Source organism: Girardinichthys multiradiatus, chromosome 20 (genome assembly GCF_021462225.1).
Source record: "Girardinichthys multiradiatus isolate DD_20200921_A chromosome 20, DD_fGirMul_XY1, whole genome shotgun sequence".
NCBI classification, from domain to species: Eukaryota; Metazoa; Chordata; class Actinopteri; order Cyprinodontiformes; family Goodeidae; genus Girardinichthys; species Girardinichthys multiradiatus.
The window spans coordinates 39,093,047-39,194,555 of record NC_061812.1 but is presented as its reverse complement, the minus strand read 5'-3'; the positions used below and the strand labels follow the sequence as shown (position 1 = coordinate 39,194,555).

The window sequence follows — 101,509 nt, the reverse complement described above, 5'->3', positions numbered from 1 at the left end:
TTGGCACCTGTCTACACTGCCAAAGGTACTGAAAGCTGGTTCAGTCACTATAGTGTTACTGTGCTTGACTGACCAGCAAACTCTCCTGATCTCAAAAGGAAGATGAGAGACACCAGACCCAACAGTGTAGACTACCTGGAGACCACTATCAAAGCAGGCTGATCGCCAGGCCACGCCACATTGATGCAGTAATTCATGCAAAAAGAGGCCCAACCAAGAAAGGAGAGCATAGAGATGAACATACTTTTCAGAAGCCTGACATTTCTATTTAAAGTAGAACTTTTTATTGATCTTATGTAATATTCTAATTTTCTGAGACACTGAATTTTGGGTTTTCATTATCTGTATACCATAAGCATAAAAATTACAAAAAATAAAAGCTGAAAACATTTCACACTATGTGTTACAAATCTATATAACAAATGAATTTCACTTTCTGAAATGAGGAGCAATCCAAAACAAATTGTACCTGAAATTGTACTTGCAGATTATTGGAGTTAGCTGTGCACACCATTGGGTTCATTACTGACTGTTTTTTCCCATTTTGTTTAGGGCTAAAGAAAATAGTTTAGCTATTTTTATAGAAATGTTTGTTGTTGGAAGTCAGGAGAGTCTGCAGCATCCAAAACAAACAGCTGAGTCAGAGATGGATAAGCAGGATGAGAAATCAGAGACCAAGTTCATTTTTTCTTTTTCATTATATTGTACCAAATTATAAAAGGGTAAATATATGTGGCCACATTTACTTACACAGCATTTTTTATGTTATTTCAGAATTCCCAGCATGTAGAATCATTCGTTTGTCACGTACATGTTTCAAAGCCTAAACACATGTCCGTCTGAGTGGACGTGTGAAGAAAAAACACATTCCTGAAACAAATAATAATTATCCTCCTCTGAAAGGGATATGGGGGATGTGTCCCACTTCCTTTCTTTTCTGAATTTACTCTTTATATACATGTGAAAATACTAAGACCATATACAGAGGCTATCAAAGGTCTGCAAGATAAATTATTTCAATACTTTTACCAAATGTAATGTGACATATTCTGTAAAATACAACTGAAAAACAAGCAAGACTGCTATAAGTAAATAAAGTATCCAATAACCTGGTTGCATATGTTTGCACACTATTAAACAAAAACTTTGCTGTAGCATCTTTTGATTCAATTCCAGCAGTCAAGACTCTTTGGTTGGAGTCTTGACTTGGAAATATTTGCTCTCTCTACCTTGTAAATGTTCTTTGAATCTGTCATATTGTGGGGACATCTCTTCTCCACAACCCTTTTCAGATGAGCCCACAAACATTCAGCCACATTTATTTCTAGACTCTAGCTAGGTCTTTCCAAAACCGTAATTTTTCTATCATAAAATCATTCAATCGTAGATTTTGATGTATGCTTGGATCATCTTACCCTTTATCTTCAGCATTCTAGCAGACAATACAAGGCCAGCATATTTCCCTTAGGCGGTGTTGTTATGCGAAGCAAACTACATAAGAAATTATGGCCCAAAAGTTGCATGTTTAATTTCAAATCACGTTTTCCACAAGGTTTTGGGAGATATTAGCCAGGTCTGAATATAAATGTTCCTGTCTTTCTTTCAATCTACTCCTTAATCCAAACATATGAAGAACACAGGAGACTGCTGTCACACATACAGTAGAACACAACCAGAACTTCTTGGAAATTCTTCACTTGAATTTTAGAAGATATGTAATGTGTGCCTTTAGGCTATATGAGGAAGACATTTTATGAAACTGGTTATTTTCTTTGTATCACAAAGTCCTGACATTTTAACAGGGTTCTGAAAAATTTGAGAGTCCCTGAAGGCAACAAAGTTCTCTAGGCTGCTAACCAGAATACAACCCTTATTTTCTCTGGACGTAGCAAATAAAACATCATCTCTTCTTGGCCAGTTTGATTGGTCACTGTGCGATCAGTTGGAGATGTAAACTTCTGGCAAAACTTGCCGTTTGAACTCAAGTGGCACATGTAGAGCAAAGCTGAGTTTTACAAACCAATTTCTCAAGTGCTCAAATTGTTTCCATAGATAAAAAAAAAAAATATATATATATATATATACACACATTTCTCATGTACTTTAGTTTCGAATATCAAAAGGTAGATTTACAAATCCAACACACTTTTGGCCCAGATTTAAGCACACTTTGAGCTTCAACACATCACACTGTCTTAAATTAACCCCAGAAAGCTAATCAAGTGCAACATAAGGAAAGATAGACATGGACAGATGTTTATTTTACAAGTATATTTATTCAGAATCATTTGTAAAAGATGAAAAAAGGACTCCATTAAAATCAAAACAGTTACAGCTAAATGAGTGTTGATTTGTTTATACAGAGTTGTATTATTTTCCTGTTAAATCCCAACATTTACATATTGTAACATACATATATTTTCTAAAATAACATCCTTCTTTGCATATGGATCTACAGGTGCAACATTACACATGCACTGCGACTTCTTCCAGTGAGTTCCATTGTAATTTTGCAGAATTTTGCTTGGAGTACTTTATCTTAATACACAATGTGATGCTTTATACTTGTTTTATATAAGGAGAGGAAGCCTGAAAATAAAATATTAAAAACAGAAAAATGTTAAAAAAAATGACACTGAGGAAAGCACTTCCAGTTAAATTTTTATGGCATAAATTCTTCACTTCAGAACAGATTTAAGCTATCTGCACTTTTATAGAACATTTTCTTCTGCACGGGCTGAACCAGCTGAGTATTTATTCATCAACAAACAATAGTACTGGCACCACTTTTCATCTAAAAAAGCATATCCACACAAACATCCTTACATTGTTTATCTATTACCAGAGTGCAAAAAGTGCAACAAATAGTGTGTACTACCTTCAACTCCCTTTGTTTGCATGTACACTGTCAGGTTTGTACAGGGTTATTGTTTGACAAAATCAATGTGTTACCCTGTGAATTTAAGACTTGTGATACAGGACACTGAATGATTCACATAAATCTAAGGGTGATCAGAAGAGAACATGACTGAACAGCAAAGACTAAACGTATGATTGATTTGTACCCCCTTAGTATAAACATATGTGACACTGGTTTAAGAATCTCCCTTATTTTTTTAAGCTTTACACTGTTAGAAACCTGTGCAGTTTGACAGCTGAGAGAAGATTACACACATCTTCAGTAAACACCTCGGCATTTTTCTTTATCTCCTCCTCTATCAGAGGAGCCATAAATGTTACAATCAGGCTCAACGTCAGTTGCCCCAACACCGCAGGAAGATAAACAGAATATTATAAGAGCCTATTTCCTTGTCCTGAGCTAAAATGTTTGTTTCCACCGACTTTTGCTTTTTCAATTTGTCAACACTTTTTCCAGTTTGGGGTTGATGAACGAAAAGCCTTTGAATGCATTCTGGTCCATGGTTGCAAGTAACTTTTTATCACCCTGGGTCAGACGGGGCTTCTCGTTGAGGAACTCCCGATCAAAGTTGTTGTAGTCGCCGGGAGACTTCTGTACACGCGAGAAAAAGGAATGAGTTTTAAAATAACCAGTATTCAGGACAAATGCATACACAGCTGCATCTCGACAAAGTAGAATATCATTCATAAAGTTAATTTGTTTCAACAATTCAATTCAACAAGTGCAACTCAGATTTACTACCAGGTGATTTGTGTCAAGTGTCAGGTTCTCATAAAAACTAAAATAATAACTTGAGACCAATAAAAAAAGACAGTGATATCAAGTTCAATAATCAGTGCTCCTTTTCCACGAACTACTAGACCAAGATGGTGCGGCATGGCAACAATCACCCTGTGGCTCTGCTGAGGTGTCAAGGAGGCCTAGGTTGCTTTAATACTAGCATTACATCTGATGTCTCTCATCTTCCTCTTGAAACTAGACCACATATTTTCAATGGGGGTTAAGTTTTAACTTAATAAAACTTAGCGGACCATATCCAGCAGGGGAAATTGCTCCCCATATCAACACTGATTGTGAAAACTTCAAACTGAACCTCATGAAGCTTAGATTCTGCATCTCTCCACTCCTTCAGACCATGCGACCTTTATTTCTAAATGAAAAGCAACATTTAATTTTAATCTAAAGAGTGGACTTTGAGCTATAGTTCAGTCCTTTTTCACTTTAGTTCAGGTAAGATGCTTCTGCCATTGTATCTGGCTCAGAAGTGGCCTCATCCAAGAAATGTGACAGTTGTGGCGCGAACCCAGGAAGCTTTGATACTCGCTGACTGCCATTTATTTATTTCACTGGAATATTCTAATGTCCTAGGAACTGAATTTTAGGCTTTTATCAGCTGTAATGTAAGTCTAAAATATGCAAGAAGCCCACAAACTATACTCTCATACCACTTTGGGCTTGAAAGGTGGCTCCACTTGTCTCTTCTCCAGTGCCGACCAGTTGATGGATTTAAAGAAAGGGTGCTCTCGCATGTTGCCAACCACGCCCAACCTGCAGCTTGGATCTCGCACAAACAACTGAAAGAAAGACAGGAGGCAAATAACTGAATTAGAAGGACAACAGAAACATAGTATCTGTGATATTAGCCAGAACACTACGAATTATTCACCTGCTGAAGCAGGCTCTTTGATTCCTTGCTGAGCCACCCGGGGTAGTTAGGGATATCGGTCCTGATGGAATCAAACAACTCGTCCTCACTGTCACCTTGGAATGGTGACTGACCAATCAGCATTTCATAGACTAGCACACCAAATGACCACCAGTCCACTGAGAATGTGTACCTCTGTCCAAGCAGGATCTGAGATAGAAGAGGCAAGTGGAAATGGTTTAGTGTTGCATGCAATATTCTTAACAGCCACCAGGAGGCATACACACATTTACAAATAGAATAACACAAATAAATGAAAGCACAGTGCATCAATGAATGGGTTAACACATTAGATTTTCGTACAGGGGGCTCATGCAGCCCCAAAATATTAAAATTCATAAAATTTTGCAATGTACTTTTTTATTTTTTAGTCACAGCAAAGTACTTTGTTTCACCATGTGAAGAAATGTGCTATATAAATAAACTTGCTTTGCCAGTGAGTTTTTAAATTAAATATCAGAAATATTATGATCACATATATCATATCATATAACATATATCATGAAAATATTTGTTTAGAAGAAATAAAAAACTTACCTCAGGTGCAATATAATCTGGGGTACCACAAAATGTACCGGCTTTGTTCTCTGTGGAGATGTTCTCTTTGCACATGCCAAAATCTGCTATTTTTATGTGTCCATCACTGTCTAGCATAACATTGTCCAGCTTCAAATCTCTGCAGATAAAACATACGTAAAATATACTTAATAAAATTATTTTACAATCTGCTATACTGTAGCTACGGGCTTGACAGAACACAGACAGAAGAGCAGAGAGGCTGCAGAGTCCTACCTGTAGACAATTCCTTTTGAATGAAGAAACTGCAGTCCTACGACTATCTCAGCTGCATAGAATCTAAGAGTGAAAGTCAAACCATTTTATGTTGACCGAGACACAGTTTTCAATCTGCTCATTACGTCAAATCTTGGGGTGTACTCACGTAGCTCTGTTGATATCGAAGAGGCCTTTGTCTTGAATGTGAAACATCAAGTCGCCTCCGTTGAGGAACTCCATCACGAAGAAGAGGTGCTCCTGTGAAAACAATATTTAACTGCCAGCTATAGCTTCAGTATATTCCTCACTAGAGAGTATGATACAGGTAAAGAAACCTGTGTAAACTAGACTGAGATGTGCAATCCCTTGCAAAAGTATCAGGTTACAAGCACAAACCTATATGTATTTTATTACGATTGTATTTGATAGACCAGCACAACACAAAGTAGTGCAAAATTGTGAAGTAGAAGAAAACATACATTGTTTTCAATTTTGTTTGTAAATGAATATCTAAAAGTGTGCCATGCTTTTGTATTTAGTATGGAATCAATACTTTGCAGAACCACCTTTTGCTTTAATTAATAGCTGAAAGTTTGGAAGTGTATGTCTCCCGCATTGCAACTCTAAAGAATTAAAATTTTCTTTTTGGCAAAATGTCTTTAGCGGAGTTAGACTGGAGCACCTGTGAACAGTATTTTTCCAAGTCTTGCCATGAATAGTTAACTGGATTTAGGTGTGGACTTTGACTGGGTCATTCTACCATCTGAATAGTCTTTGCAGCCTCTTAAAATTTCTTCCAGGATTCCCCTGTATTTAGCGCCATCTATCGCTCCATTAACCTTGGACTTCTCTGACCCCCATCTCTTGGTAGTTCTGCAGTTGATCCATCGTCTTTCCAAGTTCAGATAATGGACTGAACAGAACACTGCGTGATATTCCAAGCCTGGGATATTGTTTTATAACCCAACTCTGCTTTAAACTTATCCAAAACTTTATTCCTGCTGTGCTCCTTGGTCTTCAAAATTATGTTTGTATAACTAATGTTCTATAATTGTTGGGGTTTTCATGGGTTAAATATGAAAGTTAAAAAGAGTAGGAAAACTTTGGGAACTGTAAAGTAGGCATGTTCTTACTGTAGTCTGGAATGTAGAGTAGAGGTGAGTAAGGAAAGGGTTGTTCCACGCAAGGCTCAGGACTCTTTTCTCCACCATGGTGCACTCAATATCGTCATCCATGAGAACCACATCCTTCTTTAGGGCTTTCACAGCAAAGAATATTCCCTTTCCCTTCAGTTCTGCCAGCATCACCTGGTGGCAGGGTGTCAGGGACGCATAGGCAGGTTTACTTCACAGAGCCCTCATGTTAAGGGAAGGATATGGTTTACAGATGAACAAAGCAGTGCATACCTTGCCAAAGCTACCTTTTCCCAGCACCTTGTGGAACAACAGGTGGTTCAAGGTGAGGTGTAGGCATGGTGGGGGTGTTGGACCTGGGGGCGGGTCCAGCCTCACACTGTTGTCTTTTCCATCCGCTGAAAACCCACATTTAGACACTTTGAGTAAATGAATATGCAAAGCTGGGTGCAAATATCCATGCAAATTCTTGACTAAGCCTAGCAATTCAAGAATATACACAATATTGCCTAAAGTATTTCTGTACTTTTACATGTACATGGGCTTTGATGATGTCTTATTCTTAATCTTTAAGGTCCAATTTGTTGATGGACCCAGTGTTTCCAGCAAAAGCAACTTTAACTATTCTGTAAACATCACAAGGTTCAGGTGTGTGTTCATAGATGAGAAAACTAGAATTGCAGAACTGCACTCTCAATTTGTGTTCAAGAAAGTTGAGGTCAGGACTCTCTGCAGGCCAGTCAAAGTTTCTCCACATCACATTTTATACACCTGCAGCCATGGAAATAACTGGAACACTGGAGTTCATTGATTTGGTGGTGTGACCCAATACTTTTGGCAATATAGTGTATATATAAAACAAATCAAGCACATGATGAGCAACAATACAAGGAGGATGGCTCTATTTTTAACTCAACTTGCCCCAAGAGCTCGTCTTAGACTGTACATGTCTTACCACTAGGTTCTGAAATTGAACTTCTGTCCTGATAAATCCCAATTTCTGGTCCATTGTCATTAGACTCATCTTGTTTCTTGTTACTATCCTGCAGTGAAAAATGTAGTTTGGATAAGCATCAACATAGATTTAAAATAAAAAACAACAAAAGGACAAAGCTAAATGTTCCACTAACCTGGGCAATTAGAGACAGAACTTCTGCCAACATTTTCTGGTCCACTCCACACAGATTGGCCACTTTCCTTTCACAGGCACTATGGACATTCATGTTACAGTCTGCTCAGCAGCGTGAACAAAATGCAGTAGATGGGAGATACATTAAAAGTGACGATGTTAGAGCTGTGGCAGAATAGGAAGACAAAGACAAATGTATATAAAGTCCTGATGAAAACAAGTTATTTATAAGATTCACCATTGCATTTAAGGCCTTGTTTGATGAGACCCCACAGCAGACTGCCACAGTGGTCGCAGAAGGTGGGGCTCTTGTAGTTGTACGTCTTGAAGCGATGCGGCATATCAACATTGAAGCGCTCCCTCTGGAACTGCACACAACCAAATTAGAAAGTGTCAGATTTGACTTTCAAGCAGATAACAGTCAAAATTAAACTCTACAGACTACAACAGCTCATATTTTTACTGGTTTAATGAATAAAAACTGATGTGCTGCTGAAGAATTTACAACTCATTACAGAAACCACAGATTGGAAAGCTTAATATTAATAAGGGCTGGCATTTGAAAAACAAAATGAGCCTCACTGTTGTTGCCAAATCTGATGTTGACATTTTGCATGAAAGCTGGAAAATATAAACATTGCTCACCATAGTGTCACGACTATTTGTTGCTGTTTTAGTGCACTTGTAGATGATTTTTTCAATGCACTTCTTGTGGATGGCTGCATTGCATTCTGGGTTAAAAACATGGTGAGATATAATGTTAACTTAGATGCGAGGAATAAAGTCTGGGTTATAAATGTCTAAAAGGGCAAATATGTGGAAAAATTAAGAGATGAGTATAAAAGCCCCTTACGTTTGCATCTGTAGCCTTGCTTGTTGAGGCCCCTGTATGAAAGAGGGATATAAAGAAAGAAAATATGAATGATGAACAGGCTAAATATTTTAATGCTTGTGGACTAAAGTAACTGCAATGACCGTCACACTAGGATTTTCTTGCATTAGACTGTAGATTTCTACCTTACTGACATGATGAAAACGTTTTGGATGAAGACTGGATAAAGTCTCCAAATGCAGCGAACACGGTAATGGGTGTGCTCAATGGTTTTGCATTTATTATTGGCAAAACTAAGAATAAGGAATAATAAAACTGAAAAGCTGTAAATAAAAGGTCACTATCAAACACACAGGCTCAAAAAAAGCAACACATTTCCTGTTGCCTGTCTCTAAAGAGAAAGAATTTCCTCCTCCATCTGGACAGATTGGCAATGCTGCCATTGCTGGAGGATGAGCTGACGGCCTTGTGGGATTTTCCAAAACAGTGACTCTTTTTCATCATGGGATTCCTCCGACTTTACAGCTCAATTGTTGAGAAACAAGCAGACATGCAATTTTACTGGGTCATGCATGCATGGCGTCTTGTAAAATTATTCATTCCCTTTTAAAAAGTTTTAGATCAAAGCATACTGTTGCGTTCAAAACAATGGCAGTGTCTTTAAAAACGTGAGTAAAGCTCAAAATGATTACAATAGTTTTTATTTCCATGCAGTGGGAACGTTGCACATCATATTCTAAAGAAACCATGGAGGAAATAAACATTGGGCTGTTCAACAAAATAGTGTCAGCATTTTTCTTTACAAACTTAGATATTTACTCAATAAACTGAACACTTTTTAGGATTTATCAATCCTGGGACTCACTAAACTAATATGTAGTTGTAGTTATATATTCTAGAATTGCGCCGCTCAAGGTGGCAGCAGGTTGGAGTAGCTCTGTTACTTTTGATTCTGATTTATTCTTTTTTGGGAACTATTCCTCTTGTGGTGGATACAGTTGATTTTTTTTGGATGACTGTCCACTCCAGTGTCGGATGCTGTGCAGCTTGGAGGATTTTTCTTAATACTTTCTATTTTTGGAAATTTGTTATGATGCATTGCCATGGCAACGGGGTTGTTTCTTACAACCGGGAGCAGCTGATTAATATCTCAAAAGCTCAAATAATACTTCAGCTACAACCCCAAATCCCTGATGAGTTGAAAAGGAGACACCGTGGATGCAGAGCAGGAGCTAAGAGAAGAGAGAGAAGGAGGAAGTTCAAACCATCTCTTCCGTCGATTTTCATGGGCAATGTGAGATCGTTGGGAAACAAGTTGGATGAACTCCAAGCCCTACAAAGGACCCAGCCAGAGTACCAGGCATGCAGTATCATGTGTTTTACTGAGACATGGCTGCAGGATCATATCCTCGACTCCAGAGTCTCTCCGCCGGGCTTTTTAACCATACGAGCAGACAGAGATTTAAAGAGGAGCGGCAAATGTAAAGGAGGTGGACTGGCAGTACTTGTGAACAACAGATGGTGTAATCCAGGACATGCAACTGTGAAGTGTCAACTCTGCAGTCCAGATATTGAACTGTTGGCAGTAAGTTTTCGTCCATATTATTTACCCAGAGAGTTCACCAGTGTTATTTTGGCAACAGTTTACGTTCCACCTTCCGCTGTTGCTGACACTGCATGTGATGCCATCAGCTCAGTTGTTGCTAAGCTACAGACACAAAACCCCAATGCTTTTGTGGCAATTTCTGGTGATTTTAACCATGCTTCACTCTCTGCTACACTTCCAACGTTTCAACAATTTGTCAGCTGCTCTACCAGAGAAAACAAAACATTGGATTTGTTTTATGCAAATGTCAAGGACTCATACATCTCTACAGCAAGACCTCCTCTAGGCAAATCAGATCACAATCTTGTTTTTCTCTGCTCGAAATATAAGCCCCTTGTTCAGAGCCAACCTGTAATAAAGAGGACTGTGAGAAAATGGTCACAGGAAGCTGAAGAAGCTCTGCAAGGTTGCTTTGAGGCTACAGATTGGGACGCACTGTGCCATCCACATGGAGAGGACATCAATGCCATGACTGAGTGTGTAACCGACTATATAAACTTCTGTGTGGATAACATCATCCCCACCAGAACCGTGAGATGCTTCCCCAATAACAAACCTTGGATCACCAATGACCTGAAGGACCTGCTTAACAAGAAAAAAAGAGCCTTCAGAGAGGGAGACAGAGAATTAATGAGGATTATACAGAAGCAACTTAAAGTCAAGATAAGAGACAGCAAGGAGGTGTAAAAGAAGAAGCTGGAGAGCAAGCTCCAGCAAAACAATATCAGAGATGTGTGGACAGGGATGAAGAAGATCACAGGCTTCAAGCAGAAGGATGATCAGACCAATGGAGGTCTGGACAGAGCCAATGAACTGAACACATTCTTCAATAGGTTCAGTTCAGAAACAAGCTTCGCATCCTCCTCTCCTGCTCACAGCCAAACAGACATTCCATCTTCCTTTGACCCACAGGACCCACAGCTGTCCAGTAACACCTCACATTTTTTATCTTCCACCTCAGCCCTAGACCCTTCTGCTTCTACATGTTTGCCTTCAACCATATCAGAAGATGCTGATGCTTCCTTTGCTTCCCCCTTCCACCTGTGTGTCTCAAGAAGTCAGGTGAAGAGACAACTGGAGAGACTGAATCGGAATAAGGCTGCAGGTCCAGATGGTGTCAGCCCTAGAGTCCTGAAGGCCTGTGCAGAGCAGCTCTGTGAGATTCTGTAGCACCTCTTCAACCTTAGCCTGGCCCAGAAGAAGGTTCCGGTGTTGTGGAAGACCTCCTGTCTTGTTCCGGTACCAAAGAAAACTCACCCATCAGTCCTCAAGGACTATAAACCTGTTGCCCTGACATCTCATATCATGAAGGTCCTAGAGAGACTCCTGTTGGCCCACCTGAGTAAGCAAACAGTAAACCATCAGGACCCCCTTCAGTTTGCTTATCGCTGTGGAGTTGGAGTTGAAGATGCCATCATACACCTGCTTCAACAAACCCACTGTCATCTGGACAAAGCCAGTAGCACTGTGAGGATCATGTTCTTTGATTTCTCCAGTGCATTTAATACAATCCAACCTGATTTGCTTTGTCAGAAACTCTAGAAGACTCAGGTGGAGGCCCCAACAATCTCCTGGATCAAAGACTACCCGACAAACAGACCACAGTTTGTGAGACTGAAGGGTTGTGAGTCTAACCAGGTAGTCAGCAGCACAGGAGCACCACAGGGGACTGTACTCTCACCATTCCTTTTCACTCTGTACACCTCAGACTTCCAGTACAAGACAGACTCCTGTCATCTGCAGAAATACTCGGATGATTCTGCAGTCGTGGGGTGCATCAGAGATGGACAAGAAGCTGAGTATAGGAAGGTGGTGGACCGCTTTGTGGCATAATGTGGAAACAATCATCTCATTTTGAACGTGACTAAAACAAAGGAGATGATTGTAGATTTTAAGAGAAACAGGAATAAGTCAAAAACTATTTCTATCATGGGAGAAGAAGTGGAGGTGGTGGAGGAGTATAAATACCTCAGTGTTCACCTGGACAACAGACTAGAGTGGAGATGCAACTGTGAAGCAATCTACAAGAAGGGACAGAGCAGACTGTACTTCTTGAGGAAGCTTAGGTCCTTCGGTGTGTGCAGCAAGATGCTGCATATCTTCTATAAGTCTGTTGTGGAGAGTGTGATCTCTTCTACCATCATCTGCTGGGGAAGCTGCATCAGAGCCAGGGACTTAAAAAAGCTCAACAAGCTGATAAAAAAGGCTGGTTCTGTTCTGGGGACTCCTCTGGAACCTCTGGAGATCATTGTGGAAAGACGGATTCTTCATAAAATGAAGAACATTATGGAGAACCCTGAGCATCCTCTTCATGAGACTGTCCTACAACAACAGTGTCTTCAGTCAGAGGCTTCTTCAGATCTGCTGTAAGACGGAGCACTACAGGAGATCCTTCCTGCTCACAGCCATCAGCATCTACAACGGCTCTTTGAGGAAACCTTCATAATATGAGCTACAACAACATTTAATTTCCCTTTGGGATTAATAAAGTATTTTTGAATTGAATTGAATTGAATAACCTCTGTTTCTGAGAACTGATTCACAAGACGACCAACCTTTGGCACATGTGAACCGGTATTCCAGCCCAGGATGATTTGACAACACTCCACAATTCCGCTGAATTTCTCGGTTTGCCACAGAAACAGCATTTTAGGTCTCACTACACAAGTTTTTAATCGGTTCAAAGGTCCGGAGATTAGGCTGGCTGCTCCAGAACCAAGATGCTCCTCGCTTAGTGGTGTGTTTGGAGTCACGGTCTTGTTGAAGCATCCATTTCAAGGGCATTTCCTATTCGGCATAAGGCCACGTGGCCTCGACAAGTATTTTGATTATATGCAAACTGATGCATGATCCCTTGTGTGTGATAAATAGGCCTGACACCATAGTAAGAGAAACATCCCCACATCATGATGCTTGAACCACCAATCTTCACTGTTTTCAGAGGGAACTTTAATTCATTGTTTGGGGGACGTCTGACAAACTGTCATGGTTTTTTGTTTTTTTAACAGTGGAACATTGCGGGGGCTTCTTGCTGATAGATTAACTTCACACAGGCATCTTCTAACCGTCACAATACTCACTGTTAACTTCAGACCTTCTTAGATCACCCTGGAGTTGATTTTTGGCTGGTTTTTTGCCATTCCGGTTATTCTTTGATTGTTTTGAAAAGTAGTCTTTCGCTTTCTACAACTTCTCTAGGGTTTTGCTTTTAATTTCAAAGCACTGAAGATCATTTTAACCCAGCAACCTAGCATTTTTTTGCACTACTTTATACGTTTTCCCCTTTCCAATCAAACATCTTAATCAACCAACGCTGTTCTTCTGAACAATGCCAGGAACTACCTATTTTTGTCAGGTTTTCAGAGACAAAAACATGTACATGTGCTGGCATTATCCTTAATAAGGGCCACCTGATTGGTGCCTATTTCTTCAGACAATGAATGAATCAGTAATTGAACTCCACACTGCTATTATTTTGAACATGCCTTTTTCACTCAATTTTTCAATTACACAGACTTAGGAGCATGCATATAACACATATTGGTTCAGTTGGTTTTCCATGACTCTAATACATCTATTTGTAAATGATTTGCCATGTGGTAATATTATTTCTACCAAAACAGTGATTGGTCTGGTTAGTCTAGATGGACAGCTATTGTTTTAAACAAAACTATTACAATGACCAAGTCAAAGTCTGGATATAAATCCAATAAAGAATCAGGGGCCTATCTTAAAAATGGTTTTTCACAAATGCTTTCCATTCATTTTGGAGGACATTTCAGTTTCCAGATGTGCAGTGCTAGTAGGGACATACTCCAACAAGTTCAAACTGTAATTTTAAAAAGGTGGTTCAACAAAATATTCACTAAGTAGGACTGAATAAAAACTATATGCTAGTTTTCATATTGTCTTTCCAAAAATATTAGGACACCATGTACAATTTTTCTTACAATTCAAAATTATGTGTAACTTTGTGTCTATCACATTAAATCCCAATAAAATACAGTGAAGTTTGTGTTTGTAACTTGATAAAATGAAAAACAGGTTTAGTGATATGTGACAAAGGTTGAAAACTGTTGTCTCACCAGACGAAATCTTTGCAGACGGAGCAGAAGGTGGGCTGATGGAAGAATGTGGCAATAAACTCATGGTTTTTGATGGCATGAATCTTTGGCTGCTTAACAGCTCCTCTCCTCTTGTTGAGAGTCAAGACTCCATCCTGAGGTGGAGACCTCACTGACTGCTTGGGATCAACTGAGGGGAAGACATCAATTTATACATCAAATCACAGGATTACCATGTTGATTTTCATACATCTCACCACACTGGTGTGAATCCTCCCTTGCCAAAAACAAATTATCATTAACTTATAGGGCAGTAGTCAAGTCATTGACCTTTATTTTTGCTTTTCTTATGTAATAGTTGTTGCATTTTCTGAATGTGGGTGTGGCCTTGTAACGAAGGAAACTTAGGAGGGTAAACACAGTTTACCCTCCTAAATAAACTGCTCAGAGTCAGAACAGCAGGGGTCTTTTCAGCAATGCAGACAATAGATGTATAAGAGATGGGAGCAAAGAACGTGAGAGGGAGGAGGGCAGGGGTGGATATAGGAACAAACACTAAAAAGGACCCCCCTTATGGAGACCAATGCCTCCATAAGGGTGAGTTAAAGGATATATTCTAACCTTCAATCTGCAGATCTACCAACAGATGTATGTGTGAACAAAGACGTCAAAGAGAGACAAACTTAAGATCAGAAAAGGAAGGTAGGTAAAAGTTAAATAGTTGGAGAGCTGTTAAAGCAATACTAAACATACACGGGCATGCTGTTCAAGGAACCTGTGAAGTGTGTGGGTGGACACTGATAAAGTATGGAGTCTTTTCATAACAGAGGTCCTAACACTTGCAAATATTCTCCCACAATACAAAACTAATTTGAAGACACCTAGCTCTCCCTGTTTTGCATATTTCATCATTTCTTTAAAAATCTGTATTTGTTTTGGCCCTCGCATACTTTTTACTTGATTTTGACATGCGTGGAAAGTATAGACACCACTGATCTACACCATTATTAATGTTTATGAGTTTAGTAAAAATAAGATGAACCTTGGGAGGTTTGGTGTAAAAATGCAGATAATCTTGTAATTCTTAACTACTTGTTCTATATAAAAGTGTGACTACTATCAAATAACCTGCAGCTCATATTTTTCTATTTTATGTGTTATAATCCTTAGAATGACAAAAAAAAAAAAAAAAATCATTTGCATCAGCAACTCAGATTTCAAACAAAATAAAAACTGCATCAGTCAGGAAAAGGCATCGGACAGTTTTTATAAGCCAGTGCAGCATAGAAAAGTAACTTTTACCCACCAATATTGAAAGGGGGTAATATGAAAGAATGAGGAATTAAAAGTATTTTTTAGGCTAACACTCACTAAAACATCACAAAAAAATAAAGGCTGCACATGATGTGACCTCATAGGTTGCCAAGGCACGGTACAGAAAAATAATTTAATTTAAATACTAAATACCCATGGATGTCACCTTGTTTCAAAACTAAAATATGAGACCCCATTTGGCTGCACTTCTTCCAGTATAGGGGATTGTGGGTCAGGGTAGGGTTACTGCATCAAAGGCCTATACAATCCCTGGTGGTCTAGTGGTTAGGATTGGGTTCGATTCCCAGTCAGGGAATATTTCTTTTTCTTGTTTGTCTCTAAACCCTCTGGTTTAAAGTAAACAGCATTTTTCATACAATGCCACAAATTCATTTAAAAATGCTTGTGTCTTCTCTCTTGTGTTATGCTAAACTGAAAAACCACACTGATGCTAATAAAAGTGTTTGATCTCAATGTTTTGGGACTTTATACAGAAATTATAACCAGTTAACTCAAGCATGCAATACATGGGAAATATTATTTAAAATTACTACTAATATCAAATCAGGCCTACGCAGAGGTTTTACCTATATCAGTGTCCTCCAGAAAATACTGCAAGGTGATCTGAATTCTCCCTGAAGGATGAAGGTCCATCCAGAACTCAGAATTGTTTTTGCTTTTAGAAACCCTACAGCGCTCCGTCAGAGCCGACACATTCATAGCGGCCTTGGCCAGTGGCTCTTCAGTGCTTTTCATGAGAATCACTTCAATGACACGACCCTCATAGATGTGAGCATCAAAACAGGACCTCCAACTAGGAAACATGGTAGGTTTCTTTTGGACCAAGGTTCTTCCCCGCTCTGTGGAAAAACATAGGGAAATTATAGGCAAGTCTTACATATGAGTGCAAAGCTTCTAGAGTTGATTGACAAAGTGAGCTTGTGGACTTTCAAGCCAGTGCATTGTGATAGTTCAGGTTAATAATACTGGAAACTATAATTGTATACTTATACATTTGGACTTACCTGTACTGACAGATTCTTTAATCCTGATGGCACAGATTGGGGTGCTGTCCATTGTGGGCAGAGCACCCATTTCATAGGCAGTCAAGGTAATTCTTAGAAAGGGTGCCATGGTGACAACTAACCCAGGACTCCTGGAAAAACAACACAAACGGACAATCAGGGCTTGTTTCAATCAAACTTACAGTTAGGCCAAAAATTAATCATACCCCTGGCAGATTTAATAGCACTGCTAATAATATTAACATTTTGGAGTAGCTCAGCCAAATTTCTGACTTAAATTTGATACAGCATCTGTGGAGAGAGCTAAAGATTAGGGTGATGGCAAAAAGGCCATCCAACCTGAAAGACTTGGAGCTCAACAAAGACAAATTGTCAAAATACCAGTGGAAACATGTAAAATGCTGACCAGTAATTATAAGAAGGGGTTGATTGCTGTAACACCGGTAAATATTGTTGCCTTATTAGTGAGAAACATATAAATACATTTACTAAATTGCAAAATTGATACTCCTATTATCTTTTAAGATATCCCCCTTTTACTTCTAATCAGAAACAAACTTCTTGGTTGAATGAAAATGATATTAAATGTGAATATGCCAGGACTATGATCAATTTAGGGCTTGACTCTAAACACAGATATGTTTCTGCCTTTTGTATTTAAGTTCCTCTCTTTAAACAAAAAGGGAGGGCTACAGCACTTAGAGTCTTCAAATAGGTTAAACAGAGGAAAGGGGGGGGATTGAATTCACACATGAGCAAGATACATTAAGATATAATAGACTAAAGAAAAAAATAAAACTGACTGATTTCATATGTAGTTCTTCTATATACTTCTATATACCTACTTTTAGGTTTTTAAGCAATCATAATTATAAATAAACATTTAATTCTAAATATCCGGGTAAGAAACCAAAGTAGTTGGGTTGCGAAAGCAACGACTTCTTTGAATAAGCTCAGCTGAGTGTAGCTTTTCACAAACTTCCTGAAACCCTGTGGAGAGCAGCCTTCCTAGCAAGTTAAAATGCTATCAGGTTCCTTTTAGGCATGAGAAAACAATTAGCATGGTGGAGTTTCTATATGAAATCTCTTTTCATGTTTTCTTTAAATGCAGCTATTGATGTTTAGGTTGAATTGTTCCATGTGCTTTCTGGAGGCAAAGACCAATAGTGCTTCACTTCAGCTCCACTGTATGTGGGTTTTTATCCATGGGTATGGATAGTGATGCTTCAATCAGCCTGTTTCCCCTTAATCAGCACTGACCAGTGATCATGGTTCAAACACACAAGGAAAATTTGATTTTCCTCCCCGTAAATTAAATGCATTAAAACTGCCACAATCTGTCCACAGCCTGTTCAAACATGTAATATTTTTGATGTAATTTGTTCTGATTAGTTAAAACAATTTGCTTAATGTTTGGGGTAAAATGCCTTGAAGCATAAATGGAAAAGGTAATAATTTTCTGTTGGATTCAAATCTAGTAGCTCCTTAAAGCAGCAGCAGCACATTTTCTTCTATTTTATGGTCAATGTTGCTTTTAATTACCTGTTAGATTTAAAATAGGTTTGCAGAAGTCAGAATTGGCAGGTCACACCTAAAAGAAATCAGAAACCAGCAAGTACACGTCTGATTGGTGCAACGCTGCTATGGCAATTACTGGTCTTCAACAAAAAAACCTTTACATAAAAAAAATAGCTGTTTTAATTCAAAAGGTGTTTCCAATATTAAAAAAACAAAACTTCTGCAGATCTAAGAGGCCAAGTGTGAATAATTCACTGTGTAGAGGAGCTGGTCGAATATTTAATCTGCGTTACATATTGCCATAGGTACCTCACACAGAAACACTTAAAGAGATGGAGAAATCAACCTTTTGAACCTTTATGAAACCCATTCAGACCAAAGGCTAACACCTAAACTGACAAAACATTTGATTTTCTTACATAAAATGAAAAACTCTCCAACAATATATTTTTTAAGTTTATTAAAAGATCCAAGAGTTTGGCTACCGACTGTAATCATCTTATTGTCAGCTTAATAGACCTTAACAGCTGACCAGACAAATGCAAATTAAAAAATCTGATACTTTTCTGATCAGTGAACCCACCATACCCAAACACTACCAAGTCCCTAAGGACAACCACTTTTCAGTATTAGTGAGGCATCACAGGAAGAACAGGGACGTAATAATCTATTTAAAGGGAAACCATGTTTTCTAAGATATGATAAAACAAGTCTGCATCTATTCAGGCCGCAAGAGAGAGCAAGTCTTTCACCCAATAACTTCAAGGGTCTACGTTCTCTAAGAGTGTTTCTTAAAGTGTTTCTCATGTTCCTCAGGGCCAACTGCCCTGCATGTTTTAGATGTAATTTAGACTACTGTGTACAGCAAAGGGAATCACACTAATCACTACAATATCACGCAAAAGACAACTTAAAGCCACAAAATCATTGTCTTAGCTGTAAAATATATATCTTGTTTTACATGGACTGTTCTATCACACAAGTGGCAGGTCAAAGCTTTTCAAAACCAGAAACCATCCACATAATTCTGAGCTGTAGCCTTTACTGTGAGACTAAATACTAATTTATACCAACATTTAATAAAAGTTTACCATCTAAAAAGGTTATATATAACATGCGGGTCTAATATGTGGGAGTTTCACCAGCAGGTACATCTGTTGCTCTGAATTTCTGTCTGTAAGTCTCAGGTGAAATGTCAAATTTTGCTAATAAAGCAGCCTTCAAGTCCTTATAGCAATGAGCATGTTTTCATCCATGGCTGCATAGGCCTCCAAAGCCTTCCTAAAAAGGAGTGAAATGAGACGACACGCCCATTCACACTCTGGCCACCTCCATGTCTTGGCAATACACTCAAACCGCAGCAGGTAGTTTTCAAGGTCTTCTCCTAATTGATAGGGTGGAATCTTTGGATCAGTGTTGTGACTTACTGGCTGAGGTTGCTGGCTTTGAATAGCCTCATCATCACCTCCTTGCTCTGAACCACCTCCTGACTGAGGATGAGGATGTAGTACTTGTTGTGGCAGTTGAAAAGACATCCTAAGACTTTACAGTTCCTTTAGCAGCCCTTGCTCTCACTTTTGCTGACCTGCCAAAAAGTCCTTCATCAAAGTTAAAAACTCACTGCCAGTTGCACTTGATTCACTGGGCCCAGGTTTTGGTTCATCTTCTTCCTCTGATCCAGCAGACGGTGGCATGTTCTCCCGTGCTTCGTCAGCCACATGTTCTTCCATCTTTAATTGCGATCTGAGGCCTCTGTTTTCCCAAAAGAGCACCTCTTCGCCATCTTGCCATAATCCCTCTTCTGACACCATGTGTGACGGGGCTCTGTTATGACTTGGGCAAAAATGAAAGCCAATGCCGGAGTTCTCTTAGATGGTGTTTATTGTGCTCATCTTCAAGTAGAAAAAAATGAAACACCTGTGCAACGGATTTACAGTGGACATGCAGGCAGGGAAAAAAGACAAAAACAGCAGTACCTTCATAGCAGCTCAGAGAGTCCATCACCTCCAGTGTGACCTGCAGCAAGTCTAAACTCAGACTGCCTCACTGTGGCGCTGAGCCCTCTTTTAACAAACTGAGGCAGGAACACCATGTGTGCACCCACGACAAACCACGCCAATTTGACTGAAACCAAAAGGTAAGTTCTGTTGGATGTGCATATGTATGTGTACTTGCATGTCGGCACGGACTTTACTGTATCGCTACGTCCCAGCTTGTGATGGCTCCTCCGTCACAGTCGTTCATAAGATGAAATGGTTTGTTTGTTCTTGTGCAATGTCTTGGACCATGCTGAATTTCCTGCATAATGAGGCGACTGAACAAGTATATGCTGTTATGAATGCAGTTATGAATGTACACGCATGTTTCTCAGTAGACAAAAAAGTAATCCAGGAGCTATTTTAAGCCCTGGCAGACAAAGATCCCGTTTTGGCCCACTGAGATGAACAAAGTGTTTGGTTGAAGATTTTCTTAGTGCAGTTAAACAGCTTTAAGAGGTGATGGAAATTCCCACTTTGACAGGTTCTACTGCTAACCACTATTTAGCACAAAGAACACCAAATGCAGCCACACCGTACAAATCTCAGCCTGAAATGTGGCCTTTATAATGTGTGGTAAATAATGCTTTGCAGAAAGAATGTGTAGCATGTAGGGCAGATTTCTTACAGAAGCTGGCTTACGATCTGTGAGGAAGTGAACAACAGTTACGTGTCAGTAGTGGTCTCCAAGGTGTTCATTATGTAGAGCCCTTAACCTCCTTTAAAAAGGTCCAGTGTTACGAAGCAGCCAACCTATGCAGTACTGAACACAGGTTTTAAAACACCTTAAATTTTTAGGTTACTGTTCATTATGTTATCTGTGAGGCGCTGATCTAAAGGCTGGAGAAGAAGTTATTGTTTCTGACTGCCCTAGAGACCGATCATGTTGGCTAAGGAATTATTTAAATTAATACTTTCCATAGATCCACATTTAATCACAATTGTCCACAAACAGAACTTTTTATTAGAAATTAGTGTCATTGACACAAAATATGTGTTGTCAGAGGTTATCATGGACATTCAGAAAACAAGAGCTTCCCCAGAGGGAGTGGACAAACTGAGTGCATGTAAAGTGGTGGGAAGACTAATAGGCCAAGAATGGAAAAGGGAGAAAAAAAATAAATAAAAATCACTAGAGGGTAGACTAGGTGGCACATTAAAAAAGGTCTGTTAACACAGCGACAAAAAAACAAACAAAAAAAATACATGAAGTGATACTTTATAAAATGAGGTCACCGCATTTAGGATGGGAGGGGGGCTGGGGTGACACCCTCTCGGAAACCAGGAAATGCTGGTGAGAGTTGATAAAAAAAAATCTTATCTGTTACATGAATGTCAGAGTTGGAGGAGTGATCTGATAACAGTTTGCTCTGAGCAGAAGTCATCAAAAGTATTCATAGTGGTAGTAGGTTCATTGCCACATCAGCAACAATGGTTACTTTCAATAAATGTGCCAATAAAACCGAAATTTATGTGATGGCACCCTACTAAAGATATTTGTAAAATTAATTTTCACAATAAACCTGTTGCCTTGTATTGCTCAAAGCAGAACAAAGCAAAGTATGTTGATTGATAGGTTCATTCTGAAAAAGTGACAGTGAAACAGTATAAAGATGAATTGCTGAGACACCTAAACCTGAATTTAACAGTACTGTAGGAATTGCACTTTTAACGATTCTGAAACATTAACAGTATGTTTGACACATTTTTTGAAGCAAGGAAGTAATTTTTGAATTGATGTCCGATTGTTTTGCAAAGTCGGCTAATAAAACTGCCAACTGGATGATAACACCGTTTAAAGAAACATAGAATAAGCCTCCACACTTTTTAAATTTTTCATCTGGCAGCCTTTCAGGTTTTCTACAGAAAGAAATGGTCTCAATAGTGAGAAATTTTAATTTGTACACACTGTGAGCATACTGTGAATAGCTAACCTACTGAGGCTACATTAAAGGGCTACTTCAGTTTTTTTGGGAATCTTAACTGCAGAAGAAGCCTTTTATTGAAATCTAAATACATGGACTAATCAAACCTGATAATTCTACAATGCTCAATATAGTGTTTCGTCTTTTCACGTCAACTCGATGTATCATTGCACCCCTGGAATAAAGATAACAGGCAAGGTGCTCTATGTATCATTTTTAAATTAGAATAACAAAAATATCTATTTCAAGAACTGATGAATTGTTTTAGTACTATTAAAAAAAAATAAAAATAAATCAACAGTTCCAAATCTCTGAACTTTACTTTTATTGATATTTTCAAAACAGAGATCATTTAGAAACAAGATTGCACTTTTCCCTGACTGGGCCTGCATTAAAAACAAAACAATCCTGAAGGCAGAAGTGCATAACTGTGTACAAAGGGTAGATTAAAGTCAAAGTTATGCAAAGCCGATGCATCACAAACAAGTTCCCGTATTGTTGGATATGTTTCTTACAGAAAGAAGAGACCAAGCAGGTCCAACAGGCTGAGGAGTTCCCCATGAGTCAGCGTGTTATCAGCTGGCCAACGAGGTCAGCATCATATTAGAAATCAAAATAAATAAATAACCTGGTAACTGACACAAAGTCATGTACTTATATTCCTTAAGGCAGATAGTTTATTTATAATGCATCAGTCTTGCAAACTACTTAATAGCCTCTAATGGTTAAATGACTGATGTTAACCAGCTGTTGCATAACTGATCACTGGTATGAAAATATATTTTAGGTACACCCTGTGAGCCAGACGATTGCTGCCTGAAGTCTTTTCATGCTGTCATAGTTGTGCTATGAAGCTCTGCCTTCCATGTTTTGACAGAACACAAGTTTCAGTGAGTCAGCATGAACTGCATCAGAACACTGAAACTCTCCCACTTCAACACAGTACAGTCATTCTTAATACTGTCAATATAGCCTGAGCTTTTTCCACAATTACACATGGAAAAAGAGAGCAGGAGCATTTTACTATAGTTATTAAAACCTGTAGAGTCAACACTAAGGTGTCTTGTCGCAAATGGAAAAAAGTCATCTGCATTATTTCCTTTCAGAGATCTTACAAAGGGCATTCTGGTTTACTGTCATGGTTTAATGAGCAACTAAACTACAACTGAGTTTTGATAAACACAAACATCCGATGAATGAATCTCATCATAGCAAGTCTGGAACCTTGCTGTGGATAATGCAGAGGTAGATTTAATTTAATTGGTTTTAGCTTTAACCTCGGGCAACATTTCTTGATTTTCTGCCCGATTTCTAGTCACGGAAAGTCTGCCCCAGATTGCAGTAGTTGATGTAAGTCGGCAGGGTGAGTCAGCCCAAAAATCTCTTAAGAGTGAGATGAGGACCCGACAGCCTCAGTCAAACGAACATGTTTGAATTTTTTGAGGCAGATCTGGACGCAGTAGGGTAGTGTGGATATTATTTATATAGTATTTCAAATTGCAGATCTGTATGGGACAGTGTGATACAAATTTAAAATCGTATGAAATCTAAGAATATCTTCCATTACTGCCAACTAGTGGTATGTTTGTTCCTTCTCTCACCCTCACAAGACCTTCCACTAGAGTTTGATCCGCTGAGTTGGCTTTAGCTGGGTTGAAAAATCCTATGGTCTGTGATCTAGCAGCAGGCACAGTTGAGTGTGCAATCCCCAACCCTTCAGTCGTGAAACAAAGGCCTGTGTGATAGTGTGTCCGAAATCTGTGACGACTATGAAAGTCGGGTACTGTGTTTCCAGCTCTAGAGAGATGTCCAGATCAGGATTTTTTTTCTCCCCAATATCGATCAGAGTCATTTAAGAAGTTTCATTTGTCAAATGTCATTAAATTCTGCAGCCTCTACTGTTATATTGTGTCCCAACTGGAGTCCCTGCAGGACAGCTATGAAATGCCAATCCACTCTATTAAGAGAGCTACTATAACAGCACATCACCCAAAACGGATATAGCTTTATGTTTAATTGCTAAACTTATATCTGACACACACACACACACTCTTGTTTTGCTATATGTAGTGAGGACCATGTGTTGACTCCCATTGACTTCCATTGATTTTCAGTCATTTTCAACCCTTTCTATGACCTAACCCTGACAATAACCCTAAACCTAACCATTACCAGTGCATGCCTAACCCCTAAAGTCAATTCACACCATAGTCCTAAACCTAACCGTTAGCAAAATAGGTCGTGAGGACCAGCAAAATGTCCTCACTTTGGTACAAACGGTCCTCAATTTTATGGTGAAATCGGGAAAATGGTTCTCACTGTGATGCCAAGACAGGTACACACACACACACACACACACACTGACATTTTGCTCTTGCAGAGCAGCTTGCAGAAGGGATGGGCAGTTTTTTCGCTCTCATTTTTGATATCACTTGTTGATAAATCAACTTGCAATGTATTTCCAGGCGGTTCCATGTGACGACAAAACTTACAGAAAAAGTTGTTACAATCTCTCTTTCCTAGACCAAGAGCTGTCTGAGCATAGCCGGCAAAGCAGGTCCATTGACAGAGCTGAAGCAGGCCATACAGTCTCTCTTTCACGGTGAACATCATTTAAAAAGAGTGAAATAAGGCTACGATTGTGAGGAAAAACCCAGTTTTGTCAGATTTTAAAAATGTGCAGAGCCTGAAACAGTTTTACAAGCCAAGCACACACAAACAGCCAGTGTTAAAAATTTGCTTGCTGATGTGTCTGACAAAAATCACATGCAGTACAACAGCAGGTATCAGGATTTGAGTTTCATCAGGGACTCATTCAAGATCTGGAGCCAAAACCAAAATCTCTAACTTGTTTTTAAAACAAACAAATTTGCAGAAAATCAAATCAATGAAAAAGTGCCAAGTGAGAACAAAAAAAAATTCTGAAGACAAAAGAAATCGGGTATTGAAAAGTAAAATATATTTTTTAATAAAAGCAAAGCATCAGATGTTTTTAAAACCCACATTACTTGAAACTCAAAGAGGACAGCTGTAGAATGAATTTAAATCTTGATTTTGCCACAGGTTTTAGATGTCAAAGGTGCAGACTCATGATGCTGCTATGAAGGTTCAACAAGTTCCCAACCCGCACACGTACAGCAAATCACATCAGGAAATATTTTAGATTCACAGAAGTGAAAACTTTTCTCTGATTGCACCTTACAGGACGAAAAAACCAGTCCTTCCACATTGTGTTCCTTTTCAATCACTGACAAATGACAAACCGATGGGACACAACATTAAAAAGGTTCATAACAAGCAGAATGGCCTGTTCTGAAGGATGGGAGGGCAGACTGCCTAGAAAATTACAGCTGAATGCACTAACCTCCCTCATGAGTTTTGAACCTAAACACGCACAGCCTGAGTAAGCACAAAGACTGATCTTCTGGGATATCCAGCAGTGTCTGTTTTTATCTGTTACTTCATAAACCTACAGTCAAATAAATGTCCCTCCATTTTGGAGAGCTAACAGATGTCATGGAAATCAGACACCCTGAACTGTAACACCAGTTCTTAATGTTGCGGAGGCAATATTAAATGACAAGCATTAAACAGTGCGATGCCATTCATCTAAAGGGGGGACATTACAGATCACACTGAATGTCAGCTGAGGTTTTTAAAACTAGACTGGCACAAAGATGGTACTCATTGTTGAATGATAATCTGAGGATATAGTGCATTGTAATTGTTTGTTTAACTTGCAGAAAACATAAAAAGTAAAAAAAAGTAAATCAAAAGGACTTTATAGATGAACCCTTAAAGCAAATTGGACCAACAAGCGGATGACAGGAGAAGGATTAAAACGTTATGCAGTATGAAGAGTGGAGTACTAGGGTTGACTGCTGAGGCACAGGGAATATCTGAATGCACTAACTGTCTTTGCCTTTAGGCACATTAGGATGAATTTTTCAAACAGTCACCAGCTTTTTATTTATCTAGTCTTTTAAAAAAATATTGAATTGTTTGGGATTGCAGAAAAAAAAATTATACGTTTTCTGAGCTTGTGAGCCCTCCAGATCTGTAACTAGAAGTAAACACTAAAAGTGTAATATCTCACAGCCTTACTTCCAGATCTGAAAGCTACTCTAGCCAAAAACTGTTTACATGTCCTATTCTCAGCCTCGTGGACCAACTTATCGGGATTTATAATAAATCAATTCGCTAAGAGAGTTTTCTACTGCATGTAAAGATCTTATAACCTTTTAACAGAACCTAACTTCAAAAATATAGAACTGTCGCTTTAACCTAAAATAGGAGGAGGCTTATTAACCAAGCCAGTGACTTGATTTTCTTTTCTTGCTCCTGTAAGTAAAATGTTTTTACAAACCTTCACCTAACCCTCAAACCTTATTAAGACATTGTGTCAGGTCTAATGTCCCAGCATTAAATCCATCTGAAAGTTTGTAAGTCTACTTATGTGCACAAACAGAAACTAATAACCTTGAACAAAGAAGCCCTGGCAAGAAGGCTGCCATTTCCCCCTCACTAAGGTTAATATCTAAACAGCACCAGACCAAATGCACCTTTACAGACACACACAGAGAAACAGTAATCAGGTTATATTGGGATGCAAAAGGAAAGAGGATAGGAGGTATATTTGTTGAAGGTCAGAGTCAAGAAGTTGCATTTTATTCTCCCCATTAGTCTCCTGCTTCTTTCAGAGTAGCACAGAGTTTTGGAATGACGTCAAACCTGCTAAACCAACACGGAAAGAATCCTGCCTCTGTGTGAGAGACTGAATATGTGTGTTTGCTCCGCATGCATTAAAAAGCGGTGTACATTTCTGCCTTGCTCACAGTTCTCAAAGGCTTAGTTAAGTCCGACAAAATAGCATCGGAGCCAGAGGAGAAAAACAGGATACCAGGTTGTGAGGAGGATCGTGTCCGAGAGACAGAAAGACATGCAGGGACAAGAGCACAAAGGCATGTGATGACCAAAACCATCGGCACACACTACTGATTCTGGAATCAAACCATCAATGCTTGCGTTTGACCACAAGTGCATGTTTGCCTTTGCATGTAATTATGACCAGATGTCTTATAAACAAAGACCTTTAACATACTATTCCAGCATTGCTCGTTTCTTGCATCATTTATGGTAGAGATGAACCGATTAGGCTTTTCCTGACAGCTTCCTTGTGATTTGACATGCCACTTATTATTTTTCTAAGGGATTAGAAAAGTAATAGTTTGGAATCAAACAGAACATGAAACAACTACGCCATTACCTGCATTTATGCATGAATTACTTGCATTTATGAGATTTTTTTACTTAAAGTTAATGGTTTTATGGAATACAAAAAGTTATATTTGAAATTTTTCATGCATTTAATGTATAGGAAAAAACCCTCTAAGATCTTTCATTATTTATGATGCCGATTAATAATCAGAGTTGATCAAGAGAAAACTAGTGGGTTCTGATCTCTGATTGATTGATGGGTACATGTGTACAAACCTTTTAAATTGAAACATTTTCAGTTCCTAAATGGGGATAGTGTAGTACCTGTCATGTATTTTTTGTTATGTGTTATTATCCTTTGAAAAAGGGAGGAATCAGCAGGTTATGCATGAAACACAAAATGGGAAATAGTTATTGGTCAGGGAAAAACTGAATTGTCCATCTTTACTTTGCAACACCGAATAACAGGACTTATAGTTACAGATAGTTTAAAACTTTAGGACTGGGTATCATTTCCCTCCAATGTGGTAGAGCATAAAAGAGAAGATCTTGTAGCCGTAAGAAGCGGCATATGCAGTGTGGCTCAGGAGACAGAGCAGGACACCATTTAAGGTTTAGTAACTTGATCCCCGTCTATATGTTGAAATGACTTTAGGCAAGACACTAAACCCCAAATAGCCTCCAAGACATTCATAGGTGCTGTACCTATTCTTACAGCCCATAATCAAAAAGGGCTCCAAGCATGGGTATATGAAGTTCCATCTCTAATTCAGGTGATCTTATTGTGTTAATTTAAATACAAAATCCAGCTCTAACTTTTAAGATTTAAGTATGTTCGGTTCCTTATCGTTTAATTTAAATACATAGTTCAACATACACGCAAACCCAGCCTGTCCTGTTGGTGTGTGGTATCATCATAGGATCGGTATAGAGAAAGGCAGCTCTCCTCTGAGAAGACGTCTCTGCTGTACCCTGCAAGTGATTCACCATTCCCAAAGCCTATATTGACACAGCAGTAACTGTGGGCAGATAATGTTACCTGTGCTCTCAAAGCTGTGCTGCCTCAACAAAAAAACAACAACAAAAAGGACTCCCATTACAACGGCAGAATGGGCGTCTCAAGACTTTTGCAACCAGTGGAGGGAATATTTCAGAACACGTTCATGTGTTCGGAGTTGGTGGCGAGCGACAACAACCCTCACAGACACTTCCTTTAAATTATCACTGTGCGCCATGGGTGTGCAGCTCTGTTATCATTTCACTTAGCAGACGACTTAATGTTAGGTTTATTGTTGCGAAGTGAGTGCTATTAAAAGGTAGGTTCCTTTGATATCTCACAATTTTAGACTTTAGCCTCAGCTGTGCAGAACATAAACAGCCCCAAGGTCAGTTTAAAACCACAGTAACCAGGAGCTGCTGTTTGTCATTTTTGAGGTCTCAGTTGACTGTCAAATTGAATAAAATTAATATAAAAATCAAAAGGATTAAAAACAACATAAATAACACAAGCCTTTGAGTTGACACTGTTTATCCATGTTTTACTGAACATCATGAAACAAAAACTGTAGTAAGTGTTGGCTGGGCTGCCAAAACCACATTTGCAGCAGCTTGATTCTTTAGAAAGAGTCCTCTGAGACTATAATTTTATAACAACTATAGCCAATATTTTCAACATATAGAAGAAGGCTTGGAGCAGCTTTGAGGATCGATGATTTTAATCAAGTTAAGGTTTAAAGATTTAAACTCCTTTCATGAGAAAGTATCAGGGTGACTGAAGTTTTTTCAAGCTGTATGAGGCATGGGGTATAAGCATTACCTCTCCCCCATCCATTCCTGCACACTGCCAGTCAGCTGGCAAAAAAAGCTTTTCCTCCCCTTGCAAAAAAAACCAAAAAAAAAACAAAAAACTCAGCTGTTTGGAAATAATTGCAGCTGTGAATAAAAACAAAAATCTAATCTTTATTATTATCATTTAAAAGTGCCACCGATCACACTTAGACATCCAATGATTTTTTTGAAAGAACAATCAGTGAACTATAACCCAGCGAACCAGACTAAATATTCAGCCAATTTTGGATTCGCACACTCAGACAGAAGTAAAGAATGTATATGTCTATTCCTTCTACTGAGAACCACTACATCTAAAATGTGTATCTGATTTTGTCTATCAAAAAAATAATCAATATTATAGATAACATTTTAGCTTTAACAATCAACATGTATTATTTTAGTAGCAGAGTAGTTGTTGCTGTTCTGATTCACGTGAAAGCGCTTGGACGTGTTACATTTGTTTTGTGTAAATACTGTGATAGTTTTACTCAGGGATATGCCAAGAAATTGGCATGCAAAATGCATTAGATGAACGTTTTATGTTACATTAATGATAAAAGAGGGTGTGTGTTCCTGCTCAATCTAAAGAACATTTTAAGACAATACACGTCTTCTTTGATTTTTTTTTTTTTTTTTTCTGTTCATGAGTTTCTATGTTAACTCGAGTTTTTCCTTGTGAAACAGTCTTGTTTGGACAACTCAGTCAAAGGGACACCTCTGCCAGGGGTCACAGCACCTCACCAAACAAATGTGCACTTGTGGTGTCACGTGATGTCTGACAGCTCTTGCACTACAGTGAACTAACTAGTACAGCGAGACGGACAGAGAGACATACAAGTCTGCTGGCTACGCTTCATCTCGCTGTGAAGCAAGGACAGAGTAAAACCTATACGGAACAGTTCTGCATAAAGACAAGCAACTTAAAACCCACTTTATGACGAGCAAGCAAGCACAGGCGACTACTGGACTGTTGTCCCAATTATCATCGACTTTTAAGTTATCCAAAAGATTAAAAAAAGTTCAGTAACTCACCTTTTTCTTGTCGAACTGTAGACTTTTTTGGTCTCGAGTCTTTACCAAATTTAAAGTTTTAATTAACGGTCTTCCGGAATCCCTCCCGTTTGATTTAGCCTACTTAGGAGGAAGTGCCGCAAGCCACTGCCGTTCATCCAAGCTCCTTCTCATTCTGGCAGCCAGGTCAGACTGCGGCTCATTAGCAGAGAACGCGTGGCGTGTGACGTCAGTCAGGTGAATTCCCGAGACACACGGGAGCACAATAAAGAACGTAACAATGTAGGAACTTGGAGGGGGAACAGGTGATTTTTTCACTTGTCTCTCACAGGTGCTTTTCATCTCGTAACTTTGTGGTTTTGATCATTTAATGCCCGACGTTTTCAGGTACAAACTGGAGCCACCTGCCACAGGATGTTGCCGGAGGATTCATTTCCCGGAAGATCCAGATTGACGTGGCTTCATACAAGCCACATCAGTCTGGTTGATTTTTTTCCAGGGGAACGCTTTGCACCCATTTTGAGATAGTTATTTTCAATAATCTGCTCATATTCTAGTGTAAGCAAATGTGGTTATGACTCCAATAAATAATATATCCCCTACTCTGTAGATATTATTTGATTGGTTATAAGTATGTGCTTAATCATGTGTATTTATATAATGTTTTTAGAGAAATGTATAAAATAAAATAAAATAATCCATAAAAATAGACATTTTTCTGACTATTTATCTCCATATTTGAAGTAGATACTTAACCTTCTATTAAAACAAACTAATTTGAGGTGCATTAGGTAGATGGGTTCAAAATAATTTACTCATGACCACAAATGTATTAACAAAATAACATTAGGAACCAACAAGCATGTTCTTTATCTGTTAACAATGCAACAACATTATAGAAAAACTAAGGTATATTGCTTACAGCTTACAAAGACTATATCATTCACTACCTATAAGCTTGATTCAGGTGTGTTGGAAAAGGTCCACATCTAAAAGTAGCAGTATAGCTCTTGATTACTGGTTTCGGGCACCTCTGGGCTGCTCATGAATTCTGCTTTACAATATTAGAAAAAGCATTAATGTTGCTTTGTTAATGCCTAAAGTACATGTTTGAGCATAAAGTATGTGTTGATTATCCATTGGTGATGTGTTGTTTTCTCATTATTTCTATGTTGCCAACCAGCAAAGATTGACATGCAAACAGTGTCCAACCTTCTATACAAATCTTCAAATGAATTGAAGGAGTGGATTGGCTACAAAAAAAACATCCAGTCCAATTTTATTTATAAAGCCCTTTAAAAAGCCCTAAAAAGGAGCAAAGTTCGGCACAGTACAAGTAGGAGTAACACTCATATATAATAATTACAATAAATAATTAAAACAAATAAAAACAATTAAAATAAAGAAGCAAAAAAAACCAAGAAATCAACAAATTAAAAGGAAGAGAAAGCCATAGTAAAAAGATGAGTTTTAAGTGAAGATTTTATAGCTGCTAATGAGGAGGCCTGTCTGATGGCAGGTCATTCCATAACTTAGGCCCCAACACAACATAAGCCAGATTTCCTCTGAGCTTAAACCTGGTTCTGTGTACGTTCAGAACCAGCAGATTAGCAGATCTGGAAGAACAGGAAGGTGTGTAAGCGTGTGGCAACCCAGAAAGGTAAGGAGGAGAAAGACTATTTAAAGATTTAAGAACAAATAGAAGAAGTTTAAAACAAATTCTAAAGTGTATTGACAACCAATACAAGGATTTTAAGATAGGTGTCATGTGGTCAAACTTCCTTTTGCCGGTTTAGACGTCGCGCATCAGCATATTGCACCATTTGCAAACGGGCGACAGCAGATTCATGGATCCTGGCATAAAGGGTATTGCAGTAGTCAAACCAAGTAGTGACAAAGGCATGGACTATTATTTCAAAGAGATGTCGTGGAATAATGGGCCTTATCTTAGCCAGCTGCCTCAAATGAAGGAAACTGGACTTCACCACTGCCTTTATCTGGCTATCAAAATTAAGATGACTGTCAATTTTAACTCCTAATAAGAATGGAAACCAGTTGATGCCACTGAATGCTCATTTTAATGAATGACTTCAACAACCACATATTCCCTTAATTCCCTTATTAGTTAATTGCACCTTCACACAAAGCAGCTTGATCACGGGGTGCTAAATTATCAGACCATTTGACCTAGAACATAGGATGGACATCCTTAACTTCCAAGCTCCTAAAGACCTATTTATAAAAGGAAGAAGAACTAATGACGTACCCTGTGTGGGAATGAGGGCAGAGTATTGACAGATTACCGAACAAAACCTTTGGATTACTCATAGACTCATTGCCATCACAAACCTTTGGAAACTAGATCTTAAAATAGCCACTGACCAGAAGTGGATTTAAAACCTTTTCAGTCAAAATTTGATCTCATGTAATTGTCTTTATTTATATTTTTGTTCTCTAATTCCTCTTTGTCCTTCATCTTTGATGTCCATTTTAGTAAAGTCCTTCAAGAGGAAGCTCCTTGCTCAACAGGGACTATACATAAATGCCTTATTATCACCATCTGAATGAAGAAATATAATGTTTTAACACCTGAGGCTACTGTAAAGCAAAAACTGTCCCTTGCATCTTGAAGGTTTAAAATATGAACCCAGTGTTGACAGTAAGAATTCCACTTTGAGGTTTAACCTGTTGGTACACTTCGGGAGGGAAATTGTGTAACTACTGTTTGATCGCTCAGTATTTATACCCCTTTAACCTTTATGGGTTTTGTCACGTTAAGACCATCATCTTCAATGTGGGATTTTATGCCTTAGCCTTTCATACAAGTCTGAGTTGTAAAGTGAAAATAAAATTATAAATATCTTTGAAACATTTACAAATAATAATCTGAAAGAGTGGCATGCATTTGCATTTATCCCCTTTACTCGGATACGCCCATAAAAAATGCTGTGCAACTAGTTGCCTTCAGAAGTCACCTAGTCAGTACATTCCGTCCACCTGGGAGTAATTCAACTTCTATATCAATCCAACGTTTCTGCGAAGACCTCAGGGGTTTGTTAGAGAACATCAGTAACAGACAGCATCATGAAGACCAAGAAGCACAGCAGACATGTCATGGATAACGTTTTTAAACATCTGCCATCCAAAGATAGAAAGAGGATGGCACAACTGCGATCCTTCCAAACCCACAGGAAGTCCTGTTTGCAGATTGCCTCAAGCCATATAGGGGACACAGCAAGCATGTAGAAGAGGGTTCTCTGGTCAGATGGTACCATAACTTTTTGTGCCAACTGCATGTCATCTTGAAAACAACGTTCCCTTTTATGAAACACAGGGTGGCAGCATTATGCTCTGGGGATGCTTTTCTTCAGCAGGGGCAAGAAATCTGGTCAGTGATTGGAGGCTGTAAAATACTTGGATTTAGGATTAAGGTTAATATCCAAGAGAATGGTTTAGAACAAAGCATTTTCATGTGTCAGAATGTCCCAGTCAAAGTCCAGGTATAAATCCAAATGAAAATCTATGACAAGATTATTTGCCTATCAGTAGTTTTAGAGAAAACAACACAGTTAACCCATGGATGAACAGAGGGAAGGAGGGATGGAAAAACAACATATGAAACAGGATTGGAATCATTCCTTCATCAAGAAACATGCCACAGAATAAATCTGTTTTTCACTCTTTTTTTGTCTGATCCAGCTTTGTCATCCATCCATCCATCTTCCAACACTTCTTCCATAATGGGTCCTGGGGGAGCTGGTACCTATCTGCAGCGGTCTACAGGCGAAAGGCAGGATACACCCTGGACAGGATGCGTTCTTTAACCAGCTTTTCTTATTCTTTGTTGTAATATAACAGTAATTTGGTTAAACACTCAGTTGTTTTTTGCCAATCATGAAAATGACTGCACTGCTAGAAAACCCAATATAAAACATAAACAGGTGTTTGTGTTATCCTGTCATTCATTTTTACACTAACCTGCATTTTTAATCTGCATTCATCACCTTGTGCGTGCAAATGTTAAAAATGTCCTCTTTGGAAACTTCAGACTATTCTGCCGACAGTATTTCAGACTCTGTTATACCGTCCTGGGGTGTAGCTGATGCTTCAGTTATATCACTCTGTGCTCAGAAACCGGAGTAGAATGGGGATTTTCCGTTGTAATTATACTTAAATAGTTATCGTGCTTTTACCATCTGATAGTGACTGTGGTGACTGGTGAGTTCCTACGGTTCAGAATGATTCTTTTCCAAGGTTTATTGTGAGCATTTTTGCCTCTACAAAATTGGACTTTAAGAAATGCAGTGCAGGCACTCATATTGAATTTCCAACTCACTGTTAGCCTCCTGAATATGGATTAGAATCCTCCAGTGGCAGACAGGGAGACACTGTCCTTCTGCCATCTTTAGATGTCCTTTGCTCACAATATGCTGAGCCTGTGAAACTGAAAGCTGTGGGTCTCCTGGCTCCTAATGGAAAGGTTTTGTGTGTGGGAGAAACCGCAGCACCACTATCTGGAGATGCCAAATGACATGTCCTAGGAGCTCAGTGCAGATGAAAAGTTTTGCCCGCTGCCCCCGCCATCCCAACTATCTATTTTTCTTTTGTTCTTTTAAGTATCGGGTCACTGACACTCCTGAGACCATGTATCTGGAGCAGTCCAAATCCTTTCTTTTCTTTTCTGCCTACCTTCTGACTAATATGCAGCCCTCTCTGGTGTCAAAAGCTGAATTATTCATGCTTTTGTTTCATCTTGTCTTGATTGTTGTAACAGCTATTTTATGTATTTGAATAAGGAAGATCTTGATCGTCTCCAGTCAGTTCAAAATGCTGCTGCAAGGCTTTTAACCAACATTTGAAATAGACAGCACATTACTCCAGTTTTATTCCACAAACACATTTTAACACCAGATGAGATGAATACTTTAGAGCTGTGACCTCCAGATTGTGGGAGGCGTTGCCTCCATCTTTGAGTTGTCTTGATTCTGTTTATTCTTTTAGAAGCAGTTGAAGACTTTTAACTAGTTTTATGCTGTATGGTGTTACATGTATGCTGCTTTTATCTTTTCTAAGATGTTTTAATCATCTTTGTTTTCATGTTTATGTTTATTTGTTTTTAACCTGTGAAAGGTGCTATATAACTAAAGTTTACTCACTCATTTTGGTTGATTTCAAATCTGCAATATCAGTGACGGTCACATTCTGGGCTTGAGGCAGACCAAAGTGCAGACAAGAGCTGGGCAGCAGCATGTTGAAAGGAAGGCTTTGTTTTTATTCAAAAGGTTCTTCCAAAACGTAACGAAAACGTAGCATAAATCGTATCAGCCCTTGACATGAGTAAAGCTGAAAACTTACATAAACTCTGAGCAAGAGCATAGCACAAACTGAACATCAACGTGGTGAGAACAGAGTAGTGAACGGAAGGAACACAATGCCACAAAACCAACTAATATACTGAGGGATAACAAAAGGGCAGGTTATCAAAGAAACAAGGAACAGGTGAGACATGGAAGCAGGAAGGCAGAGGGAGTAGGTGAAACTAATACATAAATTAAAACATGGCGAAGGGACTGATTGACAATAAAGAGACACAGACCTAAGCAAACCTATAGGCAAAGATAAATAACCAAATAGGGCATAAGAAAACTAGAATAATCATGAACTAAAGTAAACAAAGGAAATAAACTAGTAAACAAGAAGAGTGCAAAGTGAACAATACCAAACCATAAATAAACACAAAAATACTAAATGAGAAATTAATCTAAAGAATACAAGGAAGACAGGGGGACTAGAATAATACGAGGACAAGAGAACTAGAATAACAACAAATGTAATAATAATCACAATCATAAGAAAACCATAACTAGTAATAGAAAAGCAACCTCTAAAGGAAACTAGGAGTGAGGGGAAAGAAAACAACAAAACACTAGGAGGCGGTAAAGGGAGTAAGAGAACTAAACAAACGTGATACAAAAACCAAAATAGAAAAATAAACCATCACAAGAAACCACAAACAAAGTCCAGAATGTCACACCTTGACAGTGACCTCAGCTGCTACTCTGCTGCCTTGCTTCCCTATTTTCTGTCTGAGGAATATTTTATATGGATTGATTAGATGCTCCAAATGCTGGTTTTATTCAGTGTGCCTGTGCTGGGTGATAAATTCAAGCCTCTCCTTCTGCAAACCTGTATATTGGGCCTGGTCAGAGGTCTTTCATACTGTAGAGGCTGAACTGCAAAAATAGAACATGTTTTAAGATGTTTCCTTGTCTTTAAATATTCATATAATGACTTGATGTTGCTGTAGTGACGGCCAATAAGCATAACTGGGTTTTTTCTTTTTTACTGGCTGTATTGTATTTTTGGCAACAAATCTGCATCAAAACAATCATTATGTACCATCTGTTTGCTTCTACAGGAAATCTGTTTGTTTACATAAAAGTTACATATCTTCAGGAGGTAAATCAATCTGGTTAAAACAAAAGTATTTGCAGCCTGTCAGCCTAGAAGCACGGCTCACAATAGATTTTCTAGCTGAATTCATATCTGCAAAACATTAGTTCTTCTCTCAGCTAAAATTAGTTAAAGCTTTTTCATTATACTTGTATTTGATAGCCAAATAAATCTTCAGTTCCTTGCCTATCGTCACACCAAAACAATTAACTCTGTGCCAAGTAGTGACACTTACAGGTCTTTAAGGATAAAAGAAATCAGCCTGAACACCAGCTAAAGGTTTCTATGTGTTTTAAAAGCCTTTTTCGGGGCACAAAAACAGGTGGTACCTGGTAAATGGCACACTTTGCATTACAAATACAGTGCCTTGGAAAAGCATTCACAAACATTTTCACTTGCTGTCACATTGTGACCTGCTTGTCTTCAGATTAAGCCATGCAAGTCTAAGTACACGTGGTGCACATAACAATGAAACTGCGAATGGCCGATTAAATCAGTTATTGTTCCTCAATATTTACTGAAATGTTATGCGACAGACCACCGCAAGTAGAACAAAAAATGAAACGAGTTTCAATTGAAAAAAAACGCCCATCAAAATAATGGAATGCATATGTATTCAGTCTCTATTATTCTGATACATTGAAATAAAACCCTGTCCAATCAATTGTCTACATGCAATACATTATGTGTGGAGGAAAAACAAAGCTGCACCCTTACTTTGATTGGAACACCCCATCCCCCATATCCTTTATGGTTATGCATGTTAGAGGCAGTATGCTGGTGAAGATTTTCAGTCATCCAGGCTGTGGTAAATAGCTAATTAATGGTTAACTAAAAGAACTGAAGTCCACCTTTTTGGAGTTAGAGGGAATATAATGCCTTGGGATTAGGAAGATGGATGGGGCTTAATATGGGAACATCCTGGAAGAAAACCACTAGACTGGTGTGGAGGGTCACCTTTCAGCAGGACGAAAACACCAAAAATACAGCCAAAGCTACAATAGTATGGCTTAGATCAAAGCATACTACCAGGTTACAATCAGTCCAAGACAAAGTGTAGATATGACATGTGCAAACTGGTAGAGACATACTTTAAAAGAGTTCTAGCTGTAATTGCAACAAGACATGGTTCTACAAATATTGACTCAGGGCAGCTGAATACAAATGTACACCAAAGTTTTCAGCTTTATTTGCAAAAATTTTTGAAACGATGTATCCACTACTTTGTGTTGGTCCCTCACATAAAATGCCACTAAAATACATAAACATTTGAAAATGTAATGTGGCAATACTGGAAAAGGTCTTTGGGTATGATTACATGTCCAAGGCAATGTAATTTGTAATTAAAACACTTTATAAAGGTGCACACTGCTAAGAAAAAACGACCTGTCAAGATGCATGAGAATATGACCTTTATGAAACTGTTTCATAAAGATCATAGGACTTTGTCATACCAACTGTTACGCTACAAAACTAAGAGAACAAACATCTGTTTCACGTGTGTTAAGCTCTGAATTCAGTTTTACACAATTCCTTGATGGCTTCACCAGTTGATGTTAGCAATGTTGCCTCACAACAAAAAGGTCCTGGGTTTAAATGTCAGCTGGTAAAGTTTTGTACAGAGTTTTCATATTCTCCCCATGCATGTGTAGGCTTTCTCTAGGTACCTTAGCTTCCACCTATCATCCAAAAACAGGCATATTAGGTTTACTGGCCATGCGAAAGTACCCATCTATGTGCATAGATGCTTTATTGTCTTGTGTCAGTGGCATGCTGCCTCCTACTTCCATTTCCTGTGTAAATGAATAACCAGTTCCTGTTTAAATGACCACCCCAATGCAAAAGGGAACATAGTTTGTAGGTTTTTAAAACACTGCTCTGATATTTTTGAGATTTTAAATGGCAGATCTCCTGTTTGGTTTGGACCCCTCAGACTAGATTTTAGCTTCAGGACCAACCAATCTGAATTAATTTTAAGTAAAGATGCCAAAAACTTTTATACTGCAGGTATGCTATTAACTGCTCATAACCTTTTAACAGAACCTCACTTAAAAAATTCAGAACCATCCCTTTAAGCGGGTACAGAACTGAATGGATGGACATACAGATGATGCACAGCTTCCCCCTGCTGGATGACAGATACATTTACCTCACATATTTACCTGCCTGTCTAGTCACAGTTAAACAGTGTCTGCGTATCTGCCCTGTACTGGTATTTCTCACCAACAGGGTAGATACAGCTGTTATAAATGTGGATACTTTTAAAGCGATGTGATGAAGTGCATGGCTTTATTTTCATTTTTCTTATTCCCAACCATATCATTTTTCAAACATCATGCTGCATTAAAGTGACAGGTGTTTAGGTTTCACTGTTATTAATATGTTTTACAGTAAAGAAACAAATCTTTTCACGCTGGGAAGACCCACTGTGTGCACCTTTAAAAGTTGTTTATTTTATGTGCTTCTATGTACACAAACATTTACAATACACTATATGACGGAAATACAATCCATTATAACACTACTGATGGAAGGAGATGGGTAGAGAAACTAAAAACCATGTTTTGAAGATAAAGCTGTATGATGGGTTGGGGGTTGAATGTGGTACAGTAGCCTTCTGAGAAAAGCTGTGAATGCCTATGCTAATTACAGTAAATATAATAAATCCAGGGTTCTCTGATGAAGACAGATCCCTTTACTCCAGCCGAAATGATCATACTTTATCCAGCAGCATATATGGAAGAAGAAAATGCTTCAGTAAAAATGTCACAAAACTATATTCTTGTGTGTTTGAGTAGTAACTAACAGCATGTAAGAGAAGATTAAAAAAAGGTGTTTTCATACAGTACTGTGATAAAATAAAGGATGAGGAGTACATTTGATTTCAGGCACATTCAATAATAAAAGCAAATTGAACTGCATTCAATCGGCACTTTAGAACTGGATGTCAAATTTTGTTATCATGTAAAAATTTACAGATTAAAGTACAAAGCATGGCTGATAAAGTCTGTTGACATACGTTTGATATATAGACATGCTGAAGGTCATGTTTTGCACAATGAATTCAAGAGTAAAACTCCACATGAAGCATACTGTTTACATACAGTGATGAATAAAACAAACCCTTACTCAGGGTATCATATAACACCAACTTTATACAAATAAATCAGTTGTTTCACTTTAATATCGGCAGTGTAGATTTCAGTATATATACATTATATATATATATATATATATATATATATATATATATAGTCAGTCAGTCAGTCATCGCTTATTCCATAGTGGGTCGCGGGGGATCTGGTGCCTATCTCCAGCAGTCTATGGGCGAGAGGCAGGGTACACCCTGGACAGGTCGCCAGTCCATCGCAGGGCAACACACAAACAACCATGCACACACTCATTCATACACCTAAAGGCAATTTAGAGTAACCAATTAACCTAACAGGCATGTCTTTGGACTGTAGGAGGAAGCTGGAGTACCCGGTGAGAACCCACGCATGCACGAGGAGAACATGCAAACTCCATGCAGAAAGACCCCAGGCCGGGAATCGAACCCAGGACCTTCTTGCTGCAAGGCAACAGTGCTGCTTTGAGTTTTGCTGGTCCAGCCTGATGCATTTTTACTTTGGAATAAGTGATATTTTTTTCATGCCTGTAGATGTTTTTAGAAATTAAAATACAAAGACATAAGATCAAAATGTCTCGGAATAGCTGTATAGTGGATTTCTGCAGGAAGATTATTGTAAAACATTGAAAAAGAGAAAAAAATACTTCTGTTTTAGGCTCACTGGTGTTCAGTGTTCAAAGGGTGCTTCGGAAAAGTAAAAGGCTCCCATGATCTGTTGCCTGTGTATATTCATCTTCACTGTTTACATGCATTATCTTCTTCACAGAGGGACAATCTGAGTTATCTGTATTTCAGTTCCTTGCCACTGGGTGACAGCCTTTTCTAAATCCAGTGATTTATCCTTTAGTATCCCTTTAGATGTCAGATGTGCTGAATCTTTACTGGTGGTCAGCAGGTAGTTTTGTTGTGCTCCTCCTTCACAGGAGTCCTAACAGCTGGACGCAGAAGGGCTTATTCACCCCAGCGAGCAGGTGTTATAAAACTGTAGCCTCTTCTATGGCGTTCACCCATCTGAAACACAAAAAGGAAACATTCAGATTTTTATAGACAGTCTTTCTGTTTAGTTCAGGCTGTAATATTTAGTACATGAGAGTTTTGGGGTTTAGGCAGCGATACTTAACATAAAGTCTCTTATAGATGAGACCAAATAATTTATTGACCACCTTTGAGATTCTGCTGCAGATTCAGTAAAAGGGTTTTGTAGCAATGAAGTTAGGAATGGGGGTGCTAAATTATATACAATCATGGTAAGAAAGTGCACCCCCTGCCTAATAAACATGCATAGACCAACTGGCCCACATCTTCACTCAAAGCTTCCCTCATGCTTTAAACACTCCACCATCATTCTGGTCCCCAAGAAACACGCCATCATCGAGCCCAGTTTGCCTACTGGGCAGATTATGCATTCAATTTGGGACTACACTTCATCCTGCACCACCTTGACTACCCAGAGACGTACGCCAGGATCCTGTTTGTGGACTTCAGCTCAGTCGTCAACACCATCAACCCAGACATCCTCACCAGAGCATCTTCTCCAACACAAGCACTGGCGCCCCCCTGGGGTGTGTTCTCTGCCCACTCCTTTTCTCCCTGTACACAAATGACTGCGCCACTGTTATCGGTCTGATCCAGGACAGTGATGAGTCTGCAAAGAGACAGGAGGTGGATCGACTGGTCCACTGGTACAGTCAGAACCACCTGGAGCTTAATCAGCTCAAGACAGTGTATATGATGTTGGACATCCGGAGAACAAATTTAAAATGTCTTCATTGAGAGCAAAAAGGAACCGAAGTCAAATTCCTTGTTTGTTTGAATAAACGTTGTGAATAAAGAACACACTCTTAAGCCCAAAATTATTCAAACTCCGGCCAGATTCAGATATAAAGTAATCTTTTAATTTTACCACTGTGTTTCACTTCCGTGGGTGGAAGTAATATTAGGATGTTGGAGCTGCCAAGCCGGAGGCTCGACTTGGCCCTGATAAAGGATTTCTGTGGAGGGAACTAAAGATTAGGGTGATGGCAAGAAGGCCTTCCAACCTTAAAGACTTTGAGATCATCACCAAAGATAAAACATCAAAATACTAGTGGAAAAATGCAAAACAAATTAAAAGCTGGTCAACAATTATAATAAGGTTTTTTAGATCTGTGATGCCAATAAAGATTTTTCAATAATTGAGGGTAATGAAGAATTTTAAACTCAACATGTTTTAATAAAATGTATATAAATAGACAAATAACTTTAAAACTGATAACACTTTTACATTGTTTTATTATCTTGTGAGAGATGCCCGTCTCATTTCTAATCAGAAACAAACTTCTTGGTTTAATGAAAATAATTTTACATTGAAACCTGTCAGTAGACTTAATAATTGTATTCTTAACTGTACTTTTAGGTACTTGAGGTGAATTTGGGTTATTACCTTTTTGGCTTTATCTTTATTTATTAAATGGGTTGTGGTTCATTAGAGCTTAGATTTAAATAAATTTAGAACCTGGTAAAGACAACATTGTTAATCATTCAAAGGTTAATGCCTTTGCTGCTGTACTCTGGATCATTTAACTGAAATGTCTTATAGATTAAATTATTCATCTTTTGCTGCTTTTTTCCCGGATCTTTCCCAGGTGTGCCAGTAAGCATAGTCCTTTTTAGACGAATAATTAGTAGAGTTTGATCATGAATCTCACAGTTAAGCAGCAGAAAACTTGCATTGAATAAAAATAGAGCCAATTTCTCTTGAAAGCTGCAATAAGCATGGTCATTGATTTAATAACAAGGACAAAAATCCTTATCAAAATAACAAGAAACTACTTCATTCGCCAAGTTTGTGCACACAAACATGAAATTTGACTTTGGTTCCACTTTGCTCTCAATGCACAGACCTTTTAAATGATTTTGATTTCAATTTAAATTTAAACAGAAAGTTTGTTTCGGATGGGAATTGAGGCCGGCATCTCTCAAAAGATAATAAAGCAAATAAAGGATTTTTTTTACATTTCATTATAAAATTGCATGTCAAGAATTATTTATACCCTCTTCAGAAACACATGTAAAAATTGTTATTAGGATTACAGCAAAATTGTAGACCAGAGTTTTTGCATCTTTCCACTGGTATTTTAAACATTTGGTAATTTGGTGGAGTTTAAAGGCACTTCTTTGGCATCACCTTAATTATTAGCTCCCTCCACAGATTCCTCCTCAGACTTAAGTCAAGGCTTTGAATGGGCCACTCCAAAATGGTATCAACACTTCCAGTGAGAAGAAACTTTGAGGTAAAATTAAAAGATTGCTTTAAACCTAAACCTGTGAACAGTGTGAATAAGTTTGAACCTTATTGTATGATCAGGATGTTGAACAGTAGTGGTGAAGAAACCTGAAAGAAAACACGTCCTGATCTTAAAGATTAAGACTCTAAAAAAATTATTTAATAAAACAAATAAACAACTTTCAAGTTTAGGTATTGCAGCATTTAGACTGCAGAAATAAAGTTTGTAACATTTTCAAAAACGATACTAAACCCTTTCTTCACTGCTTCTTCGTCTTTCTCTTGATTATCAGTAGATTTCCCTCGCTTGCTTTGGTTTTCTCTCACAATTTAGCCTATAGATGATCACCTTCTCAACATTTTAATATGGGTATTATGAAAAAAAAGCAAACATCCTTAACACAAAAAATGCTGTGACTGCAGAGTTATATATTCCAAATGACTGCAGATGCATTTCTTTTAGATTAGAGCTACAAAAAGGGACTCCTTCACACTGACATTACATGTGCAATTGAAGTTATCTCATTATGCCTTTGTAAATGGTAGCCCTGACCTGCGAGCAGTTTGTGGATCATCAGCTCTGAAGGTGTAGTAGAGGGTTTTCTTGTGGTATAACTGAAACATGTTACTGCTTTCTTCTCCATCTGGCCTCTCTGTCAGCTTGACGTTGAAGCCCTGCAGAGGTATACTTTCCGAAGCCACTTTATCCTGAAGAAAACACAGGTAAACATCAAACGTGATACAAATTACAAATTGTAACATTGCTGGCAGGAGCTATAAGAAGACAGCATGTCTTTTATGTTTCAAGAAGAGCAAAGCAGTGCAACAAATAGCTGTGAGAAGAAACAGCAAGAGAGAGCACAGAGAATCCCTCCATTAGTAATTCAAAAATTTGCCAGTGAAACTGAAGGAGCTTAAAAAAGGTTGAAAAATGGTCCGACATTAAAAGGAGGGAGGAATAGATGTTACAAAGACAGAAAATGTCTTTTTGATTGAGCCAGAATGAGATGACATAGTGATAATGGGATTATGAGAGTGTTTTGGGGCTGGTGCGGGAGACTCTGTGCCCCCTCACCTCACGGGTTGTGAAGGTGTAGAGCACCTTATCTTTGAGGAGGAACCACAGCCTCTTCCACTTCTTTTTGCTCTTCTTTCGGCGCTGCAGGCTGCCGCTCATGGTGGAGCCCTCCACACTAAGCAACACCTGATGACATTTATAGGACAACAACACAAGGATTGACACAGACATTAAAGTGAAACAATACAATCAGATGACTTTGCAGGATGTCTTTGCATTATTGCTTGTCTTTGTCCACCTTTGAAAAAACACTGAATGGTACAGAGATAAAATGAAGCCTGCTGGCAACTGTCTGCAACATATGGGTCAGCTGTCACGGGTGCCAGACATTCCAGTTTGCAGAGCAGCAGTGGGGTCTCCCAGTTCCCTGGTGGTCTAGTGGTTAGGATTCGGTGCTCTCACCGCCGCGGCCCGGGTTCGATTCCCGGTCAGGGAATCCTGTTTATTTTCTAGTGTCTAGCAAGTTGTTGTGTACAGTGGGAAATAATGAGCAGTACAAACAATGACTTTGTGACATAGAGAGATGGTTGCTTAGCTACATCAAATACATTTGGATACAGTACTGCTTTGGATTTCATAGAGATACAAATGTGTAACAAGGGAACTATCCCACCTGGCTGAGATTGGAAGCGCTCTTTCTGGATTTCCACAGACTGGGAGGCTGCAGACTTTGGAAAACAGCAGAGAGGGGCCGACTGGCCCGATGAGTCCGAGGGCTGGAGTTATCACACGCTCCCGATATGCTGCCACCTGCAGAAATGCACAACAGTAACGCCCTGCTGCAATAATAATGAGAAATAACCTCTCTCTCCACTGTAAACTCCAGAAGGGCACAGTCTTTACCCTTACAAAACAAGGGTTCACCTCTTTTCCTGAGCTCAGCATAGCATTTGTCACACACTTTGGCCAATCTGTCCTTAAGGTACTTCAGAGGGTATCTGTTCCTGGAACAAGCTCGACACACCACCTGCTCAAACACATAAACTGGATCAGTGTGCTTTATATGAGATCCTCAAGACAGTTTTTTTTAATGCTAGGGTGTATGGCAATAACTACAAACCTCCACAGGAAGCACAGATTAAGTATCAAAATATTAACAACCTCCTGAATATTCTGAGCTCAAGCAAAGAAATTGTAAAATAATTTCCATAAAAAATTTAGTTCGAACACTGTATGCTGAATGGATTGGCTGATTTTCTGAAGAAGCTAAAGTAAAGTAGAAACACTTCTTAATGAATACAAATGAGTAAATATATTATGTATGTATTTTTGACCTTAGAATAAGAGGGCTGAGCTGCAAACATGGCAGCATAATGAATTTAAAACGTTAGGGGGGTGATATAGATCTATAGTAATAGTAAGATCTATAGTAATATAGATTTTAGCCAGCCAGTTCAGAGGACAATACTGTTTTATCATGCTAAAGAACCCCCCGTGCCACTCACCCCATTGTCCCTTCCTGTTTAATTTTGAGGGTACAATGATGGATTGTTTAGGTTGCAGGTATGATTGTGTTATGTTTGTTTACACACTTTTGTTAGTATATGCTAACATAAAAAGTGTGACAGTTTGCAAAAATTTGTGGACTGTAGAAGCTCAGCTAAGCAAGTGTGAATGATGTCAGGAGCCTTAACTGAGAAAAAGCAGTATTTGATATTGATATTTCGGATAACTGGCATAAAGACTTCTCTTTAAATAAAAGTCTCTAGAGTGCTGCGTTCCTTACCTTTCCACAGGCGTTACAGTGGTGTCGTCTGAGCGTAAGGCTGAAATCTGAGGTACAGTTCATGCACATCATCACCTGGGAAACTGGCACAAGCACAGGCGCAGCCTCACCAAGAGCCATCCACAGTTTCTCACGGGCCTGTTGGAACAGTGTTGGAATAATGCTGAAATGTCACAGCAAAAAACGTTCTAATCAGCAGAACTCATATGAATTTTAAGATACAGATACTAATTGCATTTTGTTTTTGTCAGCACAAAAATACTTGTCAGTAAGCTATTTGAAACAAGTTTTTCATCTTAATTAGTTAACTGGACATCTTCAGAAAAGAATTGAAATTAATACATTTTCTGTACCAAATAAAATTATTTTATTACACAGTTTTCTACTTTACCTCACTGCAGGGACCACCAAATGTGCAGAGTCCTGCAGCGTGGTCTGCAATAGCTCGACTCAAAGTGTGGAACCAATCCTCTCGCTCTCCAACCGAACTGAGAAAAAAATGGACATATTTTCTAAGCACAAATCAGACTTCAAATCTAAAGGTGCTACAACATAAAAAGTATTATTCTTTAATAGTTTTAGGCTATACACATGGAAACTTTTATTTAGGGATGCTAACGTCACTAGTTGCTAAAATAAGATGTAAAAGCTTGTAATTATTTTCTTTTTACTTTAAAATACTAGCAAATCCCTGTTTTATGGTGACTGCTTCCTCACAAACAGCACAATGTTGTCTCTGCTCTTCATATACATAACTAATAACTGACACAGCAGGAATCCTAAAAAAAATATTTTGAATGCTATCTCTTTCAATCATATTTCTCAAAGAGAAATCAAAATAAACTAGACTCTGCATTTGAAAGCTTTTAAAAAAAAACTATTTCTGATCGGTGCAGGTTGTTTCAGTTGCTCACCTGGCAGAGAGCGTAATAGTGATGTCCGACACCTCAATCCGAAGACAATTGAGCACACTGTCCAGGACCGGTTTGCTCACCTGTGTGTGCACAGCAAAAATATAAAACAGAGGCAACAGTAGGCAAGTGTGTGCATGGGAAAAGGTTAAATAAAATTTAATTTTTAGAAAATGTTTGCTCACCTTCATCCCTGACAGGAAAAGTGTGTTTTTAAGTCTGTATTTTCCATCCTGCTGGGGGTAGGTATACAGCATAATATCATTCATCTGTTCAGGACAAAAAAGAGAAAATCAGTGGACTGAAATGTAAATACATTTTATCAGGATAAAAATTCTTAGTTATGTAACAGATGTAACACCATCCTACCACCACAAGGAGGTGGTATAATACTGAAACCTGAAGCAAAATTCACAACTTGAAGGAATGCTCATGTTTTCGTAGTGTATTCATGAGCAGTCAGTGTCCAAGTTAGGACATTTCCGAGGTATTTTTCAAAGCACTAATTCCTTAATAATTTTAAAACTTGGATACACATTACTTTCTACTATGGCTAAAGACTGACTAATCATATATTTTAAATGCAATATTAACAATTAAATAAAATTAAAATGATATTTTTGGGTATTTTTTTCTAGTGTTTCTCTATACCTAAAATTCCCATTCCCATGAGCAACTTTTTTCCCACACATCGTAACCTTAAAGAAAATGTTTATTTGGATATGGAAATAAAGAGTTCCCCTGGACACACCGTGGGTCCATTGTTTTATGAAAGGTATTTCATAACAGACAAAAAAAAATTACATCAGTGGTCACACCTAATGTGTGCTCTAAATATCCGCTGGGGCCCTACAGGCAGCATCCAGGAATTCTCCACCCTGGTCCGGTCTCCCCTCTCCCTCAGAGTCTTCCCAGGCTACAGAGAACCAGAACTGGGTGGAACCTGCCACCTTCACCAAAACAACAACAAAACACACTAACAGCTTCACCAAACCTTTTTTGTGTTTCTTTTAGCTGAGTGGATGGAGACAAAACAATGCATGGTAGCCAACCCAGAGTGCCTGGCTGCGACCTTTGGGCTGCAGCCACCAGGATTTGGGAGCTCCACCCTGTGCTGCTCGTTTACTGAGAGATTCCTTCTACAGAAATGCAGATGGGAGCTGAGTAAACAGACTTCCTAGGCCAACCCATGAGTACATACATCCACACGACCCTCTTTGCACCTCAGACATTTAGTTTTTAACTGTGGTTTACACTTTCCACTTTCCTTCATCACCTGTCTATATATTAATCCCTCTGTCAATTCCTCACTCATTCTAAACTGGCTTTATTTCTTCTCTGAGCCAAGGATTGTGACATGGTTGCAGCTTCTGTCTGTCTCAGAGGGGATTGATGGCTTTTCATCTTCACAGTTTGGACTCTCCATCCTTAAAAGCCCATAAAAACAACCGAGCCACTGGTGATGCAGACTTTAAGGGGTAAAATGGCTTTATAGAAATTGTGTTTAGCTGCAGGTGGAAAAAAAAGACTTAGTGTTAAATGGAATGGAGCAGAATGAGAAAAGATAAATGAATCTACGGAGAAGTTTTATGTTTTAGTTGGATTAACCAAGAGAAGCCCAAACCCTAATGCTGCTCCTGCGGATATCTCACTGAAGCATATTTCATTACATGAGACAGCACCGATCGCACTTGGAACAATAGAGTGGGCTTCTCCATTTCACATTATGTGTTTGTGTAACCCCCCACCCCTCCTTTGCCACCTCCTCCCCACATTCTACAGGGTGTCTGGCCTTCACTTCACTGTCAGTCCCCTCCCAATACACAGGAAGCCGGCATCCAGTGACCCACACCAAACATCCTGTAAGGAAGCTAGGCCCTTGAAAACAAGTCCTGAGAGGGAGGAGAGGAGACAAGTGGAGGGGAGGACCTTGCTGGATGGGTGTGGTGCCTAGTGGAGGTCCAGCAGCCTTGGCCTTGTGCCCCTCCAACCCTCAAGCTCACCTACCTCCACCCAACATTCCTCAACGCAGATAAAGCCAGCATTCATTTTATTAGTGCCTAAATGAAACAGCCTGTGCCTTTAACAAGTGGTTCCTAGTATTGAGCCTGAGGTCCCAGATCAGAATCGTTTTGTCTTAGGAATCTCTTTAGAAATTCATTTTTACCATAAAAATTAGTTTTGTAAAACCTATTTAGATGAAAATGTTGGAAACAAACAAGAAACAGCTGAGACAATATATTGGTTGTTGATGATGTTTGGTGGGTTCAAAGCTCAAAGGTCATAGAAATATTTTTGTTTTGTTTAACAGCTGCATATGAGAGCATCGGTGAACAGTAATTTTCAGGTCTTGTCCCAGATTCTCATTTCAGTTTAGGTCTGGACTTTGTCTGGACCATTGCCTTACGCATAAATTTGCTTTTATTCAAACCATTTTATTGTAGCGCTGGTTGTATGTTTAGAGTGGTTATCCTGCCAGAAAGAGGGAACTCTGTCCAGTTTCATACATCTTCCTCTCAATTATGACAAACTTGTCTGCCCCTGAAACACTATGGGCTACTGTGTGTTGATCTATTGCATAAATTCCCAATAAGATACACTGACATTTGAGGTTGTAATGTGGCAGAATGTAAAACATTTAAAGAGGTATGAATACTATTCCAAAGTACTATAATTAAGTACTATAATTAGTACTTTTGGGATTGGATTATTATGCAAACATACAAAGTGCAATACATCTGAATCAGTAAAAGTATCTTAAAAAGCCTATTATTATGATGTGGGAATAAAATTAAGGGGGGCATAACCATTACCAGAAACAGATGTCTTGGCTGCCTACTCTTCCTGGACACCTTCATGAGTGTACCCTCTTTGACGAATATCTGCCAAAACAAAAACCATTAAAACTTTTGTTCCGGTCTAGCAAGCACTGTTCAGATATGTTTCATGGTAAAACAATACATTTCCTGCTCCATGATTCTCACCCTTCCAGGCTTCAGAAGGTCCCTCTTCCCCTTCATGCTGTACTCTATGTGGACCAGACGCAACAGGTTCTCCTGCGAGAGAAAGGAGGAAGAAACACAAAAAAAATTACCTGATGAGACAACCCTGATTCCAATGTATACAATGATTTGCAAATTCTGTTCAACCTATTTGCAATTGAATACACTACAAAGACAAGATATTTAAAGAAAAACTTTAACTGATAAACCTTTTTTTTTTCTTTGCAGATATTCCCTCATTTTGAATTTGATGCTTGCAACACATTCCAATAAAGCTGCTACAGGGTCATGTTTAGCACTGTGTCACATCACCTTTCCTTTTGGTAACTCAGGACACTAATTGTTGAACCTTTGTAGGTGAAATTCTTTCCCATTCTTGTTTGGTGTACAATTTCAGTTGCTCAACAGTCTGGGGTCTCCGTTGTTGTATTCTGCGCTCCATAATGCTCCACACATTTTCAATGGGAGACAGGTCTGGACTGCAGGCAGTGCCAGTCTAGTACTCGCACTCTTTTGCTACAAAGCCATGCTGATGTAATGCGTGCAGAATGTGGCAGTGACATATTCAACGACGTCCCTGAAAAAGACATTGCTTGGATGGCAGCATGTGTTGCTCCAAAACCTGTATGTACCTTTCAGCATTAATGGTGCCTTGGCCGATGTGCAAGTTACCCATGCCATGGGCACTAACTCACCCCCATACCATCACAGATGCTGGGTTTTGAACTTTGCACTGATAAGAATCTGGATAGTCCTTTTCCTCTATGGCCCAGAGGACACGACTTCCCTGATATCCAAAAACAGTCTGAAATGTGGACTCGTCAGACCAAAGCACATTGTTCTACTTTGTGTCAGTCCATCTCAGATGACCTCGGGCCCAGAGAATTCAGCGGCATTTCTGTGTTGTTGATATATGGCTTTGGCTTTGCATGACAGAGTTTTAACTTGTACTCTTAGATATAGCTACAAACTATTAATTGATGTGGTATATACATTACATAATGATGGTTTTTAATGCAGTGCCTCCCGAGGGGTCAAAGGTCACAGGCATTTAACGTTGGTTTTCTTCCTTGCCGCTTCCATGCAGAGATTTCTCCAGACTCTCTGAATCTTTTGATGATATTATGGACTGTAGATGATAAAATCCCTAAATTCCTTGAAATTGGACATTGAGAAATGTTGTTGCTAAACTGTTAAGACTATTTGTATGCAGTTGCATGCAGTTGTCCTTGCTTGTGAACAACTGAGCCTTTCAGGGATGCTCCATTTATACCCAATCATGAAACTCACCTGTTTCCAATTAACCTATTGACCTGTGGAATCTTCCAAACAGGTGTTATTAGAGCATTCCTCTACTTTCCCAGTCTTTTGTTTCCCCTGTCGCAGCTTTTTTGGAACGTGTTGCAAGCATAAAAGTCAAAATAAGTGAATTCTTGCAAAAAACAATAGTTTATCAGTTTGAATTATAAATATATTGTCTTTGTAGTGTATTCAATTGTATATAGGTTGAACAGGATTTGCAAATCATTGTATTGTGATTTTATTTTCGATTTTGACAACGTCCGAACTTCATTGGGATTGAGACTGTATATAAAACAGCAGACAGAGGATGAAGCCATCTTTGTCTATTAGTGAATGAAAGTGTGGGAGGCGGAAGGGCTGGTGATACTGAAAACTGAATGGAAAGGAAAAGATAGAAGGGCTCTGTGTTTCTCTTGTCCCTCAGACTGAGTGTATCTGTGTCAGTGGATGTGTGTAAAAAAAGTGTGAGTAAAAAAGTGTGATAAACAAAGAAGGCAACCTAAAGAGACACAGCGGAGTCGGACAGTAAAAGACCTGAAGGACATTGAGGAAGTATGCAATAATTATCCCCATGAAGTCTTCATGCTTAAGAAGAACCATAAGTCATGTCCAGCCTTCCACGGCCTCCTTTGTTATGTTACACTGGGGGCTCTCTGATGACATAAACTTTCCTCACACCCTTGAGTTAATCGCCAAATAGGGACCAACCCCTTTCTTACACTGGCAAGTCATTTAGAAGACAGATTCTCAGAGAGGCTTTTTATGCTGCAAAACAGCTCTTTGAGGCAAGATTTAAAGACATTTGGAAACTAAGGCTCGAGTGTACCAGTGAATGCCAAGAGCAGTATGAATCCAGGCTTATAAACTCACCCCTTGTTTCAGGTTGTCATTGGCCAGGTCTGCCACCTCAGACACCATTACCAGGGCAGCTGCAACAGAAACAGAAAACAAAACAGGAAGCCTGAATGAGTCAAAGCATTCAAAGTGACACAGTAGGTTGGCCCTAAGTCATGCTGAGCTGCTGCTTGTAAGCCTTAGATCACTGACAGAAAAATCTCAGAAGAAGGTAAAATTACCCTGAGTGTTCTCGTATTCTTCGGAATCGGGAGAGAGGTTGTTCAGGTAATCTAAAAAAAGCAGAATCAAGATAACAGACATTAAGTTGGAACTGGCAAATTAAGTTCTTTCTTTTCTAACTAAAAGTACACCTATTAATATAATCTTAGGTGACTTTCAGCATAACAAACTAATACATTACTAATCAAAAATTGTATGGCTTTGCATTTTTTATCCTATTTTGTTCTGATGACAGTGAAATTGCTGAAATTATCTATAAAAAGAGGAGGGCGGAGGTAGGTCTATGTTAATCTGTAAACTTTCACGTAAGAGATCCCTGGTTCAAAATGTATAGAACGGTGCTACAAAAAAGTATATGTCCCATTACAAATTTATTCAGTTTTGTTTTTGTGGTTATGTGATTCAGATCATGAAAAAGATTTTAGGATGTATTCACACCAGGAAAGTCCTTTGGTCCGCTTATTTAGTCCGGAGCAAAAACGGACTTTATTTTTTTTTTGTTTACTTTTTGCAAGTGAACTATTATTTGTAAACAAAGCCATGCGGGTGATGATCATTGCTCCCATTGGACAGAAATGACGGGGGCGGGACAGAGCAAAGACCCGGAAATGTTGGAAAACAGCTGTAGAAGTGCACCTCTTTTCTGCCAATTTGTGCCGTTATTACAGCTGCAATATTAATGTGAGGGTGAAGAGCAGCTCATTCAACACAGATTTTGGCAACTTTCTATTTATACGTTTGGAACAGCGTTGGAGAATGCGTGCTGAATGCCGAAGAAGACGGTGTACTCTGCGTGCCCGGTCCCACATGGGTGTTGCAACAATCAGCTGGCCAGGTTGTTATGATTTAGGGTTGTTTGGTTTTGGGTTTTTTCTTATGTTTTTCACAGTTAAGGTTTTGAATCGTTCTTTTATTTATTATTATTATTATTTATTATTATTCTTCTTAGATTTTGAATCATGCTTCTGTTTATTATTTTTCTGGTCATGTTTTAGTCTTGTTCATGTTTTGTCAAGTTTGGTTTTGTTTGTATATTAGAGTCTCTGTTTTTGCCGCAGCCACGTTTTGTTCTGTCTGTCAATTAAGTTTATTCGGTTCACCTGCTCCAAGTTAATCTGTCTCCTTGCTCCACCTGGTTTTCACTCCATATATACACACCTGTTCAGTTAGTCATCGTGGAAACATTTCTCATATCATCTCTTGTTTTTTGATCATGCCATGCCTGTCTCGTCTGCCCGTTTGTTGTTTTGTTCCTGCCTCCTGCTGTGAGTGAGTTTTTGTTATTAAACCTTTTTCACTTACCATCACGCTGCCTGCTCGTCTGCATTCTGGGGTCCTATATCTAGCAAGCCATAACACAGGTATGATTTGAGTATAACGTGCACCTTTGCCATCGGCTACAGTGGCTTGTTAAGTCCAAAGAGATGTATGTTTTCTGCAGTTGGTTCGGATCGGGGCCAGTTTGTATTCAGACCATAAGCGAACCGCACCAGAGTCCGTTTGGAACCGGACCGAGACCACCTCAAAAAGTGGGCCTCGGTCCGGTTGTTTGGTCCGGACCAGGGTTCGCTTGAGTGTATTCACACCTGCACAAAAGGTCCAGACCAAGGGGGGAAACGAACTCTGGTCTGTTTAAAGTGGACCAAAAGTCGCAAGTGTGAATACACCCTAAATATCAAACAATAACCTCAGTAAAAAAATGGCTTTAAAATAGTAATTCCATTCATAAATCAAAAAAAGGAATCTAAACCAAACCGACCCTTTAATAAAAATAGATGATAGCTACAATTTGGAATAAAATATTAAACTGTAAGAGACAATAATGAGCTACAAACAACTAATGGCCAGAATGAATGGAAGAGTCTTCAGTTTGTTTTAATAACATTAATATTCTTCAGGAAGACTTTTCCACAGCTAAGGGCCACAATAAGAAAAACACACCTCACCATATGTTTTAGTTTTCACTCTAGGTGTCAGCAGAAGGCCCTCTCCAGAAAACCTGTGGGGCTAACGTGGACAGGTAGCAAATGCAAAAACGTTAAAATGTGTGTGATGTGAGCTCATCTTCTGGTCCTCGTCAGCATTCTTGCAGCTGATCTCTGAAGTAGCTGTAATGGAGCTCTAGTCCTAGTCAAAGCAAATACTGTTTTATGACTGTATAAAATGTTCTGAGATGTTTTTTTGTTGCAAACGCATGCTTTCACTTGCAACCCTTTATTTTATTTTAACAGCCTTTGCTCCAGACCTCCCATGCATTTTGTTCTATACATTTTTCTTTATAGACTCCAACAAGCTTCTTTGTCCATTCTGAAGTAAAACAGAATGGGCATGATTTTGCCCCCACCGTGTTTCACATTGTAGAGAGTGTATTCAGGGTAACGTTCAGCTTTGTTTTTCGGTTACACATATTGTTTTGCATGTACACCAAAAAGTTACATTTTGACCTCATCTGAGATGAGATCCAAATCTTTCACACTTTTGTTTACAGTATTTCTTGTGGGAAACTACAGATAGAATGCCTTATGATATCTTTCAGTAATGCCTTTTTTTGGCACTTTTCTGTGAAGATCTGTAGAGAACACGACTGTTTACCAGATTATTCGACCTGAGTTAGGGATCTCTGCAGTCAAATGGGTTTTCTTTTTCTCTGAATAATGCTCTACTTCCACAGCCTGACAGTGTATGTGAATGTCAATGTGTTTGTAAGTTTGCAGTTATGATATACGCTTTTATTTGGGTGTATCAGAATAAAAGGAGCTGAATACAAATGCATGCCACCGCTTCTAGACGTGTCTTTGTCCTTCCACTTCAAGTTTATCTGCTACTTTGTGTTGTCAGCAGTCTACAAGACACTAACAATTTCAAAACTTGAACACCTTTTAAACTTGACAGTAATATGCAATGAAGATGCATACACTTGTTCCAGACAATGTAACTACACTCAGTATGAGTTCTTTTGTTATGTAATAACCTTTCTTGCTAAATTTTAGCATTACAAAACTAACTCCTACAAGTGCAGACAATAACATATTTTCTGTAACATTTACCATCTGGCTTTAAAGATCTGAGGGTCTCTAATGCCATTACCAGTAAGCAGCATTCGATACTGAAGCGCTCTCACAATGATCTGGAGCAGCTGGTGTTTCATTGGGACTTCAGGTTCTTCTGGACCCTTAGCCTGCACCAACATGAGCACACTTAATACATGTTTTAATAAATTAAAGAGTACATTCTAACATATTTCATTTCTCAACTTGGAAGAAAATGCTTCAGTTACAGATTTAGTTGCACACAAAACACATTTCTAATCATGTCGTGTCTAATCTGCAAAAAAAAACCAAAAAAAAAAACATTGCAGCCAATTCAACATCTTCTTGTCCAACCAAAGAACCCAAAGGCACACCTGTCCTACAACCAGAAAGCCAGATCGTTGTGTCTTTTAAATGTAGGTCACTGTTTTAACTCTGTGTTGTGAGGCAAGGTCATTGGTGACCAAAGGGAAATGTTTCTCAGGGTGACCTTCAGGCACACAAAAACCAGTAGAACAGCCTTATTCTTCTGCTCGATGGAGTCATTTGCCAGTGAGGAAGGACAGAGAGGGGGAAGTATCAAAGAGAGCATTGGAAAATCAATCAAGATCTAATTGCCTGTGACAGGTATTTATGCCCTGAGAGGTTCAGGAGCAGCAGGGAACTGGGGTGCATGCACACACACAGGAACTCACATACACACCACCTTTTCTAATCCAATGAAGTCCTATTTTTCATTACATAGGCACAGATAGCACCCTGCGGGAAAACAGCTTCTTCATCTTTATTTACACTGCAACCCCCACCCTACACAGAGATTGACACTCATATATAAAATATGTCAATGATGGAACCCTTCACACTTTGGCACATGTACAGACTCACACAGAGCTTGAGCTGGTGATGAGATAGCGCGTAACAACCCTGTGAAAGGAAGGGATGTGTTAAGCCTTATAAACACCCCCTTTTTAAACCAAGAGCTGGATCCCTGGTTAACACGGCAGAACAGCTCCCCATTATCAGACCTGCTTGCTTTCAGAACATCCGTTTGCCTTGAGTGTCACTTGTGAATTGTCATCCAATTGACACTTGTTCAGAGGAAGTGTTGTTCCAGAGACAGTAATTAGCCTGTTGTTTGTTTGGGTGAGCAAACCAAATGAAGGAGAGAAGAAGAAGCTAGACACCTTGTGCTGACAGATAAACTCATGCATATACACACAAACCCACACACATGCGGAAACACATCTCTCAGACTTTGTTATAGCCAGTTGATTTGCTGTGCGTATGCACACACACACACACACATACACATATATAGACACAGCTGATCTAATTGGGGAGTTGTAAAGGAGGCTGCTTCTCTAATTAGCTTCTGTCTGCCTCATTGCCCAGCTGCCTTTACAAGGAATTGGCTGCATTGCTCTCTCCCTCTATCGCTCTCTGTCCACCTGGTTCACAGCCTCCTGCTCTCCTCCCAGGTTCCTCGCACACACAGGACTGGGGTACAGCATGAATGTAAATCCAAGCACAGGAGCCTTGGAAAGGGACTTCCTAAACCCAGTTTCAAAGAATCAATACAATCTGTTTGTGCTTTTGCTACCGCAGAAACAATCAGGAACATATGGGCAAGGCCACGGACATGCTCACACGTGGAAGATACGCATACAGTAAGCACCGCTTGGCCAATGTTTGTGGATAGCACAGCAAACAAGCAACTGGCTGTTGAAAGGGAGCTGTAATCCGGTAAGGGTTGAGCTCTGATCTGATCAAGAGCTGTGGCTACTTCATCACTGTCACCACCCCATCCCCAATGAAATTACTACCACTTACACTGCAGGACTTTAGCTTGTAGCGAGAAAAGGTAAGTGCACAAATAAGGCACTGAAAAAGACTTTAAAGACCTAAAAATGAACCAAGAGAGTTTCACATTTCTTTAAATGCACAAAAATATCTGCACAAATATGTGGGTGTACTTACTTAAAGATACTATCCAGTGATGCATTTTTTCTGCTAACAAATGTAGACTGAAAATAGAAACACAGTTGGACTGGTACAGTTTCCACTTAACTTGTGATAAGCTGGTCAAATCTAACAAAAATCAGATTTTTTTCCTATTAATTTAAAGCTAAGATATTTCTCAATTTTTGGTCAATAAACGCATCAACCAACAGAATGTTTTAAATGCAACTTTACAATTTAATAAAAACTAAATAAAGGTTAGGGATATATGCTCTAAAGCGTAGGTGGCGATAATTGCCCTTTATTTTCTATTTAATTCAAAGGTAAAACTTCTGTTGAATATCCTAAAGAATTTCTTTCTTGTTTATAGGTTAAGGTCTTTAGAGAAAAACGGAATCAGTCAAGTTTAGCAGGTCAGAACAAAAAGATAACAAGAAATCCATATTAGATGCCAAGAACCACAAAAGAACCATGCTGATCAGCTGGCATTAATAAATGTTATGGCAGATGAGCGACTTTTTAACAGATTTCATCATAGATTCTGAACCATTCAAGCAGCATTTCAGTTGCAAAGGGGTTCAACCTTCTGAATTTGAGCCTGTTTGACTCCAATGGCTGACGACGGTCATAATGGACACTGCCTTGGATGGTGAATCTGATGCAAATTATGATAATGACAATGATGGCCAGAATTTTACCTGGTATGAATTTGTTTCTAAATATCTCTGCTTGTATTGTTCCATCCAATGGGGTCCATAAATATTCAGCACGTAGATAAGTAAAGGCTATATTCTGCTTATTTCATCCTAAATTGTCACCTGATTTGCCAGTACAAAAGCTCCTACTACTTTATCTAACCCAACGCCTCTCTTTCTGGCTGCTGAGTAATGGGATTGTTTTCCCACTGGGGTTGACTGGAATGGTGTGGATAATATCGGCTATATTGCAGAGCAGGCATGGTGGGGTTAGTTGCTGGGACTGGGCTCATTATAAAGTCTGTCTTCCTGGCGATGGTTTTCACCAGAAGCAGCTGTTGATGGAGCATCGTTGGAATGCAAAGACAAGACCAAATGGTATTGATTACAGATTCCCTTGTCATGATGACTGACGTTAATTGATAATGAACTCTGCCCAATACGGGTTGTCCTGGCCCTCTACAGAAACCACTTCCAAGTGATTTCTTGTAGCCAAAGTTTTCTGAAATCTATGCAGTGCTCTCACATCTGGCTATACAAGTAGCCAAATTTTAAGCTGGAATTTAAATAAAAACATGCAAATAAGTAAATATAAAACAGAGGAATGTGTGAGGAAACCTGTTATTTGGAGGGTAGATTTTATCTTGACTAAATCAGTTTATGACAAAATAGCAAAACATACAGAAAAACAGACCATGACCACTTATAGGAGACAAACTACATCTAAGTCTTAGTTGGATTAGTTTTACAGAAAAGTCTGGCTATTGACTTGTGTAAAAATATATTTTGTTAGTCCTAGAACTCCATCTTTCCCATTTCATCTGGGTCACACACTCAAACTAATCTTCAACGCACTGCCTTGATTATGCTCGGTCGTCTCTCAGACTGACATATTACCCTACTGGTGGAAACTGGGAAGAACACAGCCAAGATTGTGATTCCTTTAAGCAATTGGAAAACACAAAGAGTAGTAAGAGACAGCCATTAATGCTTGATATGTTTCTTGAAGCTAGTAGTGAAGTGACGTGGAGCTAAATGTTTTCAAATGCGGAAACAAGCTGCAGGGTATCAAGAGTTGGCGCTTGGAGCAAAAGTCTGACTGAGCCAAGTTTTTCTAAGGAGACACAGCTGCTGGTGAATATTTATGAGCTGAGACATTTGGCGTTCTGTCTGTTTGCTTTCCTGAATAAACTAGAAATGCCTGAAAGCATTATGTCAGATACTCATGGCAACTCAACACACAGCAAGGAACCTGTGAATTTACATACATTTTGGCAGATAGGTAGTGGCGCTGCGATGGTCGCTTCATTGCTAAACATAAATATTGACGTGAACATCACAGATTCATAGATTGTACTTTGTAGATCATGTGTTTTATAAATGAAACATATGATTTTTTGAAATGAAACATGATTTTTTTTATATCTGACTTGTTTTCCATTTCACTATGTTTGTTCACATTTCTAAAACTCAGCATGCCACACAAAAAGATGACACTGTGACACTGTCAGAGGAACATATACAGTGCCTTGTAACACTGTTAATATCCCTTAAACTTTTTTACATCTCACCAGGTTACAAACACAAATCCTAATCATTTTCTCGGGTATGTCTCTAACAGCTCTGCATATCTGGAGACTGAGATTTGCCTATTGCAAAAAGCTCTAGCTTCATCTCATTTGATTTAGGTTTGGACTTTGACTAGGGCATTCCAACACATTAATATACTTTCTATAAGGCAGTCCATTGTAGCTCTGGCTATATATATAAGGCTTGTTGCCCTGCTGGAAAGTGAATCTATGCCCCAGTCCGAAGACTTTTGCACCCTATAACACATTTCCTTCAAGAATTGTCTACTCTAGTCTGAAGAAAAACATTCCCCCAGCATGATGCTGCCATCACCATGTTTCACCAGGGGTCAGTGTCCTCTAGGGATATGTGCATTGTTAGTTTTCTGCCATAGTGTTTTACATTTAGCCCAGAATGTGTGTTGTCCTCATCTAATCAGAGCACCCACTTCTATGTTTTCTGTTTCTCCTACAGGGCTTGTAGCAAATATAGGACTTCTTATTACTTTTTTTCATTAATGTCTTTCTTTTTATGACCCTCCTACCGGAGCTATGGATCTCTGTAGATCCTCCAGAGTTAGCATAGGCCTCTTGGCTGCTTCTCTTGTTATCACAGTGAACATTGCTTTTACAAGCACAAAGTATTGATTAAATGACAAGATACTTATTTACGTAAGGCTGTAATGCTATTAGATTTAGCTTTTGTTTAACCCCTTACTCAAATCCCACCTTCCTTTTGCATTTAAAAAAAGAGATTACTACCAGACAAAGAATGAGAATTCATTGCTAAGTGAATACAAAATATATGAGCATGACAGTAGATTGGTCAGTTCCATGAACTGGAGTGGATTACAGTGGCAGTAGAAATGCCTTTATGTCCCAGTGGATGCTGGGGGACGGGAAAACGTAATCCAAAAACTATTGAAAGGTTTCCAGTACAGGATCATTGTGCTGGAAACAGACATAATGGTTCACCTTTCTTCACAAGAATGAAGATGAGATACTGAGATTTAAAAGTGTGCTGTTAAAATAATCAATCTTGCTCATCTTTTAGAAGGATAATTAAAAACCTTAAGCATAATTCCCCTTCTCAATGTAATGTAACCCTTCCTGCAATGTAATTAACACAGAGCAACAAGACTAAAAGGCTCCACAAGAAGATTGTTGGATTGACCAAACTTGATCCAGTCGGTCAAAAGTCTCTCTGCTGAGTGCTTTACCTCAAATTTCCTGACAATGCTGGCAAAAGCTGAGCTGCTTCTGCAGCTCTGCTCCAGTAAGGACATGCTGCGATCATACTCAGAGATGTAAGTGTCAAACACTCGGAATTCATCCCGACGGGATAAGATCACGTCCACCATCTTCTGGTTCTCCTCCCTTGAAGATTAAAAAGCAATCAATTACCTTTAAATGACACAGATGTGTTTCAACGAGAACATGAATTCTAAAAAGTGGCTTGTATAATTTCTTTAGCTGCATGTTTTTTTTTTAGTACTGGTCAGGCTTTCTGCATTACATTCACTTTTCACATACATTTATATTGACCCTTATAAAACAGAAAACATTTCTGTAGTAATCAACACTCTGATTACACAAGATTAATGTTTTATTTCTCAAGGCGACTCAGGTTTCTTGTCTAAAATATAAAAGCCGTGACAAAATTTGTGTCATTATTTATGACAGGCCAGTTTAAGAATAAAACAGTCAGATTAATGTTTATATTTGCATTTGATAATTAAGGCTTCTAAGTTGATTTCATTGGGACTATTACTGAAGTGAATTCTCTTAATTAGGGCTTCTGTGGTTTGTTGAATTGATTATGTTGACTAAAATAACAATAATTAACATAAATATTTTAGGTGAAAACAAATTCTTTGAATGTCATCTTTCCTCTATTCTAAAAACGATCTTTAGAGCAAGGTATAACTTTCCACTAAAGCACTGTGTAAGTTGGGGGGTCCCTAACTGCAGTGTGCAGCAGTACATGTCTGTTTGGGCTTGTGGGTCCTTAGATCAGCTGAGTTCACCTCCAGTCACTGGTTGGCTCTGCCTGAGCAACTACACCAAAACAATAATGGCAGATAAGCTTCAAATTACTCCCCAATTAGAAAATCTTTCAAGGTCTAAAGCCTCAAAGTAGCTTTGGAGGTTTGGTAAAGTTTTGTAACAAAACTACAGCACTAACTCCTTAAGTTTGCAGACGACACCACTGTCATTGGACTGATCCAGGACGGTGATGAGTCTGCATGCAGACAGCAGGTGGATCGGCTGGTACACTGGTGCGGTCAGAACTACCTTGAACTCAACCCACTCAAGACTGTGGAAATGGTGGTGGACTTTCGGAGAACACCACCCCCATACACCCCCCTCACCATCCTCAACAACATTGTATCGGCCGTGGACCACTTCAGGTTCTTAGGAACCACCATCTCTGAGGACCTGAGATGGTCTTCACACATAGACACTGTTCTAAAGAAGGCCCAGCAGAGACTGTACTTCCTGAGGCAACTCAAGAAGTACAACCTTCCACAGGAGCTGCTGGTCATCTTCTACACTGCCATCATTCAGTCTGTCCTGTCTTCATCCATCTCAGTGTGGTTTGGCTCATCCACAAAACAGGACAGGTCCAGACTGCAACGAATAATCAGGACTGCAGAGAGAATAATCAGGGCTGACCTTCCCTCCATCCAGGACTTATACAGGTCTAGGGTCAAGAAAAGAGCTGCCAAAATCTCTGTAAAATTGTAAATTTGTATATTCTGTAATGCAAAAACAGAACAAAAGAGCAAAGTGTACCGGAGTCAAATTCCTTGTTTGTATGTACGAACTTGGCAATAAAGCTGATTCTGACTCTGATTTTAATAGGGCCATGCACGATAAGTAGCAGAAAAGACAGACCTAGGGGCTGCTGATAAGCTGGAAAAAACCCCAGTGATATTTAAGTTTTTCTTTTTTACAGATTTTGTTTATTTAAGTAGCTGTCTGTTACATTTTCCTCATGTCCCTACTTGTTTTGCTGATTAGCTACCGGCCATTGCCAGTGTCTTAATGTGCAGACTTTGTGCAGAAGCCCAAAAATAATTTAACTTTACCTATTATAGGTATATTTATTAGTGTGAATAATATGAATATCTAAGTGTACAACATTTAAGCAATAAATGGGTTAATAAATACTAGTCCTTTAAAAACAACAGTTTCTAATATTTTAATATAAACAATAATTTAACATTGTTAAACAAAGTATATACTTTATGATAGTATATTATATACACATTATATTACTATATAACATGTTGTGTAGCCATTTAGCCTTTTTTCGTTAATTTGTTTTTGCAAAAGAAAAACTAAATATTGTTTAATATTGTGAATATGTGCCTGTAAATGTGTCTGTTTTTTGCCTTGTCTGTTTTAAGTAAAACAACTTGGGACTACTCACATAATTATGAAGTACTGCACTTAAAGCAGCATTTAAAATGCAATGAAACCTGCTACTGTTAACCACTTATTAGTCCTTCATTTAGTGAACGAGAGTGAGCGAGCAAATGAACAACCGGCTTGACATTTTAAATATGGCATCGCTCTCAACAAGGGTCAGTAGGAGATTCTCATGGCATGATAATCTTAGAAATTACTGAGTTTCAGGGCTTCATGTTATTAACACACAAAAAGTAATTTAATTTAAAACAGAAAAGCAACAATATTATAACTGTGCTAAAAAAGATCTCTTGACACCTAGATTTGAGCAAAAATCCACCAAGTTCCATCCATCTTCTGCTCTTTTATAGTGTAACACTAGTATAACTAATATAGCTGATGAATGAGTTGGGCTATCTGCTGTGGTAGCATATGCATTCAGCTGCTTGACAGACATGGCGCTTGTATGGTGCAGTTTTACCCTAGTAAGAATAATAGGCTCTACCTCATACTAAATATTTAGTTTATGCACTATGAATGTCTATTTTGCAACCAAATGTATTTTCTAACAGTCGGTTTCGAGTCCCTTGAAAGCAAAGGTAGACTGTAGCCTTTGTAAAAAAACAGTGAGGAAGATGAGCAACAGGTAGGGAAGGGGAAGCGCACTTATGGTCAATGTGACACTTTCCTGATACCAAAGCTCTCAATAAACCCCACTGTCAGATTCAGGAGTAAAGTAATCTTTTTGAATTTACCAAAAGGCTGGAAGTAATCTTAACATTTTAGAGTGACTGAGTCAGACTCCTGACTTGGATCTAACAAAGGTAAGGGTGGTGGCAAAGAGAGCTTCCCATCTCAAACACTTGGAGCTCATCACTGTTAATAAATCATCAAAATACCAGTGGAAACTGGTCAGCAATTACAAGGGTTGGATTGCTGTAATGCCAATAATAGATTTTTACATTGATCATTGAGAAGGGTATAAATATTTTAAAACATGCCATTTGGCTGTGGTTGTGTCATTTAAACAGCGTGCCGAACCGTCCTGCTGAATTTTATTCGCACATAAGTTAATTGCAGCACGGAGCACTGAACTAATCAACTTATTACCTTAGCTATATCAATAAAATGTCTGTAAAGAGATATTAATACTGAGAACTATGTTGTTACCACTGGGAAACGTCAGTGGTGGGCTTCTAAGCAAATTGTTGAAAACATTTTTCAGACGTACAATTTATACCATATATACATTTAAAACACTTAAAATTTCATACAACTGTGTAAAAAAAATTATAGACAAAATTAGTAATAAACAATAATTGCTTTGTTTTTATCTACAAAACTGGTTACTTTTCCTCTTTTGATAAAAATACAATTGTAGCATTTTTTAACTAATGCACTGTCCATAGCTAAGTTATTGATATTTTGAGTGCACAGTCACAAAAACTGGATCTCTGTATTTTTGTTGTTTAAAAGAAACATCCCAGTATCCTACTAATTGTAGCCAAACTTGCTGAGATTCATTCATCATTTCAAATCCAGGGAAACGTCAGTGCAACTGTGACTGATAATGGAATAAATTTTGTGAAAGCTTTCATTGAATACGGAGGGTCTGGGTCTGAATTAGAGGACAAAAATGTTGGTGTAAATGAAGTACAATTTGCTGATTTTTCAGCTGTTTTTGAGGCAGACCAAGATGAAAAAGAACAAAATTTTTTTTTGCCACCTCACCATTCCTGTGCTCCCACATACTCTTCATCTTAATCTGCAACATCAGACCTGGACAAAGCAACATCACAAGGTGTTCATAGAAGTGCCATGTCCAAATGTGCAGCCATATGGAAGAAAGCCTACCGCTCAACCGGTGCTGCTGATGCCATTGAAGAAATTGCTCAGATGAGATGCCCGGTGCCATCAGTGACAAGGTGGAGCTCAGAGTACCATGCCATTGAGAAACTGATGATCAGCTGGGTGACGTCTGCGATCGCCTCAGTGTGTCTAAACTCCACCCACAAGAGAGTACACAACTATCTTACAACACCTTGCCTGCTCCATAAATCTTCTCCAAGGAGAAAAGAACTGCTTCTTTGGTTACAATGTGCTGACCATCATAAGCCTGAAGGCCGAACTATCTGAAAAAATGACACGGGCTCAGTTTACTTCTCACGTACTCGCGGCAGTAATCAAAGCTATTGACACTTGATTTGGGGAGGTGGTGGCCTGTCATGAAGCAAAAATGTCCGCATCCACCATTCCGGAATTCTGTCTTTGGTGGCTTGTGGATGATGAGAGAGAATAATGAAAAAAATTTTGATCCAAGAAGCTGGTCTAATAAACTCAGGAGGTCCCACTGCCGGTCAACGCACAATTACAAATGCCTCAAATGGACCAGATCTTCTAGAAGATGGTGACAACTTCTTCACTTTTGAGACAGCAGTGACAACTAGTTCAGCTATAGAAGAAGAGGTGCACAGGTACCTTCAAGGTTCAGATAAGACATTGGTTTCACTGAAGATGTACCCTACAGTCAAAGTCCTCTTCATAATGTACAACACTACATTGCCATCAAGTGCTCCTGTAGAGTGACTATTCAGCCAGGGGAGGACTCATTTTCAATCCTCTTCGCAACCAAATGACAGATGAGCACTTTGAAATGTCTCTCTTGCTGCGGTACAACCGACTTTACTGCACTGTTAATTAATAAAGTGTAGGTAGATAGGTGGCTAATCACTAATATGGTTGCCTTGAATTAAAACTTCATTGTTTTGTTTACATTCACATAAAACAACACTTTCAGCATTCTGCAAATGTTTGCAATATTGTTCTTTCGTAAGAGGTGTTCATCAGCATGAACATGTTTGATGTAACATGTTTTACTTGCAGTTTTTTTGGTTTAGTATTTGTATTATATTTTTTGGCAAAGCTTTCATTTATTTATGTTATTTTGTGAATTAAAAAAGGTAAGCAAAAATTCAGATTTTTTTAGAAAGATTCAATGTTAACAAAGTTGTTGCTATGTTCAAGCATTTGGTCACTTTACTACAGAAACAGAAATATAATCTGTTAAAAATAATTTTGAATTAATTGGTATTGTTTAATTTATTTTTCTTAGTAAATAATGTTTATCATTAATATGATGAAATGTGACATTTAATAGGCTTAAATGCACTTTTTAAAGGGAAGTATTCCAAGTATTTAGAAAACAGTACCTGTCACGGAGTGACATTTTTGGACTGTGTTTGTGGCTTTGTGTTTGTTTACCTTTTGCTTAGAATTTTCTATTTCGGTTTTTGTATCATGTTTTCTTTTCTCCCTCTTCCGCCTCCTAGTGTTTACTTCTTAAGTTCTTTTATGGTTGTTTTCTTATTACTTGGTATGGTTTATTATTATTATTGTAATTATTATAGTTCTTGGTCTTCCCTGGATTCTCTAGTTTTATTTCTCTTTAGTATCTTTGTGTTTTATTTGTGTTTTATTATTTGTTCCTTTGCACTCTTCTTGTTTACTAGTTTATTTTCTGTTTCCTTTCCAGTTATTTCAGTCAGTGTGGTTAGGTTTGTTTACTTTTGTATTCAGGTTTTCCTTATGGGTTCTTTGTTTGTTCTTAGGTTGTTATTGTTGTTCCTATGTTCCCTCTAGTTTCTCTGTTTACTTTAGTTATGATTATTCTAGTTTTCTTATTCCCATTTGATTATTTATCTTTGTCTATAGGTTTGCTTGGTCTGTGTTTCTGTTTATTGTTTATTAGTTACTTTGCCCATCCTCAGCCTTTGTATTTGTTTCACCTGTTCCTTCTGCCTCCCTGCCTCCTTGTCACACCTGTTCCCTGTTTTCTCTGATTACCTGCCCTTTGTTATCCCTCAGTATATTAGTTGGTTTTGTGTCATTGTTGGCCTGGTTCCTTGTGTTTGTCATACCCCGTTCTCAACCCACGTCTTTGTGCTGAGTTTTTCCATGTTCCTGCAGAACCGATCTTGTAAGTTTTTGGATCTGGACTTTGTTTGTATCTGCAGTGCCTTGTTTGGTTTCTTTGATAACCTCTGGAAATAAAGCTGAAAACCTTTTACAACATGTTGCTGCCCAGCTCTTGTCTGCACTTTGGTCTGCCCGCAAACCACGCTATGACAGTACCAGGATTAAGTAATGTAACAGAATACATTACAAAATACATTTTAAAGCAGGTTTTCAGTATTCTGTAACTAAATACATTTAGAAAGTATTCTCCCCAAAAGTGTCTAAATCTAAATCTTAAATTATGAGGGTCATTGGTTCTCAGCAGCATTTAGGGGTTGCAGATCTAACAGTATGCTTCTTACCAATTGCTAATGCGCTCCTCCAGCTCAGCCAAGATGCTGCTGTGGAGGTTGTAAACCTGTGGAAGCACACATAGAATCTCCCCCAGCCTCTGCTCATCGAGCGCTGGCTGCCCTTCCTCGTCCACTGCCTCAGTCACCGCTGACCTAAAGTACTGCATGAGAGAGAGAAAAACAGGACTTGTGAGGAGAGATTTTTCAAGAAGACAATGCTGTGAGCCAGTAACACAAAACAAGGAATACAGGTCCTTCTCAAAATATTAGCATATTGTGATAAAGTTAATTGTTTTCCTTAATGTCATGATGAAAATTTAACATTCATATATTTTAGATTCATTGCACACTAACTGAAATATTTCAGGTCTTTTATTGTCTTAATACGGATGATTTTGGCATACAGCTCATGAAAACCCAAAAATCCTATCTCACAAAATTAGCATATTTCATCCAACCAATAAAAGAAAAGTGTTTTTAATACAAAAAACGTCAACCTTCAAATAATCATGTACAGTTATGCACTCAATACTTGGTCGGGAATCCTTTTGCAGAAATGACTGCTTCAATGCGGCGTGGCAGGGAGGCAATCAGCCTGTGGCACTGCTGAGGTCTTATGGAGGCCCAGGATGCTTCGATAGCGGCCTTTAGCTCATCCAGAGTGTTGGGTCTTGAGTCTCTCAACGTTCTCTTCACAATATCCCACAGATTCTCTATGGGGTTCAGGTCAGGAGAGTTGGCAGGCCAATTGAGCACAGTGATACCATGGTCAGTAAACCATTTACCAGTGGTTTTGGCACTGTGAGCAGGTGCCAGGTCGTGCTGAAAAATGAAATCTTCATCTCCATAAAGCTTTTCAGCAGATGGAAGCATGAAGTGCTCCAAAATCTCCTGATAGCTAGCTGCATTGACCCTGCCCTTGATAAAACACAGTGGACCAACACCAGCAGCTGACACAGCACCCCAGACCATCACTGACTGTGGATACTTGACACTGGACTTCTGGCATTTTGGCATTTCCTTCTCCCCAGTCTTCCTCCAGACTCTGGCACCTTGATTTCCGAATGACATGCAGAATTTGCTTTCATCCGAAAAAAGTACTTTGGACCACTGAGCAACAGTCCAGTGCTGCTTATCTGTAGCCCAGGTCAGGCGCTTCTGCCGCTGTTTCTGGTTCAAAAGTGGCTTGACCTGGGGAATGCGGCACCTGTAGCCCATTTCCTGCACACGCCTGTGCACGGTGGCTCTGGATGTTTCTACTCCAGACTCAGTCCACTGCTTCCGCAGGTCCCTCAAGGTCTGGAATCGGCCCTTCTCCACAATCTTCCTCAGGGTCCGGTCACCTCTTCTCGTTGTGCAGCGTTTTCTGCCACACTTTTTCCTTCCCACAGACTTCCCACTGAGGTGCCTTGATACAGCACTCTGGGAACAGCCTATTCGTTCAGAAATTTCTTTCTGTGTCTTACCCTCTTGCTTGAGGGTGTCAATAGTGGCCTTCTGGACAGCAGTCAGGTCGGCAGTCTTACCCATGATTGGGGTTTTGAGTGATGAACCAGGCTGGGAGTTTTAAAGGCCTCAGGAATCTTTTGCAGGTGTTTAGAGTTAACTCATTGATTCAGATGATTAGGTTCATAGCTCGTTTAGAGACCCTTTTAATGATATGCTAATTTTGTGAGATAGGAATTTTGGGTTTTCATGAGCTGTATGCCAAAATCATCCGTATTAAGACAATAAAAGACCTGAAATATTTCAGTTAGTGTGCAATGAATCTAAAATATATGAATGTTAAATTTTCAGCATGACATTATGGAAAATAATGAACTTTATCACAATATGCTAATATTTTGAGAAGGACCTGTAAAAGGAAGTGCTTGTGAGGAGGATGGAAGGAGGAAGGGAGGGCTGGAGAAATGAAAGGTGCAGAGGAATGAAGTGAAAAATGGAAGGAAGGTCAGATCCTCCTAAACATCCTTCCTGCCACCCTGCCTTCGTATCATCCCATTACTTTGGGCTCCGTTCAGGCATTCAGGAAAGGTGGCCCCCGCTTGCACAACACACCAGGTGTTGGTGCATAATGACCTAAAATGATGATCCAATGTAGTTTTTTATTAAGCCCACGCTTCTCATATCTCTGTAGACAAGAGCCCAAGACGTTGCTGATATACAGCTTATCTGGCTCTGCTGAAGTGTACTCAGTGCACAAAAAGTATGAACAATTGGCATTAATGGCAGCATTGTGAGTAACAAAAGGGGCTCATCTGATGAGTTATGGCAGGAGAGAGAAAAAAAACAGGAGAGGGGTTTTGTGCAGAAAGGAAGTTATTTATTAAGAGGCGTTGGCGTAATGTAAGAAATATTAGCTTCATCTTTGACCAACACTGTGCAGCAAACTAAGCCACTTTGGCAATAGAGCTTCATGTTATGTCTCTAAGAAGAGTGTGTGGGGCTCATTAATTTTAGTTTTTTGTTAAACAAATACATAAAACAAACGGAGATGTCCTGATCCGCTGTGAGATATTGTCAAGAAAGTGGTCACTTTAGAGAAACAGATTAGATTACATAGTCACATGTAATATGAGTTACCATTAATCATGTCTGCTGGCGTAAAGAGTGGCTGTGTTTCTGTTTGACTGTCTCTTCCAGGTTAGACAGTCCCTCACAACATAACTCTGCTTTGGTACCTCAAGCTTTTGGTTGAGCAGTCAGTTACACTCAGCCACTGCCGCTTTAGGGCCAAAGGGTCACGGATTAGAACAGAAACAGCCCGAGCTTCATATGCTGAAGCTGTTATAGGGAGAAGTCGTTTAGAAGAGGAGCACGGCCTCCCTTCCTATGTGGAGACAGGGTCTGGAAATTCTTTGTGTTCTTGTTATTCCTTATCAAACAATGGAACAATAGCTCATGTGTGCCTCTCACTTAACGCAGCACCTTGTTTTTTTTCCCAGACGGTGTGTTTGTACATGCTGTGCCGCTGCTGTGTACACCCCCCCCCCCCACCGGCTGAATTACTCACTTTCAGTTTAACGATGACATTGAACAGCAGCCAGTAACTCCAAAGAGTACAGTCTGAAGTTTGACAAACAATGAGACCCTGATGCAGAATTATATCTGTGAATCATGCAACAATATGAAGGGCAAAACATTCGAGGTCACCTTTAACAGATATCTTTCCTTGGATCAGACTTTCTTGTAATAATTAAAAGCTTTTTGATCAATGGTTCTTGTTTACTGGGGGTGTTTTTTGGATATTGGCTGTTTTTATTTAGACAAGGACCCTGGTTACTGTGGAGGGGCTACAGAGATCAACAGCTCTAGGGGGAAATCTGTTGGTTCATAATTATTGTGGCATTCCCTTAAAAAAAAGTCATCCACACTGTGAAACAAGGTAGTGGCAGCATTATGCTGTGAAGATTCTTTTATTGAGCAGGGACAGGGAAACCGATCAGAAGATGGATGGTGCTGAGAGGCAATACTGGGAAGAGAACCTGTTGGAAACTGCCCTTTCATTTCTGCTAAGACAGCAACACTGAAATACTGCCAGAACTACAATGGAAGGGTTTTGATCAAAGCATATTCATGTGTTGGCCTATTCAAAGTCAAAACCAAAAGCCAGCTGAAAATATGTGTCAAGAATTGCTGTCCACAAAGCTTCAGGTGTTTTGCAAAGAAGAATGGGAAACATATTCTCTAAATGGCTGTTATTGTAGTGAATAGTGAATCTACAAAGTACAGGGGTGAAAAAAATTTAAAACCATGTGTCATATTACTTCTACTTAACAGTTATAACTAACGGCTGATTAACAGACAACTATGTAAAATGTGAAAACATAAAAAGGGCATAAGTACCTTTAAAAGCAACTGTAACCTACTAGATGAACAAGACTTGTTTTTCAGGCAATACACAAAATAAGGGGTGTCCTTAGACCTTTAAACACTATTGCATAAGTCATACAATAAATGCTAAAATGTAAAGCTAACCCACTAACCTGCACATTAAGATGCAGCTTGTGGTTAGGTTTGTGCATTGGTAGGCAGCAGCTAATTTGTAAATTTGACTATCAAGTTAAAACTACAGGTTTCTGCTCATTAGAGAAGAGTGTTGAATCACATTTACATTAGTTAATGGTTAAAGGCATCAAATCGAACAAGTAGCTACAGCAAACGCACAGGAGGTTTTATAAATCATGTCTTAATGACCCTCATAGCGATGCAGATTGAATTTTAGTAACCAGATGCTGACTGTTTGGCTTTTTAGACTGCAGTGATTACCAACTCTGCTATCACATTAATAGAGGCATCACTATTACTAGAACTACTGTGTGTCTCACTGGTGTGGATAATGAACGTCGAATCTAATATTATTCCAACTACTACAATATTTGCCGTCTGAAAAGTAAGTTTATATATCCCATAAATGCCATTCCTTTCTTGTTAATTTGCAGGTATCAGATGTTCTGGCAGGAAGCATTTGAGAGAGGATGGAAAAGATAGCTGGCTGCATTGCATGGCCTTTCTTCACTGCAACTCGCCTTTAAACGTCACCTCATGTCTCAAATAAACCAGAATTCCCTATTTGATAGCCAGCATGTACATGATAAAGATCAACTGTCTTTCAGTGACATTTACTTGGAGTGTTGCTCTTTAAATTGGTTCTACCACATTAACAAACACGTACAAAGACAGATTCATGGTGCGGGGACGTTGCGTCATCCTACAACTGGCCACATCGGAGCACAACATGACAACTTTGTCAAGACCAGGAAGTAAACCTGGCTGCAACAACACTGATAATCTTACACAGAACATTACCAAAGGGAGGGGGGGGACAGAGAGGGGATGTGACACACACACAGGATACAATCCAAAGACCAGATCTTTAAGAAACTTCTAAACGGGAGATTTCAGGTCCATTTGGAACCATTTTTTATAAGACAGAGAAGGTTTCCTTACCTCATGAATGTGCTTGAGGGCGCTAACATGTCTGCCAAAGGAAGAATATAAAAAGATTATGTAAAAACTGTTAAAAGAAACTTCTAATCCTTCAAAAATCCTGTTTTTTTAGTTTTTATTACAATTTTTGCAAACATTTCGAAAGAGGAAACAAAATACAATGACTGCAAATGGTTTATACCAACTACAATGTCATTGCATCATTGAGAAATAATCACATTTGTGGCTTGCAAATAGACAAAATATGAAAAACAAGCCAAAAACAATGAGTACAAATACTTTTGCAAGGATCCGTAAGGTTAGCTCAGCACACTTGATAAATTAGCATAGAAGCAGAAAAGAATACAACACAGATGAATTGACTTTTTTGGGTTAACACTCAAATGTAGGCACTCACATTCTCTCAGAGTCGACAAGCTCTTTGGCAATGTAGAACGCTCGAGAACGGCCATCAATCTGCATGACAGGGAGGGAAAACGGTGGGAGATGAATGAAAACAGTTAATATTTAAAGGTTCTCTGGATACACTTACTCCTCTCAAACATTAATAGCCACAACTACACAGCTGCTAAGCAGCCTGACAGAACACCAAATTGACTTCTTTTTTTTAGATTTGTGCTGTCAAAATAAGACTGATTATTTCATTACATTGTGGCACAGACATGAAAGCCTTCTCAAATTGAACATGTTTAAATTCAGATGCATTATTTATGAGAGGCTGCATGTACTGTGGCGATGACAAAGCTGCCCATTGATTTAGAGGCTAATTGTTGAGTCTCAAAACATGCTAGCAAAAGGGTTGAGGCTCCTATGGTTTTACCAAGGGGACCAATATGTGTTTGGTATTGTGAGTTAAGTTGGGCTCCTTTAATAGGACACTGATTTTTGCAGGAGCCCCTTCCTTCTTATTTATTGCAACTTTTCTTTGAAGAGAAAAAAAACAAGGAAATGCATGTCACATGATCAGGACAGGGGGTTGTTATTGTTGTGACAGCAACAGGATGGGTGGGGTCCATCTTTGAACTACTGTAAAATGTCTGCTCTTCATTGTACAAACACTGTGTATTCGAGGTTCATCTAAGCAGTTAAAGCAATATCAACTGAAGACTATGTTCCTACATAAGGCTGAAGAGAAATGAAGAGAACTGGTTCGGCCACTACTCATCAAAAAGTGTCCAAATGAAAATATTTAAAAAGTCCCATGTAAGTGTCTACTAGACATGATTATAAATGCAGGCTACAATGATTCAGGTGGCTTCGCCAGGCCTGCAGTGAACAAGGGGGTTACATTACCCACAGTGCATGGGCTGATATGAGATTCTCATGGCGTGATGACCTTGAGAAAAAATACCAGAGTTTCCTTGTACTGACACAAATATTTTAAACAAAAATGTTTAACATGATGAAATTGCTGTATTTAAAACATCAAAGCAAGAATCTTACAGTATGATTGTTACAGTTACAGTTTCATTTATTTATGAGACCGAGGAAAGAATATACAATAAATACTTAAATTAAATGTAATTTAATTTAATTAAATTTAGAGGTTGTTTACAAGTAAACACAATTAAAGCCCAGAAAATTACTCCTTTTTGATGTTCTGCTCTTTATGCAACTTAGTGAAAAAATATTTGCCCCTCTACTGATTTCATGTATTTTTTCTTAAATAGTTCAGATAATCAAATTTTAAAATCAGAAGCAGGTAAAGCAGGATAAAAACAAAATGCAGTTTTCAAATGATGATTTTATTTATCAAGGTATCCAAACAAAACTGGCCCTTTGTAAAAAAGCATATGCTCACCTTGTCAAACCATAATCTTGCTTTGATTAGTCACAAAAGCTCAGTTTAATTTCCTTTCCCACACCCAGGACTGATTACTGCCTGATTACAGCAGAACAATACAAAGTAGATAAAAAAACACATCATGCTTTCTAAAGAAATTTAAACAGATAAGAAACAAAGTCATTGGCATCTATTTTTCTGAAAAGACTTACAAAGCCACTTCTAAGGCTGTGGGATGCCAGGACAAAACAGCGAGAGCCATTATTCACAAATTGGGTAACATGGAGCAGTGGTTAACCTTCCCAGGAGTTGCCAGCATGCCTAATTGTTCTCCAAGAACACTTTAATGACTCATCCAGGAGGTCGTAGAACCCTAGAAAAACATCTAAAGCATTGAAGGCCTTGCTAACCTCAGTTATGGTCAGTGTTCATGATTTCACAAAAGGACAGAGACTGGCAAAAATTGCAGCTTCATGGTTGCCACAAAACGTCTTGGTGACAACTTGATGATGAGAAAATATTCTGTGGACTGAGGTGAGAAAGTGAGACTTTCTGAGAAGGGGAGCATCCTGTCATATCTGTCATAAAACTAACACCATTCAGAAAAAAGGACACCATAACTACAGTCAAGCATGGCGGTGGTTATGCTCACCACAGCACAGAGACTGCCCCTGTCAAGGCAGATAATATTCAGCTCTACATTACAATGTCACCACGTGACTATGACCCTATTCAAGCGTTGGGTAGATGCATAGAACAAATCAATACGTGGATGTGCCATAATTTTCTTCAGCTGAATAAAAACAAAACAAAAGTATTTATTTTTGGACTAAAGGGGGAGTGATCAAGAGTCAACACAGAGCTTCAGTTATTACAGCTCGAAACCAAAGATCGGGCCCGAAATCTTGGTGTAGTGATGGACTTGTACTTGAACCTTCAGGAACATAAAGACAATCGCTAAGTCTATCACCCGAAGAACATTTCTAGGATTAAAGATGTAATGTCCCATCAGGATCCCAAAAAACTCATCCATGCTTTTATCTTTGGTCAAATTGATTGCTGCAACAGTACCTTCACAGGTCTGTCTGAAAAGTCGATCAGACAGCTGCAGCTGATGCAGAACGCTGCTGCCCATGTCATCACTGAAACTATGAACGTGGAGCACATCACCCCAGTTCTAAAGTCCTTACACTGGCTCCATCTCAGAGAATAGACCTGAAAATATTTGTTAGTATATAAATCACTGAATGGTTTAGCACCAAAACGCAGTAAAGATTTGTTGTCATTGTATCAACCCTCCAGACCATTCAGGTCTTCTGGTTCAAGTCTACTCTGCATCCCCAGAATCAGAACCAAACATGGAGAAGCAGCATTCAGTTCTTAAACTCAACTAAGCTGGAATAAATGTGTAGAAAACTGCAAAAAAATGAATCCCAGAGTTTTCTTTAAATCAAGGTTAAAAAACCTTTTGTTTAAAGTTGCTTTTGATTGTTCTGTTTAAACTATAAACTGAAACATAATTAGTTTAGGTCTATGATCCAACTTTTCTTTGTTATGCTACTGCTATGTCTTTTTAATAGAGGTAATTAGATATTGTTCTGTGATTGCTTGTGAACACGTCAATAAGTTTGGTCCTTTCTCCATAAAAATAGCTGAAAAATATATATTTTTCAACATATATGAAAATGATGCATTTCTTAGTTAAAGTAATATAACTTGTAACTGGCCTGCGCCTATTACACACCCTTTTTTCTGGATCCTATGACTCACCTGTTGGTCAAAACTTGGCTCTAAAGCCCCATCTTCTTCCTCTGAGGTACGACCATGGTCTTCATCTGCTGACAGCTCAGCAGAGACTGGGTTCATGGGGAAAGGTTCTGTGTAGGCACTGCACAAGATGTAAAAATACACCATTAATATAGCAAACCCTATTATTAAAACAGCTTCTATAGCACAGATGGCCTTAAGGAGCATTAAATTAACAATACAGGAGGACACTTTTTTCTGTTGGGAATGCAACATAGCATAAAAAACGCTCAATCCCAAACACAGATTTACAATAAAAAGCCACTGTATTCCCACAGGACACATTCAAATATTGGGCTAAATTCCCAGTCCCTTATAAATGTATGTTTTTCTTTTTCCTGTGAGAGTCCCTTAGCATTTCAGTTTTCATAAAGAGTCCCTAAGTGTTTGTAGTGTAATCCCTTTCCTGATTAGGTCCTGAGGAGATGGCACAGTTGTTAGAAATCCTGTTGTGTGCTACAGGAGCTGAGGGCATATGCTGCAGAAGATTTCCCATCTAATCCCTTCTAAATGCAACCTGCACTAATTAGCAATGCCTTCTAGTCCATTATGACCCTTTAAGTATGACTGACAGCATCACCTCTTCACAAAAAACTAAATATAGCAATATGACAGGCATAGCTTAAAATAGTTCTAACATAGATAGTGAGCTGCTATAAAATTAGGAGACCATTGCATTGCCTCATTGAAAAACTAATTTCTTATGACCAGTGAGGAGTAGGCTACTTTCAGGAGACTAAAGGTCAAAAGAGATATCCCCTGGCTCAAGTTCCACTCAGACATTTTATGAGGGTCTCTCTCAAATTCTGAAATTCTCCCTTTCACAAGTCTAAACAGACACCTAACAGCCTTATTGGATGGGTTGGTGAAAGCACCTACGGCCCATTACTCATGGTTGACCTCGGAATAGTCGGGTCAGCGTAGCCTGGGCTCCCAGGTTTTGCTGTGAAAGAAAAAGAACTGCAGGGAATTGCTCTTCTTTAAAGTCGCTCTGCAGCTCTGATTTAACGTACCATCTATTAAATAACCAAGAGCAACTCCGCTGAGGACTTTCACCTTTTCATTTTCAACCTACAACAGCATTACAGTTTTCAATTATTCATAGGAATGTTTCACATAGAAGAAAAATGTAGTCAAACAAAACAAAAAGGAAAAAATGGTTTAATTTGCAATATATGCTGTATATGCTATTAACAAATTAAACTCAAAAAGCAAGCTTACATTAGATTTCTTGGATTACCATTATTGGACAACTATGAAATATATAGGTATGGAGAATGGCAAAATAGAAGACTCTTGAAAAGACTATTAAAGCAAAGTTATTATGCCAACTGACAGTGATGATATCACAACAAAGTTAAATCTACTGTGTCAGATTTCACGGCAGGCACAATAACTCTGGTAAGAGAGGGATGTATTCCACTAACCTTCGGTAAATTTGATGGCGGTTGTAATACGTAATTCATTTGAAGTAAACACTCCCTATCACAGCATACATTCGAATAAATCTTTTTCCACTAACTATATAAGAATGGCACACTAATGGGGGATTAGGAAATAGGGACAGTGTTACAGTGTTCACTCTTTTTTAGCGAGGAAAGTTATTTGTTGGCTGTTGTGGAGGTGCTTCTGTAGAAAATAACCTCATACATTTTCTTTATGATAGCTGCCATATTAAATGTGGTCGGATTGCGATAGATTAAGCATAATAACATTTCTACTAAATGATGGGTTAGCGCTGCAGATTGAAATTCTATAATTTGCTTGTTGTAAATGTCTGAGATTTGTTTATGCTTACTTTCAATAAAGGGTGTAATAGGCAAGGTTTCTCTGCAGAAGTCTTTAATTTTACATGGAGGTTTTTGCTGATCATTTTTTAAATGTTAGATCCTATTATATTTTTAAGAAACTAAAAATCTTCAAAGTATTAAACAACAGAAAATAGATTGTTATAGAACAAAAATCTGATATGTTGAATGGATGTGTAGCTACTTCTTGTCTTGGTAACACAGAAAAGGACTAATGGACCACTCCTACTTTTACATTTTTCAAAGATGCCCTACGCAGAAAAAGTGGTGAAAATGAACAGGGGTTATGTTCAAAAGAGTTTTTACTCCCTGATTAAATTAAATTAAATTCAGTCTATTCATATAGTGCCAATTCACAACATGTCGTCTCAAGGCACTTCACAAAAGGTTTGGAATGGTATAGGGTTGTTGGGAAGATAAGATTAAACTACTGAGTGTTAGTGTTTGGCTATTTTTAGAATGGGTTATGTGTAGGGGTACTAAGTACAATAATGCAATGATAAAGTGTGTCCATGTAGAGCCCACTGGTGGCCATTGTTATACTAAAAACCACAAGGATTGGGGGTACCTCTCTGTCAGACTGATTATAACCATTGGAAAAGAGAAGGGGTCGCACAGGTAGCAGAAATGGAGGGTGTGTTTGCACCTCAACCATAACTCAGCCGGTTTAGGCTAAACCTGACTCCCCCTTACTCCATCCAACAAGAAGGGAGGAAGGCAGAGGTAAGAGTAATTGGAGAGTGTTGTTTCCTGTTGCATTGTGTGAAAGGTGGGTAACGTTAAAATGGGCTAAGTCAATTCAATCGAATCATATAGATTTCAAGTCAGGCACATGCATTTCAATTAATAACTAACCATTGAACAGTACAGTCAGATTCAGTTATTTATTCAAATTGGATAAAACGTTTTTCTATGTTTGGAAACCCAGCAGATTGCATCCAGTCAGTGACTTGTAGCAGTCACTCCTCCTAAAAACTGTTAAAAACTGTTAATTTCAGCTTCAGCGAAATCAGCAACCCAAGACTGACAGACGCATATAACATAACACAGTTCATGCCATGAAAGATAGCTCCAGGGGAGTCAGCAGCCAGAACACTGAGGCGACTGCTGGTATTGTTTGTCAGCATAACGTTTCTCAGGTAAAACAAATGATTTGATTTACAGATTTACAATTTTTACTTTGACATATGCATCTTCCATCAGTATAAAATGTCTGCTATTGTTTGCAAATCAAATAATCAAATAAGTCAAATGATCTCTTCAAATGTCACTGCTGCATGCTTTACCCATGATAATTAGCAGCAGCAGCAAATAGCTTTTTCTGAGTGTCTGAGCCAAATTAATGTCAGATTGCATAACAATATATTGCTTTCTTTTTGTTTTAAAATCAGTTCAAATTAGTTAAACTCACATCATCAGACTGAGAGACAGCATCTTCCACAGAACTGTGAAATCCTCCCCCATGCACACTCACACAACTTCCCCACAGAGACTTACACCTACTTTCCTCCTGCCACCTCACCCAACTCCACTGCAGAGACACATCTGTAATTACTGTACCCCTGCAAACACACCACACACACCCGTCATGTCATAAAGACTATGACTTGCACTTTTTTATACATCCTACCTCATGCTGCACATTATTGCATCTAAACTCTCATGCAGATTAGACTTCCCTAACAATAGGGCATCGTAAGTGTCGTGGTTAGACTGGATCATTTGCCCCTTTTTTGCTGGCTCGTTTTAGGCGGTGCGGCTCCGCTCTACTTGGTTTTGCTCTACTTGGTTTTGCTCTACTTGGTTTTGGCCTCCTCCTCGGTTTAGCGTTGGTCTTCCAGAACATGAGTGTGACAGATGGTGCCCTTCACCTCACCACAATAAGCCCATTCCTCCCATTTCATCCTACCTGTCATCTCATTTCTGCACTTCTCTACCTCCCACCAGTACCTCACCCTTATCCTGCATTTCCTGTAAACAGGCTGGTGGGAAGCTCCTGGGCTGGATACTTCCTCCCTTGGGATGACCTGTTAATGACCTCAGAGCAACTGGCACCAAGTCCTGGCGAGCCAGGGACAAGCCTTGCCCACCGCCTCGCTGCACAGAGTACCACCCAGAACAACAATGTACTTAAGATGGCTCCCTCATCACTACTTAGGCTAAAAAAACTGTGGGTGGAGGTGCTGTTTTAAAGGCCATGCCAGGGCTTTGTTATCATTCTGAAGAGGTTTTTGCAGAACTGTAAGTGTGAGATGTACAACTCTTCTAACATAAACAGGACCTCATTAAACATGCTAAGATAAAATACTGTCTTAGCCACAAAAAATCACAAAATCCTGATCTTACTTTGCTAAAATGTGTTTTTGCTGCACCAATTTGTTGCTACTTGGCTTCTTCACCAGGAGAGTTTTGCTGAGACAGCATCCTTAGCTGGAGCATCATCTTTCAGATAAACCAGCACAGAGCTATAACTTCAGCCGCTTGCACTTAATGTGCATGTACAATCCACAGACCTACAAATAAACACCTTGTTTGGGACTGGGATAAATTACTACACCTTTTCTGGATCCATTCTACACTGCAGTGCGCTGCTAATGAACATGTTTCTTTGCTTAGTCTGAAAGGGTGTGCTAATGTGGAATCTTAATGCTGACATACATTAATCACAACACAAGAGACAAGGCGTCCGTAGTGGAAAGCTGCTTTGTAAGTTCTCCTTAAAATGCATGTGTGTGACTTTAGGCGTTTGTGAGCAGTTCCCTGAGGCTATTCAGTCGTTTCTTTCACAAAAATCAACTTGTTTCTCCTTGGGTCTTTGACCAGGCTGTGTTGAATGCGCTCTTAATAAATCACTGTCATCATCATCTCGGTGGTCTGGGACTGCGGTAGTGTGAAGATTTGAAGGGTTTTGTGCAATTCATACACACAAAGGCAGAGAAATACCTATCGGTGTGAGTACACTCATGCACAAATACATATCCTATCAACCTAAACAAAAAACCTGCCCTGATAACAGGACCTCTGTGGTGGGAATGCACATAAAGGAAGAGCAAAGGAAGAGCAAAAAGGACTAATAGGTTTTTGGCATCCTTCTGACTAATGTGAGATCTGAGGCATTAAAGAAGATCTACTGATACCATCACTCGGACATAAAGAGTCTACACCGACCAAGTAAGAATCTATGTAGAAATGGGAAGGTTCAAAATGCAAAAGCACATACAGTGGTGGCTTGAAAAAGTATTAATACCCGGTGGACTTTCTGACATTTGTTGTCAAATTCAACGTATTGATGGGGGGTTATCTATGATGGAGCAACACAAAGTGAAGCATAAAAATGAAAATCTGAAAAGTGTGACATGCATTTGTATTCAGTACCCTTTTTTTCTGATGCCCCAAAATAAAATTTAAAAGTGGCCTAATTAGTAAATACAGTCCACATATTTGTTTTAAAATCTTAATATAAATCCAGCTGTTCTGTGAAGGTCTCAGAGGTTTTTCAGAGAACATTAGAAAACAAACAGGTTTGAGAGAAAGTTGTGGAGAAGTCTAAAGCTGGGTTAGAGCATTAATCAGACAAGCAGCTTAAAGCTCCATAGTAATTATGGAGGAGCTGCAGAGATTCACAGCTCAGGTATCAGAATATGTTGATAGATTATATATAAGCCATGCAATTCACATGATCTCCTGTTCAAAGATTTCCCAGAAACCATATAGGGGTCAGGGCAAACATTTCGTAGAAGGTGCACTAAGCATCACGCCAAATACGTGTTCTCATGGTAGTGGCAACATCATGCTATGAGAATGCATTTCTTCAGCAAGAATAGGAAGCTGGTCAGAGTTGGTGGATAAGTCAATGGTGATAATCATGGAAGTAAATTGTTGCAGGCTGGAAAAGACTTGAGACTGGGGCTTCGGTTCACCTTCCAGCAGGACGAAGACCCTCAACATGCAGCCTGAGCTACAATAGAATTTCTTTTTAACAAATTATATTGTTAGAATGGTCCAGTCAAAGTTTAGGCCTAACTCCAGTTGACAATCTGTGGCAAGATTTTAAAATTGCTGTTCACAGATTCTCCCATCCAATGTGATAACATGGAAGAATGTGGAAGAATAGTTTGTGTTGTTTTATCATATTATATCCCAGTAAAACACATTGAAGTTTGAAGAAGTAATGGGGAAAACTGTAACAAAAAAATCATGTAGTTTGTTTCATGATAAACAGAAACAAAAACTATATTCTTAAAACACAGACTGTATTCTGGAGTGACTGTAGCACAGCCTGGATGTTTTTGTACAGTCTCAGTGTGGTAATTCTCCACTCCATCACACATTGCAGAAAACCCTGCAGACCCTCAAGAGTATAGTGAAAGAAAAGCGCCCAGGAGAGACTGACATTAATAAAAACCCTCCTAAACACTCGAGTCTGGCATTGTAGAGGAATTACACCAGAACTGCTTCTATTATATTTCCTTTGTTCATGCAAGACAATCCACTATTCTACTTTATCATGACAAACCTTGTTTTCATACTGATCTGCCTCTTTCTATTAACACTTTCCCCTCCTCTGGTGCTCTCACATTTTCTCTTATCTTCCACCACTTCGATGTGTGAAAGAACCCCCTCACTCATTTTGTCACTTTTAATTGCATCTATAATGACTTTCTCTAATGTGCAGAAGCGTCACTCGTTGATCTACCTTATTGCCGGTACCTGTTCTGCTACATCAGTCTTGCATGGAAGCAGCACCACCAGATGTGACCTCTAACTAAAAACAAATAAATAAATAAAAAAACAGGGAAAAGTTTTCCCTAAAGAGCTATCGATCTTTCTGAAGCCAGTGATTCCTGACCCAGCAAGCTGCTTGTTTCTCACACAGGATAGTTTCCATTAAGGGGGATCCAGCTGTACTCAACCAGGTGATATTTGCCAACCTCAGATAAAGTGTGAGAATATCTGTTAGCTGTTCACGGGTCTTGACTGCACTCCAAAGAGGACAGGTATATACAGCACATTGAAAAAGGAGTAGATGTTTCAGATCATCAAACTACACTTCATATTAGGCACAAATAATTTAAGTAAATGCAAAAGGCAGCTTTTAAATTGTGATTTTCATACATAAGAAAAAAAAAAAGGCTAACCAAATCAATCTGGCCCCTATAAGAGCAACACATAATGCCCCAATCAAACGAAATGTAAGAACAAATGTGAAACAAAATCACTGGCATCTATCTAGAAAGGGTTACTAAGCCATTTAATGATCTGGGACTTCAGTTATCCACAGTGCCAGCCATTAGGTACATGTTTTTCATGATTTGTCCACACATGGAGCAAACATGGAACAGTGGTTGACCTTCCCATTAGTGGGTGCCAAACTTATTCTAGGAGGTCATAAACAACTCATCCTGGAAGTCACAGAAGAACTCAGATCAACAATAAAAGCCTGGCAAAGCCTCATTAGCCTAAGTTTAGGTGTGCATTTATGAATTAACAATAAGAAAAAGACTGGGCTAAAATATCATTCATGGGTTTCAAGTCCAAAGCCCTTGCTGACCAAAGAGAGCACAAATCCCAACCCTTCTAAGAAAATATTCTGTGGACCGAGGAGACAAAAGTGGAACTTTTGGAAAGGTGAGTGTCCTGTTACATCTGGTGTAAAACTAACAGAAAATCTCTAAAAAGAACGTCATTTCGACAGTCAGTGGTTTTAGTGTGATGGTCTGGGACTGCTTTGCTGATTGAGAATCTGGAAGTTTGCTGTAACTGATGTAACCATGAATTCTACCCTAAAAACAAAAAATACTGAAGGTGATTTTCTAGACGATCGGTTTGTAACCTTAAGCTCGAGCGGATTTGGAAGCAAGCAGCAGCACAATGAGCCAACTACACCACCCAATCCATCTCTGAATGGCTCAAAATGAATAAAAGACTTTAGAATGGCTTATTCAAAGTCCTTAAATCTGATTAAGATGCTGAGGTATGACCCTCAAGAGGCTCTTCATGCTTTAAAAATCCTCCTACAAATGTAGCTGATTTAAAACAGTCCTAGAAAGAAGTGCACATCACAATTCCTCGACAGTTTTGACAAAGACTCATTGCCAGTTAATACAAATGCTTGATGACAACCGGTGCCCCTAAGGGTGGCACAATCAATTTGTTATGGGGGCAAATGCTTTTCACATTGGACCAGGTTGGTTTGGATAGCAGTTTTACCTTATTAAGTGAATCAATTGAAAACTGCATTTTGTATTTACTTTGGTATTCTTGCTCTTGCTGACACATTTAAGTGTGGCAAACAAGCAAAAACAGAAGATGTAAGATAATGTAAGAAGGCAAATACCTTTTACAGCACTGTTGCTAACATCTTAGATTGTTTATTTACATAATCTCAGAGAATTTAGTTTTATTGTAGTCTAAGGGAAAATATGGACACAAATTAAATATAGGGTCCTCTGAATCAATCTGAACACAAAGCAAATGAAAGCACATTCTGAACTTTTTACATTGAATGCATCAGAAATCCATTAACTAATCAACAACTCAAGCCAGATATGTCCTGTGATGATGTATGTTTACAATAATAAACATTGCATTGTAGTGCAACTGAGTGACAGCTACCCTATATATACCCTATAATCTTTTAACACGAAATGTGTCATTTGTGATGAATATATTTTAAGTACACCACCTCAAAGTTTGAGCTTTCCTTAAAACCCTGCTGAATTACATCTTACCTTTGTCTTTTACAAGATCTAGGACCAGGTTGGCTACAAGCACCTTCCAACAAACAGTTTTTATTAAGTACACAGACCTTCTTTTGACGAGGCTACTACAATTAAACTATGAAACAAATTATTTATGAACAAATAAAGGCTTTAATAGTCATACAATCTTTGGTTCAGTTATTATACTTTACATATTCAGCTATTTTTTCAATTTTATTTCACCGTATCAGCTGTTTATCTTAGTTAACTTCTACCATGTGTTTTATTAATAAAACATATATGCCTAATATATCAATTATGATACAAAACATATAAAACTCCATGTGGTATTTAAATGTTTAATTTGTTAAAACAATAAACTGTAAACTTTTAAAATATAGAGTAAAGGTGGCAAATTGAGTTTAACCCCTTTCACTACTTCGGTCTTTATTTAACTCTCTCTGTGAACATAACAAGGCTTCTAAGGCTGTTCATAAAAATTTTCTCTGAAAGATCTATAAGATCAAGCTGTGATATCAAGCAAAAGCTTTGATGATCAATTACCTAATCCTAGTCCAATTTATTTGAGCTTTTTGAAAATCAAGCCAAAACAACAATATAACACCAGATATTGCTAGAGTTAAGATTTAATTAGAAATAATCCTTTTTGATATGTTGATATGAAATCAAGGACATTACTTTGTTCCTACCTTTCAGAGTCTGCTTTCAATGGCTGGGGCTTGCTGTCAATCCCAGGGAAACTGTTCATATCCACATAACCATCATTTTCATTGGATGCAATTGTTGTGCGGTTTGGATTTTCAAAAAATTCTGTAACAGTGTGGGATCTGGTGGGTCTTCCTGGGATCTGGATGTTCTCATAGTCAGAGCTCATGGCTGGAATGTTTTCATAGTCTGAGGTATCTGCACTGGGAAAGGAGATGGAGCGAGGTTTGGTCATTGGAAGTGGCATGATGGAGCGGCGAGAGCGCTCCTCAAAGGATTCCACTCTGGAGATAGTCCTGCCATCAGATTTGAGTTCCCCTTTCCTTATGTAGTGATCTTTGCAGAGAATAAAAGAGGATGGCAGATTTGATGGAGGTTGTTGGGGGCTCACGATGGTGGACTTAAGCTGAGGTGAGCTACCATTGCTTCGGCGATCAAGCTCTACAACTCTCACGCCTTGATGGCTGGACTCAGAAGAAGATCGCGAAGAGCGGACATTTCCATCACTAAAACCCTTTGAATCTGTCTTCCTCTTAAACTTGAATGCCAGAAAGCGCTTAAATGAAGATTTCTTCTTCTTGGGTATTTCACTTGGTTCATGCTGAATCAAGAGGGATGGTGAACTCTTGGTGACAGGTCTCTTAGTGATTGGGACCAGCTCAAAAGGTGGAGGTATGTCTGCTAGAGACGTTGGCGTGGAAACACCACTTGATGACTGATGGCTGCGCTGGGAGAAGCTTCCAGAGGAAGTTATGACACATGGAAGGGAAAGAGTGTCATCCTTCCTCTTCATCCTGATCTCATTTTTAAATGATTGGTCATTCTCTGTTGAGCTGAAAAGGGATAATTCTGGACCATCGGCAGAGCGAGAGGAGAGCAAGAAGCGACGAGACTTCGTAGAAGGAGTTATGCAATTAACTGCTGGCTGTTGCGAGGGGCTGAGAGGCTCACTGCTCTTATCCTCAGGTACAATGCAGTAGTCATGAGTCTCTGTCCCTGTCTCCTCTGGTACAGTTTCTGGGACATAATTTGAGACCTTTCCAGAATAGGATCGTGATCGTGTGACAATGGTTTTTCGATCAAGAGGCATGAAGTTCTCCCCTTCTGATTCAAACCCAACCTCAACATATATATGCTCATCGCTGTCTGAGTCTGTGTCTTCATAGTAAGGCACAATATGGCAGTCTAGTTCTTCAATGTCTTCTTCAAAGGCCTCAGTGGTGTGGGCAAACACCACTCTGTTGGTGAGCTCTGGGGTGCAGCCCAGGTCTAGGTCTGCTGGCACTGTGATGTTGCACAATCTGAGACGAGGCTGACAGCTTGTTCTCTGTCCGCGTAAAGCTTGTTCTCGCTGGGCTGTCCTCTGTTTTGCACTTTTTACTCGTATATGTTTCTTTTCCACCTCCTCTTCCTCATCCTCATCACCTATCTCAACATAATCTTCTGATGACACACCTTCAGATTGCTCAACATTATCATCTTTTAAGCAGATTGAATCATCAATATCTGCATATTCATCTGCTGACTCATTGTCTTTTGCTCTGTCTTTATGTTGAGAAGATTGCTCCATGGCCTCCCCTGTATCAAGTTGTTCTGAGTTGGCTTGCTTGTCTTCGAGCTTATCCACATCATCTGATGACATATAGTAAGGTTCCTGGTTACAGGCATCCTGGATTTCAGCTTCATTTGCTGATGATGATTTATCTTCCTCTTCAGGGCTCCACTCGGGATCAGCGGTGCCATTCATTTCTCCTGGAACTGCCTCTATGACGGAATAAGGCCCAAACACATCTTCTGTGCTGGATGTGAACCGAAAACAACCAGAGATGTCCTTGGTGGCTCGCTCTGGTTGCCAGACTTCTGTGTCCCCTGTTTCAGCTGTGTCACATGACTCACACGTATCGCTAGCATCATCTGTGGGACCGATCATATCATAGGGATACTCCTCAGTAACAGTTGGAAGCATGCTGAACCCATATGTAAATCTGCCATTTTCTAACTCAGGCTCATTTGTGAAGAAGCCACTGTGCAGCTCAGTGCTTGTTTCATGAAGTCCAGAATTATTGTTCTCACCACTATCACTGGATGAATGTGTTTGCTGAAGATGTGGCACCTCTTCTTGTTGATCTAAGTGCTCTCTAGAGTCACACCCTTTTTCGATCTTCTCTACCTCTTCTCCGCCCTCATCTTCTGGTTTAGGTGGAAAATGTAATGGCAATACTTTACTCTCATCACCAGTGTGATCATCACATTCAGGCTTAATTGAGTCACTGTTTGTTGTTTCCTCCTCTGTGATGTCAATCAAATCATCTGCTTTGATTGTATCATCAGAGGCTATGCTGTCCACATCACCATCTTTATCAAATAAGTCTGATCCGTTTTCTGTTCCCACCACAGTTTCTCCGCCTTTGTCCTCTTTGTCATTCCCTCCTGTGTCATTGCCACTAACCCCACCCTCTACCTCTTTTCTCTCCTCTTTATTGTGGCTCTCTTTAGTCATTTCAAGGGGATCCCCTGCTTCCCCATCACAGTGAGGCAGCCCTCCGTTGCTGAACCTCTGCTGATAGTAGGTGTCTCCCTGTGGGTAAGACTGAGAGAGAGGTCTGGGTTTGGGGGCGACGGAAGGTTTCGGGCCATGAACAGGGGGCCATGATTTTGATGTCTTCGACTGCACTTTGATAGTGAGGTGACTGCGGACCCTTGGTCGAGGGACCTGCATTGGATTTTGAAACTCTGTATGACAAGAATGAGAGAAAATTCAAAATTAGCACAACAAAAATAATATTTTTACAACTTTTGTACTTTCATATGTTTATTATTATTTTACAAGAGTAAAAATATGGCCCAGATTTTTATATCAAATGCTACATTCAGGATTTAAGTGAGGTTTTGCTGAGAGGTTATGGGGTGTTTATCTCTTGCATTAAATAACTATCTTGATGTCTTTATCTGGAATAAATCCATATTATTTTGTCTCGGGAGCTGAAGCTGAAAGGTGCCAAGATCAACGTGGACTTCTCTCTTTAAACAATTCTAATCTCAACAAACATCATAGCGGGTCATGCCAGTGTTCTTTTATTAACAGAATTAGCACAAACATCTGGATTGGATGGTTAATTACACAAAAGCCAATGATTTTTTTTAAATGAAATTGAATTTAGGAAGCAGTGTGCCACCACAATGATCCTCCTGTGTGAAACACTTCCTTGTAAAGTGTTTCCGGGATATTAATTGATGTAAAAGTAAACCAGCATTAAAATAAATAAAATTACATTTTTTTTCATCACTTGATTTTTTTCCATGTGAGCAGCTCTTGTGTAAATAAAAACAGATTTTTTTTAATGCTTGATAACAAAAATTACTGCAATGTTTTTTGAGGTTAGAGCCATTTCAAGATGCTAGACGTAAGTTACAATTACAAGAGGCTTAATTTCAGATTTTTCTGATGATGTTCTGTCATGTTATTATCACTAATAGCGGTAGGAGGTAGTGATATGACGTACATGACGTTACGCTGACAGATGCTGCAGGCTCTCTCAACCCACTTGGTTGCTGACCGTAGGCCTGCTGGAAAAATATTCCAAACAACTATGATACCTGAAAATGCACATTAATACAGTCTTCCACAGTGCCACTTTTTGATAAGGATGTTATGGCTCACTGCCTGGGCGCCATTTGGATGGTGCAAGAGCTCAAAAACCTTTTTTAAACTAAAGAGTTGCTTCGTTCATTTAAAAGGAATTTGAATTGCATACAATCATTTCTAGTTTAAAATACAAAAAGTGTCAAATTGAGATATAGGCTAAATCTTAAACACAGTCTTCAGATTTAAAGGAAGCCTGAAATCAGAGTAAACATTTCTAATGCCTTTGGCATCAGGACAACCTTTGGTCCACATTTCAGGTTTCAAACATAAAGATATAAAATTCAAATTTCTAGTGAAGAATCAACAACAAGTGGGACACAATCGTGAAGTGGAATGAAATTTATTGGATGTGTCAAACTGTTTTAACAAATAAAAAACTGAAAAGTGGGGCGTGCAATATTATTTGGCCCCTTTACTTTCACTGCAGCAAACTCACTCCAGAAGTTCAGCGAGGATCTCTGAATGATCCAATGTTGTCCCAAATGACTGATGATGATAAATAGAATCCACCTGTGTGTAATCAAGTCTCCGTATAAATGCACCTGCTCTGTGATAGTCTCAGGGTTCTGTTCAAAGCGCAGAGAGCATCATGAAGACCAAGGAACACACCAGGCAGGTCCGAGATACTGTTGTGGAGAAGTTTAAAGCCGGATTTGGATACAAAAAGACTTCCCAAGCTTTAAACATCCCAAGGAGCACTGTGCAAGCAATCATATTGAAATGGAAGGAGTATCAGACCACTGCAAATCTACCAAGACCCGGCCGTCCCTCTGAACTTTCATCTCGAACAAGGAGAAGACTGATCAGAGATGCCAAGAGGCCCATGATAACTCTGGATGAACTGCAGAGATCTACAGCTGAGGTGGGAGAGTCTGTCCATAGGACAACAATCAGTCGTACACTGCACAAATCTGGCCTTTATAGAAGAGTGGCAAGAAGAAAGCCATTTCTCAAAGATATCCATACAAAGTATCATTTAAAGTTTGCCACAAGCCACCTGGGAGACACACCAAACATGTGGAAGAAGGTGCTCTGGTCAGATGAAACCAAAATCGAACTGTTTGGCCACAATGCAAAACGATATGTTTGGCGTAAAAGCAACACAGCTCATCACCCTGAACACACCATCCCCACTGTTAAACATAGTGGTGGCAGCATCATGGTTTGGGCCTGCTTTTCGTCAGCAGGGACAGAGAAGATGGTCAAAATTGATGGGAAGATGGATGGGGCCAAATACAGGACCATTCTGGAAGAAAACCTGTTGGAGTCTGCAAGAGACAGAGATTTATCTTCCAACAAGACAATGATCCAAAACATAAAGCCAAATCTACAATGGAATGGTTCACAAATAAACGTATCCAGGTGTTGGAATGGCCAAGTCAAAGTCCAGACCTGAATCCAATCAAGAATATGTGGAAAGAGCTGAAGACTGCTGTTCACGAACGCTCTCCATCCAACCTCACTGAGCTCGAGCTGTTTTGCAAGGATGAATGGGCAAGAATTTCAATCTCTCGCTGTGCAAAACTAATAGAGACATACCCCAAGTGACTTGCAGGTGTAATTGCAGCAAAGGGTGGCGCTACAACGTATTAACACAAGGTGGCCGAATAATATTGCACGCCCCACTTTTCAGTTTTTTATTTGTTAAAAACGTTTGACACATCCAATAAATTTCATTCTACTTCACAATTGTGTCCCACTTGTTGTTGATTCTTCACAAAAAATTTGAATTTTATATCTTTATGTTTGAAGCCTGAAATGTGGCAAGAGGTTGAAAAGTTCAAGGGGGCCGAATACTTTCGCAAGGCTCTGTATATATATATATATATATATATATATATGTATGCCAAAGGAGGTCCTCTCACAGGGTGGCTTTGATTCAACAACTGTCTCTAATTCACAAGTTTTACTTTTCTATAGATAGACTTAGAGTTGACTCATGACGTGTAGCTGATGAGGCAGAGTGATAAAGCCTCAATGAAAATGATTGCATATAGTAACACTTATGTTGTTGAGCTGAGAATACAACAATAGACTCTGCGACAGTCTCTTGTAATTGTGTAGGCGATTTCAATGAATTTTAACATGTTTAGTTTGAGTTCTTTTAAATTCCTTTGGCCAAAGGCAGTCCAAGATCAGCTAAAATGGCAGAGTCTGTCTGACAAGCTGTCAAGCTATCACCACTCAGAGAATTTATTTACGTTTTAACAAACTAACCTCAATATGATGTCTGTCAACTACAGGTAAGGGAACTATTTCTGTTAATTTTACTTTACCTCTCTTCAACAAGTCTGTTTGGAAACAACCTCATTCTGGTTTTCTTTTTAAAAGATGCATTCTCGTCGGTGGACATTGTTGATCAAATTTAGACTTGTCATGAAACACACCCATTCTTAACAAAGTGTGTACACCCCTGGTCTCTTCCTGTTATTTAGTACCTGTATTGACGCACATCCTATTAAACCCTGTGCGCCCTCTGGATATTTCTTAGTTTTTTCTTGCTGCCTCTTTCTGCAAGTGTTTCTGGCCTTTCTTTGTCTACTTCTACAGACATTTTATGACCTCCTTGTGAAATAACCTCCAAAACATTTAAAAATGTTTTATTTAAGTAACATTGCTTTTGTTTTCAAACATTAAAGAAGAAATACAGACAGAATATATAGAGAAGGTAAGTAATTAACAGTGAAGCCCCATCATTCCACCATAAACCTCTCGAGGAGTTCACATTTTTACAGCACAAATGGACTTCCTTCTTCTCATTCTTCAACGATTCTCACGCACACAGAAAGACACACAACCACATGCTTTTTTTTCTGAAAAGGGCTCTTTGAGTGCGCCAAAGAACAATAAAACAGGGAGAAAAAACAAGGGTCCAAGTCTGACAAAGAACCCAACTGCAAGCAACAGGATATGAATTATGCAACAAGAATTCAATTAAAACAAACATTTGCAAAACAAAAGGAAGAGCCAGAATCTGGAACCTGGACTGTGTCAAACTTACAGGTCGTGATTTCACAGTGTTTAGATTCAAAATGTCACTCGTCAAACTTTAACCACCTGCCTAAAATCTGGTTTAACTAGGCTTCAGGTGTTTTTAATTGGAAAAAAGACAGACCCAGTACAATAGGCAATATAAGAATTTGGTTAAGGTCACCAGACCAGCAGGGGGCCCTCAAGAATACTAGAATTGTTACAGAAAAAGTTTTACAAATCATTTGCACAGTAGATACATTTTTGTTCTCTGCTTAAAATCCTAACTTTCGAGGCGCAAAAAACATGTTTAAAATGTTTACCATTAGATTGTAAACAATTTGATTTACCCATCACTCATTCAGATTGAATGTAATGTATTATCTGCAGTTAAACCATTCAATGTGTAGTGTTCGTTGTATAATGCACACATGTTCAAACCTCAGGTCATAGTACTTCTGTTTGAGAAATATTTGCAGCTTCTCGGACTTGAAACAGAAACACACAACCCCCATTCAGATCAGCCTCTGTTCTCACACAGGGATTAATATATCCTAAGCATACATCCTTTGCAATTTTTCCCAGATCTTCCACAGCGAGGCACACTGTTGAGTCATATTCCAAGGATTTGAGTCCTGGATATTAAAACACACGCACATTGCATACAGCATGCACACCCTTCAGCATCATCCCACTATGTTTACCACTAGAAAAAAAACCATACCAGTATAAATTTAAACCGATTGTTTCTGATAGCAATGTCCCATTTAACGCACCCTGAAAACGTTGAAAATTGACGTTTAACGGGAAAACTAAATACAAAACAATAACTTTCGTAATTCACCTATTATGACGTGCAAACTGTGCCAAACTTCGACACAAAGCACTAAAAGTTTTTTGGTTTTTTTGGACAGTAACAAAGTAATGGATTTACAACCAACCTGCGTTCATTGTGGGACATCATCATCCACGGAAACCGACGGTTGTCCTCATTTCCCCCGCACAGATACGGAGCCCTCCCATTAAAAGCACCAACTTAATCCAGATGCATTGCGAGCATTGCGAGGAATTCAAGTCTTGACAGGAAAGACATCCTCATCGATGGTAACAGACCTAATGAGGTGTTTTCTTGTCGCGCAGCAGGTAGCGGAGCTCTCCCCACGCGTGATGCTCCAGCGCACTGGTGCGCTCCTTTGTGGAAACGGGAGGTGCTGTTGGGCGCTTCCTGAGGCTGGACTTCAGCGCAACGCACTTTAGACCACACCATTACATCTCACCTACTCTAGAGAAAGAAAAAAAAAAAAAACACTCACAAAACAAACTATTAGGGTTTCGCCTGTAAAACTGATGCAATTTACATACAAATTATTTGGGTGGAGTTAATCACTATTTCTGCCTATAGATTATATAGGAAGATATGTAACATTTAAAAGACACAAGCTTAAAATAATAAAATAAATAAAGGTCAAAAGCCCTTATCATAGCTGTTATAGCTATTTGTATACACACAAATGCATTGGAAACATTCAATTCCAAATAAAAACATGAAGGAAAAAAATAGCTACTTTGCTATCACACCAGAGAAAGTGAGTACTCAAGTTTCTATAAAAAAAACAAACCACTTACTGTAGAAAGTAAAATATACCTAATGATGTAGCTTTCATGTAAACAAAAAATTACTTTAAAACTTCTGCTTTTGAAAACTGTTTCATCAGTGCTGAATGGACTTAGCCAACCTCTGGCACATATGAACCGGTATTCCAGCTCAGGACAATCAGTTGAGGTACATTCCACTGTTTCTCTGAATTTCTTGATTTTGCCTCAAAAACAACATGTTTTATTCCACCCCACAAGTTTCCTAAAGCATTAAGGTCCAGAGATTGGGCAGACCACCCCATACCTTTAATCATGTTGGTCTGGAACCCCGACGCTGCTCGCTCACAGGTGTCAGGGGTCATTATCTTATTGAAACACCTATTTCTAGGGCATTTCCTCTTCCGGATAAGGTGACATGGCCTGTTCATGTGTTATGATGCATTCAAACGATCCATTATCCCTCGTATGTGATTAATAGGCTCGACACAGTCTTTGGGGATTGCCTGGCACGCTGCCTCCTGCCTCTAGACCCAAAAAGGACATGTCACTTTTATCAGTCCATAAAATGTTGTGCTAGTTATTCATGCCAGTCAGTGTGCTCTTTTCAGTTTCAACCTTTTTAGGCCATGTTAATTTTTTCAACAAGGGGACTTTGTGGAAGATTCTTGCTTGGCTTCACATAAGTATCTTTATTGTTTCAGTACTCACAGGTTGTTGTTACATCTTCTTTATTCACCCTGGAGCGGATCATAGACTGAGCCATTTTGGCTATTCTTTGATCGATTAGTAGTAGTAGTTTTCAGTTTTCTTCCATGTCTTACCTGTTTTTTCCTCTCCAATCAACATTTCTTTTTTACTGTTTTAATGAACAATGTGTGGTATGACTCATTTTAATCAGATTTCAGATCAAATGCATTTGCTGCCTGTCTTTACACAAGTGCCAGCTGTTTGGCCTCTGCTAAACCTTTCACATGCCTCTTGAAATAAATGACTTAATTAAACAGAATAAGCAGCATGAATGTCATGACTACTACACTTAGTAGTTTATTTGCAATGTATTTTCTACTGTAAATCTGTTAAATTCCAGTCACGTTTATAATATGTACCAGTCAGTCAGTCAGTCAGTCAGTCATTTTCTACCGCTTATTCCATAGTGGGTCACGGGGGAGCTGGTGCCTATCTCCAGCAGTCTATGGGCGAGAGGCAGGGTACACCCTGGACAGGTCGCCAGTCCATCACAGGGCAACACATAAACAACCACGCACACACTCATTCATACACCTAAGGTCAATTTAGATTGACCAATTAACTTAACTGTCATGTCTTTGGACTGTGGGAGGAAGCCGGAGTATCCGGTGAGAACCCACGCATGCACGGGGAGAACATGTACCACTCAACTAAAATAGGTCATTTAAGATTTTTAAGATCATTTACTCATTTAATTTAACTACTCAAGTAAATTAGTTTATAATTACCCAGACTTATTTTCTCTTACAGTTTCAAAACAGCAGGTAATATTTGTTGGTTTATATCTTATTTATTAACACCGGGATTATCACACATACAGTTTATTAATCCAGAATCTTCCTAAAATCGAATGGAAGTACAAAGCATGTGGTCTACATAAAAAAAAAAAAAAAAATCTTAAATTAAATAAAACCAAATAAATGAAGGATACAGTTTCTCATCTGCTTGCATTAGTTTGCATAAACAAGTTTTATGGATGCAGAGGATAATTACAGCAGACAGTTCTTCTGGCTCCTTCTTGAAGTTAAAATCATGCCTAACATTCATCTGCACTGTTCCTTTGATTGTCATCTGGTTTGTCCTCCATGTTAAAAGGAAACAGAAAACAAGAAATAGTTTGGAATTAAGGCATTAGCATCATTTAAATAGTAATAACATTTTCGCCTAACTTCCTGTTCATTTACAATGGCTGACTCAGGGATAGGAAGCTGTCAAACTTGCAGGAATGCTAACAGCGGTATCACTAAACAAGCTAAAACTGGATACATCCTTAAGTTCATCTGTAGGCACAGAAAACTTTCTCAACCTCAATTCTTGTGGCAGTTCCTCTACTGAATTGATATATTCATTCCTAATGCAACCCACATAAACATATCAGCCTTAACGGTCTCTGCTGGACACTGAACACAACAAATGACACTAACATTTCACTTCAGTTAATCAAAGGGTTTAGGCAGGATTTGTTGGCAAAACTAAGTAGCTTGTGTTTGAAGTTGTTAGAATGTAACCATATATATATATATATATATATATATATATATATATATATATATCAACTAGTATGTTTGGTCAAAATGTGAGCATTTCTTATGGCTAATCCAACAAAATAAATTTTTTGAGTGCATGAACACATTTTGTTTGCTGTATTTTGTTTTGTTGCATAACACAGATGTGTGCAAATAGTGTAATGTAATAGCAACAACACAGTCAGCTTGAGGGCAACAAATCCACAAAATATAAAGGATTTGAGCAATAAGTATTAACCCTCAAAGCCTCAATTCACATCCAGCTCATTGTTTGATGGCCAGCTTTAAGTCTGAAGCTCCTCTGATTTTGCACGGAAATATAATCTTATTTTCTTAAAGAACAGCTGTTTCATGACTGGGTTTGTGGCAAATGTCTGACATCCTAAAATACAAAGGATAACTGTCTAGCATCATGCAGTTGCAGAAGCTGCTCTGTTAACCTTGATCCTTATAATGGCTGGACATCAATGTATTTTACATTCTGCTTTCGTAGAAGGTTAGAAATCAAGCAGATGTTTTTCTCACAGCTGTCCTCACACGGATTTGATCATGAACTATTTATTTCCTGAACCAGAACAGTGCATAGAAAGGTTCCTAAAAGCAGTTTCCAAAAACAGTTTCTCCAGGACAGCAAAAAGCTTTTGCTGCCGGCCTGGCTTCCTGACCAAGCATCTGTTACAGGGCTGCATGAATACAACTCTTGAAAAACCTCTCTCCATAACAGGAAACTGCTCTCCCTGTTTCCTGCACAACAGGCAGCACTTCCTTAGCAACAAATGAGAAATGCTGGTATCAGAGCCGGTTGAAGATTGTTTGGGGCCCTGTGCAAAATCTGCTTTGTGGGGCCTTCCAACTACCATGAATCACCACAGCTCAACTAATATTCCATTTTTAATATCCGTGTTCAAAACTTTATGCATTTTGCTTCCAGTATAAACGTTATTAGAGTGTACTATCCGAAAGTAATGTCAGCCATGAATTAAATGTTATTTAGTGACTGAATGTGTGTTCCTTGAATAACAATACAGTTTACTTTTAGCTGGTTTAGAAGCTTTCCTGTGGGCTCTATAGCAGAGGATAGAAGTAATTCAACAGAACACACCTTGATATCCATTTTGTTCTTTCAGAACATTAATGAAGATAATTATAGGTAAGGCAACATTGTCTTTTCTGATGTTGACTTAGTTTGATGACTGTACTCAGTCAGCTATCTGTAACAAGCAATTTAATGACCGGTACAATTGCTTGTTAACACAGATAGCCCACTGAGCATCAGAATGGGGAAGAAAGGGGATTTAAGAGGATTTGTAGAAATATTTTTAAGGAAAACCATGACCCTTTTAGAGAAGGGTCCAAAAATGACAAACTATTCATTCAGTGGCAGTTGTGGATGAAAATACTTTAAAGTTAATTGTAGGGTCAGATTTTGGGGTAAACAACATGAAACTGTGTGTCCATCCATCCTTGTGTCAACAGTTTGGGCTAGCGGTGGTGATGCCATGGTGTGGGCGATATTTTCTTGCTGCACTTTTGTCCTCTCAGTACCAACTGAGCATTGTTTAAACACCACAGCTATCACTTGGGGTCCAGCCTTGCACCAGTGCCTAAACAGGGCTGGTTAACATTTTAAATATTACATGTTTTGTTTTGCAAGAATACCACTGATATCTTACTTGTATATAAAAAATATTTATTTGTGCTCCCCCGTCTGCCGGGCAACTGCATAGTTTGCCTATGCATTGTAGTTAACCCCTTCAGTAGGAACACCACTGACCGACTGACTGACTGATGCTGCTCAGTGTTTGACAGTTTAACAAACAATTTGGTTTGAAAAGCTTAAGGCTTCAAGGACAAATCGACCCCAGTCAAAAAGCCACTCTTGTAGTCCTATTGGGCTCCTTAATTTGACAGCTTTCAACGCTGCTTAAACGCCCACATGTCGGGCGGGGACTGTCTCACCTCCCTTCTGCTTCTCATCTACACACTTGAAGGTCAAACAATACAGGAGAGACACAGTAGAGATGAAGTAGATAGTGATAGAGCACAGAAGCACAATAAAGAGAATCAGAATCGCCACAGGGCTCCGGTCCTGACTGCTGCAGTGGCATATAGACCCATTTATTACACACAGCAAAATTCCCATTCCAGATGGTTTGGTGCAGGATGGACGTGGCTTAGCTGCACGGATAAAGTGCTGCCAGACTCCAAGAGGTGATTATAAAGAGCTCGTGTCCTCTCATTAAAGACTAAATGCTTTGGTGCTTGTAATTATAATCTTTGTCAATTATTTAGCTTGTCGTTAAGGAGGGCATTAAATGTGAAGTTACTTCTGTGATTGTTGCAACAATTAAACAGTTTCTAAAGGGGGTTGCCTAATGCATGCATCATCATACACAAAAACAGTTTTATTGCTGTTAGTGTGATTGTTCTTCTACTCCTTAAATGTCAGGCTGTAACAACAACTGTGAGGTTTTGAGGCCACAATATTTTTGTTTGCCAGTAGTAGAACATTTATAGCTGCCATAAAGTAACCTTTTGTTTTTGAATTGAATGACTAAAGATAGCTACGTTTTGGCTGTTTAGCAGTTCCAAATCTACCGCTCTCAGGAGTATATCACACACAATTGATACACATGACCTTTTTTTTGCTTTCATTTAAACAAAATATGTTTTGCTTTTGCTGGGTGTGCAAACAGAACCTGTCAAGAGTATTGTGTGATGTAGCCGGAGAACAGAATAGCTTCAGGAGTAAATATCCCTCCAGATGTGGTACTGCCGGTCAAAACATGTTTTTTTGGACAGAGGACACGAATTTCCTGGACAGCCTGTGGCTGTGAGCTGTGCTCTGTCACCCTACCTGGAACACAGCTTGACTGCAAGGGAAAGGGGCCTGGAGATATCAGGAAAAACATGCAGTAGTAGAAGGGAACAAACCGGCGTTATCTCCCCTCCCCTCCCCTCGACTCCACACACACAACACCAAACAGGAAAGGGATCGGGAAAGCGGTCAGCAGCTTGTTCCCAGGGTTGAAAAGATCCACAACAACTGCTTTAGCAGTGGAAGGACACTGGTAGAGGTGGATCTGCTGGGTGGATTTATTATGTTTTGAGAATAAAGTTATGTGACGTCAACCTAGATGCATCTGATCACTAGAAAGCACGTGATAAGTGTGTGTCACAATGAGTGTTAGCTGGAGGTGTGTTACAAGGGGACCTATTTTCCAAACTGAAATTGTTAGGCTTCTTGGTCAATTTTAGGGCTCAACTGGAAGAAAATGAAAATTTTATTATATATTTGTAGATCAGTATTTTCAGATGAAGCTCAACTCTTGATTTTCTGTGATGTTATTTCAGTTGCACCCTAGGTGTTAGCCAGCAATTTGTACAACTGCATTTTGTTGAAGTGGAAAGAAAAAGATACATGGTTTTTAATTTTTTTTAATGATAATCCTAAAATCTGAAGCTATTGTCTTATTTTGTTTAGACTCTGGAGGGGATAATACCACAAACACACCCAAAGTGTTTATTGTGAACAACAAAATGATTCTGCTGTCTTTGGATCTTTGGACAATACTGGAAAGCTGAGAATGACCAATTAACGAGAAGTAGAAGCTAAAAAAGGTGTAATTAACTGGTGTAGTTGGTCTTATGTGGTTGGTTGGATCTTGTCTCTGAGCAGGGGGTACCCTGTACCCACCTGAAGTTGAGGTAGGTGCTGTGCATGAAGGTGGCAGCATGTGGTGTTTGATTTGTAGTTTCTTTGTGCAGATATGAGATTATTGAAGAGTGGAAAGCCATGGTGAGGATTTCCCAGACAAGTAGTTGGAAGAGTGGCAACGAACTTGGGAGGATCTTTGGTGACGAGGGGTAGGTTTGTCAAACTACAAGCCTTCCAGGAAGCCAGTGGAGGGAAATGAGCAAAAGCCTTGCTGTAGCCACATAGACCTGGAGATCTTTGGTGCAAAGAAACAATGAGATCAGTAACTTGAAACAATAAAACCATTATGGCACTCTTCCTCCTGCTCCATCCCCTCCTGTTATAATGCTTCTAAGATGAGCTTGATGGGAAAGAGTCAGTGCACCTGATGGCCACACCCTGCAGCAGAGGAAGTCCCACACAAGCATACACAAATAAACCTACACTCATACAAAACACTATGTGGAAATCTAACACTACTGAACACACTATCCTCAAGATAAAGCATGACTGTGGCAACATGATGCTGTGGAGATGTGTTTTTCTACAGGGGCAGGGAAGCTGATCAGAGCTAAAATCAAATGGTTTAGATCACAAGTGTCAAACTCCAGTCCTCAAGGGCTGCAGTGTCCTGCAAATTTTAGACATTTTCTTTGTCCAACACAGCTGAATCAAAAGACCAAAACAAGTTCTACAGCGTTCTACAAGTTCTGGAGTTTGACACCCTTGATTTGGATCAAGGCATATTCATGTGTTCTGATGACCCAGTAAAAGTGAAAAATATTTTGTTTCAGAAGCTATCCATCCAATCTCACTGAGCAGGAAGGTGGTTCTACAAAGTACTGGTAGGCTGAATACAAATGCAAATGCAGGCAAGTTTTTTTTCAATAGTTTGATTTGCAAAAAAAAACCATACATTCTTTTCTGTCACCTTACAATTATTCTCTACTTTGTGTCATCTTGAAGTTGTAATGTAACAAAATGGGTAGAAAATCTAGTGAATGTTTTTGCACAGTCCACTATTTTGCCATACCTGTCTATGCTTGCACATTATTAAAAGCAAATTACATAAATTCCCATAATTTGTAGTTTTTGAAGCTTCGTGACCTCTAGTCAGACAATGTGACACAACTGAAAGCACTGAGATGTGAGGTTGTGCTTACGTGGCATCTCAAATTTAAATTCATAGAAAACTTTAGAACAATCATGCAAAGGTCCACCTTTTAGAGCAATCTTAAACACCTTTTTAATGGCATTGTAAAACATTTGAGCTTTGCAATAGATCGAATCATCATTGACATGTCGCATTGATTCCTAGCTGTGCCCAGGCCTGTACGGACGTTAGGTTACTCCTCAAGAAATGTGTTTTCACTCCAAGCTTTAGATTCTCATTAAGGACCTTTGCAGCTGATGAGATAGATATGACAGGGGAACATTATTAAAATGATGAGATTATTTTAGGACTAATATAGTTTGCTTGGTTTCTACATAAAAGAAAAGTCCTACTGTCAGCAGTGTATACCAGATCCTCATCTAAACACTCCAAAGGGAGTACTTTTGCATGTCCCAGAGCTTTGTAGTGAAAATGTGGACCACAGAAATCCGCACTTTAGAAACATTTCCCAAAGGGCTCCAGATCTCCACAGCAAATCAAACTGTCATATGTCATTGTTGTCACATGTATAATAAATCTGCATTATATCAAATAAAAATGCTAAATGTACAGTATTGTTTCATAGCAGCTCCCACCACGTCGTGAATTTTACACTGGTGAACACTGTAAACATTTCCATTGTTTAAAGGGTAAAGATCATAAGTCATGCATTTAGATGCCTACTCTGTAGTTGGTAGAGCTTGTTTGATTTAAATAGAGCTTTACTGCTCTGTGCTAAAATTCACTGGCTATGGCACAATGGCTGTCAGAAATATTGTTAATTAGCCTCTAACTCAAAAAGTAGGCCAGACACTGCTAACAGATGAATGTTATTCTTTCTGTTCTAATGAAGCAGAGACAACCAACCAAGCTACACTGAACAAACAGTAACCTGCTGATTAAAAAGAAAAAAAACTTAAGTAGTTCTGTCGAAAATAAGTATTTATGCCCTTGGAATCCCTTATTTTATTGCAGAAGAAGCTTGTGCAGCTTTTTACTTCATTTCTTAATTCCTAAAAACTATGCCAACTGGCTTTGTGTATCATTTTAATAACCTTGGACACCCGTTCTGTGAATTCCCAACACGGAAACTTGCATTTTGTGCATAAGCAGATGCATGCTGAATGTATATCTACAAATGAGTGGAACCCAAAAGTGTGAGTTTGGACAAATTTAGAATGAAAACAATAGCATCCTGAAAAAAAATCCCCCAAGCTCAAATTTACTCTTCCTGTGAGTGTTTTCACATTTCTCAGCTGAAGGAGTCTGGAAGGATGCAGATACTCTTGTAAGTGAAACACATGTCGTCAGGGATCTTGTGCAAGTCTAATTAAAAATGTAAGCACACAATTTGACACATGCAGCAACAGTCATTTGGGAAGATGTGAGCAATTTGAACCAAAAGGCAGATTAATCTGAATGCTTGTCTGTTGCTACATAACACA

At 39.0% G+C, this 101,509-nt stretch overlaps 2 protein-coding genes, 1 long non-coding RNA gene and 1 other non-coding gene across 6 annotated transcripts; 2 read left to right on the top strand and 2 right to left on the bottom strand.

The window, feature by feature from the left end:
* Positions 1-2,256: 2,256 nt before the first annotated feature.
* Positions 2,257-30,209, bottom strand: LOC124857408 (protein kinase C delta type-like). Of its 2 annotated transcripts, none has more exons than XM_047348662.1 (17): positions 30,061-30,209; positions 16,503-16,633; positions 16,065-16,337; positions 14,185-14,353; positions 8,515-8,546; positions 8,307-8,392; positions 7,900-8,029; positions 7,663-7,763; positions 7,488-7,575; positions 6,806-6,930; positions 6,533-6,706; positions 5,566-5,657; positions 5,418-5,480; positions 5,163-5,301; positions 4,587-4,775; positions 4,366-4,494; positions 2,257-3,511 (listed from the first exon to the last, which is right to left on the bottom strand). In XM_047348662.1, the coding sequence occupies exons 2-17, from the start codon at positions 16,609-16,611 to the stop codon at positions 3,353-3,355; spliced, it is 2,058 nt and encodes a 685-aa protein (XP_047204618.1). In that variant the 5' UTR covers positions 16,612-16,633; positions 30,061-30,209; the 3' UTR covers positions 2,257-3,352. The 2 variants fall into 2 exon arrangements, with proteins under 2 accessions (XP_047204618.1, XP_047204619.1); XM_047348663.1 differs by lacking the exon at positions 30,061-30,209 and adding an exon at positions 19,642-19,794.
* On the top strand, positions 30,203-30,750 carry LOC124857409. The gene is made up of 2 exons (XR_007035586.1): positions 30,203-30,344; positions 30,427-30,750. It is a non-coding gene; the product is annotated as an uncharacterized LOC124857409 (long non-coding RNA).
* A 9,207-nt stretch (positions 30,751-39,957) lies between these two features.
* On the bottom strand, positions 39,958-92,530 carry fgd5a (FYVE, RhoGEF and PH domain containing 5a). 2 transcript variants are annotated; one of them, XM_047347932.1, is made up of 21 exons: positions 92,287-92,530; positions 84,714-87,462; positions 75,459-75,576; positions 72,303-72,361; positions 71,906-71,936; positions 66,965-67,116; positions 60,455-60,611; positions 55,071-55,161; positions 51,983-52,033; positions 51,777-51,835; positions 49,587-49,658; positions 49,416-49,484; positions 46,788-46,871; positions 46,606-46,685; positions 46,083-46,179; positions 45,692-45,829; positions 44,830-44,932; positions 44,579-44,715; positions 43,963-44,091; positions 43,441-43,595; positions 39,958-40,633 (listed from the first exon to the last, which is right to left on the bottom strand). In XM_047347932.1, exons 1-21 carry the CDS (start codon positions 92,294-92,296, stop codon positions 40,597-40,599), a joined length of 4,578 nt encoding a protein of 1,525 aa, XP_047203888.1. In that variant the 5' UTR covers positions 92,297-92,530; the 3' UTR covers positions 39,958-40,596. The 2 variants fall into 2 exon arrangements, with proteins under 2 accessions (XP_047203888.1, XP_047203889.1); XM_047347933.1 differs by having other exon boundaries at positions 43,990-44,091.
* On the top strand, positions 44,330-44,401 carry trnae-cuc. Its single transcript has one exon. It is a non-coding gene; the product is annotated as a tRNA-Glu (tRNA).
* Positions 92,531-101,509: the final 8,979 nt, after the last annotated feature.

Coding starts and splice junctions, on each gene's coding strand:
- fgd5a (XM_047347932.1), bottom strand. Junction 51,836..51,982: donor AGAATACGAGAACACTCAGG/GTAATTTTACCT, acceptor TTTCTGTTGCAG/CTGCCCTGGTAATGGTGTCT. Junction 46,180..46,605: donor ACTATTACGCTCTCTGCCAG/GTGAGCAACTGA, acceptor TTTTTTTCTCAG/TTCGGTTGGAGAGCGAGAGG.
- LOC124857408 (XM_047348662.1), bottom strand. CDS start 16,611: ATGGCACCCTTTCTAAGAATTACCTTGACTGCCTATGAAATGGGTGCT. Junction 8,030..8,306: donor CAAATAGTCGTGACACTATG/GTGAGCAATGTT, acceptor GGTTGTGTGCAG/TTCCAGAGGGAGCGCTTCAA. Junction 6,931..7,487: donor TTCAATTTCAGAACCTAGTG/GTAAGACATGTA, acceptor GTGGGTTTTCAG/CGGATGGAAAAGACAACAGT.